This window comes from Primulina eburnea, chromosome 1 (genome assembly GCF_022965805.1).
Source record: "Primulina eburnea isolate SZY01 chromosome 1, ASM2296580v1, whole genome shotgun sequence".
NCBI lineage: Eukaryota > Viridiplantae > Streptophyta > Magnoliopsida > Lamiales > Gesneriaceae > Primulina > Primulina eburnea.
The window spans coordinates 311,287-425,197 of NC_133101.1; the positions used below are offsets into that span (position 1 = coordinate 311,287).

The following is a 113,911-nucleotide window of genomic DNA, read 5'->3' on the forward strand; positions in this document are numbered from 1 at the left end:
ACTTATTGAATATGTAAATCATCAGTAGGTGATAATTTTTTTCATATTAGATATGTATGTCATATTTTAAATTTGTATGTTCAAAATAGACTAAGAAATTTAACATCACATAGTCAACCAATTAGGAACGTAATTTATTATCTATACACACATCCGTAAGTTATTGAACAATGAGTCAATTTTGCAAAATAAATGTATGATATCTAAACGGGTTGCACGAGACGATCCAATTCGTTGAATTCAACATATAAATTGTTATTATCGTCTTTTGAATATAAATATTTATTATGTATATTTTTCATCAACATGTTCAAGCTCATGATATTTTTGTTTTCGAATCAATGGAACATATGAAATAATATTTGTCAAATTTTATAAGTTTTTAATGACTCCAGCGCTCTATTATCTGGTGCTTATTATCCTAATTCTAATTTAGTTTTAACATATTGTTGCAAAATTATATGTATTTTAGTGAATATATTAAATCCAGTGATGATGTTATAGTTCAATATATTTATGTAATTAAATCAAAATGAGAAAAATATTTTTTAGAAGCTCCAGAAATATTTTTATGTGCTTTTTTTAGACCTTTTCTAAACTTAAATTATGGTTTACAAGAAATATTAACATTATATTATGATTATTCAGACCATAATATGGAAACGGTTCCTAACATCTCATTGATTGTGTATATTATTAAAACTCATTTATAATGAATATAATATCAAATACGGTGGGAAAATGGTTTCAATTGAATCAAAATTCATTGTCACTAGTAACGTAATTATTTCGAAACTTACTAAAACACAACCTTTACTAAGGGGACGAACGAAATGTCTACGAGGATTCTCAAGTTACGGTCAAGAACTTGAGAATTATCTTACTACTACTTTTGATTTCAGTTATGCAGATGAAGAAACGTTCAACATATTGCGATGATGGTCGCAAAAAACACAAATATATCCAATTTTGTCTATAACGACAAAATAAATTATTGTTTGCCCCGTTTCAACGGTTACAATAGAGTAAGCTTTTAGTATCGGAGAAAATATATTGGACAAGAGACGTTTTACATTAAGATAGAAAAATTTGGAAGTCCAATGTTAGCTCAATGATTGGTCAAAAACCGTTAGCCGAATACAATATATTAAAAGTGATGAAGAAGATCAAGATAAAATTGAGGGAACATCCAGAAAAACGACATAAGAAAATACAAGTGAATGTGATTGAACATAATGAAATGTAGTAGAATTTGATGTCAAAAGTTGAAATGCAATAGATTTTTCATTAAAAAAATGTAATATATATTGTTATTGAGTTAATGAAATATTTTATAGATAAGAGCAATTGATAAGTGTCGTTTTTACATGCTTTGATTGTGTTATTTTAATATATTATTGCATGATTTTAGGGTATCGATCATTCATTTTATATTCATAATTTATGTATATTGTTCGTCTCATATGTTTCGGTTGATTTGTAGGTAGATTTGATTAAAAAAAAAATAAAGAAATCATTGGCTAAATTGCGAGAAAGTGTCTTAGGGTGGGTAATCTTGCCCGCCTCAGCGCGAAAACGAAGAAGGTTTGCATGAAGGGCGCGCTAGGACGGTATATTCTATCCGCCATTGCGCACCACTTTGAAGAAATGAACATGCAACACTGAGGAGCTTGCGTTTGGGATGTAAAATTCTACCTCCCTAGCGCGACTAGATATTTTTTTTAAAAAAAAGTAGGCCCAGACCCACACCCAGACCCAATGGTTAACCAGACCCGAACAGTTAGATTCACAACCCTGCTTGTAATCATCCCAAACGGTTACAGTAAGGGTAGGGATTTTCTCGACTCTAACCTGCCGTACCCGACCCAGACCCTGCCTTTAGTTACTCCACCAAAATTTCATCACCATTTGTTGCAAATATCTATTAGGTTTCTTTTAATAGAGTTAAAACTAAGAAGTTGTGATCTCTTAGGGTCCGTTTGGTTGAAGGATAGGATAAACTAATGATTAGTACGTAAATGATAAAGAAAATGATTGTGGTAGGATTGTAATATATGGTGTAAAATAATATTAAGTTTGGTACGATTTTTAAGTGAAGGATAATTTTGAATTTTTTGATGAAGATACGAAATTGTCCTTCCCCTTTGCCCCCGGAATATTAGCGACGGCTTCTTAAAACCCGTCGCTAATAGCGACGGTTTTTGAGAAACCGTCGCCGATCTTGTGAAACCGTCTCTAATTTGACATTTAGCGACGGTTTATTAGTGCACGAAACCGTCGCCGATCTTGAGAAACCGTCGCCGCTTAGAAACCGTCGCCGATCTTTTTTCAGAAACCGTCGCCGATCTATTTTCAGAAACCGTCGCTAATTTCAGTCCACTCGGATAAAACTAATCCAGCCTGAAAGCATGGATACATTTGCCAAGTCCAACAGTAAAAATTGTCCAACAATTAGTCAATCTCAAATTTATTAATTGGACCAAACAAAAGACTATCTAACAATCCACCCATAATCCCACCTACCAAACTGGGCCTTATAAAACTATATGTATAAAGTGTAATTCGACATCCAGCCAAAACTAAAATTAAAATATTAATGTTTTTTCGCTAAAATATGCAATAATCGTCACAAATATAAATAGTTTTTATATTTTGTTAGAATTTTTCAGGAATTCATTATCTAATATTGTAATTTAGATTCGAGTCTATAATATTATTAAATATAAAAATATTCAAGGTAATTTCTATATCACAATTTTTCTTTTCCATAATTATCTTATTATAATGATTTATATTATTTCATTTCATAAGAGTTCTTGTTAATAGTCTTAAATAGTAATAAATTTTTTATTTTCCATTTGAATATGTGATATTTTATCAACAAAAAATTTCTTAGTTTTTTTGCAATTACAATACATGTTCTTCTTTTAATATAGATATATTCAATCACATTTTTTTTATTTGGTAATAATTTCATATGATGATACCAGTAATTGAACCAATTTTTTTCCCATCAATAAATATTCGTTAACATGATGTTGTATTGTTTTTTCATTTTTTTGAACAATTAAATTTTGTATAAAATTTGTTCAAATTATATTGTTTTCGATATTGGTCATGAAAAAATGTTTCGTTTATTTTTTATGATCAATGTGTTAAGTCGATGTCATAACCCGACTATGTATAATATACACTCACCGGCGAAAAATGGTTCAAAATGTTAGGTTTATGACATGGTTGGTGAAGAAAATTTCAAACAAAACATGCAGCAAATCATTATTGACTAAACTCCCGTATTTGGTGGAAAAACTTCTATGGGTTCACACCATAGTTTGTATCTATAAATATGTAGCTTACCACTTCATTTAGTGTATCCCAAAATCAAGAGTTTTTAAAGCTTAGTATAATAGAGATATCATTTGAGCATTGAATGTTCTCTTGTGTGAGTTGGAGAAATTATTTTTCTCAGTTATACTCGGGTTGCGAGTGTGAGATATTTAGTGTATTGTTGTATATATTTGTTGTAATATTTCTCATGTTATAAACGATCAGCAGACAGCAGTAGCTCCATGGACGTAGCCTATCTTGAGTTAACCACGTAAAATCTTTGTGTTTTTGTTGATTATTTTATTCCATATTTTTGGTACTATATTATCATTGATAAGATCCGGGTAAAATGGATGAGCAGGGTCGGGTGCTCCACCAAGTCAAATCAAGAATTTATAGTGTTGTTTAGGAAAATGAGCAAGGTAGATGGCTTCGGTCGTGACCTGCAAACAATGAAAGGAACTCGTGAATGGGCGCCGGAAGGGTGTCCGGCGTGACCACTCCGATGCTTAAGTCAGCAGGTTTGTCGAGAGAGGAACTTAAAGCAATATGTATGGATGCTTGAGAGTGAAGAAATTTTCAGCCCTGTAAAATGTCAACGATACCTGCTATTTGAAGAGGAGCTAGGGTTACCTTGATGCGCGTGCTCACCTACTACTTGTACCCTCGGACGTTGACGGCCTGTCGGGTCCCTTTCTACCCGATAGCTTCGTGGGTACTCCAAGAATAAGGGACGTTGACTGCATGTCCAGTCCCTTTCTTCTCCATATTTTCGGGGATACGTTCAGGCGAAAGACGTTGACTTCCCGCCCAGTCGTTTTCTTCCCTACAATCTATAAGATCCTCTAAGTAAGTTACTCGAGTATTGAGCCCTCGGCTTTAGCATGAAAGCCCGGTCCCTTGTTGCCCGGGAGGTAAGTAAATACCCGGTCATGCATGAAGCGCCCAGTCGCGTGGGTAACAATCGCCGTCCCGTTTTCTATTTCCATGACCCGGGCCCCTATAGGGGTATCACCACCCATCCCTAAAATAGTCGGGCTAGAGTCTCACTCGCTGTCCCGATTGGTGTGAAATAATTCACGGTGTATAATAGCATCGGGGCCTTTAAACATCCCGTAGAAGAGGTGTCACGCCTGGATGATTTGTCTCCTGGACCCGAATGAATTGTTATCCAACCTCCCTGGATATTGCATTCGTTATAATGAGATGCACCCACAATTAATTCATACTAGGAAACGCTCCACATCTTGAGAGATGGATAAGTCTGACACCTCGACAGCTGTGCACGTCTTTTCACCTCCCGGCACAATTTCCAAAACTTATCTCAACCGTTCAGGCATCTTGAAGATCAACGGTCATTATTAATTTGTTCTTATTATAAATAGGGCCTTACCGATCCGCTATCATACCAGCAAAGTGTTGTTAGGAAGATACAATGGCAGGTGCTAGCAATCCCAGCGTCCCTGATCTGGCGGAAGAGTTCATGAATGCATCCTCAGAGAGGCATAAAACGGAAATAGAGGAGGAGGTCTTTCACAAAATTCTTGCCTTCTGGGAGGCACTGCAGGAGTTACAGCTTCTCTACTACTGCAGTGAGGCTAATACTCCTCGGCTTCTGGCGAAATTGGAGAAGTATCGGGAGTATCTAAATATTTCCGAGTTGGGGGATCCTTTTGAAGAGGACCGCATGCACGAACTGATGCTTCGAAAAGAGAGGAACACTCTCAACGATATCACTGACACCAAGGGCTATGAAGGAAGGGTTACACGAGAAGTGAGACGTTGGATGTTCCTGTGGAAAGCCTTCGTAGAGGAGGCATATTTCGATGTAATTCGAAGTAATTTCGTTAAATAAAATTATTATCCGAGTTTACTGTCTTTTACCATTTTATCTGATGCATATCCCACGGACTGCATAACTCGACTGACAAGATTAACTACTAATAAGTAACGAACGGAGACGTGAGGATTTCGTACTTAAAACAAAAAAGGCGCCCGAGCTCCGCATTTCTCGGGTTTACAACAATATGCCGGGACCTCGAATCTCCCGGTCTTAAGATAAAATGTCGAGGCCTTAAACCTCCCGGACTCAAGAGGAAATGCCGGGGCCTTAAACCTCCCGGACTCAATACAAATATTACCCCGCTTACCCGGATATCCCGATTGTTACGATACCAGGTGTAAGCCTTAACTCCTTCCTGGAGACGCTTCGTATTTCGGGAAAGAAATAAGTCTAACGCCTCGATAATCACGTGTGTCCTTTCCTCTTCTGCCGATTAATACTTTAGTACCTCGATATTCGTAACAGTCCCTTCGCCTACCTCGATAATAAATGCTACGTGCCTATAAATACAGGAAGGCAATGGGAGGTAAGAGATAATACCTTCGGCATGGCAAGTTCGAGCGAATCTACAGTCTGCAGTGGCATCTACGTTCCAGCGCCCAATACCCTACCTCCTCATCTGGAGGATCTGAAGAGGACCATTGAGGAGTTGGTCCTGTCGAAGGTGATGTCCACTTGGCATAAGATTCAAGATCTTAATGCCACGCTCCGAGAGGGTTTGGCCTTCACTCGGGCACAAAGAGCGGTGGCGAGGAGGTACAAACGGGAGCTCGAAGTCAACCATGTTGCCGAGCTCGCTACTGATGAAGTCCTGCTTCATGCGATGCTGCTGAAGGAAGGGCGTCAACTGGGAAATATTTCCTCCTCTGAGTCCTTTAACATCGCCCAGTCTCCTGAACTAACTCACTGGATCCATGAGTGGCAACATGTCGTAGGTGTACTAATAATTGGTGCTAGGCATGAGCGATTCCTTTATGAATAAAATCTGCTTACTTGTTTCGTTTTCTTCTTTGCACGTTAATTAATGATAAACCGGGTATAATTCGTAAATGCGCGATTGAATCACCCAGAACAAAAATCTCACCTACTTTAAACAAAGCACTAGAGCTTTGTTTGGAAGAAAATGTCGGGGCCTCGAATTTCCCGGACTGAAAATAACGTGTCGGGGTCTTAAACCTCCCGAACTTAGAATAATATGCCGGGGCCTCAAACCTCCCGGACTTAGAATGATATGCCGGGGCCTCAATCCTCCCGGACTTAGAATCATATGCCGGGGCCTCAAACCTCCCGGACTTAGAATAATATGCCGGGGCCTCAAACCTCCCGGACTATTCACGTGGTATCCGGATGATATACAACTCATCATTAAAACTCTCACCGAATGAGAACGTTCCGTATTCCCAGATGTATCAGTCGGGCGCCTTGGTAACCGTCAATGCCCCTTCACCTTCTTAGTACGATTTTCAAGGGATATCCTGACCGCCCACGTGTTTAGATTCGACGGCTTCAATCAGCTCCTGCTTTGAAACGATAAAGGAAACGCTTCGATTGGCTGGGACTCTTTGGCTTCCCTATACTGAGAGACGCTCGTCTATAAATAGAACGGTAGCAAACCACAAGGTGATCATTAATCCGGTATGTCTAGTTCAAGCGGATCTGCTGCTTGCAGCAGTACCCACGTCTTGGTGACGAATGTCATGCGTCCTCGTCTAGAGGAGTTGAAGAGAAGACTCGAACATCGCGTATGGGTGAAGGTTATGGCTGTGCGGGACAAAGTTTACGATCTGGACTTTACTTACCGTAACGGTCTCGTCCCTACTCGGGCACAAAGAGCTAGAGCGAGGACGTATGTCCGAGAGTTTGCAGTGGCCCGAGTTACAGACTTGGTCACTGATCATGCTCTGTTACATATGATGCTTCGTGAGGAATGGCATCAGCTAGAAAAAATAAGGACTTACGAGTCTTTTGTTAATCTTCGTATTCACGAGTTAACCAACTGGATAACTGAGTGGCAAGACGAAGTATCTGCAAGAATTAACATTGTAACAACTCGCTGACGTTCTATGTAGTGAATATTCTTATTGAAGTACATTGTCTTTTTACTATCTACAAACAGACTTCCTCGTCGATTCATGCGTACTAGAACAACAAGTGCACGATAATCCCTAAAAATTAGGCTCTTTATATCCGCACATAAGATCTTTAGAACATACCCTTTCAGAACATATCTCCGAGGTCCGATACCTTCAGAACTCTGATCATAAAAATGCCGGGGCCTTAAACCTCCCAGACTTAAAACAATATGCCAGGGCCTCAAACCTCCCGGGCTTAAAACAATATGCCGGGGCCTCAAACCTCCCGGGCTTAACACAATATGCCGGGGCCTCAAACCTCCCGGGCTTAAAGTGAGATAACACTTCATACCCGCAGGTGTTTGACGCAGGGTTAAAATGATATGGGCCCTACTGAACAACCGCCACAGTCGGTTCGCATTCCGAGTAGATAAGCCATCATGATGCCTCGATCTGCGTAACCGTCCCTTCATTCTGTCCACTGTGATTTCTGGGACGCATCGAGACCGCACACGTGTTTTCAGTCGACGGTCCGGATCGTCCTTCTTCCCTTATATATAGCAACCCTAGGGCTTTCCGAAAATCACTTTCAAATCACCATTCTCGGCGAAGCCCTTGCAAATTCTTTTCTCGCAGTTCCGGCATTCAAAGTTTCCTCGCTCCGACAATCTTCCACCGCATTTGTAAGTTTTTTCTTTTCCTTATGTCTAATTCTACTTCTTCTACTTCCGGGGCCAATGCTCGAGGTTCGTCAGGGTATGAATCCGCCGCCCTTCGTTCTGATTCGTCTCCTTCTCCTACTTCTCGTCGCCCTTCTACCCAAACTGTTCAAAAACCTATAATCTTAAAACCCCAATCTTCCTCGAGACCTTCAAAACCTTCTTCTTCGGGCATATCCCGGATCCCCAAAAAGGATAAGGGTAAGGGTAAAGCCCGGGCTTCCGACCACCCTTTAATCGAGGCCCCCGAGATTCCATGGTTCTCTTCTCTGAAAAGCTCCCTGCGACCCGGAGCAGAAAAAGAACTTCGAACCCTAGGGGTCATTCCCTCTTCTTATCCTATTCTTATACCCGGACCTTCCGACCGGGCGGATCAACCCCCCTCGGGTTATATTACCTTTTTTCGGGACCAACTCCGCAACGGTCTTCGATTTCCCATTGCTCCGTTCTACATCGAGGTTGCCAAATTCTTTGGTGTACCTATCAATCAATTTCATCCCAACTCTTTCCGGATCATGGCTTCGGTTTTTGTTCTCTTCCGTACGCATGATCTGGTAATAAATTCCAAAGTTCTGCATTATTTCTTTATTTGTAGATTAGGAGATAATGCCTTTTCCCTTTCTGCTCGGCTTAATGCCCGCTTTCTTGATGACATCCCTTCCTCTCAAAAGGGGTGGAAAGGAAGATATTTTTTCATTCGTCTCCCGGGTCCTCTTGATTGTTCAACCGAGTTCCTCCCTTCTCTTCCTCAGCAGCCAGAACTTCCTCGGGCGTACAAATCCGAAGAATTTTACATCCGAAGCCTCGCCCTGGTAGAGGGTAAAAAGTTTTCTTCCTCCGTCCTTATTGCCCAAGAACAACTGCTTGCTTATCATTTAAGTGCCCGGGTTGAGGACCCGATTGACCAAGTGATTGATGAAGTTGCTGGCTCGGGCCATCAACCCGGTAACTTCCCTTTACATGTTGTGCGATTGCTCCCTGGCTTTGTATTTGCATTTGGATTTTACCCTTTCCTGCTCTTTATGCAGATTTAATGGAAGAGGCTTTTGCCAAAAGATGGGCAGCCGAGAAGGCGGCCAAGGAGAAGAAAAGGGCAGCCCGAAAGGCTGCTGCTGAAAAGAGCGCGGAGGATGTGGCTGCCCGGGCGAAGGAGACGGCCCGGGTGCAATTTGAACTTAAGAGAGCGGCGCCTGAATCCAGGGAAGATGATGAGGACCTCCTCCCCCTTAGCCAAAGGCCAAGAAGAGTTACGACCATCCCGGTGGTGACTCTCAGCGAGGATGATCAAGCGGGAGGTCAGGCTTCTTTTCAAGCGATTCAGTCAGACACGCCTCCCCTTATGCGCGATGACCAGGCACCCCTCCAAGAACCTTCACAGGAATCTCTCCAAGGGCCTCTCCCAGAATCTTTCTAGGGGCCCTTGCCAGGGCCCCTCCTCCCTTCGCAGCCCAGCGGGTCTGTCTTCTCCACCGAGGGAGCCTCCCGGGTTGGGGCAGACTTCCTTAAGCGAATGCTCCTTCCTACTGATCAAGTCTTTCTGAAGAGCATGCCGCCAACCCCTCGATGCTTGGATGGTTTGAACAAGCTTCTGGCTGTAAGCTTCTTTCTTTCCCTCTCTTCTCTCTCTCTTTCTTTTTTTTTTCTTTTTTTTTTTTTTTTACCTTGCCAACCCTGCCTTCTCTTTGAAAAATAGGGTGCACATATGTTAATGTCAGCCTATGAAGAGGTGTCCTCCTTAGCTAACCACCAGGCTCCCCAGCTCCGGGTCTTCCAAGAGACGCACGAGCTTATTCAAGCGGAGCTTGCTCAATTGAAGGGATTCCATTCAGAGACAGTGGCGACCCTTCAAGGCTCTGTCGAGTCTGCTCAGGCGGAGCTGGCCAAAGCTCGGGAGGAATTAAATGAAAGTCATATCAGGGAGGAAACTCTTCAAAGGCATCAATTGATTCTTGATCGCAAGAACGCCTCCCTGATAGATGCCATAGAAGAACAAATGTCCCGGGCTGAAAGAGCCGAGAAGGCTCTAGCCGAGTCTGAGCGCCAAAAAGAGCAACTGCGGACTTCCTTCCTGGAATCCTCAGAATTCAAGGCGGCCGTTGAGGATCGAGCTTATCCTTTCTTTAAGACTGGCTTCAAAAGATGCCTTCAACAATTCCAGGAAGCCGAGCTTATCCCCAAGGATAGAGCCAACTTTCCAGACTTCGGGCTAGCCATTGCATCTCTTGTAGGAGCCGGGGTGGGAGGCAACGAGGGTACATCCGAAGAGGAGGACGGAGAGGAAACTGTAGAGGAGGAGAAACAGGAGAAGTCCGTAGAGGGGGAGGAAGAAGAAAAACCTGGAGAGGGAGAAGCAGAGCAAATAGAGAAGCCGACAGAGGAGGCGAAAGAGCCAGAAAACAGCCCTGCTGATATAGAATAGGCTTGTCATCTTTTCATTTCTAAGTCCACTCCCTGCCTTCGGGCTCTGTAGTAATGCAATATTTTCTTTCCTTTTATCCTTCTTCGCAATATTTACAAAAATTCATTACTCGTTCCTTACATGATCAGGATATTCTCGTTCTAACAAATCTAACAATTTTCCAAGTGTTGAGAACTAACTAAGATACCAAATCATGTGAACGTGTAGTGACCTGTTCCAGAATCACCTACTAAACAAGAACTAAGCATGCGATTAACTTAATTAAAAACAATCAGAAATAAAGGCGGAAAACTGTCACCAAAAGATAGTTATACAACCCAATCGAAAATCCAGGACAACTCAACTAAAATGAAATATACGGTACAACCATATCGAATCAAAAAGATACCGAAGAACTAAACCAACTAGCTACTCAACGTCCTCCTCCTCCTCCTCCTGAGCTGTCCAACCTGAGGCCTGCCCCGTGGAAATGGGGTGTCCAAGATAAACAAAACCGAGGACGTGAGCGATAAGAACGCCCAGTACAAAAGTATGAGTATACAAGCCTATATGAAATGCACATGCTATGATATGATACCAGGGTAGTCAAGAAACAGGAGTAACAAAGGATCTCAAAATGCTCAGTCTAGAGGCGCCAAGTGGATAGTGCCGCGCGGTACTCCTCTGGGTCACTGCATCCACTACAAGAACAGACGTGGACCTAAAATGTCCCGGATCACCGAAGCCCTCCGGACCCGTCGGCCACTGTGTACTCTCGGTGTCCATGCGTCCACAAGACAAGACAGGGCTGAGCGGCCCCACAAGATATAGCTTATCTCGAAAGAGATACAGCTCAACAGTAAAGGCTATCTCGAAGGAGATACGGCTCAACATGAAATGCAACATGCATCATAAAACATGACATAATAGCATACATCATATGACATATAACAATGCACCACATAATCATGCAACACATATAAGGATGTATACTCGACCAGGATATCTCGGATAGTACTTTCGTACCTCAAACCAGCAGATCCTAACAATCAGTCCTAGACTCACGCCTGCGTCCGCAGTCAGCCCACTGGTGCCGCTAGCTCCAAACTAGAGCACAGCTCCGCTACAACACTAGTAGCTCCCCGCTAGTGTCCGAACCTCGGAAAAAGACTAGAAACCTGTCAGAAACGACTGAAATGCTCTGGAACACTCTGAAATGGCGAGTAAGAAATGAAGCCTCGCGCCTCTATTTATAGCCAATGTTCGGACGATCCGATCCACTTCGGACGCTCCGATCCGGCACACTTCGGACGGTCCGAACCCTGATCGGACGATCCGAATCTTGCATGTCTTCCACGAGTACAGCCACCTGTCTCGGACGATCCGAACCCTGATCGGACGATCCGAACTCTTCCACGTGTCCAGAACCCTTCCACGTGTCCAGCCACCTGTCTCGGACGGTCCGAACCCACTTCGGATGATCCGAACCTTCTTCGGACGATCCGAACCTGGTTCGGTCCTTCCGATCCCACCGAAAAATATAATTAATCCAATAATTAACTCAAATTAGGTATCGGGATACTACATTCTCCCCCCCTTAAAAAGATTTCGTCCTCGAAATCAGGTTTATAGGATGAACAAAACGGAATAACAACATTGTTATTACATCTCAATGGTTGTTGAATACAACTGATATTTCGATTACAACTGAAAACACAAACATATACAAAGCATAACTCATAAGAGCTCTGGATGCTCCGAACGCATACGACTCTCTAGCTCCCAAGTGGCTTCTTCAGTGCCTCTGCGCTGCCACTGAACTAAGACAAGATGAATGATCTTATTCCGCAATACCTTGTCTTTGCGATCGAGAATCCGCACTGGTCGTTCCACGTAAGTCAAATCCGAATTTAGTTGAACTTCAGAGGGATGCAAGATGTGAGACTCATCTGCTACATATCGTCTTAACAAAGATACGTGGAACACATCATGAATACTTGATAGGTACGGCGGCAACGCAAGTCTGTAAGCCAAATCTCCCACGCTTTCCAATATTTCAAATGGACCAATAAATCTCGGAGACAGCTTACCTTTGAGACCAAATCTCAAAATCCTGCGAAAAGGCGAAACTCGGAGAAACACTTTCTCACCTGGCTGAAAATAAAGAGGTCGCCGCTTGGTGTTCGCATAACTAGCCTGTCGATCCTGAGCGATCTTAATCCGTTTCTTGATTATTGCAACTTTATCAATAGCCTGCTGGACTAACTCCGGTCCCTCAACATGTCGTTCCCCAACTTCGTCCCAGAATAATGGAGTACGACAACGTCGCCCATACAACGCCTCAAATGGTGCCATACCAATACTACGATGATAGCTGTTGTTGTACGCGAACTCAATCAAAGGCAAATGATCCTGCCAAGCGGGTCCGAAATCCATAACACAAGCTCGCATCATATCCTCAAGTGTACGGATAGTCCTCTCTGTCTGACCGTCGGTCTCTGGATGATAAGCCGTACTCAAACTTAGTGAAGTACCCAATGCCGACTGGAAACTACCCCAAAATCGTGAGGTAAAACGAGGATCTCTGTCACTAACAATACTGACTGGCACCCCATGCAAACGTACAATCTCTTGAATGTACAATCGAGCCATACGATCGAAAGTGAAATCACGGTTATAAGGCAGAAAATGAGCAGATTTGGTGAGTCGATCCACCACTACCCAAATAGCATCACTATTCCTCGAAGACAATGGTAAGTGAGTAATGAAGTCCATCGCGATATGCTCCCACTTCCATTCGGGAATAGGTAAGTTCAGCAATAATCCTCCCGGTCGACGGTGCTCTGCTTTAACCTGCTGACAAACAAGACACTTGGAAACAAACTGATAAACGCTGCGCTTCATCCCTTTCCACCAAAATCGTGTCCTCAAATCTTTATACATCTTGTTGCTTCCTGGATGGACACTCAACTTGCTTCGATGAGCCTGAGCCAAGATCTCTTCCCTCAAAGTATCATCCTCTGGTACCACAACCCGATTAGACAAACACAGAAGACCATTAGACTGATAATGGAAATTGCTATCTCCACCAACCAACCGAGCTAATCTCTGAGTCTTGAGATCAGACATCTGAGCATCTCTAATCCGAGCGAACAAAGCTGGCTCAGATAAAATGGTAGCAACACGAATGCTCTCCATACCTTTCCGATGTTTGAAATTAAATCCCAATGAACAACAATCCTGGATAGTACTAATCATAGCACTGGTCTGAAATGCAGAGATTCTCACCTTGCGACTAAGAGCATCGGCTGTGAGATTCGCAGAACCTGGATGGTATTTGATCTCGCAGTCATAATCTTTAAGTAGATCCATCCAACGACGTTGTCTCATGTTCAACTCAGCCTGAGTGAACAGATACTTCAGACTCTTATGATCAGTAAAAATTTCAAACTTAACCCCGTACAAATAATGACGCCAGATTTTTAGCGCAAATACAATAGCAGCTAATTCTAGATCATGAATAGGATACTTTTCCTCGTGAGGTTTCAACTGTCTGGAAGCATAAGCGATCACATGACCATTCTGCGTCAACACACACCCTAAGCCTTGAAAAGAGGCATCGGTGTAAACACTGAAACCATCAGATCCTGACGGTAACGCCAAAACAGGTGCAGAAGTCAGAAGTCGACGAAGCTCTCTGAAACTATCTTCGCACTCAGATGACCACTCAAATGGGACATCCTTCCGAGTAAGTTGCGTCAATGGTCTAGCTACCTGGGAGAAATTCACGATGAAGCGACGATAATACCCTGCCAAACCTAGAAAACTACGGATCTCAGCCACCGTCGTAGGACGTGACCAATTCAGCACTGCCTCAATCTTGCTAGGATCCACAGAAATTCCTTCCTTGGAAATCACATGACCAAGGAATACTACACGATCAATCCAGAACTCGCACTTACTCAGCTTAGCATACAATTGCTTCTCGCGAAGAATCTGCAACACAATCCTCAAGTGCTGGATATGCTCTTCCACACTGTGAGAATAAATCAAGATATCGTCGATGAAAACCACAACAAACTGATCTAGAAAATCCCGAAAGACTCGGTTCATCAGATCCATGAACACCGCTGGCGCATTCGTCAATCCGAATGGCATAACTAGAAACTCGTAATGCCCATATCGAGTACGAAATGCAGTCTTGGAAATATCATCATCTCTAACTCTCATCTGATGATAACCCGATCGCAAGTCAATCTTGGAGTAAACAGAGGTACCCTGAAGCTGATCGAACAAGTCATCAATACGAGGTAATGGATACTTGTTTTTGATCGTCACACGATTCAGCTGGCGATAATCAATGCACAATCGCATAGATCCATCTTTCTTCTTGACAAACAAGACTGGAGCTCCCCAAGGTGAAACACTCGGGCGAATATAATCTTTATCAAGAAGATCCTGCAATTGCTGCTTCAATTCTCTCATCTCTGACAGAGCAAGACGATAGGGGGCACGAGAAATCGGTGCAGTCCCTGGCATTAACTCAATGCCAAATTCCACCTCTCTAACCGGAGGAAAACCAGGAATCTCATCTGGAAAAACATCAGGAAATTCACAAACCACTGGAATATCATCTATACCAACACTACCTGTGGATGAATCAATCGCATAGATGAGGTAGCCTTCCCCGCCCGCCTCTAAAGCACGACAGGCTTTCAGAGCAGATACCACCGGCATCGGAGGTCGCGCTCCCTCACCATAGAAAAACCAACTAGAGCTCTCAGTCGTACGAAACTGAACAAGCTTCTGGTAACAATCCACGGTAGCTCGGTAGGTAGTCAATAGGTCTATACCTAGAATACAATCAAAATCTTCCATCTCCAAGATCATAAGATTCGCAATCAATTCGTTACCCTCAAAATCTAAGGGACAACCCATCACTATACGCTTAGCTAACACCGAATGACCCATCGGGGTAGAAACGGAAAGAATGACGTCTAGAGAAACATACGGTAACTTATGACGCTTAACAAATCGTGCAGAAATGAATGAATGTGATGCTCCGGTATCAATAAGAACAAAAGCAGGAATACCGCATAAATGAAAAGTACCTGCTATGACTCTCTCTGTCTCATCTGCAGCCTGATCCTGGTTCAGCGCAAAAACCTGACCTTGGGTACGAGGTCGAAGATTTGAACTACCCACTGCCTGACCCTGCCTCCTCTGCTGAACAGTCGTCTGAGATCCGGAACCAGATCCTGCTCCACCTCGCAACTGAGGGCAATTCTTCTTGAGATGACCCATCTCTCCACACTGAAAACAAGCTCCCGCGGCTGATCGGCATTGCTCCGATGGATGGTTCTTCCCACAATGCACACAAGAAACCTTCTTCTTACCAAAGCGGAAAACACCGCTAGACCGTGATCCAGATCCAGAAGAAGAAGAACCAGATTTCTTGAAAGACTGAGATCGAGGGCTCAAAGTACTCGGAGGTCTAGAAGAAAGAATAGCCCTACCACGCTGGAGACTGATCTCTGCCTGGCGACACCGGTTCACTAACCCATCATAAGAAGTAGGATTATCACAGACAGTGACTCGATCAAAAATCTCCTGGTTAAGACCCTGGAGGAAATGGTCATACTTGGCCTCAGAACTGCCACTGATATGAGGGGCAAAGGGTAACAACTCGAAGAACTTCTGCTGATATTCATCAACAGACATACTCCCCTGCTTAAGATTCAGGAGCTCAATCGTCTTTGCCTGGCGAAGGGCTGGAGGAAAATACAGCTGCATGAAAGCTGCACGGAAATCGGCCCAGGTCACCCTACCCTGAGACTGGACTATCGGCGCAGAAGTCGATCGCCACCACTTGCGCGCACGGCCCTCGAGAAGAAAACTAAGGGTCTCCATCCTCTGCTCCTCGGTGCACTGGAATGCACGGAAACAACTCTCCATGCGCTCTAACCAATCCTCAGCATCATCGGGAGTCTCACCGCCGACTAAAGGCTTAGGCCCCATCTGAATGAAACGGTGCAAATCAAAACGCCTAGGACCATCCCGACGATGACGATGTTCACGATGACGCCTACGATCGTCCTGGTCACCCCAACGACCTACACTTCCCTGACTACTCTCATCACCAAAGTGGTCAGTCATCGCTACAAGATAGAATGGGGAAAATGGTAAAATGGTCAACGAAAATCCCAAAACAGAATCTATATCCCAAAATCGTAAGCATGCTCTGATACCATAAATGTAGTGACCTGTTCCAGAATCACCTACTAAACAAGAACTAAGCATGCGATTAACTTAATTAAAAACAATCAGAAATAAAGGCGGAAAACTGTCACCAAAAGATAGTTATACAACCCAATCGAAAATCCAGGACAACTCAACTAAAATGAAATATACGGTACAACCATATCGAATCAAAAAGATACCGAAGAACTAAACCAACCAGCTACTCAACGTCCTCCTCCTCCTCCTCCTGAGCTGTCCAACCTGAGGCCTGCCCCGTGGAAATGGGGTGTCCAAGATAAACAAAACCGAGGACGTGAGCGATAAGAACGCCCAGTACAAAAGCATGAGTATACAAGCCTATATGAAATGCACATGCTATGATATGATACCAGGGTAGTCAAGAAACAGGAGTAACAAAGGATCTCAAAATGCTCAGTCTAGAGGCGCCAAGTGGATAGTGCCGCGCGGTACTCCTCTGGGTCACTGCATCCACTACAAGAACAGACGTGGACCTAAAATGTCCCGGATCACCGAAGCCCTCCGGACCCGTCGGCCACTGTGTACTCTCGGTGTCCATGCGTCCACAAGACAAGACAGGGCTGAGCGGCCCCACAAGATATAGCTTATCTCGAAAGAGATACAGCTCAACAGTAAAGGCTATCTCGAAGGAGATACGGCTCAACATGAAATGCAACATGCATCATAAAACATGACATAATAGCATGCATCATATGACATATAACAATGCACCACATAATCATGCAACACATATAAGGATGTATACTCGACCAGGATATCTCGGATAGTACTTTCGTACCTCAAACCAGCAGATCCTAACAATCAGTCCTAGACTCACGCCTGCGTCCGCAGTCAGCCCACTGGTGCCGCTAGCTCCAAACTAGAGCACAGCTCCGCTACAACACTAGTAGCTCCCCGCTAGTGCCCGAACCTCGGAAAAAGACTAGAAACCTGTCAGAAACGACTGAAATGCTTTGGAACACTCTGAAATGGCGAGTAAGAAATGAAGCCTCGCGCCTCTATTTATAGCCAATGTTCGGACGATCCGATCCACTTCGGACGCTCCGATCCGGCACACTTCGGACGGTCCGAACCCTGATCGGACGATCCGAATCTTGCATGTCTTCCACGAGTACAGCCACCTGTCTCGGACGATCCGAACCCTGATCGGACGATCCGAACTCTTCCACGTGTCCAGAACCCTTCCACGTGTCCAGCCACCTGTCTCGGACGGTCCGAACCCACTTCGGATGATCCGAACCTTCTTCGGACGATCCGAACCTGGTTCGGTCCTTCCGATCCCACCGAAAAATATAATTAATCCAATAATTAACTCAAATTAGGTATCGGGATACTACAGAACGGGTATTAGCCTTCCGCACTTTAAATGGATATCTGTGATGTGAATGCCTGGAACGAACGGACACTTAACAGGATGTAGTGCTCTGGGTTTATGAGGAGCTAAGGTGCGGAACCTTAGGCCGGGGAACAGGTCCCGGGGCTTTGGAATGGTCGAGGTACGGTGCCCCGAGCCAGGGAGTAGAACCCTGGGCTTATGTAGAACTAAGGTACGGAACCTTAGGCCGGGGAACAGGTCCCGGGACTTTGGAATGGTCGAGGTACGGAACCCCGAGCCAGGGAGTAGAACCCTGGGCTTATGTAGAACTAAGGTACGGAACCTTAGGCCGGGGAACAGGTCCCGGGACTTTGGAATGGTCGAAGTACGGAGCCCCGAGCCAGGGAGTAGAACCCTGGGCTTATGTAGAACTAAGGTACGGAACCTTAGGCCGGGGAACAGGTCCCGGGACTTTGGAATGGTCGAGGTACGGAGCCCCGAGCCAGGGAGTAGAACCCTGGGCTTATGTAGAACTAAGGTACGGAACCTTAGGCCGGGGAACAGGTCCCGGGACTTTGGAATGGTCGAGGTACGGAGCCCCGAGCCAGGGAGTAGAACCCTGGGCTTATGTAGAACTAAGGTACGGAACCTTAGGCCGGGGAACAGGTCCCGGGACTTTGGAATGGTCGAGGTACGGAGCCCCGAGCCAGGGAGTAGAACCCTGGGCTTATGTCTCCTCAGTTTTACACAATATCACTTATAGTAGGCAAAACAATGAGGAAAACGATCCTTTATTATTTCTTCAAAGTGAAAATTACAGCTGTACATTGGCTAAGCGTAATATTTCTTCAAATGAAGTACATTCCAAGGTCTCTTAAGAAGTTTACCCTGAGCATCTTCTAGGTAAAAGGATCCTGAACTGACTCTCTTAATGATTTTGTAAGGCCCCTCCCATCGAGCTTCGAGCTTGCCCACGTCCCCAGCTGGATTAACCTTCTTCATCACCAAGTCCCCTATCTGCAAGTCCCGAACTCGGACCTTTTTGTTGTAGGATTTCATGACCCGGTTTCGATATGCCTGCATCCGGATCATGGCTTGGTCCCTCTTTTCTTCTAATAGATCCAGTTCCAATGCACGGCTACCCTCGTTGTTGTTCGGGTAAGATTCTACCCGGGCAGATGTTTGACCGATCTCAACAGGAAGGATGGCCTCAGATCCATACACCAAGCTGAATGGAGTTTCTTGGGTAGGTGCCCGAGGAGTAGTCCTGTATGCCCATAGTACACTGGGTAATTCTTCTACCCAGTCCTTCCCTTTGCCTTGCAGTCTGGTCTTTAAAGCCTGCACAATGATTCTGTTTACAACTTCTATCTGCCCATTAGCCTGAGGGTACGCAACAAAAGTGAAGGACTGGGTGATCTTCATTTCCTGGCACCAAGACGTTATTTCTTTTCCTTGAAACTGTCTCCCATTATCCGAGATCAATCGCCGGGGTATGCCGAAGCGACATACTATATTCTTCCATAAGAATTTCAAAACCTCTTGCTCGGTGATTTTAGCCAAGGGCTCGGCTTCCACCCATTTGGAGAAGTAATCCACAGCCACCAACAGGAATTTTTTCTAGGCCCGAGCAACTGGCAATGGGCCGACTATATCCATACCCCACTGATCAAAAGGACAAGATGCCCAAATAGGTTCATAGGAGTGGCTGGGCTGTGCTGAAAGTTGGAATGATGTTGACAGCTTTCACAAGTCCGGACCACTCGAGCTGAATCATGGTGAAGAGTCGGCCACCAGAACCCGGCTAGCATCGCTTTCCGAGCTAAAGATGTTCCCCCCAAATGCTCACCACAGCATCCTTCATGAATCTCTTGAAGAACATAAATCTCTTCCTTCCCGCTCAAACACTTCAACAATGGTCCCTGGAATGATCTCCTGTATAAGATATTATTTAAGAGAACAAACCTGGGGGCTTGTCTTTTTATTTTCTGTGCTCGAGCTCTCTCCTCGGGCAATTCATTGTCCCGAATGAATTTGATAAAAGGGGTCATCCAAGAATCCTCGGGTATTGTCAACATTTCTTCTTCTTCAATAGTTAAAACTGCTCGGGAAACAAATAAAACCTCCCGGGTGCTGGCTTCCGACAAAGAAGCAGCCATTTTTGCTAGGGCATCAGCCTCTCCATTTTCTTCTCGGGGTATCTGTTCGATGCTCCAATCCACAAACACGACTGCCTGGGCTTTGATGAGATGCAAATATTTGAGCATTTTGTCGTCCTTGACCTCATACGCGCCCTTGATCTGCTGAGTAATCAACTGTGAATCGGAATACAATATAATCCTAGCCGCTCCAATTTCTCGGGCAGCCCGGATGCCGGCTAGAACAGCCTCATATTCTGCTTCATTATTTGTTACCCTGGAACCAATTTTGACTGCCAATTTAATCTTCTCTCCCGATGGGGAGATTATCACGACTCCTACCCCACATCCAACCAGGCAAGAAGCCCCATCTACAAACACCCTCCATCTCTCTTCCTCAGCAGGTTGAATCATCTCAGATAGGAAATCGGATAAAGCCTGCGCTTTTATGGCCAACCGGGGCTTATACTCAATATCGTATTCCCCCAATTCCACATTCCATTTGATCATCCGCCCGGATACTGCAGAATGGGTCATAATTCTTCCAAGCGGGCTGTTAGTAAGAACGATAATAGGATGCGATAGAAAATAAGGCCGCAATTTCCGGGCAGTCACAACTAAAGCCAAGGCCATCTTCTCCACTTCACTATACCGCAGCTCGGGACCTCTTAGGGCGTGACTGACATAATAGACAGGCTTTTGATCCGAGCCTTCTTCCTTTATTAGGACAGAGCTGACAGCATATTCAGTAGTGGATAAATAGACAAACAATTTATCCCGGGGCTCAGGCTTTACCAGAACTGGAAGCTCGGCTAGATGCTTTTTAAGATCTTGGAAAGCCTGCTCGCACTTGTAATCCCATCCGAACCTTTGGGCTTTTCTGAGAACCTGAAAGAAAGGATAACTTCTGTGGGCTGACCGAGATATAAACCGAGATAGGGAGGCAATCCTCCCGGTCAGCTTCTGCACTTCTTTGACAGATCGGGGAGAAGGCATACATAAGACGGACTTCACTTTTTCTTGGTTGACCTCGATCCCTCGCTCTGTCACTATAAAGCCCAAGAACTTACCACTCTTGACTCCAAAAATACATTTAGCAGGATTGAGCTTGATTCCATAAGATGTCAGAGTGGTAAAAGTTTCTTCCAAATCAGCAATAAAATCCATCACCTCTTTTGACTTTCCCAGAATATCATCCACATAAACCTCCAGATTCCTTCCCAGCTGCTTCTCAAAGACTTTATCCATTAAACGCTGATATGTGGCCCCTGCATTTTTCAACCCGAAAGGCATCACAACATAACAAAATGTACCTCCCGAGGTGATGAAACTGGCCTTGTCTTGATCATTTTTTGCTAAGGGAATTTGATGATATCCCTGATAGGCGTCCATGAAACTGAGCAGCTCGAAGCCTGAGGTGGAATCCACCAACTGGTCAATCCGGGGCAATGGGTAATGATCCTTGGGACAAGCCTTATTGAGGTCCCGAAAATCAACACACATCCTCCATTTCCCGGCAGCTTTGGGTACCAGCACCACATTTGAGAGCCATGTAGGAAATTGTACCTCCCGGATGTGGCCGGCTTGCAGCAACTCTTTCACCTGTTCATCAATAACTTTGTCTTTCTCGGGACCAAAGTGTCTCTTCTTCTGTTTGATCAGGTGAGCTCCCGGGAGAATGTTTAATTGATGCTCAGATATCAGGGGTGAAATCCCTGTTAGTTCCTGCTGGGACCAGGCAAACACATGAATATTAGTCTTTAAACAGTTAAGTAAACTGACCCGGGTGGATATATCGAGGTCTCGGGCCACCCGGATCTGTCGGCCTGGTCCTATCTCCACAGCTTCCTGCTCTTCCTCTGCCACCAAGTGGACTTCTCCTTTCTCCACTCCACCCTTCCAAACTTCCTCCACCCTGGGTTTCTTCCCCTCCTTTTTCGATTTGCCCTGATCTGCCCGGATACCTTCCACATAACATTTTCGGGAAGAGGGTTGATCCCCACGAACTTCTCCCACCTGGCTTCCCACTGGAAATTTGATCTTTTGATGATAAGTAGATGCTACTGCCCTCAACTCATTCATGGCCGGCCTCCCCAGAATGATATTGTAAGATGATGGGGAGTCCACCACTGTGAAGGTGGTCATAACCGTTTTCTTGATGTCCCGGGAGCCTAGAGTGAGTGGCAGAACAATTTCTCCCTCCGGATAGACTGCCTGTCCCGCAAAACCAAAAAGGGCAGTCTCCACAGCTTCCAACTTAAACCCTTGCAAATCCATCTGCACTAAGGCATCTTTGAAAATCACATTGACTGAACTGCCGGAATCCACGAAGACTTTCAGGATGTCGTAATTGGCCACCCGGGCTTGGATAACCAAAGCGTCATTGTGGGGCATGTTTATTCCCTTCAGGTCCTCCGGGCCAAAGCTGATCACGGCCTCGTTCCTCCTAGATCCCTCCACCTCCAGACACTCCCGCCTACTTCTTGATTTCCTGGCCCGATTTGAATCTCCATCGGTGGATCCTCCCGATATCATCTTAATCACTCCGGCAACAGGGGACGAAGGGCTCCTCTTCTCAGGTTCCGGCTCCCTCCTCCTACCCATATGGTTTCCCGGGTTGTTTCTTGAGTCTACTCGAGCATGAGATACTGGCGGCCGGGGGGTCCAAGGTGGACCTCTCGACCTTTTGATGTACTGGTCATGCCCCTGATTGGTGGGTGGGACATAACTTCTTTTCAAAGCCTTAAAATTCTCGGTGCTATGCTGGCACACACCATGCCTGGTGCAAAATCCACTTTTCCCGGGTTGGGACAGCTGATGACTGGGAACCGGATCCCTACTGCATTCCTGCACTTCTCTTTCACGGATAATTTTCAAAGGCACATGCGGGGAAAAGTGCCCTGGATTACCCCGCCGTGGTCCCCTCTCCTCGGGCTTAGGTGCCCGGTCCCCTCTTTCCTTCCTGATGGCTTCCCTCTTTTGTTTCTGGGCTTCTTCCATATTGATATACTTCTCTGCCCGAGACAGCAAATCCTCAAAATCTTCAGGCACTTTTTTCGTTAATGACTTGAAGAACTCACTCTCTTTTAGGCCTTGAGTGAAGGCAGTAGTTTTTGTCTCTGCAGCACAAGTTGGCACATCCAAGGCCACTTTGTTAAACCTCTTGATATACATCCTCAAACTTTCCTCCGGTCCTTGTCTCACTTCGAACAAACTGAAAGCAGTTTTCTTATACTTCTTACTGCTGCTGAAATGGTGTAAGAAGGCTTTCCGAAAATCCTCAAATGATTTGATACTCAATGGAGCCAATCCATCAAACCATCTCTGAGCTGAGTCCACCAGCGTGGTTAAAAACACTTTACACTTGATTCTATCAGTGTAACAGTGCAGCATAGTCATATTCTCGAACCTGGCCAGGTGTTCTTCCGGGTCCTCGTTTCCATCATACGCCCTTACTTTAGCAGATTTAAAGTTTCCAGGAAGAGGTTCCCGGATGATAGCCTCAGCAAACGGGCGTCCTTTGACAGACGCTCGAGAAGTTCCACGATTCTCCAACTGTCCTTCCAAGACTTTCATTTTCTGTTTTAACTCCAGCATCTCCTCGGCTATCGTTGGTGACTTAGAACCAGCAGAGGATTCCTCCACTTCTCCCCTCTTCTCCTCCTCCCTCAATTCCTGTTGCTGCTCCTGCTCTTTTTCTGGTTCCTTCTCGAGTGGTATATCATGGTGGGAAGCTTCCCGCCTGGCCATAGCTCTTTCTACGGCTTCATTAATGCGTTTATCAAACTCCGCTGGAGTCATAGTGATAAGATCGGGAGGAGCGTCCTCTTGTCTTGAATGATTCGCGTCAACTCCCTGGACCCGGGAAGTGTTCTGGTTAGTTTTCCTCGTGTGAGCCATATCAACGCCTTAGTCTCAAGTTTCCCACAGACGGCGCCAATGATAAGATCCGGGTAAAATGGATGAGCAGGGTCGGGTGCTCCACCGGGTCAAATCAAGAATTTATAGTGTTGTTTAGGAAAATGAGCAAGGTAGATGGCTTCGGTCGTGACCTGCAAACAATGAAAGGAACTCGTGAATGGGCGCCGGAAGGGTGTCCGGCGTGACCACTCCGATGCTTAAGTCAGCAGGTTTGTCGAGAGAGGAACTTAAAGCAATATGTATGGATGCTTGAGAGTGAAGAAATTTACAGCCCTGTAAAATGTCAACGATACCTGCTATTTGAAGAGGAGCTAGGGTTACCTTGATGCGCGTGCTCACCTACTACTTGTACCCTCGGATGTTGACGGCCTGTCGGGTCCCTTTCTACCCGATAGCTTCGTGGGTACTCCAAGAATAAGGGACGTTGACTGCATGTCCAGTCCCTTTCTTCTCCATATTTTCGGGGATACGTTCAGGCGAAAGACGTTGACTTCCCGCCCAGTCGTTTTCTTCTCTACAATCTATAAGATCCTCTAAGTAAGTTACTCGAGTATTGAGCCCTCGGCTTTAGCATGAAAGCCCGGTCCCTTGTTGCCCGGGAGGTAAGTAAATACCCGGTCATGCATGAAGCGTCCAGTCGCGTGGGTAACAATCGCCCTCCCGTTTTCTATTTCCATGACCCGGGCCCCTATAGGGGTATCACCAATCATCATGATCTCCTTCATTTTGGTGTAATTATCCAACACAAAACGCCTCCCATTGAAAGGAATTAGCTAAAAAATATTAGTGATCAGCAATTTTACCAAACAAAATAGTTAATATGGTAATAACTAACACGCAAAGGAGTGGTGAACAATGTAAACATGCCTGATGGACTAGGCAAACACGTAAGATGGGGATGTCACTGCATTCAAGCAGGAGCCTCAGGCATATCCCTGAAATATTACGATAGCATGACCCAATTGAATAACAAACAAACTGTGGTTTCTGTCTTGGTAATCTTCAGAAAATATGGAAGGAAATCGACAGAAAATTTCTCCTTCTATGTCGAGCTCGAGCGGGTGAAAATTTTATAGCCCAGTGCGAGTCTCACACAGAAAATGCGGAATCTTTTGTCTCTAGTGCGCTTGGTACACATTTTGTTTTATCCGGACATGCTAGGACGAGAGTATATAGTCTAATAAGTTACTTAAACACAACAAAAAATATACTAAAATTATGGGAAAAAATAGAATATTTTGATTTCCTTGTTTGGATGTATAATGCGAATTGGAATTATCCACAGGATGCAATTTTCGAAAGTTGTTTGTTAGAACTTAGAACATGTTTTATGTTCACATTTTTTCTTATCTTTAAGTCCAGACAAAAACTTATGTGAGATGGTCACATGAGTCGTATTTTGTAAGACATCCATGAAAAAATATTACTTTTTATCCTAGTAGTATTACTTTTTATTGTGAATATCGGTAGAGTTGACCCGTCTCACAGAAAGATTCGTGAGACCGTCTCACAAAAAACCTACTCTTAAACCCAAGTTTGAATATTCCTTTCATCACCAGGTTTGAAAACAAGAAAAAATCTGAAATCAGGTTAATCAATATTACAATATATCTCTGAGTAGGTCTCTTGTGAGACGATCATAAATCTTTATCTGTGAGATGTGTCAACCCTATCGATATTCACAATAAAAAATAATACTTTTAGCATAAAAAAGTAATACTTTTTCATGGATGACCTAATAAGAGACCCGTCTCACAAAATACAACCCGTGAGACCGTCTCACACAAGTCTTTGCTTATATCTTTCATATATGGTTCTTTATTTTATTTTTCAATATGAAATATTTCCTACCATATTTTGTTCTAATTCTAAATTAATAATAGTTTTTGTCATTTGGGTATGGTATTAGCTTATCAAATGCTCGTTAATAATGGAATTTTGAGCATGATTTTTAGTCCTTGATTTTAACCATAATAAATAATCTATAATATTTATAAATTGAATGAAAATGAAAAAAAATGTATCATTTCTTCTCTTTATTTATATTAATCATTTTATGATTTTTTTTATTAATCGCAATCTTAATCAATTGAAATAAACATATTATTATTTATGAATAATCACTCTATATTTTATCCGATTTTCTGAATAATCACTCTATAAATGATTTATACATAATCTATCCCGAAAGTACAACAAAAAAGGATATATGATTATAGAAGAACATAAAAAGAATGGGAGATTTAACTTATGGAAGCCCATTGATATATAAGCTACCATGCAAAGCCCAGCCCGTTCCAACGTTAAAATAGAACAGTTTTTTTCTCTCTTTCTTTATTTTGTTCCTTTTTTCCCTAAACGCAGAAAATATTTACCATTGACAAATCGGTTGTGAATCTCTGTGGACTGCTCCCATTTATTCATCGGATCTCCCTAATCTCGCCGGCTCGCTACCGCCGCTGCCAATTGGTTTTTCCATTATTTACTGGTGAATTTTCTTGTGTCCTACTCCTTTCGATCTGTGTGAGTTTGTGCAAGCTTAATCGTCTTTGATTTTATTTTTGGTGAGTGTCGTTCTTGTTGGAAATTGTGGGTTTTTTTTCTTCAGTTCATTGGAATTTATGGCCACGTTTTTCTGACCCGTGAAAAATCTTGAGCTGGATTTGTGTTTTTAACAAGTCCAATTTGAGCTGAATAACGAAGACTCGTGTTTCTGCGTAAACGAAATGCTGCGTCTTGAATTAATTATTAACCGACTTCGTTTGTGTGATGTTATGGTATTTGTTATTGTACAATTTACATGATGTCAGATGACTCCTTTTGTTTTCACTGTTTGTGGCGTCGATGGGACTAATTTTTGCTTTGACATATGACTGCTGCAAATAAGTTGCTGTCCCCTTTGTTAACTTTCTTTGTCAATGGCTTTTGCACGGGTCTCCACTCTCCAGTAGGTAGGGAACCAGATGGTTCCTCTTTCTGTTTAACCTGAAGTCGATCTACAATGAATATGAGGTCAGGCAGTGCCTTAGCTGCTAGCAACAGAGAAGCAGAACTTAAGAGTGTCAATTCATTGTAATTTTCAGAAAATTTATTTCTAGTTCTGCGTTTGAAAGGAGGAAAGGACACTGAATAAGATTGCAAGGGTTTCCGAATAAGAACAGTAGAAACTAAGGCTAGTTCCGTCAACCAATGATTAGAGTGGGCAATCTTTCCATATTTTGCTCAAATAACTGTTTTACTAAAATAATTGCATGATGGGACTCAAAACTTATTGAATTCACAAGAAGCAGTATCTAGATAGTACATGTCCTGCAACCAATGATTAAGTTGCTATAATTTGTAATTTTTCATCTAATTTTTTCAAAAATATTTTACATTGCTTTCAGTACGCTTACTTTTCAACATAGAGAAGAACAGGTAATTAGAAAGCACCTGTTGTAGTACATATTCTGTGTCAGGCTTCAGCTAAGTGAATAAAAAAAGGTGAAGACTTGAAATTTTTTAATAGTAGTGATGGGCTGCAATTTGAAAATTGATCTGCATTATATGTAAAGGCAGTGAATTTTCATCCTGTACTTAGGTAGGATACTTATTACTTGTAGTTGACAAGCAGTATCTCTTTCAACTTTTGGTCTCAACTGAGAACTTGTGGAATACTTGAGGGTGCTCTCCCAAAACATATATTTCTGTTTTTTTTAAAAAGTTTGATATTCCATCTGAAACAATTAAATGTTTCGATTTATTCTTTATTTTATAAACACGGGTTATGGATTTTGGTTGATGACTGCTCACTGCTTGTATCTGCTCTCCAAGTTTGATATGGGCCAAGATGCTGCTCAGTTTCTGTGATATGTAATTGCAAATGGGTTTTGTTCATCTTGTATTCTTGTATTTGATTTTTTACCCTTATTGGTTTTTTCTCTATAAACAGCGTGCTGATTTAAGATGTTTGGAGGTAGAGCGATCTATCTGTTGCTGAGTGAGAGACTTCAGTCACAGGCTACTTTAAAGGTTCTATTCTTTTAGATCCTTTCCTTGTAGTTCTTTTTGAGCTTCCATGTGATTAACAATGCTTAAATTTATGGTTTGTAGACTTTGTGTGCCTAGAGAAAACAAATGTGGAATGGGAGTATATTAGAAGTTTTTTTTTTGTAATTGTAATCCCCAATAAAGAGTAGGGCACTAGTCTTGTGACTGTTAATCAGCAGAACATAATTTTACTATTTTTCCGATTGAGTAAATGAGTTAGGTCAGTCACGAGTTTCTGCTTTTTAATGAGTAAATGAGGAAACACCAGATGTTTGGTTATTGACCAAAGCTTGAAGCATAAAATTCGCTTGCCAGAAAATTTTGTTTTGAGGAGGAAAAAAATTGATGTACAACTAATTTAATTGTTTCCTCTTTCAGGCATCTCCTGTTTTATCATCTTTTATTTCCAAGAAAATGCATGAAGAAATTGGATCCGCTACCTCAAAGTACTTGAGAGCTCTAGCCCTCTTTGGAGCAGGTGTATCAGGGCTGCTGAGTTTTGCAACAATGTCCGCTTGTGACGAGGCCGAGCACGGTTTGGAACCCCCTAGCTACCCCTGGCCCCACAAGGGCATCCTGAGTTCATATGACCATGCCTCGTGAGTTCTTCATTAGCTCATCAATATCTTCTAAATGAGTTTTTTAAATGGCCATACTTCATCAGCTCCTGTCAATCTTCAGAGACATATTAAGCTTTGTCATAAGATTCCTCTCAATTACAGCTTTGTCGGGAGTAATTGTCATGGATTTACTTCTATTTACTTATCAAACATGTTTCATGTGGTATTTATCTTAGACCGCTCTTCGTGGACTACTAGGTGTGAAATATTTTTAGAATCATAAATCACAATGTTGTAAATGGCGGGAGGCGGTGGCGGGGAGGTCAGTGACCGCCTACCGCCTCAGCCGCCTAGGCGGTTGAATTTTGTCCTCATCGGACATGCTTAAACTTGTTCTACAATACCCACAATATAATGTTTTATCCTATACTATAAGCCTCTTACACAACTTACATATGATCCAATCCATTTTCTCTTTATTATACAACATCCCATATTCCCGAACAATATCATCAGACTTTGGTTTAAATTCCAACTCCGGTTGTTTATCCTTTTCCGTCATTAATCTTCAACAATAAATCAATAATATTAGGAAAAAACAAATATGATTTTTGAAATCACAAAATTTGAAATATTACAAAAAAGTATGATAAATAATAACTATTCAATGCCTAACCTAAAGATTCTTGCTGCTGGTGATGGTGGGCAGCAAGCGATAGACAATTTGTGTTGTGAGCTTAGTGGTTGACAGTGAGAAAGAGTGAGAATCAAGAGTAAAAAAGAAAAAAAAAAGGGGGTGTGATTTAAATATATAGGGTTTTGAGTTTTAAAATTAGTTGACTTTGAATAGGTTTTTAAAATTTGTTGACTACAACTTAAAAATATTGACTTCCTCACTTGGTCCGCCTGCTCGCCGCCTCCACCCGTCTCGACCACCTGCCCATCGTCATATAGCTTGGGCCACCTAAAACAGCCGCCTCAACCGTCATTAGATCACTGATAAATTATGAAAATATTTTCATCAGCTGTATTGTCCATTTTTCTGTAGTTTTCCATGTATAAGTCTAGTTTGTCTTGGCATTGGGAATTGTGCATCAATATTTTCATTATCACCTTACAGTCATTTTCTTTATTTCTCGTACATTTCAAAACCCTTTTGTTTGGTTGTTACATCTCAATACCATGGATATATGATTATCAATGTTATGAATTCCTTATTACAAGTTTCTGAAATCATTTTGAGATAGCTCTCTAGGAAATATGGATTCTTCTTTGGTGATTCAATGCCCAGATTTTCCCTTTCTGAGTACATTAAGTACAGGTTTTCAGGTTATAGTGAAGTAATGCTTGAATTATTTATCTGGAATGAATGGGCTCCCTGACATCTTGTTCTCAAATGTTATCAATTTTAAACAGGATTCGTCGTGGTCACCAGGTTTATCAACAAGTCTGTGCTTCCTGCCATTCCATGTCATTAATATCATATCGTGACTTGGTCGGTGTGGCTTACACAGAGGAGGAAACTAAGGCCATGGCAGCTGAAATTGAGGTTGTGGATGGGCCTAATGATGAGGGAGAGATGTTTACTCGTCCTGGGAAACTCAGCGATCGTTTTCCTCAGCCGTATGCAAATGAACAAGCAGCTAGGTTTGCTAATGGAGGGGCCTATCCTCCAGATTTAAGTCTCATTACCAAAGTATTTCCTCCCTCTGACATCCAATATTTTACTCAACATTCATTTCTACCATCTCTCTCACCTAACTTGCAACTTTTGAATTGTTAGGCTCGCCACGATGGTCAAAATTATGCCTTTGCACTTCTTACAGGATATCGTGATCCTCCTGCTGGTGTTTCAGTAAGTCCCATTTTTTTTTCTCTTTTGCTATGCATCAATATTGCATATTGGCCATATTTTCTGAAGTACTGATGCTTGAGTGAGCCACAACCTAGACTTGACCAGCAGATGTAAGGCCTTAATCTGGATGTGGTTATGGGTTGCGGTCAAGTGGGTGGCATGTGTTATTGTATTTATGAGAAAGTTTTGAAGTTGAGATATTCATTAAAGTTTGGGCCGTATTTGTTTTTCTTTTTTTTTTACCTTCCCAAAATTTGACTAATTTTTTTTTTGATATTCTGTTCTGGGATTTGGATTTGTATTTTCTTTTATCTTTGAGCTGACTGCATATTTATTCACAAAACTTGTTCATAATTTCCATTGAATCTTGTTGCATTTCTTCTGCATTGTTCCTTTTTAGTTTTAGCTTGCATCTTTATTTTTTGATCTTCTAAGTAGATGCTATATTGTCCTCTTTTAGATTCGTGAAGGACTGCATTATAACCCTTACTTCCCTGGGGGAGCTATTGCTATGCCTAAAATGCTTAATGATGGTGCGGTGGAGTATGAAGATGGTACCCCTGCAACAGAAGCTCAGGTTGGTTCACTTGCTGATTCTTCATTTTTGACTTTGTACACACACATTTCAATTTTTAGGACCCATTGCCTTTAATTATGATCTGAGTTATCTTCTGCCTGTCTTTGTAGATGGGAAAAGATGTTGTGACATTTTTGTCCTGGGCTGCGGAGCCTGAAATGGAAGAGAGAAAACTGGTTAGTGATCACTCATATATTTTATGTAATTTAAAATCAATCGCATTCATTAAAATAAAAGAAGAAATTTCAAATTCATTGAATTCAAAAGTTCTCTATATAAGATGGAAATCATGAATTTGAAAAATCGGAACATAGCATTAAGGTATTTTGTTACTTGTTTTCATTTTGCGCGCCGACATCGCTATAATACAATCGCAGATGGGATTCAAATGGATATTTGTTCTATCGCTTGCACTTCTTCAAGCTGGTTACTACAGGCGGTTGAAGTGGTCCGTTCTCAAATCTCGAAAGCTGGTTCTTGATGTTGTCAATTAGATTCCTAGGACTTTTTCCTAATCCATTGTGTCTTGAGAATCTGAAATCGGCAAATAATAATGCTTTGTCATGCGCTACTTCTATCTTTCTGTGGTAAACCAGATTGCATAGTTTTCAATGGTGCCCGAGAATTATTTTCCAATAAGACTATCATTATTGAACGATGACTTGTATAATGCACAAGCATATGTTTATTCTTGTGGTGTTGAATTGGACGATGAATGATTTTTTTTGGTGACTCTCTTGTTTATTGTCATGATAAGAATGGTGTCATGCCATGATAAGAAATCCACAGTAGAAAGTATTTTAACTCTTACCATTTACTGCCTCATAAAATGGTTATTAAAGTATATCGGACATGTTCTGAGCAAATTAACTAAAAAAATCACAAAAACTCGTATGAAATGATCTTGTCATTCAATTTTATGAGATAAATATTTAATTTAACATGATCAATGAAAACATATTATTTTAATGTTGATATTTTTTTTCAAAGAGAGATGTCATTTTATTCATTATATATTATTTTCATGTTGAATATTTTTCGAGATGCATAATGTACAATTTTTTTTTATAATTTATTATAATATAATAGATATGAATTTATTTTCAAAAATTTAATCGATACATTATTTATTTCCATCATAATTCAAGTAAAAGTTTCATAATAAAAGTGAAATTAAGCTACTAAACCTTCAGTTTTATTAATTTAAATCTTTAATCAGAAGTCATCAGTGACATGGAATAGAATATTAATTAAGTTTGTATAATTATTATTGAACATTTTGTCCTTCTCATCGATACAAAAGTATCGGAAGATTTTAATTTGCCAGCTTACATTAGCTTCCAAATAATGAATAAAACAACACATTGCTTAGCTCGGCTAAAAAGTAAACATTTTTCTGAGTCGATGAACAATGGGGCATGCAATTTTCCAACCAAAAGCAACATGATAGGAATTTTCTCCATGCACACACTTTCTAAAATTGCCATCCTTTATACATGTTATTAGATTTCATTTTAATTACTAACACTAAATATAATTACTTTATACATGTTATTAGATTTCATTTTAATTACTAACACTAAATATAATTACTTACTCTATATTTTTCAAAATTTTAAATATATATCTCTTTTTTCATCATCAAACTGTTAACTGCATGTTATTTATTTTTCTTAGATGAGTGAAATGAATTAAAAAAAAAAAAATCTCATGAGTGCATGAATCGACCAATATATTCATGTCGTCGTTTGAGTTGCTTGTATTTAATTAATGCTGTTAATTACTTCAATTTAAGGGACTAACACTATTTCATCTGCGGATTCTCGTTCGATGCATTTCGATCTTCTAACCAATTCTTGGTTTTCTCTGACTTAAACAAAATCGTATGGATCAAAAAATATCGAAACGCTCGGTATATCGAATTTACTGAAATTCAATTCTCCGTTGCTAAGTTATCCGGCAAAAGAAGATTTTCTTATGCTGGTAAAGTCAACTTTTTTTAAAATCTTGGTAAATGCATGTTATATTTATTTGAGTCCGCTAGCTGCGACCTGGACGCGTTGAGTGGGGAAAAAATAATAATAATAATACATTGAGCTATCTGATGATAAATTCAGTGGCAACTTGTGAAGTTATTAACTGTTCAATCATTTGTTTGTTAGGAACTAGTCAACCCCTTCATTTCAACATGAGTATTTGCTTCCATCTCAACTTTTTATCATTGATTCCTTAATTTGCAGAGAGAGTTTTCTGAGTTCATTGAACTCCTCAGTTCAGTTTCTCTTTCTACTTCAAGCTTCATTGCAGAAGCCAAAAGTCTAATGGATTCCACAGTTCCTGCTCCTATTATGAAGATGTGAGTCTCTTTTGTTTGTCTCTACATGTTTGTTCGAGTGTGCTGCATGTAGAATTAAAATATTTTCTTTTTACCTATTTTTTTCCCCTTCTCCTTGAAGAATTCACCTTTGGCAAATTTGATTTCTTACAAACATATTGTGTAATTTAGGCGAATGATCGAGATGCAAAGCAGAAGGCAATCGATTATTGGCTTCCTATCCCTTCTGCAAGAACTGCAAAATGGTGGTACTCAGCTTTCCACAATGTCACAGCTATAGTTGGAGCTGGAGTTCTTGGCCTCCCTTACGCCATGTCCGAACTAGGATGGTAAGTAAGAATACATTATTCCCTTCAAAATACCACGGGGAACTTATGAATCTTTTAATCCAATCCGTAAGTGTACCGTGTACCGAGAACAAGAAAGCATTTCCTCATGTACCTTTATTGTGCTGCCGTTTTTTCAGGGGTCCTGGAATAACTGTTCTGGTTTTATCTTGGATTGTCACTCTGTACTCTTTATGGCAAATGGTTGAAATGCATGAAACGGATAGCGGGGAACGTTTAGACAGGCATCATGAGCTTGGACAGCATGCTTTCGGTGAAAAACTTGGACTTTGGATCGTTGTTCCCATGCAGTTAGTTGTCCAAGTTGGAGTAGATATAGTATATATGGTTACAGGAGGTCAATCCCTCAAGAAATTCCATGAGTTACTCTGCCACAAACCTTGCAAGGATATCAAGCTTTCCTATTTTATCATGATCTTCGCCTCTGCTCACTTCGCACTCTCCCCACTCCCCAGTTTCAACTCAATCTCTGGCATATCTCTGGCAGCAGCTGTCATGTCCATTAGGTACGTTCTTATTTCTTGCTTAGTAATTTGATGAAATTTCACTACAATTCTAGAATCCAATGTTAAATTTTCAGGAATCAACTCGATCCATTTTTGCATTTAACTTGAAAGTTTTTTAAATACTTTGTTAACGAATGTCTTACCTTGTGAAGTTATTCTACAATAGCTTGGGGAGCCTCGGTCCAAAAGGGCGTTCAACCTGATGTGCAATATGGATACAGATCTCATACAACCGTTGGTAGAGTTTTTAACTTTTTTAGTTCTTTAGGAACCGTGGCTTTTGCATATAGCGGTCACAATGTAGTGATGGAGATTCAAGCTTCTATGCCTTCTACCCGAGATACACCTTCGAAGGTACCTATGTTGAGGGGTGTAATCGTTGCTTATATAGTGGTTGCCTTTTGCTACATCCCAGCAGGAATGATTGGATACTGGGTATTTGGCAATAGCATGGATGAAAATATTCTCATTACACTACAGAAACCTAAATGGCTTATTGCCATGGCTAACATGTTTGTTGTAGTTCATCTTATCAGGTCATATCAGGTGATCATTGCAAATTTGGTCAGATCTTATTCACGTCTATACTCAATTTCTTGACCACCCCTTCCAAGAGTATCATAAGTACATTATTTATCTTCAGGTCTATGCTCTTCCGGTATATGACTTTATTGAGACAGGACTGGTAAAGAAACTGAGGTTCAGGCAAAGTTGGTATCTACGTTTTGTTTCAAGAAATATTTATGTGGGTAAGTAACTATGTCTTCTAGTTACTTCAGTTGTGAGTACTTGTATCAGGTTTAATTCGTATTCATTAAATATATGGCACTGTTTTCCAGCTTTTACTACGTTTATGGCGATAACCTTCCCTTTCTTTAATGGCCTTCTTGGATTTTTGGAGGATTTGCTCTCGCGCCAACTACGTACTATGTAAGCAATTATTACCGAGTTTCTTGCATTTGTATTCATTTGGCAGCGCTTAAAAATACTTGCATAATATAAAATTGGTGAACTCTGCAGCTTCCCTGCATCATATGGCTTGTAGTAAAAAAACCGAGGAGATTTTGCCTTTCTTGGTTTGCTAATTGGGTACGTGCAGTTTCAAGAATCTTGATTTTTGTCCTTGCTCGGAAGCATAAACGCTAATTCCTCTTTGGCTTTGGTGGTCGTTGAAATCTCAGTTTTGCATAATTTTTGGAGTTATTTTGACCGTTGTGGCACCCGTGGGAGGCCTCAGGCAAATCATAATAAAGGCCAAAACTTACAAGTTCTACCAGTAAGCATGAAATTGAAGAAGGTGAAAGTAAACTTACTATTGTGTCTATGATTATCTTTTTAACTCTAATTTTTGTTTCAAATGTATTTTTTTTTTTATCGGTGCTTATTTCACAGGAAAAGTTTTAGTGAGTGATGTATTAATTGTTATTTTTGTTATAAGTTGAAAGTGGGTGTTACCAATATAATTGGCTGTTTGTTTAGCTATAAATTGTTTAGCAATTTAATAATGATCTATATCAGTGTTTGTAAAACATTCTTTAGAAAGGTCAACAGCATCGATTCTTCATCTATCTATCATACAATATTGAAGTGTTTTTGTGATACCCGTGATCAAATTTTCGATCTGACAATTATTTATTCTATCAGAGACATGTCATCTAGATGTCGAATTACACCTTGGGACACACACGTTCCTGCATTGCAAGAAGTCCTTGAGGTGTCTGGGGACAGAAATGGGAAGCAAGGAAGCTCCGCTGCCCAAAGCTGAGCATAAATCTACCAAATATTGCAGGGTGAAGTTTTTGTCCTTCAAAACCCTTGAGAAAAGATGTCGTGGCCGCCGTGTTTGGGTGTGAGATCAGATGTAATGGTGCTTAAGTTATGCCTAAGTTGCCAGACGCCAGGTCTTCTCGAGTACGCATGGATGAAAAAATAAACATGACTAGAAGATTGAAGAAGCTGGTTCACCACCACCAATCAGTAGTACATTCAAGAATCAACAAGTGTGCCAGAGGACTCAAGCTAACCGCAATAACTGAACCACCCCTCAATGCTGGTTTACATAAAAAATAGATAGATGAAACAAAATTCATTCTTTTGTATTGTGTGAAAGCTAACTAAATTAAAGGCTTGAATGTTCCTGCATGTTTCTGGTTGAATGGACATTTCTCTTGCTTGTCTCTGTTAAAAAAAAAAAAGGTCTGTCTGCTATTCAAACTTGAATTTCAAGTAAAATTGAAAGAACTTGAAACGAATAAGTTCTTTTCAAATGGAGATCGAATTCGATTAGACATGGAGATACGATGGTTTAACTTGTGCAATGAACATTTGTTGTATATATGTTAGCAGCTAGCTGAACGGGAATAAATTAAACTTATTTGATAAATAGTTTATCTAAAAAGTTGACGTTTGAATTTTTTTTCGTTTAAAGATAATATATTGTATTATGGGGGAAAAAGTGACGACGCCATTATTATATTTAAAAAAATATTTTAAATCGATAGAGCTTATCATGTTCAATTGTTAACTAAAAGAAATCAATAAAAAATTTAAGATTTCGTTAAATATTAAAATTTATTCGAGTCTACGACCTTGACCCATGCAAGCAAGACTAAGTGATTATTAAAAGAGAAGTTCATCAGCAATTGCTTTTAAAATAATGTCCTCCCAGGAATTTTCTTGGAAAAACACATGGAGCCAGCTAGCTGTTAAGACTCTGTAGCAACTTGTGAAGTTACCTACTCCTCAATCCATTTGTGTATTAGGAAAGTCAACCCCTTCATTTGATAATTAGCATTTTTGAGTTCAAGTATTTTGATTCCAACTGAACTTTTCACAACCCTTCACTTTTTTTTTATTATTATTATTATTTCTTTTCGCTTTATTTGGAATTTTCTCCACTACCTATATTGTGGTGAAATTTTAATCATAAACACGCGATGATCAATTTCCATTGAAATATGAAGAACTCATGTATCCCATTATTTTCCAAGCTTAAGTCGTCTTGATTCTTTTGGTAGAGAGAGTAATTCCTGAGTTATTACATTTAACTCCTGAGTCCAGTTTTTTTCCCTCCTCCATTCTGCAGGCTGAAGTTAATTGCAGAAGCTAAAAATCAAATGGATTCCATAGTTCCCGTTAATGATGATGACTCCTATTTTAAAGATGTGTGTCTCTTTTTTTGTCTATATACGTTTGGAGACATGAAACTTGTTTCACCAAATTAACAATTTCTCGCCATCTTTATTGATTTCTTGAAGACCCTGTAAAGTTTCTTTGTGCCAAATATCAAGTCTCTTCATTTTGAAACACTTCTGCATTTGCTCATTTGTTGGAGTGTGCTGCATGATGAATTAATCCTTTTTCATTTTACTTAGTATTTTTCCATCTCTACTTGATGAATTCACCTTTGGTAAATTTGAGGTCTTACACTTATATTATGTAACGTAGGAGAATGATCGAGATGCAGAACAGAAGGCTATCGACGATTGGCTTCCAATCCCTTCTGCAAGAACTGCAAAATGGTGGTACTCAGCTTTCCACAATATCACAGCTATAATTGGAGCTGGAGTTCTTGGCCTCCCTTACGCCATGTCCGAACTAGGATGGTATGTGAACATTCTGTATTCCCTTAAATTTACATCTGTAAACTACTGAATCTTCTAGTCCAATCCTTCCTTACTGGAAAAGAGAACATTTCTTTATATCCTTGTATTGTGTCACCAATTTTTTCCAGGGGTCCTGGAATAACGGTACTGGTCTTGTCTTGGATTGTCACACTGTACTCTTTATGGCAAATGGTTGAAATGCATGAAACGGATAGCGGGAAACGATTCGACAGGTATCATGAGCTTGGACAGCACGCTTTTGGTGAAAAGCTCGGCCTTTGGATCGTCATTCCCATGCAGTTAGTTGTCCAAGTTGCAGTAGACATAGTATATATGGTTACAGGAGGTCAATCCCTCAGGAAAGTCCATGAGTTACTCTGCCACGAATCTTGCAAGAATATCAAGCTTTCCTATTTTATCATGATCTTCGCCTCTGCTCACTTTGCACTCTCCCAACTCCCCAGTTTCAACTCAATCTCTGGTGTGTCTTTGGCAGCAGCTGTCATGTCAGTTAGGTATGCATCGTGTTTCTTGCTTATTAATTTGAAGATATTTCACAACTCTAGAAACCGATGTTGAATTTTCAGGAATTGTAACTTATTTAATTAAGAATTTCACTCACTTTTTGCAGTTGGCTTAAAAGTAATATCTTGTTAACGAATGTGTTACCTTGTGAAGTTATTCTACAATAGCTTGGGGAGCCTCGATCCACAAGGGCGTGCAACACGATGTTCAATATGGCTACAGATCTAATACAACCGTGGGTACAGTTTTCGACTTCTTTAGTTCTTTAGGAACCGTGGCTTTTGCATTTAGTGGTCACAATGTAGTGATGGAGATTCAATCTTCTATGCCTTCTATGAAAGATAAACCTTCTAAGGTACCTATGATGAGGGGCGTAATCGTTACTTATATAGCCGTTGCCATGTGCTACATCCCGGTCGGGATCATTGGATACTGGATATTCGGCAATACCATGGGTGAAAATATTCTGATTACGCTGCAGAGACCTAAATGGCTTATTGCCATGGCTAACATGTTTGTTGTAATTCATCTTATAGGGTCATATCAGGTGATAATAGCAAATCTAGTGAGATACTTTTAAAGTCTGTACTCAATTTCTTCACTGTATAGATGGATATCATACTCAAGTATTTATATGCAGGTGTATGCTATGCCAGTATATGACTTTATTGAAACTGGACTAGTAAGGAAACTGAGTTTCAAGAGAAGTTGGTATCTACGTTTTGTTTCAAGGAATACTTACGTGGGTACGTAGCTATGTTTTCTAGTTACTTCTGGTGTGAGCACATGTGTTTCAGGTTTAATTGGTAGTCACTAAATATAAGCTGTTGTTTTCCAGCTTTTACAATGTTTATGGCGATAACCTTCCCTTTCTTTAACGGCCTTCTTGGATTTTTTGGAGGATTTGTTCTCGCGCCAACTACGTACTATGTAAGCAATTATGACTGAGTTTCTTCCATCTGTATTCATTATGCAGCACTTAAAAATACTTACATCATATAAAATTGGTGAACTCGGCAGCTCCCCTGCATCATATGGCTTGTAGTGAAAAAACCGAGGAAATTCAGCTTTTCTTGGTTTGCAAATTGGGTATGTGCAGTTTCAAGAATCTCGATATTTTTCCTTCCTCAGAAGCATAAATTCTAATTCCTCTTTGGTTTTGTTGGTGTTGAAATCTCAGTTTTGCATAACTTTTGGAGTTATTTTGACCGTTGTGGCACCCGTGGGAGGGCTCAGGCAAATCATAATAAAGGCCAAAACTTACAAGTTCTATCAGTAAGCATGAAATTGAAGAAGGCATATATGTTACTTCGGAACCTTTTTATTCCTCATTAGGAAGTCCACGTGTTTCTTAGTTTAGAGTTTTACTTTATGTGAAAGTAAACATAATTCAGTGGAGGTAATTTATGATATGTGGTTACCTTTTTAACTCTTAACTTTTGTTTCAAATGTTTCATTTTTTTTTTATCGGTTCTTATTTCCAGTAAAAGTTTTAGGGTGTGGTTAAGCACATTTGATGTATTTTTTTGTTATTGTTACTAGTAAAATAAAGCACTTCGTTTGCAAATTTGATAGCTCTTTATTAGATAACACTTGCAAAGATAAACCACATGACTTCGTTTTCTTTTATTATAATACTCCTCACTTTTATCTTCTGTTTCCGCTAATTTTGGGATCATGTAGTTCATAGGCTTCATTATATATCAATTATAATGATCAAATCATGCTAACTAATTTGTAGAAAAAAAAAATTTAACCTTGTCAAATGCATTTTTGTCGTTCACAAATATTGATCTTGATAAAAAAATATTGATATTAAATTTGGATAAATGTTATTATAAAATAATAAAGTACACATTAAACAAACACACACTCCTCACAAAATATGCTACTCAAAACAGAACAACACTCTACCGGATAAGGAGATGTCTGCCACCATTTTTCTCACCTGCTCTCCTCCTATTTCTCTTAAAAATAAGAAGAACCAAATGTTCATGACAAATCTCAAGTGTCGCTTCGACAGGATAGGGGCTATAGATACAGTCCATATCTTTCCACGACTCATCACAAGAAAAGCGAGAGTTAAAGTATTGACTAGCTATGGCGGTTCCGAGAAAAATCCTTATGAAGATGAGAGTGAAAGTATTGACTCATTTAAATCTCGCCAAAAACCTCGATATTCCGGCAGAGTACAATGAAGCCAAAAAGAAGTGCAGCGAAGCATTTCATGCAATGGTGGAGAAGAAATTTGAAGCTGAAAAACACTTTGAATGGTTGAAATTTCTTTTCCAGATTTATATCGATGGAGTCATGCCTTCGTTTTCTGGAAAGACGCGGATATTCGATGAAGTTGTATCCCAAGACAAGATTATCATCCTGGTAATGGACGCCCACAACAAATTCAAAGAAGCCGAAGATGCACATGTGAAGGTCGGAAAGAATTACACAGAGGCACTTAAAACTTGTTATTCTCTATATGAGAAATATAACAAAGAACTAGCAGAAACTTTCCTCTACAAGACGAATACAAAATATTATTTGATCGAGTGGATGATGAAACCAAATTCTGATGATGAGGAAAACCATCTATTGATGGATTGGTAATGTGGCAGAGTACTGGATGATGACACCAGCTTTCCTCTACAAGACTAATACAAAATATTATTTGATCAAATTTTGATGATGAAGAAAACCATCTATTGACGGACTGATAATGTGACAGAGTACTGGATGATGACACCGCCTGATGATGAAGAAAACAGTCATCAAGATGGGAGTTGTCTAGGGCTATAAACGAATCGAATCGAATTTTAAGAAATTTTCAATATTCGAGCTCGAGCTCGAATAAACATATTCGAAACTCGAATTTTTATTATTTTCGATTCGAACTCGATTCGAACTGAGGTTCGAGTTCGAATTCGATTCGAACTTTTCAAATACTAAATCAAATAATTCGAATCACTACTAGAAATGGTGGTTTGTTTCATTGCTCAATTGTTAATCAAAAATATTAATACATGAATATATATATATATATATATATTCGTTTACACCCCTAGAGTTGTCCCCGCGGGCGCGGACTTGAGGCGGATCTTCACTAGAAAATTAAGTGTTTTCATGAGTTTACTCCACCAGCCATTGTCCGAGAAACTAATTTCATACTAATAGATCAATTACATGCAATTACTCAACTTGGGAACACAAATGAAGCATAATTTTTTGACACAACCTCTACTGAATATTATTAAATATTTTGAAAAATAAAAATAAAAAATTTAATCATGTAAGCAACTGATAACATCGCACAGCGCACATTTACGCTACATCCTCCATTCTAGATACCTCCAATTCCGACACCACCTTCTCCACAATCGCCTTCAAGGCAGGAAAAAGGGAACCCCCATATCTCGACACATCTCTGCGCCACCACCAGCACTGCTGTCGAAACTTCACTCAGTGCAAACAAATTCAGCATTTCTGGTGCCTTCTCCTTCAACTGTACATAATAGCCCACTCAGGCATGTCTTGTTGCTCTCCAGCATTGTCAACTCACGAATCTGAAATCCAACGATGGTTGACACAAACAACTCATTCTCCACGACTCCAAGAATTGGTAACTCTGACTTTTCTGCAGAAGCTGACTTCTTTCCTCAACTCCATAAGAGATACCTGTTGTGGAGTGGTCACTATAATAGCACCATCTATTCCAGTTGCCTCGAGGAACTGGACAACGAAATTATATGCTCATCTGAGGTCCCAGGTGGCGCATCGACTACAAGAAAATTAAGCTCACCCCAGTACAGATCCTTCAGGAATTGCTTTATGAGTCCATTCTTTCGCGGCCTTCTCCATATGACAGCCTCATCAGACTCGGGGAGCATGAAACCGACAGGCATGACCCCAAGGTTAGACTCAACATAAACAGGAGACCAACCAAGGTTACTCTGATGAATCTGTTACCCTTCAAGACCGAGCATCTTCGGGGTGCTTGGACCACAAATATCAATATCAAGAAGACCTACCTGATAATCCCTAGCTGCTAAGGCGACCAAGTCTGCAGATACAATGTCAAGAGTAAATCAAAAGCACAGATTCGATAACTCCAGGCATGTGTAACTAACCAGTAAGAACACAATACAAAAGGCATTGGCTTTTTCATATTTTAGCATTGGTATGAATGTATGATTACGGGAAAAATCAGGCATTGATTTTAATGACACCAGTATTAAAAAAAAATATTACCAACAATCCGATAGAAGAAATTAAACATTACAAATTACACAAAAAAAGGCAGAAACTCGAGCTATTATTTAGAATCCATTGAAAAAAGACCTAGGTCGGGTCCTTTCGGAGAAGTAGTGCAAGCCTCCTGGTTAGGGCATCCTTCACAAGAATCAGATTTTCCAGCTGATTCAGATTCTGGCCTGGGGCAATCTGAAATTTTAACCAGAAAATTATTTTTAATAATCAATTTAAAAAAACAATAAATAAACAGCTAAAATATCAAATTAAACTCAAAACAATTAGGGAAAAGACGAAAATTTTTATGCATAAATCCAGTTACGCATTTAATAAAACTTCATGAACCTAATTTTTTTATTCAAAATCAATTTAATAAAATTGCCTCAATGCTAGAATTTCACAAGAGAAAAATCTTTACCACGGAAAACAAAACTTGAAATACAAATTTAAAGTTGATGACCCTCCCCAGCTAAAAAATATAATAATATATAAAAGATACAAATTTAAACCTTCGTCATACACAAGAAAATCAAGTAAGGAGGTTGTAATTAGAACAAATAAAACAATTAAATTCATTTCAAATCATCAAATACCATGAAATAAAAAACCAAAATTATGCACAAAACTAACCTTAATTACAATAATATAAAAGTTGTTATAGCCAACATATAGAATAACATTGGCCATTCCAGGACCAAGAAAGCTTGCAATTCATCCCCAACAAATGCAGAAACCCAATCATTTGCTTCCATGGCAGAAGGATTACCGGGTTAAAAATTCTGAACAAATAAGATGCACTTTCAGAACCATAGACACAGAAATTTATTCCGAGTGGTAGCCAACACGTATCGATTTGCTGTCTGATCACCTCGACGACGACAAGACTCGTTGTCATCCTGAGTCGTTTTATCACAAAGTAGTTGAGAGCGACAACCACATGACAAGATTGTATTTACTGAGTCAAATACACGACATAAAAAGGGTGGTACACTTCCAGTACCAGTAACTTTTTTGCAGCATGAGCTCAAGCCCAAACACCTTCAAACAAACATTCACACATCGTCACAACAATGACCATTCAATTTCCTCCATACTTGGCCGCTCACTTTCCAGTTTAAGCGACTCAATGTAACCATACACAAGCATGTGCTTAAGCGGAAGTTCGCCAAATACCCAATCCAACACCACCATAATTTGCATGTAAGCCATCCTATCTCAACAAACCTACGCTTTCCAATTTGATGTGAAAACTTTCATGCAAAGTGTTGGAACAAATGGTTACACGAAGTTGTACTGATTCATTGAGTGCTATATCATTGGGTACAAAGCCTAGGCTGAATTAGAATTCAACCACCTGTGAGGATAACCCCGAGAGAGTTTATTCAGCCACAGAAGACAATATGGTAACCTGTCTTACGATCGAAGTAAGTGTGTGTTGGCAATAACCTCATTCTACCCTGGCAATCTAAAAGTTGGGTCAAACAGTCCAAACAAATTAAATCCAGGTAAAATGTCTCTTCATAATCTGTATTATCCAAGCAGCATCCACATTTAATACAACGATCAACACATGCTATGCAAGCTTTGCAAGCTTGCGTGGAGTCGAGCTTAGCTTGGCAACTCTTTAACGGGCAATCATAGACCTGTCTCACTTGATGGCATCTTGGGCACAGTTCTATGTCAATTGCACGTTCATCATCTAATGAGAGATATCTCTCTCCTTCACGGAATAATCTTGGTTTATAGCTTCCGGCCATTTTTTCATTTTCCACCCCTAACAAAAGCTTGAATTCTTTTAAGTGATGATTCATTATACCAGAATGATCACTGATTCTGAGATGCTTAATACCTGGCATGCCAAGAGAATTGAAGATCCTTAAATCTTCCAACATTAAGTCAACATTGAGATTGGTGCAACCACGCACACTTAACTGTAGAAGCAACGTGAAAAGATACATGTCAGGTGACATTTACTGGCAATAAAACATGGATGATAAAATGAAACGAGACGTCAGAGAAAACTCCAAATGGATACTCTCAGATCAGAAATTTGATTAGTGGCAATAACATATTGTACAATCTCCCAGAGATGCAGAATAGTTTGGGAAGAAAACTATAATAAATTCAAGTCACTATGAGTATCAACACTGCCACTTCTTAGCCATCAGTATACATGTGCCATCAATCATCATGATGTTAAATAAAAATAGTTTTGTTAAATGAGATGATGAAACTTATGTGATCCCCGATAATAGTTTGACAGAAAATGGTCCAAATAATCAATATAAATAGCCAACTCACTGTCTTCTAAACAATACGTCACATGGTTGGTAACAAAAGAAAATACATATAAATGAGCGGGAATACATATCCCAGGTGCAATAAACTGACCTTTGTCAATCTCAAATTGCTTTCAAGTATATGCTTAAGACCAATATTTGTTATCTCTCTGCAATTGATAAGGCTCAAGCTGTGAAGAGAACCTTGTGCTCTATTTGTTAATCGAAGAAGAACATCGTCGAAGATCTTAAAACTCAATGGATAATCTATTTGAATTTTCCTCCAAAGAAGAGGGTCATCCTGGACTGCGTCACGCAAAGATTTGCAAACCCTTTCAACAGAGAGAAGGTCCCAAACACCAAGATAACCAAGGGCGAAGAACAAAGCATCTGGTGGAGCACCTGCCTCAGCTTCACTACAAGAAATTTTCACATGCTCTTTCTGATACTTTTCAAAACCAAAACACATCAATTCCTTTGCATTGCCAACCATCAGATGGCATTTATCAAATGTTGACTCATCCATGGAGTGGATCCCCAAATCAGTTTCATTCCCATCAACATTCTCGTTCTCTCCTTCCTCTAGTTCAAATTGCATAGAGCTTGCCCACACTAAATTAAGCTCCCCGATTTTTTCATCATCATCCTCATTACCCTCTTCATTGATATCAAGGGCACGAGTTTTTAAGCCAAAATCCTCTATCCAATCATTAAAAGTGGAAACTGTGGTCTCTATACCAAAATTCATACCAAAGGGATCCTTAGGCAAACTAAAATTAAAGTCCATGACGTTGGCATCGTCGGTTAAGCCCTTGCTAAATTCCATACCAAAGGGATCATTAGGCAACACATGAACAATATCTTCATGACCTTTCTCAGATTTATAAATTTTTCCCACCACATCTGAACATTCCTCCTTGGAACAGCCACTATCAAACTTCACGCCAAGAACTGTATTGTTTTCTTGATTCAACACCATTGCTGCTTCAACAATTAACTACAAACAAAATATCCAAAAGAAACACAAGATCCTCGCAAACAAAAAAAACACCAAGATCCCCAAAGGCAAAATATCCAAAAGAAACACAAGATCCTCACAAACAAAAAAAAACACCAAGATCCCCAAAGGCAAAAGGGCTACAGTTTTCCTCCAAACCAAAAATTCAACCACCTGCAGAAAAATCAAAACTTTCCATAACCCAGCTTCCCTGTGCTAACAATAGAAACATACACGTGCAAGGATTGAAAATATCGAGAAAATAAAACAAGGGTTCAATGAATAACAAATTTGTGCCCCGAGCAGAGCTTATTCGGATAGAAAACACAGCTCACGTATAAAAGAACAGCACCGGATTATTATAAAGAAAAGATTTAAAAAGGAAATCTGAATCGGATAGAGATGCGGAGACAATGATTGGAACCTGAGCCTGTTCCCTACAATAACAGCAAACAAATGGCTCCTCCAGATCACGCAAAAATGCAGTTTTTGGGAAATAGTTTGAAGAATTATTGTTCATAAACGTGTGTGTAAGCATTAAGTGTCCTGTATAAATCGGGATTGTAACAGAGAGACCAAACCAAAAATGGGAAGGGAACAGCCGAACAGGATCAAGTAAAACTAGAAGATTGCGAGAGAGAGACGCGTGGTGGGAGAAATCAGAGGGGATTTTTTGTGTTGTGAAATATGTTTTCACTCCTAATAAACTACGACCTCATCAATATCCTAAATCTTCGAGCTCTAATATTTTATTTTCTATTAAAAAAATATTACTCTTTGCTAATTTGAAAGTTAATAATCAGATCATCATCATCATCTTATAAAGATCTATTAATTATTAAATTTTAAGTGTTTAGAAACTTAGAGTGATTACATTATTATACTAATCACCAATAAATAGTCAACATTGGATTTTTAAAATCAAAATTTTCCTATAATTTTGAAATTTCACGTGCAAATTTATAATTTAACAATAATTATCACCACCGCGTTTTTCAAATTTTAAAAATTCATATATTATATCTACAAACTATAAAAATATCTAATATAATTATATCATTATTTTTTTAAAAAAAAACACACACACACATACCATCTAAAAAATAATTACAAAGTATAAAAAAAATAATCATGAATATCATCAATATAATTATTTATAATTTTATATAAAATTTACTAAAGATATTTATTTATGTAATATAAATTTGGGTTTTGAATCATATAATTATTTAAAATAATACTGAATCCAAGGGTGGAGTCCAGCCCATTTAGTTCACCTGCTTGTAGGTTTTGTATCCCAACGACCCGTAGCTCAGCCTTCTTGCCGCCGGGGTCCTCTGCATCGTCGAACACCGCTCTCACGTCATTTCTGTAGTAATCTCCTCGTCGGTATTTGATCTTACAGTATTTTTTTTAGTTTGAAATTGAAAGTTCTAGTGTGAAATATGCTCCTATTGTGTGATCGAAGTCTAAGTGTCTGTCCTCATGGTATCGATCTCGCCCTTTTTACTTTTGTAGCAGAGGCATTGTGTACTGGCAATGGCGGCTATTCAGTTTCTGTTGTGCTATAAACCTCATCTCCTGCATTCGCCAAAAGTTGGAACCTTTACTGTCAGTTGCCACTCCGTTAATTTGTCTAACCCCAGAATTTCACCTACTGGTATGTATGAATTTTATATGCTGTCTGTGTTTCCGGGCGAAATTCATGTAGTAATCGTTGAAAATATCCGAGTGGTGAAATTATCTTCTTTATTACTATAGATGCCTGTAAATATTATGTATATCTACTAAGCGAGTATGATTTGTTATTGAATTGCATTTAGGATCTGGGGAGAGGCCGTGGAAGGTGGCAGATGCAAGGCTGGTGCTGGAGGATGGTTCGATATGGCCGGCGAAGTCGTTCGGTGCTTCTGGAACCCAAGTTGGTGAAGTCGTCTTTAATACATCATTAACAGGGTAAATATATCAGCGCTTTAAGTGTTGTTGCTGCTGTTTCTATTCATGGTTATCTGAGTTTTTATTTACCATGAAGAGGGTCAATGACAGGCCTCAGGCGATTATCATTTCTTGATTAGTTTTATACTAATATTTGTCTATATTATTGGTTATAATATTTGGTAATTAAAATCTTATCTGGTATGTGCCGATGTTTAAACATCTTCTATTTTTTTTGTAATTGTAGGATCTCAGTAATTTCAGTTGTTTGTTACTCTTATTCGTTGCCCATTATCTTGTAAAGTTGACTTAATCTGCGTGTCTTGGAGAGTTGTTTTTCCCTGCTGTTTATATGCCTCGTTTTTCTTGCTATGGGAATTTGTCAGTTCTGGCCCTTTCTCGTCCTTTTAACATTTGTGAACTGACATGAGATTTTGTTTGAACGGATTAATAATTATCATCTGTTATGTATTTTTGCAGCAATATAACGTTTTTCACACATTGCAGGTATCAAGAAATCCTTACAGATCCCAGTTATGCTGGTCAGTTTGTTCTGATGACTAATCCACATATTGGCAACACTGGTGTCAATTTTGGTCAGTGGATATCTTGTTTTAAAACTTGTCAAAACTATGCTTTGAAATCGTTTGTTCTGAATAATTGGGACTTTATTGACAGAGGATGAAGAATCAAGAAAATGCTTTCTAGGAGGACTGATTATCAGAAGTTTGAGTATCAGGTTGCCCCTTATACTTATTTTGATTAATCATGAATTTTTTTTATACTAAGCTTTGATCTTAAATGCGCATTTATCCTTTTTGGGTCTTTTGCTCATTGCTTTTTTTATCCTCTAACCTTGCATGTTTCGTTCTTTTGTATTTGATGTACAACAAACTTCAGCACCTCAAACTGGAGATGCACTGAGGCACTCGGAGATTATTTTGCATCCAGGAACATTATGGGAATATGTTAGTTAATATTTTCACAAGGTTGAGTTGCTGGTGATAGGCCTTGTATGGCATCATTCTTTTTTACGATTTTCTTGTGTTGTACTACAGATGATGTTGACACTCGTGCAATTACCCGTAGATTGAGGCAAGATGGCAGCCTTATTGGTGTTTTGAGTACAGAAAAATCTTATACTGATGAAGAACTCCTGGAAATGTCTCGAACGTGGGATATAGTTGGTAATTTAGTTGACTTGCGAATTATTGGATGATTTCAGATAATTATGGTATGATTTAATATGCTGAGGCTTATGATACAATTATACAGGCGTGGATTTGATTAGTGGTGTCTCCTGTAAGGAGCCTTATGAATGGGTTGATAAAACAGATCTAGAGTGGGATTTCAACCAAAGGGATCAAGAAACTTTTCGAGTTAGTCTCCTGTGTTGACTGCGTATTTATTTCAAAGAAAATGTATTCTAATGACATAGTCACCGATGATCATGTTCATTTTTAATGAAGGTTGTTGCATATGATTTTGGCATCAAGCATAATATACTTAGGCGCCTAGCGTCCTATGGTTGTCAAATCACAGTGGTTCCTTCAGCATGGCCTGCATCTGAAACCCTGAAGATGAAACCAGATGGTGTCCTTTTTAGTAACGGTCCAGGAGACCCATCTGCTGTTCCTTATGCTGTTGAAACCGTCAAGGAAATAATTGGAAAAGTTCCTGTTTTTGGCATTTGCATGGGTCACCAGTTGCTTGGTCAAGCATTGGGGGGTAAAACCTTCAAGATGAAGTTTGGTCACCATGGAGGAAATCATCCTGTCCGGAATCTTCGAAATGGCCGTGTTGAGATTAGTGCCCAGGTTAGTTCACTTACGAGATGTTTTCCAGAATCTATGTAGTGATATTGGACCTTGAACTCACTCTTTTTCGCATTCTCTCTCTTTCCTTTTGGGGGACTAGAACACATCCATGACCAATTTATGCTTCATCATATCTTCTAATGTATTTGTGTTCTGTAGAATCACAACTATGCCGTGGACCCTGAGTCACTTCCTGAGGGCGTGGAGGTAACTCATGTCAATCTCAATGATGGAAGCTGTGCTGGGCTCGCATTTTCTCAGCAAAAGCTTATGTCGCTTCAATACCACCCTGAAGCTTCTCCTGGGCCCCATGATTCAGATCTTGGTATATCTTTATTTCTTTTAAACTAATTTTAAATTATGCATGCTTGCATTGATGGTTGTGTAAATTCTAAAAGCAATCATTTGTTAATCATTTTGTAACGGATATGCCATGCTGATATATGCCATCCCACACCTGACTGCAGATTTTACATCCTTTATAAGTTTTACAAAAACCATTTGTTACATTTTCCATGATGTTATACATGACCACTTTAAGTGCATTTAGCTCTGTCGTCACCCCTGCCCCTTTTCTGGGGCCGGGATGCTTGAATGACTTAAAAAAGATCAATCAATGGCAATGTCTTGTTTGAGTCTGATCTTTTTGACTTTGCCAGGTTATCGTTTGTTGATGGACATATATATTCTGCCGTAGTAATGCTTTTCCTTGAAAAAAATTTTCTTTCCAATTTTGCATGTATCTTGTGCTAATTAACTTATTCTTGCTCAGTATTTGGTGAATTCATACATCTTATGAAGCAAGAAAAGCCAAGTGTATAATAAAGTCGGACGCAATTTTGAAACTGTTGCCAATGGAGATATGTTAAACGGTTGCCCTGATTGGCTGTTGGTTGGTTTGATGGTGAAGAAAGATGATAGATGACATCTGTGCCTGAAGTTGCTGCTTCAGATATCTTGGACACGGAAACGAGAAATAACAATTAAATGCAAAAATTAGTGTCTTTCGTTAATCTTTAAATGAGTGAGATGCTCATTCAGACACGAGTTTTCAAACCGTGTCTTACGTGGAACTTACGCACTGCTTTGTGATTCAATTTGTTGGTGATGGAATGTGATTGTAATGAGCCATGTTTGTTGCTTGGTTAGAACCCAAGCTCTGGTACATGTTTAGAAGTAATGGATTACCATACTTCAATCAGCTCCATTTTACCGATCGATATCGAGAGAAGCTCCATGTTGGAACTTTGACTGGAACAAGATATGCTCCATTCTAAAGAAAATAAACTATCTGGCATTAGAAAGTGGAACATGCGGTGTTGTTGTGCATAGGACAGTTCGCGTAAATTGAGAGGTCTTTGAACTTTGATGAAAGATATCTACAGAGAAAATGGAATCGAACTTACTTCAAAGCATATATGGGTAAGACATCGACGATTCATTAAATTCATGGGATATTCCATCAAATTTAGATGGTACTGTTGAATGAAAATTTTGAATTGCTTTTTACTAGCTTTCTTAAGCGAAAGCTTTTTCCTTGGTTTTTCGAATGAAATGCGTATTAAAATAAATATAAAGTTTTACTAGTGACAAACGATGCAATGATTATAAACTCACATTGGCATATCCATTAATTGACGCGAAAACGATGTTACATAGGAGGGATTTTCTCCAACGGACGGTCTTGACTCATCAAGGTATATTTGCTTGGCATTGCTCCACGGATGAGAGTTGCCGGGCACGATTATTCCGAATATATTAACAATCTTGAATGGTGGAACAACCAGCCTAGCTTTGCCAGTTTCCAATCGTTTACCGCATAAGCGTGTATATAGATCATCTTCAAAAATGGTTTAAAACATGCCGACGAAAGATGAAAGATATTTGCAGATACTACGTGAGGTCCTGCAACTTAAAAGTTAATAAACCTGACGGTTGGAGCTTCGAGGTGACAAAACTCGTGCTCTTGATTTGAATGAATGTGACACTCTATGCTAATGCAAACTTAGCATACATAACAATGCGTCCATCAAGCTTCCCATTATATTGCATTAACCTTTATTACATTTGAGTACAGATACGCCGAGCTTTGTATATTACTCAATTCAACAAGTAAAAAGCGCCAAAACACACATAATAACACATTGCAGATACATTCCACAGTGAACCGACAGGGACCCCAAAATCTGATGCTCACCGGCTGTGCTTGGAAACTTGGTTACAAGGTTGGGGGAATCCATATATAACCATGTGTTTGCACGTAGCCTGCCTTTTCTAGCAGCTCGTCTGCTTCTGCGGGGCCTCTGCTTCCGGGCTTGTACGGAAGGGACTTGATCTTTCCATCATCTACTCGATGCAGAAGGGGCGTAAAAATCTCCCAAGCCGCCTGAAGACGGACAAGAGTTCTCAATATGGTGGTGCCAAAAAGTTAGGAGAACTAGTTTATTGTTACCTTCAGCTCGTCTCTGCGGACAAAATGCTGTTGATCACCTTTGATTCTGTAAAACATAAACATGTGCCTGGTTATCAATTAATCGAATTAAAAAAAAACAAGAAGTTCAATTTCTCTCAGAATTTTCATAGCGTTCATCTTATTTAACCATACGTGTCAAGTATCAGACGTTCATAAGCCTCGGGAATGACAACCCCTTGGTACCGCTGGTTATAGGACAAGTCTAATTCGCTCTGAGCAGTAGACATTTCCAACCCAGGCTGCTTCACCTAGACAAGAAAAAACAAAAGGCATGATTCAGCGAGGGTTCCATGAAACTCAATATCAAGTTACACTTACTGTTAGTTTCATGTATATGGCCTCAGAAGGTTGTAGGCGAATTACAAATTCATTCCTTCCTTGCTTTTGACCTATAACAATTAAAGTTTTCCATCAGGCTTATGCGAGCAAAAGATGGTGTTCGGTTGGGAGTATGAGTTCAAGTACTTGCACTTAAATATGTCCCCTGGAACGTCCTTGAATTGAACCCGTATCTCCGCTTTTCTTGAATTTAAAGCTTTCCCAGCCTTTAGTATAAAGGGAACGCCTACAGTGAGTCATTGTACAAGAGATCCAAATTCATGTTGTGACTTTCTAATCATACAAAAGAAGTGAAAGATGTCAAACAATAACTCTCCGCCGCACCTTCCCATCTTTCATTGTGAATATGTAGAATGACTGTAGCAAAAGTAGGAGTATTTGAGTTGTCTGGAACTGTTCGATCATCCTTGTAGCCTTCATATTGTCCAAGCACCACCTCTTCATCTTTGATCGGAACAACAGATTGAAGAACCTAAGTTCCAGACAAGTGTCTCGATGATTCTTCTTTGTGTAGAAAGCTTAAGGGAGTCGAGCAAAATAATGGAAGAATACAAGGCATCTTGCATGAGCAAACAATAACCGCTACATACCTTCACTTTCTCATCTCGTATATGCTCAGGCTTCATGGAAATAGGTTTCTCCATAGCAACAAGGCAAAGAACCTTAAAAATAATTAAAAAATCAGCCACGCCAGTAAAATTTTCCTATCTTATCAATGCAAATGCAATATCAAGTGAGATTTCATAAAATGGCAGACGTTATTACATGAGAAAAACACAATGGCACATTTGAGATCAACAATTTAGAAAAGAAAATTGGAATTTTACAAAGAATTAGCACTCAAGAAGGATTCGAACTGTATCGACAAGACTCACCTGCAATAGGTGGTTCTGAATAATGTCACGGATAATGCTGCCAAGTTCAAATGAGCAAAAGAAGAAACAAACACAAGTTACTCGTTTTTTGGATGCGGGTACAAACTGAAAGAATAATGCAAAAAATATACAACCATATTGCAACTAATAACAAAAGACACATTTATCGAGACCTAATTTCATGATTAAAGCACTCAGAATCGCAAAGCATACCCATACTGATCAAAATATCCACCACGACCCTCAGTTCCAAAATCTTCTCTAAACACTATCTGCAGCAACAAAAGTGAAATTTAATCTACGTAAATAAGGAATGATTGCAAAAAATTCCAAACATCTTGTCTAAAACACTGACCTGAACATTAGCTATGTTGTCACGATTCCAAAGAGGTAAAAATAAACGATTTGCAAAACGAAGCACCAGCTGCAAAGATTTAGAAGACAAGTGGAAGTAAATGATTCCCTTTTGGTAATACAGTATATGTGCACTGAGTAACTGGGTGATAATAACATCAGATACTTTAAGTAATAAATTACCAAATTTTGCACCAGTTCTTTTCCCAAATAATGATCAATACGATAAATTTGTGGTTCCTCAAATAATTCTCCAATCTGGGAGCTCAGTTCCTCGGCTGATGCCAAATCCTTTCCAAATGGCTTCTCAACAACTATGCGAGTCCATCCGCCAAGATCAGCTGAAAATAAATATATATCGAGGAATCACATGAATTTGTACTTAATATTGTACATGAATCAAAATATTAAGACGTCGCCTAAACTTGTAATGACGTTAGCACAAATCACAGAGGTAGCCCACGTCTTCATAGTAACACTCTAAATCAAACTACTTTACGCTAAAATATGCTTACACTTATTCATGGCATAGTTCTTGATCATTTTACAGACTGGTGGATATACAGATGGAGGAAGTGCAAAATAGAAAAGCCTCCTAGATGATCCATCCGTACTGTTTTTTGATATTTCGTGCTCGGATATAGCTTTATCTAATGCTTGAAAGCCTTCTGGAGCATCATAAGAGCCACTCACGTATTTAATCTACAATGTCAAACAAAGATTCGCATGTGATAAGAATACATACTTCAAGGATATAAATATAAATATGTGGTAACCAGCAGCCACTTACCAACTGCAGAAAGTTTGAAACGTCTTCTGTCCTTTCTTTTCCTCTAGGAAGATATCTATAGAAAAAGGTATGTTTATCCGAAGCAGAATAATTTACAAACAGGAACAAGACAAATAAGTGTTTATAGTAGAATTATCAATAACTTCAATCAGGCGAAAAAGTGCATGATTTTCAGTCTTCAGCTTCAGACTTGCCAAGTATACATCCCAACAAACCAGAAAGTATCTCCTTCAGTAATTAATACAGACATCGTTCATTCATACCCTTGAATTCGATCTCTTAATTCACCATCAGAGATCATGGTCCTTGCATAGCCAAAAATGTGAACTTCATTCGATTGCAAAAATCCCTGAATATTTCAGTTAAGTACAAAATCACCTTGAGTGGGAAAAAAATTTAACCAAACACCAGCGTATTTTTATTACACTATGTGAGGTGAAGATAAAAGGAATATATCTCTCACTAATTTAAGGCATATTTCGTTCAAAAAAGAAAATACCAAACCATGCAAGGAGTAAATATATTTATGGAATAAGCATAACCAACAGTTACCTGCCGGTAAAGATTAAAGAGTGCAGGAAATGTCTTCTTTTTAGCAAGATCACCAGAGGCACCCAGAACAATGATTGAAAGACACCCAGTCTCAGACACATTCTCGTTCTCTCTCGGAAAAGATTCATACTTAGAAAGAGTTCTTTTTTCACAGTGCCACTCACCAGCCATTTTCCCAATTCACAGGAGCTAAAAATAATGCTGAATTAGAGCTTTTAACCTGCACCAGCACATTTAGAAAGTTGAACATTCAATTGATCAAAATAACAATTCACTGCCCTAGAAGAGAATAAAGATAGCAAGCTTTGGAAACTGATAACTGTTCAGATCACTATCCTCAAAAAAACATTAAAGAAAATTAAAAATAAATAAAATTTCACTATCACACCATCTTGATGGATGTCCATAATTTAAAGAAAAAACCAACCAAAAACAATGGTATACTCAAGCAATTATATGCCTCAAATCCATTAACAAAGGAAGTTCAGATCATGATCACAAGTAGTCAAATTTAAAAATTCGACCATTATTTGCATCCAATAAGAACAACAGATCGAACCAAAAATTACAGAAAGAAAACGGAAAAGGAAAGAAAAAGATGATCATTGAAATCGAGAAAAACAAAATCAACAGCAATTAGGATAGCTTTTTCTTTTCACAACAAATAATTAGGTGACAGAAAATGAAACAAGCAAGTGTAAACTAAAAGCACTTGGGGAAACAAATTGACAACAATTTGAATCTATGAGGATGGCCATACTGAGAAGTAAAGGAGACAGCAACAAGCACCTTTCTTGATACGATCTTTGGCAGAAATGAGGAGATCGAATGTGGGTAGGTGACTAAATTTGTAGATATTATGTGTGAGGAATTCTCAGTATGAACCGAACTGTACCACGTTCTTTGGTGCTACCAAAATTTGACTCAACAACGGGTGTTGTGTATTAATAACTTCCACAGTCTGTCAACGTGACTTTTTCTTCTTTTAAACACAATTTTATTTATTAAAGAGAGAAATATTATCAGACTCGACATGGATTTTATGGGCTACCCAATGCTTAGCAAAGACAAGAATATAATTTAATAAATCGGATTTTTCGATAATTTTTTAGCTGAGTCGTTACAAAAAAAAAAAATATATTGCTTGCACGAGGGATAAAATGTATCAAGTGGGCCAAATCTGGATTAGGCTGGTTAATCATTCTTTAATCACACATGTTATTACCCATTGTTAATTTATTAAATAAAAAGCAAACTATTAGACCCATTCTTTTCCCCAAATTGTTGCTCTCCTCTCCTTAATAAAATATATATTTTTTTTTACTTTGTATTATTTAATAACTTCTACATTCACTTGCTATACTTTAAACATCGTGAAGTTTACGGGTGATAACAGCATTATCATTAAACTTTTCATAATTTATATATATGAAAAAGATTGCAGCAGTAATTTGCAAGTATAAGGTATATTACAATAAATTTATCCACGGACAGCACATAGCAAAGGATATTAATTTATATATATGAAAAAGATTGCAGCAATAATTTGCAAGTATAAGGTACATTACAATAAATTTATCCACGGACAGCACATAGCAAAGGATATTATCAACCATATCTGCACTGATCGTCCATGTAAAACAAGAAATAACAGATTTCACATTTTCAACCACTTTGGCTTGATCTTCTTTTTGTCGACCGGTTTTGGTTCTGAATCAACTGATAGGCTCGTGGAGACAAGTTTAGGTGTAGGCTGGGTAGATTCTGCTTGCTCTGATATCGATTCCAAACCTAGCAGGGACATGATGTCCTCTAGCAGGAAGGGTCCGGGCGCTGAAATATCATCACCACCTGCGAGAATATAAAAATGAAAACGAAGTCCTGGTGCGTGGTTAAAGGAAGACATTGCTAGGGAAAGATATAGAGCTCAAGCGCGATACAATTATGTAAGTCATTTTTTCACAAAACTAAAGATTAAACACCAAAAGTCTGGTTAACCCGGGTGCCGGGTCTTTACCAGCAAACCGTTTTAGTATTTGGCAAAGAGACATTGGGTTTTCTTTTACCATATCGTCATTGAATTACGTGTGTTCCATGTTGGCCAAATATATGCTCCCATGGTGTTAATTAATTTAATCATTGTTGTCACTGTATTATCGAAAGATACTATCTTGGATTGTGGCAGTGACAAAGGTACACTAAACAGAAAACACACCTTTTAATGCATCACACGCAAAATACACAATTGCACCAGGTACAAAACCAGCAGAATAAAAATCCTGGGACATGTCTGTTATTTGCTTTTTTGGAGGTGTCGTATCTGCAGATAAAACCACATCTTAAAATTAGTCTCTTCAGATTATCAGGTGTGTATGCTTCTCCATAAAATGAGGAGATAAACCAAATGGATATAATATATGAAGTAATTTATTCATACATAGATAAAATGGTAATTGGGGATCCACGAGGACTTTTCTAAGAAGATCAATTAAGCTTTGTATGATCTCAGATGGATGAAATGTGACCTCCAACGTATGATTATCAGGAAACCGTATCCTAATTACCGCCTGCAGAAAATAAACAAATAGTTGGACAGCAGACAATAACTTATGTATCAAAAAGATAAAAGTAAAATGTAAATGATCTTAAATCCAAAAGATCGGCATTGCTATAAAAGAAATGACTCCACACCTTCGTTATCCTTGACTTACGAGAAGCCTCTTCTGCATCCCGTAACTTTTTTGTCTTCAAATATTTATCTGCACCAGATTCAAGTTTCAACAACAAAAATAACTAGAATGTTAAACACGCTATTCAGAAAATATGTTAATTTAGGGATTTATCATGCACGTAATAGATGATTATCTTGCATATCACCTTCTTTCTTTGTTGCCAAAATCCGGTAGTAGTCCTCTGGTGTAAACTCATAAAAGTCCTCTGGCTCTTCTGAAAGAAAGTAACAAACCATCAAATAGCCACCGAACTCAAAATTATGCGAATGCGTTGATATGGGCCATACCAATGTTGGAAGCATTTGCAGGGATCGCAGAAGCTGTTGATGTTTCAAACACACGGATGTCTCGTCCATATTTTTCTTTTGCAAGTGCAAGCCTAGCCTTTGTGAACGAAATATGAACAACTTAACACTAGAAGATCACATCGAATAGCTAAATGACATGAAGCTTCACAACAATGTCTAGAAAACAGCAGTCAAATGATGAAATAAGTAACTCACACGTTCTCACATCCAGCTCATGCCATAATGTAAAAAAAAAAAAAGTTATTCGAGTTTCTAACATCTGAAAGGGACTTCATCACAGATTCTAAACCTTAAGTATTGATATTTTATGGACCAAGATAGGTCCAGCAACCCAATCAATCGGACAAAAATACTTCAAAATCCACGAAATCACAGTCATGGTATTCTGAAAAGGTATTTACAGCCATAAATTTCCACTCAGAATCAAGCGTTTCACGTGTCAAACGATAAAAGGAAGTTTCTTGTACCGTCTTTGCAATCAATGCACACAGGATCATTCAGCAACACACAAACATGAAGAAAGAAACAATAAATCCAGTATCATTCATTCAAATTTCCCAAATAAACCTCGAAAAAATCAGAAACACTGACTAAAAACCAAAAAATTCAAGATCCCAAATCAGAGGATAAATATCTAAGAATAAAATTAATCCACCTTAGCTGATTCAGATTCCATTGATGGAAAAATTAAAAATCTTCTGCGTTTTGAAACCGGTGAGGAATCCACTGTCATCACCACATACGAAACTCCAAAGGGTTTGCGTGATGCAGATGTACAGGGACAAACTCGATCTCGGCAGTGCGTACTTATTGAATGAACCCAATAACGATTTGGTCTGGGCCTTCTATTGAGCTTTCCCCTGCTTTAAGTTTCCTCAGGCCCTATTATTATATTTTGGAGTAAAAAATCCAAGTACACCATAAATAAACCAAAAATAAATTAATTGTGTTGTTATTATTGAAAATAAATGATTTGAATATTGAAAAGTAATAGTTGAATATTTGAATGTTGAAAATAAGAGTTGTAAAATTAGAAATTTGTGTGTGATGATGTAGGTATTGATGTATTTTATTTTTTGAAGCAAAAATTAATATTTTAGATATTAAAAATAATATTTTTTCATAAGTTGAATCAGATCATATCGGATATAAGATTCGTCTCATAAAATTTAACTGTGATATGCTATTATACATTTTTTATTTTAGTTTCATTAGTGATGACAGTATTAATTAATAGTCAAATCGCCTCTCTATGTGTGCATTTTTTAATAACTAGTTCGACGGTCAGTTAGAATAAATAATTCCCCGATTTAGAAAATAAATATATATAAAAAATTATTGGCCCGAATAATAATTAAATTTAAGACCCTGTAATAAAGTAAAAGGAAAGCAAAATGGCCGCATGTGGCCGGCATATGAAAGGAGAAGACTAAGAAGAGTGCCCTGGCGCACGTTAGATTCAATCAACCCACATTTTCAAAATTCTCAGAAACGTGACCCCACACTCACTCAACAGCAAGAAAATATGGCAAAAGCAACCCTCGAATTTCAAAACCAACCATAAGTCAGAAGATATATTCTCAAACCGAACCCAAAATAAATTTGTTCTTCAATAAATAAATCAAATACCACAAAAGCAATACCAAATTTTAATTAACATGCTAATAATTTTTTTGAAACACAATAACAAAAAATTTTTTTTTTGTTTGATTTCGAACCTAAATTATATGATATTTAAATTGTGTGTTGAATCGAATTGAAATAAATATCACATTGCTAACATGTTTTTTTAATATCTCCGACTCGTCTCAAATATAAAATGATTTGCATGTATTGGAGCTTTAATTTGGTCAGCATACAACAAGTCACAACGATTCTATGATACTGTGCGATACTATTCTACGATGACATTGATCTTAAATTAGTGGACAAATATTTGTATATATTGAGTTGCAATATAAGATGTCATAGATCCAATTAAGAGAGAACATTATCCTCAAAGTAGTCATGATGTTACATAATTGTATTAATTACAGTAGAAACAATACCTCAATATATATTTTGAATATTTATTATATAATGTAAATCAAGAATTGTATAGTCAAATAAAATACATCTTGTTATCGTTAACACATTATTTATCATCAATACTTATATATTATTATATTTGAATAATTTTTTAAATTAACATAAATAATTTTGTCATCCGAAAAATTATTTGAATGGTTGGAAATATAAAATGAACATGCCACTAAACCAATTGGAGTTTCTTTTTTTTTTTTTTGGAGAAATTAATTAATTAAAAAGATACTAGAAACTAGGGTGTCAACCTAGGCTATAATGTATTTTCCAAAGTTAAAAGGCCGGTTTTATAATTTAGAATAATTCGAAGGGGTTTCTTGTCAAATTCGAAACTTGGAAAAAGATATGAAGTAAAAGCGGAAACGAAATCTAATCGGAGAACCAAAGTTACCCGATTTGACGGCGAGTGAGAGTGCATGTAGGATGACGATGGACAGAGAGAAGGAGCGAGAGATAGAACTGGAGAGTGCAATGTACACGAATTGCTTGCTGCTCGGCCTGGATCCGAACGTTATCGGGGTCGGCTCCAACAGCGGCACGCCTCGGATCGGCCTCTTCCGCCATTCGAATCCGAAATTGGGCGAACAACTTCTGTACTTCATATTGTCCTCCCTCCGTGGTCCAATTCAATCCGCCAAGGCAATTTTTTTGTACCATTCTGTTTTTTTTTTAAAAAAAATTGTGTATGATTGATTGAGATGTGTTGAAGTGTGGATCTTATTGCAGGATTTTGACAAGGTGTGGCCAATTTTTGATTCCGCTCAGTCCAGAGATTTTCGGAAGGTGAATTTTATTTCAGTGCTTTGATCATATATGTTTTATATGGGTAATTTTTTCTTTATGGACTGAGTTGTTACTGTTGTTTCTTTATGTGTGTGGTGTTGGGGAACATTTAGGTCGTGCAAGGTATTATAAGTGAGCTGGAATCACAAGGAGCATTGCCCAGGAGCAATTCGAGGGTTTCATCGCTCGCAACTTGCTGTGGGCCGAGGTTAGTTTACGTGAACGATTAAGGGATGGAATTAGTTGTCTTTCTGACGTTATGATGCTGATACTTAAGAAATGTGGTAGCAACGAAACACTATAACTGGACTACGGTAGTGTGACTACTGACCAAATCATGGTAATGCAAAATTCGAAAAAAGCTATTAGAAGCTAATTGAAAATATTTATGGTTTGGACTTTGGACAGCGCTGTTAATTTATCAACTTACTGTGTAAGATCTTGATCTTAATGCATATGTGTCACGACTGATGATGTCTCTCTACAGCAGCATAAGTAGGAATTAATGCAACTTTTTCCTGGCATAAATTGTGGTAGATTTAGTTATTCAAGAGATTGAAAGAGTCTATCCCGGTTTCAAATATTAAAAATATGGTACAATCAGTTTACTTAGAACAACTTCTGATTCTACATGGTAACAACTTTGGGAAAGCACCTTTAATGCTATTCTTGTCTGGAGGGAGCTTCTATTTTTTTCCCTTGCAATTCTGATGCTCCATTTCAGTTGGTAGATACTGAGATCTTGTCAGCAAATTGTTTTCATCAGAATCCTCTTATGCCAAATCCTGGATTATAGTCTTGCCGTATTTGCATCTAATAGCTTCTCAGAGGCATTTATGAACTGGTGACTACTTGATGCCATTGTCAGTGGGAATTTACATATGCTAATTGCAGGTTCGTCGAACTTTTATGGCAACTCTCCCTGCATGCTTTGAGGGAAGTTCATAGGCGGACATTCGCACCTGATGTAGCATCAAATCCACTTCCAGCTCCCCTGACTGATGTAGCTTTCTCTCACGCAGCTACACTACTTCCTGTAACCAAGGTATTCATTTGATGTTTTCTACCTATAAACAATGAGATGACGGGATTCTCTTATCATCTGATGATACAGCCCACAACTTCCCTCTCACTCTTCGTCCTTAGACCCCACTCCTGCCACCTGCCTATTGGTGCATTGAGTTCATTTTATGAAAGCTATGTTACCCGTTTAATTATTTGCATACTCTGGGACGTTGCTTTTAAAAATCAGTATCTTGAAAGTTAGCTTTAACCGGGTATTATTACTTTGAGATGCATTGACTACGTATATAATTGCGTTGATTTACTGCTGAAAGACCGATCTATATCTTTCATAGCTTTCTCTATTTGTCCACAGTATGTTCTTGCCATGTGAATTTTCTCCTCTCTGAAAATAGTTAGTTTTCATATGAGACATGAACAAAGATAGGAAGAAGCTAATAAGTTACTTGTCATTTGATATTTTTACCTCTTTCTTAGCCATCTGGTACTAGTTACTAATGTAATGATATTTACTTGTAGTTTAGACAAAATTGTTACTAAACAATCTGCCAAAGCTTTTTTAAAATTAGGAAGTAAGAGGATCTAGAGATTTATTTTAACTTATGGAGGCCCGTCAGATTTTTTTTAACTGTAATGAATCAGCCCGGAAGTTTAATCGTTCCTACACGTCTAAGCATTATAATATTTTAATGTATTTACAAACAGGCTAGAATAGCTCTTGAAAGAAGAAGATTTCTGAAAAATGCAGAAACAGCAGTCCAAAGGCAGGCCATGTGGTCCAGTTTGGCACATGAAATGACAGCAGAGTTTCGTGGTCTCTGTGCTGAAGAGGTAAAAATATCATGTGAGGATATACTGTGTATTATATCAGATCGTGTATCAAGGATGGACACGTGCTTACATATTTTCTGGGTTCACAGGCGTATCTGCAGCAAGAGCTTGAAAAACTGCATGAGTTAAGAAATAAAGTTAAATTGGATGGTGAACTCTGGGATGAGCTTGTATCCAGCTCTAGTCAGAATTCTCACATGGTTCAAAGAGCTACTCGTTTGTGGGACTCACTGCTATCTCGCAAGAGTAAGTTAAATATTTTTTTGGTTTTCTTAAATTTCTAACATTTCACGTCCCTCAGTTTTATGTATTGAATCCTACAATAAAGTCCAACTCAGTTCAAGTTTTGGGCAAAAATCTTATTTCTACAGTATTATTTAGTTTGTGAAGAATATTATATTCTCTTACTTTTCCTGCTTTACTTTTAATTTATATGAGACAGGATGAGACGTTTGCTATTTAATTTTGATATCCGTGTTCAAAATCTGTATTTTCTGTTGAAGATTCAAGCCATGTGATTTGAGATGTGATATTTCAATGGATATCAGCCAGCTAAAAGTTTAGTTTGATTGGAAAATGAGTAATCAGCAGCACCTATTAGTTTTTATCTCATTGAATACTGAGTACAGTTTTTTGTGTTTAATCTTGTTAGGTCAACATGAGGTTCTTGCTTCAGGCCCAATTGAGGATCTTATAGCCCATCGTGAGCATAGGTGATATCAGTAACTTCATCGTTTTCTTTAGCTCCCCTTAAATTTATGCCTTGCAATCATTTCAGGTATCGCATATCCGGTTCATCTCTGCTAGCAGCGATGGATCAAAGTTCGCTAATTCCATCTGCTAATTTAACTCCTGAACGGTCAGACACCGAGAAAACGGAGGGTTTACATGAAGGTCTAAACAATGAGAGAAAAAGCAACTCTGATTCTTCACTCTCTCGCGGAAATGAAGAAAACTTTCCTCGGATAGATGAAAGAAACATGAGAGGGCAGCCTACTGTTGACATAGCAGAAGTCTTGCGACGTTGGACCCATGCTTTGCAGCGCATTCACAAGCAATCACTCCAATTGGTATGCTACTTTATGCAGAACCAGTTATTTCCTTGCTTGCAAATAATTTCTTCAGTCAGTGTATCAGTTGCTTTATTGTTTATTTGGATTGTGAGTAGTTCTAGACGTGATTACATTCCTGATCGAACCAGTCCTAAATTTCCTTTTATCAAATGTATTTTGTGTCCTTGGTATTATGATTCCATCTTCTCGTTGTTCATTAAAATTGTACAGTGTTGTAGACAGATGTATGAAATGAGTGACTTGGATAAGATTTTATTGGAGAGATTGGTGAATTGATAATAGGTTATGCATAGGAGATTTCTGTTTCTCCATGTAAGTTGAAGTATAAAACATGTGCACGCATATCTTTGTTGTATCAAATTGAGTTCTTGTTTTATTCTTGACCTAATAGGTCCACTTAATTTCTTTTGTATCGGAATACCAGTGTATGGAGCTGCTACATCATTGGTTTTTGGGAATTGGGAGTGGCAGCTTCTTTTGCATGGATTTTTCATTTGCTAATTGGCTTGCACATTATCTTAAAATACTTCTTTACAGTTAAAGAATTTTCAAAGTGTGTACTTGAAGAAACTATTCTATTTATAAAGTCATTGGATAATTAACGAGTTGCAAGTTGTTTTTGTTTTTTTCAAGTTTTTACCATACCGACGGTTTATGCTTGTCATTTGGAAGACATTTGTACTCTAATTTTGAGACAGGCCAAAGCAAATGATGGTGAGGGTCCAGCGCTCCTACAGAGGGTGGATGATAGTGGTGCCAGCAGTCATGCTGAATCTTTGGCTGCAACCCTTGCTGAACATAGGCAGCATCTGGATAGCATACAGGTGGGCAATGGTTTAACTGACGTGCTTTATGTGTTTGCTGTGATGCAGAGTTTACGAGTTTGTTCAGACTGTTGATGGTTGTTCCATTAAGCTTGCACCTTATGCTAAATGGTCCTTTGAGACTTACACCACATGCAGTTGGGCTTGTTTTCTCTTTTAATGTGTTGTGAAGTGGTTAAGTCATTTGTTGATTTCGTAGATTGTGAACACGTACAGGTGCTTATCAATCAACTAAAAGATGTTGCTCCGGCTATACAAGACTCGATCATGGAGCTTACAGAAGAAGTTAATGGTATGTCTTCCAATATTCCTCCTCTTATGAAGCTTAGATCTACCTCGCCTGTCCAGGCACAGAACAGTGGAAGGGCATTGGTAAGCTTATTTTTCCTTGTACATAGTCTTCTAAAGTTCACGAGATCTTGAGTTGACCTTCCGTTAAATCTGCTCCTTATAAGTTGATGTGATGACCAGGAAAATGATTCTGATGAGGTTGCTGAAATAACCTCTAGACTTTCATCTGTTCAACTGGAAAGCGTATCAGCTAGTCCCCCTACTTTAAAACTTCCACAGCTATTTAGTTTGACTCCAAATTCTTCTGGGAAAGGTGGAAACACACAAAAGCGAACTGCAACTCAAATCAACCCGACAGAAACCATGACAGATAAAAAGCCCCTGGAGCAGCCTCCTTCAATCAGTCATGTGGATAATCCACCACATGGTTTGTGATTTGTTATTCTCCTTCTTGGCTCATGTATGATAGAAGGCATTCTTACTTTTTCTGTTTTCAATTATTTTTGCAGATGAAGATATTGTTTACTTGCAAAACTTAAAGAGATCTGTCAGAGAAGCTGCCCTTTTATCTCAATCATGGAACTTGGAATCGTCCCAAGACAGTCGTTCTGATGATAGCTCCGAGCACTTCTTTGTTCCAATTTCTGGGTCTGGATTCTCCCGTCCTGGGCAAGATAAGAAGCCTGACTCACTAAAGGGTAGACAGTCATTCAAATCTCAAGCAAATTCTTCCATGATTCAAACACACCCAAACGACATTCATCTCGGAAGGAAGTATAGTGGAGTGGCAGATATGTTAAATGATTTGGATTCACTTGATGAATTTGATGGGGTGAACTGTTTTCTTTCTACGGTTGGTTCAAATTCATCAGTTTCTGATGCACATAGGTCCTTCTATGATATGGATGAGGTTCAGGATCAAGTTTTCTCTCCTCCTTTGCTAATGGATGTAGCACTTATGGCTGATTCTTATGAAGATTTACTTGGTATGTTGATTCGCGACATTACATTCTTAATGTTAGCTTTATTTTTTTCTTTGTACCAAAGTTTTTTTTTGAATTTTTCCAGTTTTCAATGAAAGTTGGTCAGTTCCCAGTTAAATAGGTTTATACTTTATAATAATTCATTTCTTGTTTTCATTAAATATTTTCCCTATAGGTGAATATTTCTCCGATACTGTAATTGTTTAATCTAAATATCTTGTTGGTGCAGCACCCTTCTCAGAGACTGAAACAGCTTTGATGGAACATTGAAAATAAAAGAGCGAGAAGATTTTGTCTTCAAGAGATAATTTCTTTAGTGGAATTCCGAATTCCTTCCCTCCGTTGTTCAACTAAAAATACTTCCCTGATGTTTTGCTTCCCCGGTTCTCTCTACTCCTGCTACTGTTGCATGCTTGTGGATAGCTGATCTGGTTATTTACTGCAGCAGTAAACTGGGCTTGCAGATTTACATTATGTTTTTCTTGTTCAGCATAGATTTGATTTAGTGGATAATTTACATTACCCCATGATTTCTATAAATATTGTAATTTTGAATATTTGGGCGGTGATAACCAGAGGATAATGTTTTTTAGTAGATATATGAATTCAAAGGATTGACATGCTTAAAAAAATTCGACGGGCTGCGTATTTTAAGATTATAAACTTTGTATTTTTAGCAGTATTTTAACATTTTGAATTGAAATTTGGTGATGGTACTCGTTCTTTGAAGGTTCTACACGTACGCAATATTTTATACCAAGTTCTACTTTCTTCGATTATTTTGTGTTGGTTCTGCCACTAAAAAAATGGTGGTTTTAGGAGAAGGTTGTTCTTCATAGCATGCTAGCGTGTAATAAGCAAGGTCCTAAATACGTGAAGCGTCTTGAAGCTTGGATTCAAATCAATAATTAGATAAAATAATACATAAATATGATAAATTTAAGTTTGATACATTAATTTTCATATTTATAAAAACATAAAAATCTCAAAATTACAACTTTTATTTGTTTTTGTAACTAGACTACATTAAAAATTGCTAAATATTTGTCAATCATTGTGTTTAATAATAATTAAAGTTAAAAAATAATCATCTAAATTATAAACATAATTTATTATTTAAAATAAAAAGACATACCTTCAAAATTAAAAATAAATAGATGCGATTAATTGTTTTTAAGCACGCTTAATTAAACGTCTTAATTACACTTACAATTTGACCGCTTTTTTCCGCTTTTCTCGAAGCAGAATGTTTTTGTCGAGCTTCAAGCTTAAACACGTTTTTTAGAACACATAAGTAATTTGGCAGTAAAAAATGGTTTTACAGACATGGATGTCTACTAGAGCACACCGTGTCCTTTTCGTTTGTTCAAAATGCCACTTCTTAACTATAGTTGAAAGGCTTATCAACATTATTATGAGTGAAATAAATAAGTTGATCACTAACAATCGACTATCTTGGTTTTTATAAACCTCATTATTTATCACCAAAATAAGTTGAAAACTAACAATCCACTAACTTTGGTTGTTTACATAGTTGGGAACGTCTGCGTGCAGCAGGTGATTGGACAATAGTTCTTTGAGTGGGAGTTAGAAGTATCCCAAATATGAAAGGTTTTAAAGCTAAAGTAAGAGTAGCAGTTGTGGCTATCTTAGCTGTATCGACAGGCCTTACTGCTCTTTATGGCTTATTGAAACCAATGTCAAATTAATGGTTGTGTAATGACATACATGTATCCTACATACATTCCCATATCAACGCCAGAAAACATGTCTTCCACAAAGTACGGTCTGTATCTGTACCACGAAGGATGGAAAAAGATTGGATTTTGACGAGCATCTTAAAAATCTTAATGGCATTCCAGTTCTTTTCATCCCTGGGAACGGCGGAAGCTACAAACAGGCAAGTCTCTCTCTCTCTCTCTATGTGGAGTTTTGAAGCTATCGGATGTCTCCCATTAGTATTTCCTTTTTATCTGGTGGAAATTTGGACAATGTAATGATTTTGATTCAGTTGTTGCATTTATTGATGGGCTTATATCAGTTAGCTTTTGGTCCAAAAATTGTAGAACAAATCTCAAAGTGTGATGAATTTTGAAATATTGATCAAATGTTGACATGCAGCCGTATGTAGTAAAGGAAATTTTTTTGCCATGTCCTCACTCTTTTGATGTTGTCATTGAGTCCGGAATGTTAGACTTTCACATTCACTGTTGGATACACTTGCTTATATGTTACCTGCATTGATGCAGGTCAGATCCCTGGGTACCGAATCTGACAGAGCTTATCAAAGTGGTTCACTTGAACGGCATTTTTATCAAGCTTTCCCATATTTGGAAGAGTAGATACCGATTATATTCGACTGGAAATATGCTACCAAATCAATACACTTCTATGCTTGATTGGTTTGCAGTTGATCTTGAAGGTGAACATTCTGCTATGGATGGTCAGATACTTCAAGAGTATTCAGAATATGTCGTATATGCCATTCACAGGCTATCTTTTTGTAACTTTTGCATAAAATTCATTAAGGTTGTGTTGTGAATGGCGAATTCAAAATACCTGGCATTTATTACGCTGAAGAACCTTACAGTAGAAGAAAAGAAGTCTAGGAAAGCTGAAGTAATGATCATTCATCATATTTGGAAAAGGTTGAGATTTTCAGTGTACAGCTTACTCCAAAACTAAACGCTCTTTGTCACTATTTCTTGATTGTTTGCAGGAAGTAACATTGAAAGAGGATCATTCTCTTGCATTTAATCTAACATTTTCTGCTAGCTTAGCTCTTCTTCCTATTCCATTCTCTCTCAAAACAACGGGCTGTGGAATTAGGAAGTCAGAATTTCCTAACGTAGAGCCCGGAGATATGGAAATTGGCAGTAAGTGTTTTCCCGTTATTCTCTTTACGTTGGCAGAAAGGGTTCTCTTGTGGGCTGTGTGTGGATGCATGGAATTTTTCATAGTTATGATTTTATTATTGTAATTGTTATTATTTTTATTGGTGAAAAGCTGTCACGAACCCTTTCTTGAGCATATCTAAAGATGTTTTCTGACCTCTGGATCAAGCTGCTTTTTCATTCCATTTTCTGATTTCGGGGATGTTGGATTTTGTCGACTTCACTGTTTTCCACCAGTGGCACTTGCTTGGGATGCTACATCTGGTCTCCATGTTTTTCCAAATTTGTATTCTGAAATAGTTATTGTAGATTCCTCTCCAGCGCTCTGGACTCCTTGCGCTTCTAACTATTGTTATTCTCATTTTTTTTGTTTCACCTGCTTTCTCCTTGCGCTTCTAACTATTGTTATTCTCCATGAATCTGCCAGGTAGACACACACTGTTCATATAAAGTTGCTATTGATGTTTCTGTTACAGCCGCTGCTGGTTGATTTTTGCTTTTTGTATTTCTCTCAGGTAGATTCTCAAACCACCCTTCTCAGCTTATAGCATTATCAGATGAAATCCGCCTGTTTATAAACTGTATTTACTATATTTGTCCATTCTTTGTTCGTAAGCATTTTTATCTCCCATTAGTCTAATATATATTCCCCATGGGCCATAGTTGTCAAATCTCTGTTTCATATGCATGTTTCTCTCTCCTCCATTAGTTCCTGTATTAAACAGTACAATTTTGTATGCAAGTTGATTTTGAGTGTTACGAACACATATCAATACGCTTACAGCTTAGTAAATGCAATATTTTTTTCACTTGCTCTCTCGATATAAGGTAACATTAACTTTAACAAAACCGTTGAAGAATAATTGCTTAAAATTACCCATCCCGCTATTTTTTCATGCTTCAATACCTGAATGATAGCTCGATCATATTTCTCAATTTATTTCATGAGTTCTCACAAGTTTAGGTTTGAATGGAATTTGTTCCACGCAGATCAGCAGTCTTCGCATTGCTGTTATATTTTTTGCTCTGATGAGGCAAGCACATGCGTGGGAATTTGATCAACCAATACCTTCACTGCTATCAGCTGTTGAATCAAATTTGAGATTACCAAGGCCATTTTTCTTCCTTGCCTCAATGCCTCTTTTATTGGCTAAGCTCTCAATCGCTCCCTCCAGTTATAAACTGCATTATTGTATCAATGTTTTGCTATATTTTCGCAAACGGAGTCGTAATCTCGCTGATATCACTTTCTCAATTACTTTTCGATGTTGCTGGCACAGTCCATGTAATCACAAAGAGACGGTTAGAAGCTTTTCTCCCTTTGCATGTTTCTGTTTTTCTGTGTGTATACATGTGTGTGAAAAATCGTGTGTGCCAACTACATAATAGTTAGAGCGGTCTTTTTCCTTCATGATGTCTGAGCTATGTAAGCTTCATCAATTGATTCCTATCGTTAGAACATTCCTGTAAAAGAAACATTCTCTAGTTTGGGATTCTTTGTATTTTCTAACATGCTAAAACAAGAACATTTTTTTTAGGTGTGAAGCATGGGAAGGAAACTTCTGTTTTCAATTTCTCCAATGGTTTACTAACATATCATCCTGCTTCGCATCTGCTAAGGTGATCTTTTCGCTTGTTACCTTTCTATATTTTATTTAAATTTAATATGAAGTAAATAACGAATCTTCCAAGATTATGAGGGTGAATTCACTACTTACGACATTTGTTGCTGTTGTGCTGGTTTGTTTTGTCCATCCTGCCCTGGCGCTTTCTGTATTGTTCTTATCTCATATTCTGTGCTGCCACAGTGCCCTCTCGAGGTACCAATAAATTGTGTTGTCACTCGTTAACTTTTTTTAAAATCAAATACTTGAGAACTCTCGAGGCTTGAACTGAGAAAAATCATGCATAAAGGGTTTTCATACAACCAGGCTTTGGTTATTCTAATGTGAGTCGATTGCCCTCAAGTTTTATTCTTTTGCTCACGTTTATTCTCATTAGCTCTCTTTTCTCGAGATTTTGGTGTTTACCTTTAGATTACCTACCGGCATGTGTTAGATTTGTTTGGTGCTTCAAGGTATCTCCATGTTTGAAGTGACCCTAATGTCAATTTTGTTGTCTATGTGAACAGGTTTTTGATGGCTTCATTGCGCAACCATATTCAGAATGACGAGTTATATGAATCTGGAAATGAGGGTAAAAGTGGCTCAATGCAATGTGACTCCACGTATGAAGTTGACTTAAGCAAGCTATTCCCTTGTACTGTAAACTGCTCTAGTAGCCCAGAATCTACAAGAAGCTATAGTGACAGACGATTAGAAATCTTCAACCACCGCCATGGCTTGCTTATTTTACATTTGCTTGCAGCACTGATGTTTGTTCCTTCTCTTGTAGCTTGGCTCCAGGTATGTTTGGTTTATTACAATCTTTCCATTCGAGTTTTGAAGCACTTGAATTTCTAGTTTTAACTAAAGAATATGAAAATAGCTCATAAGCAACTCATTGCTAACAAAGCTCGTTATCTTAAAGCCAAGTTATTGTAGTGATCGTACTTAACTTACGCTGGTGAAGTTTGGAGTTATGACACCTAGAAAAATTTTAGGCAGGCTGCTTTCATGTCATGATATTATTTTTCCCGGTCTTGCTCAATCCATCTTATTTGATAGCAATAAATCAGTGATAGTCCTGAGTGTGAATGTGCAAAGGTTAATCTTGAGCCAGAATATGCTCAAATGATGGTCTTATTTTAATGGAAAATTATGCTAAATATGACAGCATTCAGAATGATTTATATAGTTCCTGCGAGCTTTTGATGTAATTTTATATCCTTGTATAACGTATTGCAGCGGATTGGTATATGTCAAAACTTTCCACTTTTTTGGGATTCTTTACTTAGCACTGGCGTCATCTTGTATGGTATAAGTGATTCAAAGCCCGAATTAAACTTCTTTTGGTTTCCCATTCCGGGCTTCCCTTTGTGGGAAATCAGGTTAAGCTTTGGCTGTCTCCTTGCTGGCTACTTTTCCTTTATTTCTGCATTGGCATTGTTCCCGTATATGGTGTTTTATCCTATGGCTGCAATTGGAGTTGTTTCGTTCGCTTTTAGAGTCATGCAAAGAAGGAACATAAAAAATGGTTAGACTTACCATGGCAGCAGAAAGCATTCCCATAGACATTAGTATTGCTCTGGCATGGATTAATATTTTTGTATCGGTCCTCTTCGGCTGACTCGAGATCATGTGTACTGTTTGACACGATATAATGAGATGAATATAGCTTTGTGCCATGCCTTCAGCACGAATTTTTGGAACACATATTTCGATTACTGATTAATGTTTGAAATTCATTGCCCTTTAATCCAAACTGTCGAGGATGGTTTAGGTTCGGGTTACAAACAGCCAACGGAAAGGGTGTTGACTCAATTTGAGGAGCCATATAGTTGCACACCACCTACTTAGTACTCTTGGGGCTTCTCGGTGTTTCTTACACATTTTTCAGCTTGCATTATTAATCAGTATAGATATAGATTAAATATTTTTTGTAGAGGTTCCTCATTATACTATTACTAGGTTTCTCCAAATTTCTTGAATCTTTGGCTCAAAATTTTGGAGCCAAAATCCATGAACAACAATATCGAATGTGATTAACTAATGGTAACTTTTTGATTCAAATCAACACACAAATAGATCGTGTATATCACAGTAAAAGACAATTTTGAAAAATCACAACGGTAAACACAAATGGCACAAAAGAACAACCCCAAACATAAACCAAAAATTAAAATGCACACTTAAAGATTTAATAGGATAAAGAAAGGCAGTAAGACATGAAAGCTGCAACTAGAATCTGACACAAAGAAAATTTGTGAAAATTCAGCAGCTGGAGAGGGAGGAGGGGGCTCCATGTCCAGCATGAGAAGGTGCAGACTTGGGTGCCTGAATTGCAGTCTCCGATACAGATATAAATGCCGCCATTGAGAGGATAATGCACAGACAAGTATATGGAGACAAAGATCTTGCCGCCGCCATTTTTACTCTCTAATGCTTTGGCTAGGTCGATACCAGGGACATTGTATACTGACCATTTTACATAGGTGACAACTGGTCTTGATTATATCTGCTTCTATTTCTGGTCATCATGCATCGCATTTCTGAGAAAAAAACTGAGTCAATGTTCACGCAGTGCTAGGTTGAGTCAAATTTCTAGTTTTTCACAATATGGTTAAATATTTGGAGTCTAAAAAGGACTGCTTAAAAATGTTTTCCAAGAAACCCCTATTTTATTTGTCATCATTCTTTAAAATAAATCGGTTTTGGTTCTGGAACTAGAACATATGATTATTGAGATTGTACTTGCAAGAGGTTTGCCAATATTTATTCTGTCTTGTCTAGAGTTGTATAGTCGTGGAGTTGTCATCATCATGGATCATTAACAATATGCTATTCATCAAAGAAGTCTTGAATCCCTTCAAAGCATCCTTGACATCTTTGCATGTTTTGCCTTTCCTTGATTCTAATACATGCCACGGTGCATCATCATAAGCAACATGCCAGCCAGTCTGTTCTTATTTTTTTGTCTTTTTACAAAAAAAACATGCTAGTCTGTTGTTCTTTCTTAATTTTGACAGCTAATAGAATCATCGACTTTGTGAGACATAAGTTTTTCTACAAGCAAAAATATTTTGCGGGGATCATGAGTGAAAACTAGAGTTGAAATGGATTTTAAAATATATAATAAACACCATAATGAAATGAGAAGAAAAGTATATTGGATAATATTTATTATTAAAGATTGAAGAGGACAATTTTTTTTAAAAAAATTAACATAGTCACTCTGATTGGTTCGAGCAACTGTAGAGTGAAAGAAAACGTGTCTGATTATAACACCATGGCTAGATCTATTCTAAAAAACATCTTCTTCTTTCACAGTAAGTTTTACAGGGAAGATACAACAATGTAACAACTAAAGCCAAGTCATTCAATTAACCACCCCCCCCCCCCCCCCCCCCCCCCTCCACCAAAAAACAAAACAACAAAAATTAAGAATGTCACATATGTCTGCCCCTTGATGCCAAAGCTCTCAAATTTGCTCTAGCAGGTACCACCCTAAACGCCTCCATAAATTCTTCCCTCTGCAATCTGAAAGCCAATGCGGCATCTCCATCCTGACTTGGCAAATCTCTCCTTAAACTAGCTTCTCCTCTGTCTGAAGTCCCAGAAATTCTTGAACTTCGGCTTCTGAGTCGACGACTTCTTCTATCTAATTCTGTGCCATCTGTTTCTGGATTGTTTAAAGCTTGAATAGATCTGTTTCTCATGCTAGGATTTCTTGTTATGGCTGGACTACTTTCCTCTCGAATCGATTCAGTAGTAGTATCTGAGGTAGTCACTGCTTTTCTTGCTTCAACTTCTTTTGGAAATAGGAGCTGAATTGTATTCCAGAGAACTGTGTTCACGGTGCAGAACCTCCGATTGCTGCCACATTTAAGACACATTAATAAATTAAATCAATCGGTCTTGTATTTTATCACTTTGATACGCTAAAGAACAGCTACTACTACTGCCTTGTGTACCTGATATGTTGCCTGCACTTTGGGCACCGCTTCCCACATTTGTCAGCTGCAGAACACAAACATTGTTTGCAAAAACTGCCATATACAAAAAGTAAATAATTTCGTCTCTATTCGAATCACGTGTTTTAGATAAATGATGAGAAAGATGTCTTAATAGTCGAGCTACCTTGTTTTCTTACCTGTGTCCACAAGGTGTGGTACTCGGTTCATAACATATCTCCAGACAGATCTGCCCATATGACACCACATTCTCATTTCAGAAGCTCAAGATTGTGACAAAAAATATCACCATAAATGCGAAGGAAGCAAATCTAGATTCTCTTACCGCACATGAAAGTTCTTCACGAAGCTGATCAAGGCAAGGGATCACAGGGCTTGAGTTAGAAACTCCTGAGTCCTTAGCATCCTCTTTAATCGATTCTCCTCCCTTCTTCTCTACTTTTGCTATAATATTCACCTCTATATTCTTTCTCTCACATCCTAAAATAGTCAAAGCCAAAAAATTAATGCAACTCCCAAAACCCTTCAGTATTTGTACAAAGAGAGAGCCAAAATCATTGGAATTAATTAGAACCTTGTTGATTTGATGTTGAATCATCATCTTCTTCAAGATGAAGAACGGTCACAGGTAAGGAAACTGGAGTATTCCTATGAGCCCTACGTTTTCTGTAAAGACCACCACGCACTTTGGCATTTCAACAAATTTATTGAAGAAAAATCGAAATGATTGTACTTGATAGTGAGGCAACATTCATGGCAAGAAGAAAGTAAAATCCCCACACTACGAAAACAGAACTTGGGCACATGAATAAGAGAGGAGAACTCATAAGAAATAATCCAGAAAAAAGCAGATAATTACAAATCACAGTGTGCATTTTACCTTCTTGAATATGTTGGTGGGGTCTTGAAATCCGATATTCTCCGCTGCTTGCACAATCTGTCCGGTGTATCTTCAACAATATGAGTGGCAATCAGAAGTGCTTCTTCATCCCATCCGGCCATGGCGACGACAGATCGAAACCTTGGACTGAACAAATTTTGATTTCTCGGGCCATCTTCAGAAAGAAGTTGATTATCAATTTCTGGGTTATCGGGACTCTCATTCGGAACCTCCGTATCGGACATTTTCTTGTAACCTTTTTCTCCCACAGGATTCGCAATATTTAAAAGGAAGAAAAATAGCTTTAACGGTCATATATCTTGTTTGGTGTGATGAGGTAAATGGGCTTGTCCACTAAAAATTACTTTTCCGATGGATATGTCAATGGTTTGCGACTTTTTTTACTTGATATCGGGATGTAAACGAACAAAATTATTTGTGAGTTATTCGAAACTCGATTCGGTAAAAATTCGTTTGACTTTGTTTAATGAGGCTCGTTAAGATAAACAAACCAAACTCAAGTTTTACAGTATTTGGCTCGTTAGCTCGTGAACATGTTCGTTGGTAAGTTCACAAGTAATTTTTTAGATGAAAAAATAATAGTTTTGATATTTGATATATTGATTTTGTATATTATTTATAAAATATATAAAAAATTATATTAAATTAATTTATTATAATAAATTTACAAATTTTAATAAGAATAATATATTTTTCTTTAAATATATAATTTACTTTTTAATTAATTTAATGAAAATTTAAATGTATAATTTATATTTATTAAGCTTGTTTAGGCTCGATAAAAGATTGAATAAGCTCGTGAGCCATGTATATATTCGTTAAATAAAGCTCGAGCTCGAGCTTTATTATAATTAAATCAAACTCAAACATTCAAGAGTTCGGTTCGACTCGACACGATTACATCCCTAATCATATTCATTGTCTTGGTTAGAGAATGAAGCTAGCAGCAGCAGCACCTATACAAGACAACGTAGGCCATAAGCCATCTATTCCATTGACTCAATTCTTCGAAAGTTTTCATTTTTTATACATGAATAAATTGACAATTTTGCCAGTAGAAATTGAAGTGTCAGCATATGTGATTTTGTTGATATCATGAAAACTTGAACTATTTCTTATAATAATATACAAATATAAATTTTAATATTTTTTTTCTTGACTTTGAACCAGAAATCTATCGTGTCCTCGAGTCAATGATAAGGCGGGATATATTGCGTAGTTGGGAGCATGTAGTTTTAAGTGCATGAACGTAACCCATTATTTTACTTAGTTATATTCCACGTTTCATTATTTCTTAAAAGTCTTTACAATCAAGATTAACCAAAATAACATTGTAGTCCTTTGTACAATTACACAGTACTGCTGCGTTAGCAGCTCCGGGTTTACTTGATGTTCATGGAAGAGTAACGTGATCTAATCCATCAAACTATATTTTGTTCAAAAAAAGATAGATTTAAGCAAATGATAAGATATGGAAATAATGATTTATCAGATATTAAGTACTAAATTCTGTTAATAGAACAATACAAATACAATGATATAAATGTATTGAAATTATTTAAGCAATATAAGAGTGTAAATAGAATTATGTGAATGGATATTAATTAATTAAGCAATATAAGAGTGTAAGAAAACATTTTGGTATATGATGTTGATGTTTTTTGCTCTTTACATCAATTAATTGATAAATAGGCTCTTGAAATTAAAAACATTACATCTTGAAGATCGAAAATAGTACTTAATTATAATTATTAGAATAACCAAGAATACGTGACAACAATTGTTCATGATATATTATATTCCAAACTATAACCACATGAATATCATAAATTCGAAGTCTTTCAAAAACCTGCATTTTGTTAGTCAATAAATAAATTATAAAACATTATATTAGTTAAAGAAAGTCTATGAACATATGTTATTCTTTGAACTCGAAAGTATCCGGAACTAATATTCTACGTACTCGAAGATTTTGGAAGTAATTATGAGAAAAGATGTCATTAACGACACAACTTGCCAGCTTTGATGGCACCAAAGGGGATTCCCATCATTAATTGTCATTAGTCTTTTTCCTCTTCCAAACAAAAAATTTGCATGCTTCGTTGGCTTATTTTGGTGTCATCTTGTTAGAGTTATAATACTTAATTGGTTCCTTAATTAAATGGTTAAATAGATTTTACCCAACTAATTGTGGTTTTATATTTTCAATACACATTCGAGCAAATATAAATTAAGAAGACTCAATAAGTTCGATCGGTATTTCAACCTCCACATTTGAAATCTATATGTAATAACTACTAATATTAGTAGTTACATTATTATCATCAACAACAACAATATTGTATAAAACGATAAAGGCTCGATCTTGCTGATCTAATTTCGTTCCAAACATGATTAAATTTTATTCCATGCATGCATAGCCTCAAACAAAATAATCATGGCGACAAATGTATAATAATTCTTGCCGTCCCTCTCCTTTATAGGTCTTAGCCATGCCTAATTAGCATTCATTAATCTCTCGTTTCCCACCTTAAGCAACACATTTTCAATATTTAAGTGACTAAATGATCTGTGAGAATCTTCTTTCCAATATAAATTCCTTCATTCCGTCCATAACTTTGAAATCAACCCTTGTTAATTAATTTAGAGTACCAGATGGCTTGGAATAGTATTTCTGGACAAGAAATGGGAAGGCAACCTTGTTGCGACAAAAGGGGTCTGAAGAGAGGTCCGTGGACCGTAGAAGAAGATCACAAACTTATGAGTTTTATCATGAATAATGGCATTCAATGCTGGAGAATGATACCCAAGCTTGCAGGTAAAAACATTTGATAGTTCTATTTCTGATTTAATTTAGTTGCTGCACGAACAAATTATTGGGTCTGTTGTGAGATTAACGTCGGTGCAAATTAAATAATGGATCCATATTTCTTGAAACATTGTTATAAATGTGTAGGGTTGTTGAGGTGTGGAAAAAGCTGCAGATTGAGATGGATTAATTATCTACGGCCTGACCTTAAACGAGGAGTTCTATCAGAAATGGAGGAGAATCAAATTATTGATCTTCATGCTCGCCTTGGAAACAGGTCTGCTTTTAACTTTCTTTAACTTTGACATTTTTACAGCAGAAAATGTAAGATTTTTATTCAGCTCAAACATTGCCAACATGTTGCAGGTGGTCTAAAATTGCATCACATTTTCCAGGGAGAACGGATAACGAAATCAAGAATCACTGGAACACCAGGATCAAGAAACGGTTAAAGCTCCTCGGACTAGACCCCACCACACACCAGCCCATCCAGCAAAAGACACAACAAAGTCGTGAAGAGAAGAACAAAACAGACATCGACTCAAATTCGCGTGATGAAAACAAACAATTAGAGGAGATCAAATTCTCTCATGTACTGAAAGCTCCATCAGCAACACAAGTCCAAACAAGCTGCTGCAATGAGGCCAATGTCAGCACCAGTATGGAAAGCGAAATGATGACACGTCTCATCAACAACTATGAGATGCTGATGCTCACGAGTAACCTGGACATGGATTTATGGATGAAAAATCAAGAAATGCACAGCATCTCGACCAGTTACTGCCCCTCGTTTTCTTTAGAAGATTCAGTGAACTGCTACCCCAATTCAGCTGGTGAATCCGCCAGTTCAGTTCAAGGAAATAGTTGTCTATTTCAGTGTGTTGAGACTGCAGATTCAATGGTTTCTTGGGATTTTGGATTCGATCAACAATTTCTGTTTCCTGAAACAATAGGGGATTGAGACATCTTCCCAGAATTCTTGATTTAGTTAAAGTCCACCATTGTAATTATTTAATGATCAGTCATTTAATGTTTTATAATTAAAAAAATAAATATCTGCCTGATCAATTAACTTTTGTTCGATAAGATCATGTACTCAACTTTTTGAGTAAATGATCAATTATTTTGTGGTATTATTATATATCAGTCCATCTATTTTATATACTACAATATTCCATATGCTTAATCATTTTGTTTAGGACTGTGTGTTCTCTTTTCACTAACAAAAGATAAAATTTGAATACATATATTCTTTGAAAGTCATGATTATAACATACCCTAACTTATTTGATATTAAGATTATGATTATGATGTTGGAATAATCATGATGTGTAGAAGACGAGTTTACTAACAGAATCTCATACAAAAATCAGGTTTTTCTTTATCAAAAATATTGATGTCGAAAAGAGAAAAAAAAATTAAGTTGAATTTTGATAATACAAAAAGATCAAAATTATACAATTTTTTCAAGATTAAATGAGGTTTATGCGTAATCGAAAGAGTTTTAAAATTGGACATCAACATCGAGTTGGTGGAAAGAAATATAATTGAGGGCGTTTCCAAGGTACCTTGTGTTGGCGTCATTTCTCAAATCCAGTACAGATGATTCAATAAATAATTATACTGACAAATGTAATGAGGAGTTAGTAGTAGTATACAAATAATTCTTTTTTGACAAGATAAATTAAAAAATCAGTTCCATTATTTGAACTTGATAACTCCAAATTTTAAAAGTAAAAACAAAAGGGTTTATTAAAGTTGTTGAAATTTTTATATAAAATTAATGATCTATATATAAAAATCTCTTGCAACTTTTTCAATTAATATTGTGTAAGATCCATACAAAAATTAGTGACATAATATAAAGTCCACCATCCTTTTAAAAAAAAAAAAAAGAAATAATGATACTGTCCGATGAAAAAATATTTTATTCTCATTAACACACTAATATTCGAGTTGTTATTAAATAGTGACATGACGTGACTAAAAAGGAAAGGATGGCACTATTTCTCAACCTAGAATGTATAAGTTCTCTCAATCAAGGTCTATTGTTGCAATGTTTGTATGGACTCAAAAAGCCATCAAACCTGCATGGAAATTGCTGTACATAAGCAAGATGCATATGAACCAGGAAAGCCATATCCAAAAATCCATACTATTTTTTTTTTTGACAGAATGCTCTCCTTACTTCGATTGGCAGACTGTTGGGCTTGTTCACAGTTTCCACCAGAGTGACCAGCCTGGAAACATCACAAGGCTTCTAAGTTGCATGTGCGGAAGAGGACTTGAGGCAGTATAAAGGGCACAATTTAGCTCTCACTCATCATGTTCCATCTATGAGTCCGCATCCATTAACTGGAGATTGGTAATCAAAATTTCCATGCACTTAGACTCAAAATTATCATACCAAGAAAATAATTCTTAAATAATTGAAAATTTATAAAACTACTGTTACACGACCACGTATAAACTCGAGCTAAGTGGCATTCCTTGATCTTCACTTGAGATTATTATAAATGTCTTAATATCATCTTCAAACTGGTCTATTTTTATGTTGACCTTCGATTATATTTTAGAAAGGTCCTGACCACCTTGGCACCTTGTTTTTATACGCTACCATTGCATTCCTTTCTTGGAAAATTATTATATTGGTATCTTCAATTATCCAGTCGACTTGATGCGTGCAAGTTATACTGCATTGGAAACTATAACACCTGATTTTTTCTTGTACCATGCCAGGTATCCAGCCATCAATAAACCACGTGCAGTTGTGCATTGGCTGAACCAAGTAAAGGTTGATGCAGAATACATATTAATCCTGGACGCTGATATGATTATAATTTATGAGAGGACCAATTACACCATTGGAGTTCAACGCAGCTAGGTGCCGTCCTGTCTCCACTCCCTATGAGTAAGAATGAATTTTTCTTTTATATTTTTTTCTCCTGAACGTGGTTTTCTATCTAGCTGATCTTCAACAAAAATAGTCACGAGTTGGTATCTTGATTTTCTAATATGCTATGTCATTGCCAGCTACTTGATTGGCTGTGACAATGAGCTTGCAAAGATCCATACTAGCCACCCTATTTCTTGTGACAAGGTCAGAGGCGTGGTCATATCTAATGCATATAAATAACCTCAGAACATTTGCTTTGCTTTGCTTTGCTTTGGCTGCATAAAACTGAGGAAGTCTGAGCTGATGTGGGTCATTGGTCCAGAAACATAACCGGAGATATTTATGAAGCTGGTTGGATAAGCGAGATGTATGGTTATGCCTTCGGTGTTGCAGAGGTATTTCAAAATTTCACAGGTTATCGAAACATGGCCATTTTTTCCACATCAGTGGACAAAAATGCTGTGTATAATATGCACTTTAGCTGCTCATTCTCATTGGTGCACGGTGTTCAATATTTTGAGCCATGTAGTTTTGCTACTCATTTGATATTCCTCCATGCAGTTCAATTTGCGGCATGTTATAAGTAACAAGATTTTGATATATCCTGGATATGTTCTCGAACCCTGTGTCAACTATAGAGTTTTTCACTATGCCTTGGATTTTCGCTGTGTAACTGGAGCTTTGATAAAGCCAAAATGGAGACATGCCAATGTAGTTGAAAAATGTTGGTCTAAGTTTCCCGATCCAACAAAACTTGATCGGGCAAAAGAGGATGCATTTCAAAGTTACTTGCTTAGCATTGAACGTGTAACGAGGCTCTACGTGTTCACCATGAGAGAAATTTTTTTCCTGATCCCAAGTTTCTGTCCACTCCAACTACCCCTGACCGCCCTTCCTTGCATGCCCTTGCCAAATCACGAGACCTCTGGTGAAATCATAACCACAAGGAAAATTGACAAAAAAGATGAGCTTGATGCCTCCGGAGACAATTCAGAGCTGATTGAGGAATCATGGAGACATTAGATTTAGCACACGTCGTCATCTATATTCGACAGTTAAAGAAATGTCTTGTTAAGTATAATTTAAAACATACATGCATGTAATATATTTGATAACTTGGTTCAAGACTAACTATTAATTAGTTGACATTTCTTGAAAGAGAACTTCTAAATCATTCAAAAATTGCTGCAAAAATGTGTTGATGACCATATTATATTAAGTAATTGAAAACCCAAAAAAATAAAATTCACAATTAAGATGTTTGCATGTGTACACACGTATATCTAGTTTGTGTGTAATATAGAAGAACACCATACTTGGATGGAGTAGTTCACCCCATCACCATCCTAAACCCCTTCTATCTCACCAAATTAGTCATTATGTTAAATAATGAAATATTTACTCTTTTTCAAATTTTAAAATAACTCAAATATTTTTTGATAAAAAAATGTTATAATTTTAGAACTCTGATTTTTAGTTTCTGTTCATCTTCGAAATAGTGGGTCCCGCCCCCAATCACATATCTATTATATTACTATTATTATTATTAAACTGCTTCTACGTGTGTGTGCGATCTACTTTATTTCTATTAATTTAACGTTCGCCTTTTCCCTTTGAATTTCAAATTTAAGTCCCTGAACACAGATTTATGCCTTAAGTAATACGATAAAGATTAGATTTTGTTTTCCTGGGATATATTTTTTTCATTACATTCTTCTTACCGTTGGCGAGGTTGTCTCTTCTCGTTCTGCAATACCTCAGAATGGGAGATTCAGCTTGTCTCATGCATGGCTTCTCTTATGCCTCTGCCGTACCCAACGAATCCAAGCAGGTAACGGGAAGAAACTAAACTTGCTTTCTTTTTCAAACTTTATGTAAGAGTTGAAGCACCAAAAGGCGATTACTGAGATTTATCCACCAAAAGCATGGAATGGCTTTGACGGGTTTTTGGCAAATGAAACTTGCATCAAAGATTTTCCATTAAGTTTTTTGTATTATTCAAGATTTATTGTACTTTTATGGTTTTTTTTGGTGGTGTTGGAGCTAATGAATGATGCTTTACTGATTGTTATTTGAACTGCTACCTGATTCTTGGAATTCAACTCGAAAAATGATCTGTATTTCCTTTTTTTATTGTTGCTAATGTGTTCTTGCATAATTTTTAACTGACCCTTTTCCCAGGAAAAAAGGAATCCGGGAAAAGATGGGGGGCGATTTTAATAGTGAAAGGGTTTGATTTTGCAGGGGAACCCCGTACATGCTTTGGGGGAATCAGTATCGTTTGGAAGATTTATGACCGAGTCCTTATCTTGGGAGAGATGGTCAACCTTTTCACAAAAGAAATACGTGGAGGAGGCAGAGAGATACGCGCAGCCGGGATCTGTGGCTCAGAAGAAAGCTTTCTTTGAGGCTCATTACAAGAGAATTGCTTCCCAAAAGGCTGCAGCTTTGCTCGAGCAAGAAAATGCTGCAAAAAATGCCACTGTTGCAGAAGAATCTGAAGTTGGATACATGGATGATAATGATGACGATAAGACAAGATTGGTCTCGAATTCTAATTTCGAGGTCGAGGATAAATCGGTGGAGGCCAAGATTCAGAATTCTAACAAAGATGATGAGGTGAACTGTAATGGGCAGAGTGTAGTTGTGGAAGGCAGGGTTTTTGCAACGGTGGAGAATGAGGCCAAATGGGACTGCCCCATGAGAAGAAATTCAAGTAACAAATTTGATAATTTTGAAAATCATGATAATAATTCTGCGTCGGACGGTAGTGGAACTTCAGAGATGGAGAGACTTCTACTAAATCGTGGAAATTCTGTTCAAGTAGAAAATGAGTCCCCTGTGCAGAGAAATTCAAGTCAAACTAATCTTGGAAGTCAAGACACCATTTCTGGGTCAGAGAGTGGTGGGACTCCACAGGTGGAGAGACCATTACTAAAGGTGAAAATTGTGTACTCCATATTTCCTTTTCCTCTATTGCCCATTGTTTAAAATTTGTTTTTCGAATTTGAGTGTCTTGTGTAAATGCAGCAAAATTCTGTTGCTAGTGAGGATAACCCATCGGTGACTAGCAAGAAAAGTTCGGGTCCTTCTTTGTTAAAGTCATCCATTCAGCGTAAGACGTGGACGGCTCCGTCCACGCCAGCTAAACCGGTCACTCCTCATCTCAAGAAAGAAAATAGCAGCGTCATTCGAAGCACAAGGAAGTCCAACTTGGATACAATCGACAGAAGGAGAGCTTCCCCGAAGTCTCTACGTTCGATTATCAACTTACTGCCTACTAAAGAGCCTGATAAAGAGCCAAGTTCTGCCTCCAAGAAGGCTGAGAGTTCAAGGATTGGTCTCAGTTCATTGCGAGTGCCTAAAGATTGCGCTACTCCTTTAAGGACTCCACTTGTGGTGATTCTATGTTTCCTGTGGCTTTGAGCCCAAGATTTCGTGTGTGAAATGGTGTTAGTGTGGACTAAGGTTAATTCAGTTCTTGATTTGCAGGGAGCGACAAAGGGAGTGTCCAAGTATCCTAAAGCAACGCCTCGTTTGGAGAGCAGAAGGTTCCTACTTTAAACTTTTTCTTGACCAATTTGGATGCATCGTAAATAACGAAAAATGTATAACCATTGATCGATAATGGCCATCGCAATATGATATATGTGTTGAAGCATGATGTGATAGGCCTGTTTGTGCATATTTCCACTGCTTTAGAATGCTTGGATTTGGATTTTCTCACAAGTGCGTGCTTATGTATCAGTTTTACGAAGTCATTGACTGCATGCCGAAACAAATTACAGTCTCCCACTATAACCACCCCTTTTGTTCTGAGAACAGAAGAAAGAGCTGCAAAAAGAAAACAGGTCATACACTCTATGCCCAATTCCAATTTAAATGTGTTTGAATTTAGTGCGTTGATCCGTGCCTCGTGTCTTTTCTCAACAATTTCAGAAACTCGAGGAAACATTTAACGCAAACAAGGATGTACACAAGGTGCTGGTGCAGAAGACATTGAGGGTTATGCATTGATTCAGAACTCTCTTTTCTTCTCTCTCAAACTTGGTTTGTATTTTTCAACATGCACACTTTGAAGGAAAAAATAAAAAGAACATCTCTCGTTTTGCAGGAGAAGGCGGAGAACGAATTCAGAAAATTTAGTCGTAGCTTCTGTTTCAAAGCTCGGCCCTTGCCTGACTTCTACAATGAACGTGAAACCCCGAAAAATCAAATGAAAATAGTATATGCTTTCATCCCTCTCCTACTTATATATTCTGCAAAGTAATCCATCATTTCTTGCATGTAATACGGAGACAGCCATCCATTTATTCCCCAAAAGTGCAATCTTATGTTCCTCATTCACCAAGAATAAATCCAAGAAACAGCGGTCTCCTCCTAATCTTACACATTTTTTTGAAATCCCCCACTCAAAAAGATTCTGTGTTCTTATGCAGACTCCAGCAGCTGCACAACCTCAGACATCATCACTGCTAGGAAAAAGCATCGCGAGTAAGAAACATGGCAACATCTCAATGCCAACTCCGGCTCCAACATCTTTGTCCATGAAAGCTCCAAAAATAAGATGAATTCTTTCTAATAATTCATCACCTGAAAGGATGAGCCATGAGAACAAGTCCCCTAACATCCAGCTATTATTATAAGAGCATATAGTTGTGTAATATTTTAAATTGCATTCTGGTTGTGATGATTGAGCGTTTTTGTTTATTTCATCGGCCATCATCGGTGTTGGGTGTAGATTCATTCAGGTAACCAATCTGCTGGAAATTATTTAATTTCCTTTCTTTTTTTTTTCTTTTTTTCCTTTTTATGTCAAAATTTGTGATATAATGAAAATAATAATATTGTTTGATCATATTTTTTACATCCAACTTACTCCTAGAGATTTTGTGAAAACGAGCAATCAAAATTATATATGCTTTCGGTGGGTTAGTCTTTTTATTCAGATAAATTTTATTACTTGATTTGACAATCGAGTTAAATTATTAATAATCAATCAACATACAGTTAAAAATGAAAAATCAAATACAAAAACGATCAAATATCGTCGATCAAACGAAACCCACCTCGCAGAAGCCCATTCCATCATCAACCTCAAGAAGTAGAGTAGAGGGACAAGATGTTCTTGTAGTTCCACCTTTATCTAATCATCATCTGACACAAATTCATCGTGCTTCCAATGCTAAACTTGATTGTGCTTTTGCGTTACTACACCATCTTTCTTCCAATTTTCAAGGTAAATATCACTTTTGCTAACTTTTAATATACTGTGGATTTTATTTAATTTTTATGTTTTTTTAATATATATTATAGATAATTAAGTTTATATCAGAATCAATCATTTATGAATTAATATTAATGATTAATAATTTAAGAGAAATAAAATTTTAACATAGTACAACTCAAATAAATATATATAGTAAAAAAACATATATAAATAAAATAATATGTAATATTCAGTTAAAAAATTTTATATATAAAATTGTAAAATATAACAAATGATAATAAACTATCAATATAATTCATATTTATTATAAGGATTATATTGATTAAATTTTTTTTAAAGATTATATCATAAATTTAGAGGAAAAAAAAAGAATGTGTATTAATGTCCAAATATATTTAAGATGGACAATGAATCACAAAAATTGACTAAGAAATGTAAATAAATATTTTTTTTACATAAAATTTAGAAAATAAAGAAGAATGTGAATTAATGTCCAAATCTATCTAAGATGGACAATGAATCACAAAAAAATCCTTAAAAAGACATATTAGTTTAATTTGCTAACTTAAATGAACAAGAAAAAGTAAATAAATAAATTTTTTACATTAAATTTAGAAAATAAAGAAGAATGTGAATTAATGTCCAAATCTATCTAAGATGGATAATGAATAAAAAAAAAAAACCCCCTTAAAAAGACATATTAGTTTAATTTGCTAGCTTAAATGAACAAGGAGATGTAAAAAAATAATTTTTATGGCAACAAATTTAAGAAATAAAGAGGAATGCGTATTAATGTTCAAATTCATTTAAGATGGATAATTAATTACAAAAAAAACCTTAAGATAACCTAATAATTTAATTGGCCAACTTAAATTAACAAGGACATATAAAGAGAAAACAAAGAAGAATGTGAATTAATGTTCAAATATATCTAAGATGGATAATGAATCACAAAAAAAAAATCCTTAAAAAGACATATTAGTTTAATTTGCTAACTTAAATGAACAAGTTGATGTAAAAAAATAATTTTTTTGGCAAAAAATTTAAGAAATAAAGAGGAATGTGTATTAATGTTCAAATTTATTTAAGATGGACAATTAATTACAAAAAAAACCTTTAAAATAGCCTAATAATTTAATTGGTCAACTTAAATTAACTAACAAGGACATATAAGGAAATTCATGATGTGATATATTTATTTGTACGTTAGATTAGTTAAATAAATAAAAAATTTTCTAATTTCAATAGTACCATCCGTAAAACTCCCTCCATAAGCAAAGCTCTTCATCGGCAACTCCATTGTGGAAAACTCCCTTCTGCAACTTCATTTTTTGGCCAAGAAAATTAAAGATATGGCTGAGAGATGGTGAAGAAAGATTTCTAATTTCAAAAGTACCTACACCGTGGGAAAAACTTCCTCCACCGGCAATACTCCCTTCATCGGGAACTCCATCCCTTCACGCCAAAACTTCATTTTTTGATCAAGAATATTAAAGATATGGCTGCTGAGATATTAACGGGTTTCAGAAGTGGGTTTGGGTCGTCTCCATTTCCGTTCGCATTGGAGAGGTTGGCTTCATTCGGGTCGTATGCTTGGAATGAAATAAAACTGATACTGGGTGTTGAGGATGAGCTCCGAAAGTTACAGAGAACGATGTTGATGGTTCAAGATTTGATGGATAGTGTGGAGTGTAGTCCGTTGAGGTCTACGAGAGGAAGCATAGCTTGGAGAGCATGGTTTGAAGATATCAAGAAACTTTCTTACGATGCCGATGCTCTTCTCGATGACATCTCGTTGCATCTCTCCACCATCGGCTCTGTGGGAACTGCTAATAGAGATGAGGTTCGCAAAATTGTTCTTTCATCTCATAATTTGACACTAGCTCATGACATAAATATATTGCAAAACAAGTTGGAACTTCTTGCTAAAGAAATGGAGAGACTACTGATGATTGAAAGCATGAAAAATAGTTTCAGCATTGTGTCACCTATTCATAACTATATATACACTAGTTCACTGATAGATGAAAAAAATGTTTTTGGGAGGGACACTGAAAAACTAGATTGTGTTATGAATTTGCTCAAAAATGAACCAGAAATGGGTAACTTTTCGGTAATGTCGTTAAAGGGGATGGCTGGAATCGGTAAGACAACCCTTGCGAGGTTGGTTTACCATGATGATTTGGTAAACTCGAGTTTTGAGAAGAAGATGTGGGTAACTGTTTCGATGAACTTTGATTTGATCAAGATCACAAAATATACGATAGAAGCTTTGACTGGGAATAGTTGCAGTTTATCCGACTTGAATTCGGTTCAGGTCCTCCTTCAAGAGTCAATTAGGGGGTTCAAATTTTTGCTGGTGTTAGACGATTGTTGGAGTGAAAATAATGATGATTGGGAAGAATTTTTCCTTCCTTTAAGATATGGTGATGAAGGAAGTAAAATAATTGTGACGACAAGAAGTGCCAGAGTTTCGTTAGTTGTTAGATCCTATGAAACATATTGTCTCAAACATTTATCTGATGATGACTGTTGGGGTTTGATGAAACAGAGAATGTTCTTCCCTGTGGAGGAAGAAGAGAACTTGAGATCTCTTGGCAAAGAGATTGCGAAAAAATGCAAAGGTTTACCTTTGGCAGCCAAGACATTGGGAAGTTTGTTGTCAAATTCAGGATATAGAGAAGACGAGTGGCTTTATATATTGAACAGTAAGCTGTGGAACTTGTCAAAAGATAAAGATAACCTATTCCCTGCTTTGATGCTTAGTTTTCTCCATCTTCCGCCGGGCGCTGCAGAAATGTTTTGCATATTGTTCTCTTTTCCCCAAAAATCACGAGTTTGAAGTTGAGGAACTCGTTCTTTTGTGGATGGCAGAGGGGTTCATCCGACCCATAGAAGGAAGGAGACTGGAAGACATAGGAAGCAAGTATTTCGATGACCTTTATTTGAGGTCGTTTTTCGAACAAGCTACAAATTCAAGGAATGAGATTATATACAAAATGCATGATCTCATCCATGACATGTCACAAATGGTTTCTAGTGATATATGCTTCCAGGTCAATGACATGTGGGATGAATACCCTTTATTTGGAAATACTTGTCACTTATCGATGTTTCGAGATAGTGTGCATCCGATACATCTGAAGGCCTCGGAGAAAAATGAAAGGTTGAGGACATTTTTGATGATTAATAAGAATGATGCTGATGGGGGACAGCTGGATAATTATTTTTTCTCACATTTGCGATCTTTGCGGGTGTTGGATCTGACTCGAATTGGCCTTAGTGAACTCAAAATTTGTTTCAAGCCCTTGAAATTTCTTCGTTATCTCAATCTCTCAGGAAACAAGATTTCAAAACTACCAGACTCCACATGTGGTCTTCTGGCTTTACAAACACTGAAACTTAAAAATTGCACTCGAATTAAAGCATTGCCAACAAACACAGAAAATCTCTCCAAATTACGACATCTGGATTTGGATATAAAAGAACAATTTGCCCACATGCCACCAAATTTTGGAAGGTTAACTGAACTTCAAGCTCTTTCTGCATTCATCGTCGGGGGCAAAAAAGAAAATGGTATCGCACAAATAAGTAATATGAATTCGCTGAGGGGATCACTCTGCATTAAAAACATCGATCGTGTCACAGATGTTGCAGAGGCAGTTGTGGCCAATCTACACGAGAAGCTGTTCTTGGACAATCTTGAGCCACAATGGGAGAATTTGATAGATGTTTCTCAGGGTTCTCTACGACAGGCACAAAATCTACAGGGTTCGGTTCTTGCAAATCTCCAGCCTCATCAAAATTTGAAAGAATTGGTCATTAAGAAGTACTGTGGAAGATTCTATCCACCTTGGCTCTGTGAACCAAGTCGCAAAATTACGCGCATTAACTTGGAAGGGCTCAAGTATTGTGATAGTCTTCCACCTCTTGGACAGCTTCCTTCCCTAAAGTTTTTTCATATATCGGGTCTGCCTGTTTTGGAGTTGATTGATGAGAACTTTTATGGTGCGAGCAATACTGCGAAGTTCCCATCATTGGAATCTTTCGAAATAGAAAACATGGATAAATTGATCAACTGGGAATTCACAAATACAGTTGATGTCATGCCTTGCCTTCAAACTTTCAGAATTCATCGTTGCCCAAGTTTAACAAGTGTGCCAATAAACTTGAGATCCCATCCGAATTCGAATATCAGCGAGTGCCCAAACCTAGTGACGGTGCTTCCATAAAGAGTAGTGAATTCTTGGTTCATCACATTCAGTTTTATGTTCAGGTACAACATGTTTAATTCAAGTGGCATGCCTATTAAAACAAAATTGAAGTTGGCTAACCAGTAACGTAACCATGGTGTTGGTTTTGTCAATTGTACAGGGGAGATTACAGATTATTGAAGCAGCTTGAAAGTAGACGCAGTGGTAAAACGCTTCAACTAAAATCTCTCATTCCATTTATTGTTGTCTATGTTGGTCCAGATAGCAGGTCAATGGAGTGTAAGATTTCGGGGAATGATTTTAAGTTTGAATTGTGAAACATAAGGATGTCTTAGTCACGAACAAATCTTTAAAATGAAAATACATTTCTCATAGATTTGCTGACATGTGACTATATTTTTCTTATCTGTACTTCCCCCACCCAAAAGACTTGACTTTGACTTAGCGATGGAACTATATATTTAATTAAATACTTACATATTTATATGTTTTTTGACTTTGGCTTAGCGGTGAAACTATATATATTTAATTAATACTTAACCATTGATCGATAAGGGCCATCGCAATACACAGGACAATATCATCTGTTATCACTCTGCCTCTAGATGCAAAACAAGCGGCCCAAAATGTCTTCAGTGTAAGTTTAAAAAACTGGTGTATATGATATATGTGTTGAAGCATGATGATAGGCGGCCTGTTTGTGCATATTTCCACTGCTTTAGGATGCTTGGATTTGGATTTTCTAACAAGTGCGTGCTGCTTTTGTATCAGTTGTACGAAGTCATTGACTGCATGCCGAAACAAATTACAGTCTCCGACTATAACCACCCCTTTTGTCCTGAGAACAGAAGAAAGAGCTGCAAAAAGAAAACAGGCCAGTCATAATACACTCTATCTCCAATTCCAATTTATGAGCATAGGCAATTCCAAAAAGAAAACACCAGTGTGGAGAAAGGAAAAAGTCTTGCAGAATCAGAGGGGTTGTTTTTCATGGAAACATAGGCATTGAACTCCATTAAGCTTTTGAGATTGTTGTTCATGAGATTTATGATAACGTCTGCGGTAAAGATGTCACCATTCTAAAACTATGTCATACATCTATTGTCTTTTGGTTGATTTTTATTTACAAAATGTCAATTTTTATTTATTTAACGCTTTTTTTTCATTTTACCATTTAATTTTTTCTTTCTTTTTTGTTTTGTTTTTAGTTACAAATACGCTATGTTTAATCTCATATACAGTAAACTGAAATACTCTGCTATATTGGAAAAAGTCATCATAGAGTTGATAATATAATGTCATGACAAGACAATAAGGTAGTTCTTATAAAAGTCCACCTTTAAGTAGGGGGGTTATTAATATTTTTGTACAACGAAAATTCGACAAATTTAAAATCCAAGAATTTTGAGGAGAAGTGAAATAGATTTTTGTATGAATTTTAATGATCATAAAATTGTGTCAAAATTCCAAGATGTGATTTGGTTCTAATTCAAACTTTTTAACATGCGAGAAATTATCAAGAGTTTTTATTTATTGGAAGTTGATCCAAGTAAGGGTAATGAATTCTTTGTTAAAAAGAATAAGCAGAAAATTTCATCTTATAGCTGATGTGAGAAGAAAAACCTTCAATATGAAGAGTCCAAGGATGTTTGTTCTTGTGAGCGATAGAAATAAAAACTCCGTTTTTAAAGTAGCATCCATATCATGTACGGATAGTTGATATTTTAAATAAAACATGGATATGATAAATGTTATAATATTGACCGTAAAATAGTTTAATGTAAACATCGAAACAATGTAGCAGGAGTGAGTCTCATGTAAGACCGTCTCATGGATCTTAATCTGTGAGACGGGTCAACCCTACCCATATTCACAATAAAAAGTAATACTCTTAGCATAAAAAGTAATACTTTTTCATGGATAATCCAAATAAGAGATCCGTCTCACAAATACGACCCGTGAGACCGTCTCACATAAGTTTTGTCATGTAGCAGCCCCTCTTAAATCAATAAAATGAAACCAGGATTTTAGCATTTAATGTTTTGTTTTAGAGCATCGATTATATTCTAATCTAACTATTGAAATATCGAAAATAATCCTTTACCAATTTTCATTTCGCACGTGTTTTTTAAACTAAAAAAAAAGAATCATTTACTTTCCCTGCAAAAAATGCAATGCGAGCCTTAAATTCGCAAGAAAGTATTAATAGGAAATCAAGAAATGGAATGAATCCCAGGTCAAACTTGGGTCCAGACATGGTATTTCCCATACAATGTTATGTCTGATAATAAATTCGGAGAACACAGTGGAACAGCTGATTACTACAAGCAAAATTGCAAATAAGTTGGAATCAATTGCTTCCAAATATGGCTTGAGACCCATCTCTTTCTCCTTTTTGCATTTCGTTTCATGAACCTGGCACATAACCATACAACTTTAGATAGACTACAAGTACATCAATGACCTACTATAAAAACCAGCCACCAGACGAGGGACAGAATATTAAATAAAACAAAACATACAAACCAGGGGAAGAAGAAGAAAAAGAAGAAGAAGAAGAAGAAGACAACCGTTATTAAAAAAGTAGCATCATATAACTAATCGTAAAAATATTATTTTAGATGAGAAAAAAGCAAAGCAGAACAAGAGGACATAAAGAAGCAAACTGATGAAACACAAAAACCCACAAACATTAGTGAAGGCACATAACCATAAAGCTTTAGATAGACTACTGGTAAACCAGCCATCAGACCAATAATTACAATACCCAGGGACATATACAAACCAAAAAAATAATAGGAAATCTGTTATTAAAAAAGTAGCAACGTATAACTTATCACAAGAATGTTATCTTACACAAGAAAAAGCAAAGCAGAACAAACTCCACAAACAGAGGAAATGAAGAAGCAAACAAACAAAGAAATAAAGAGGGAATCAAAGAGGAGGAGACTAATGCAATCAAGAATAAATGCAACGAACACAAAACCATAAAGTAATACCATTAATGAAGGCACATAGCCATAAAACTTTAGATAGATATAGATTATTGTAATGTCCCAAAATTTCTATAAGCAGATTTCTTTGGTTTAAGTATTAAGAAATCATACAGACTTTAACCAAAAATCGAGAAAGTCATTCGAGATTATTCGAGAGACGGTTTTTGGGAAAAGAAATGTTAACTTTCAGTTAAAGGACATTTTATTTTATAACCTAAATTAAGGGTTAAAATATTTAGTAGTGAAATTTTAGCTTGGGAATTCATATCTATACTAATAATAAAACAAGAGGCCCTAATATAACTAACTTTTGGTGAAGTCTTTTCCTAATCTCAGAATCGCCCTTCGCACATTTTCACTTTAATACTTACAATTTGTTCTTAAATTTGACATTAAAAAAAGGAAAAAAAAAATCATTATCAAAATTTTTAAGAACAAATTATGCACAATACATGATATTCATATGATTATGTTACACACACAAAGTGTGTGCATAGTGGCTAGCATAAATTTGTTAAGTTACTCTATAAAATGAAATAACTCGGTTATAATAATTACATTTAACGATCAGACTAACTTTTTGCGCGTAATAGTCTGACATTCAAATAGTGCTATTTAATCGCCTAACCAAAAAATGGCTTAAATTTATATAATTAGGAAATTAGTATAGTGAATTATAAGAAAATGATTTCATAATTCTTAATTAATCGTAGTCAATTACTGCGATTAAAATAAGAGGCGAGAGGACTAATGAACTTCTCTTCAGCTTTCCAGTGAGCTTGAGCTGCTATTATGAATTCTGGGAAAGAAATTGATGCCCAAAGTTCTAATTTCTCAGCCCAAAATAAGAATTAGATTCGCCCATGGGATTTGTTAAAACGGAATTGCTACAGCCTATGCCGAGCTATCTTCCAAGTTCCAACGATCAGTGATTATATTGATTATTCTTATAAAATTAAATATTCTTTAAGTTTATTTTAAGTAGATAATTTAACATTATTAAAAGAATTTTAAAATATATCAACTAAATTGTTTGCTTCAAATCTGAGATGGGGAGAACATATTCCAATGATAAGCACAATTCCACATCTCAAATAATTTTTTCTCCAAAACATACAATGAAATATTGAGAAAATTCGTACAATAGAAATTCAATGCTGGAAATAAGACATGTCACTCGACTAATTTAAGTCCAACTGAAACTACAAAAGCTATGACAATGAAGTTCAAATGGTTCTGCGTCTTTTTCAAGAATCCCAACAATCTGTACGATTCACAAAACCAAACACCACTGTTAATCAAACTAAAGTATTCTAAGATTTCTCTTAACCAGACGTCCAGACCACGAGGCAGGCAATACAGAATCAGGCACACAATTTATTCTGTTGACTACTTTCTAAACTGCAAGTAATGATTCCCTAATTGGTGAGTGACATCAAGATTTAGTGCGAATGGTTCACGTCGAGTCTATCACTTCACTCTAGCCATTTCTAGATTTGATGCATCTCTTAACCACCATCTTTGATACTTACTTCAGCTAAATGAAAGCACATTACTGAGAATCATTAAAAAAAGCCAACATAATTTGAGAGACTCAGAAAGTAAAGGTATGGTGAAATATAAAATTACCTTTGACCACGGAAAAGACCTGAGAGAGATCTGTTCAAAATGCAATCTCAGCTATTTCGTATGGATCTTCACGCCATCGAGATAAACAGCAGGCACATGAGCAATCTTGCACCAATCTTCACCTTCATCTTTGCTGCATCGTCCTTCTAATTTGGGACAATCTTCGATCATTAATGTTTCAAGGGTGGATGGAAATCCACCATCAGGCAAACATGAGAGTTCAGGACAATTGCATAATTGCATACAATTAAGAGAGTTCAAATGTGACAGAAAAGGAAGGCACTTGAATTTCTGACACGATTCGATACTGAGATCCAAGAGACGGGGAAAATCGCCGATTCTTATTTCTGTCCATTTTTCCAATTTCGGCATTCCATAAAATGACAGTTTCTCGAGCATAGGAAATGAGGGTTGATTCTTATCAATTTGTTCCCCACAAAAGAGGTTGTTGATTTCTAGCACCTCATTCATTCCAACAACACTGAGAAACTTTAGAGATGGCAATTGTCCAAGAGATGGAAGGTTGTCACAATATATACACATATAGAGGGTTATACTAACCAATTCATCATAAGACGGCTTGCTTACCCAACTCGGGAATTTTCCACCGCTGTAATAGCATACTTCTATCTCTTGGATGCCCAAAGTTGGTTCAAGGCATGCTAGTATTTCCTCTTCAATTGGATTCTTCTCATATTGAAGATCCACCCACCAAAATTCTATTTTTCTGAGGTCATGTTTGCAGCAAAGAGAAGCATCTGCAGCCTTAGCAGGAGATTTAACATTTTCAAGATTCGAAATTCGAAGTGATCCGCTCAATTTGTTCATGTGTTTCAACTCATTTATGTTATGGCCATCGTCTTGGCCAACCAAAAATGTCCTTAAAGTGCGTAACTCTGACAGATTTCCCATACCTTCTGGCATTGAGTCCAACTGGCCAGCAACATCAAGAATCAAATGGCGCAGGTTAATCAACTCTTTCGTACGATTAGGCAGTCGAGATAGGGACTTACATTTGTCAAGTTTTAAAGTTTGCAGATTGGTCAGATTGCACATTTTCTCAGGCAACGATATAATTGATGTCTCAGACATATCAAGAAATCGCAACGCCTTTGAATTTTCAATAGAACATGGCAAGTGCGACACATCAGTACGACTTATATTTAACATCCTTAATGCCTTAAGCTCCAGAAACAAATCAGAAGGTAAGAAGAATTTAACAATAGAACTGCGGCAACCATGGATTATGAGAGTATGAAGATGGCTCAACTTTTTTATGATCCCAAAATTGATTTGGTCAATAAACTTGAAGGACAAGGACAAATGTTCGAGTTCAGACACATCGACATGGCTACTATCCAATTCTTTCGTAACCCGAGATCCTACGGGATGATTTTGAAGGAATTCATTCATCTCATCACCAACTTTGTATTTGTTTTTATAAAGTCCATCATATTCATACCCAATGCGAGCAACGTATTTAAGCTTCAACAATATATCAAAGCACTGAATGCATGCTTCCTCGACGAATACACTGTTTCCTGCTATCGTTCCCCCTTGAGCAATCCATTGCCAAACTAGAATGTCCTTGGTGAATTCATACGCTGATGGAAATAACGAACAATATCTAATGCAGTCTTTCGTGTATCTGTTGTTAAACAATATGTCCATTGATATTCCTAGATTTTCCTTGCAGTTAATTTCACCTTTTTGACCTTCCAGAACTATCATGGAAACGCCTTCACTATAGCCTCTTGGAAGATCTTCAATACCCCGTTCCGGTGTGGTGCTTCGATTCGAAGTTGAGAGCAAAATCTGTCTCAAAATATTGGGAAAAAAATTGAAACTGAAATCTGTCAGTGTATAAATAAAAATAAAAAATAAAAATTAATAGAATGTAATTTACCACATGATCTTTTGATTAAAAACAATAATGTCCAAACTTTATTCGACAACTCTGCTATAGTCAATGAATACGAGAAAGTCATATTCAAATTGAGAAAGGGAAATATACATAAATAGTGCCTGTTATAGATGCGATCATGTTAAGTAAGTACTGCAATTTTAAAATATCATTATGCATTGATATTTTCTTTATACTTTTGACATATATATCATTATGCATTGATATTTTTCTTTTATACTTTTTGACATATATAGTTGATAGAACAATTTCATCTAACCCCTATAGATCAATGGTTATGCTACTAAAAAAATATTTGATCTCAAAATGATCGAATCAATACTACTGCAATATCATATTACCTGAAGAATATCTGGATTCTTAGCCATGAATAAGTCCTTCAAGATGCTACAAACGCTACACAAGTCAACATCACCCTTTTTATTTGGCTTGCAAATCACCATGAGACTTCTATCAATTAGATCTTTCAGAAACTCCTCAGCCACTTCTTCAGGACTTTTAGAACCAAGTTGATTTACCAGTCCCTCATCAATCCAAAGCGTGATGATTCGGGGGACTGAGAGTTCATAATCTTCTGCCAAGATTATCATGGAACGGATGCATGCTCTCAGATGATCTGGCAAGTACATGTAGATCAAGGAGAAAATCCCCTTCAACTGTTCCTCAGAAGTTGTGGATGACTTCATAGTCCTCGCAATAAGCTGCCAGTCATCTTTAGTCCTGCGAACTTTGGAGAGAAGGCCACCAATCACAAGAATTGCAAGGGGAATTCCTCCACAATTCCCTAACATAATTTCTGCAGCATACTCAAGCTCATGAGGGCAATCTTCGTCCCCAAAAACTTTGATACAAAACAGAGTCCAGCTCATTTTGGGTGTAAGAAGACTCATGTTGTGAATCTTGGAAAACCGGTCTTTAAGATCCATCTCCAACAGCCTAGTCGTTAAAATGATCCGGCTCTTTATATTATCATTAGGAAATGATCTTTTGATGTCATCCCAGACCTGGATATCCCACACATCATCCAATACAATGAAGTACCTCTTACCCTTTAAACTTCTGTAAAGAATATCTGTTAATTGTTCAATGCTCTTGTCATCCAGTTCATCTTCGATAGGTCTCAACGAATCCAGAATACCCTTCATCATTTTGTGCGCATTATTTGTTCGAGAAAATGATACCCAAGCATGAATTTTGAAACTATGATGAATGGCCGGGTTCTCAAACAAATTTCTTGCGAGAGTAGTCTTACCAGTTCCAGTCATCCCAACAATCGTCATGACTTCGAGATGATATGGTGATCCAAGTAGCCAATCTTTAATTTGTAAAAAGTCTTCATGGAATCCAACCATAGAGCTTTCGTGATTCCAATCAAATCCCAGAGAGTCCTCAATAGAATCCAACATTTCCTGTTGCTCCAATTGATCCATAAGTTCAGAGTTCCTATCCAAATCCTCAGTTGTGGAGTTGGGTAACGACATTGGACAAAAATAGTTTATATCCAGCAATTCCATGGTGGATTTCAAAATCGAATCGAATTCTTCCACTATCCCCTGCAACTGCTGTTCAAATTCCACCCCCAGATGATCACGAGATTCCTTTGACAGGTGAACAGAAATAATATCTTCTGCTTGATGGGCCGCCCCGATGATTCGCCGTTTCAATTTCCAGCCGTCTAAGGTTCGTACGAGGCAAGAATCTACCGCAACTTCCATCAAGAAACGAACCTTTTCCTGGAGACAGCAAATTTGTTTCCCAAGACGCTGAATCCTCTTCAATGATGAGACGAGAGAAGCTAGGGCAGCGGAAGCCATCTGTAGTTTTCTCAAACAAAATATGAGAGAGCTTTGTACCTTTAGCCTGAATCCAACAAAAGAAATCAAATAAAATAATAAATAATTTGAACATTTTATCTTCGGAGGAGTATTTAGTAATTTAGTGTTTTTAGTTACCATTAAACAATAAGTATTTTTTATTTTATTCAAACGTGTTTGAACATAAAAATATTTTTGTAAATACCTTGTATCGTATTATCATAAATCATATTTTTATTCTCGATCATTTATGAAATTGTCATATTATAAGTGTGTAAAGTATATAATTGAATGAAAATGAGAAAATATGTTGTGATAATAAAATATTATATTAGTAATTGATTTGTGTTTGAATTTTGAAAGGTGTGATGAACCGCAATAGAGAAATGATACATGTTACGATTTCTAACATAATTATCTGAGTATTATTTCAAATGAAATGAAACCAATTTCATTAAAAACCAATCTCGCGGAAAGAAAAAAGAGAACAAAACTTCCTCTCAAAACTTCCGGTGGAAAGAAATATTATTGCGGGAAAAAATTGAATCGAATTCAAAGTGTACAATTATTTATACTAAACAAAAGAAGATAAAGCGCATTTCAACAAAAACGTGTTTACTAATTTCTTTAACTATCAACACTCCCCTTCAAGATTGGTGTAGGTTGGTGACACCAATCTTGGACAGTAGATAAGAATGTTGCTCACGACTTAAGCCCTTAGTGAAAATATCGGCGAGTTGTTCGGTAGTGGGAATGTATTCTGTCTTGATCACACCGTTCTTGATCTTTTCCCTAATCAAGTGGCAATCAATCTCTATATGTTTGGTACGTTCATGGTATAATGGATTAGCCGCAATGTGTATAGCCGCTTGATTATCACAATACAAGGTTGGCGTCGTGCTCAATGTTATCCCCATATCTGTTAGTAATCCAAGTATACAAGTCAGCTCACAAGTTGTGCTTGCCATTGCTCAATACTCCGCTTCAGCAGACGAACGCGACATCGTACTCTGTTTCTTAGATTTCCAGGAGATCAGAGAGCTTCCCAACTTGACACAATAACCTGTAACCGAGCGACGTGTCATTGGACATGCTGCCCAATCAGAATCACAATAAGCAAGCAATGAGAAAGTGTTATTGGCTGACAGCATAATTCCCAGACTAGGCGCAGACTTTAGATAGCGTAGCATACGTAGAGCTGCATCCATGTGTGATTTCTTTGGCGCATGCATAAATTGACTAAGAACTTGTACAACATAACAAATGTCTGGTCTGGTAATAGTAAAATAAATGAGCCTCCCAACCAATCTTTTATAAACACCAGAGTCAGCTAGTAAGTTATCATCAAGCTCACTGACAGAATCTTGTCGATTGAACTCATCCAGTGCATGACTTGTGAGTTTCTGATGCTGCACAACAGGAGTGTCACAAGTTCTAGCACCTGTAAAACCAGAATCAGCTAATAATTCTAACACATATTTGCGTTGATTTAGGTAAATCCCCTCCTTGGACCGAGCCACTTCAATGCCAAGGAAATAACGCAAGTATCCAAGATCTTTAATATGAATGTGAGAATGTAAAAACTTTTTGAGATCCGAAATGGCTTGTTCATCAGTTCCAGTAACTACAATGTCATCGACATAGACCAGCAATAATGTAATATACAAAGAGTCACGCTTGGTGATAAGGGAATGATCATGAGGCGACTGGACAAAACCTTCCAGGTGCATAACACTAGCAAACTTAGTGTTCCATTGGCGTGAGGCCTGTTTGAGGCCATAAAGGGACTTGAAAAGTCGACAAACACGTTGCTCCCCTTGTGTAGAAAGACCAGGTGGGACCTGCATATACACTTCTTCATCCAAATCTCCTTGGAGAAAGGCATTAGTCACATCCATTTGATAGAGAGGCCAATTCTTTTCTGCCGCAATACTTATCAGACATCTTATAGTGACAATCTTGGCGGTAGGAGAAAAGGTATCATGATAATCGATCCCCTCTTGTTGTGTGTAGCCCTTGGCGACAAGACGTGCTTTAAAGCGATCAACTGTGCCATCAGGTTGTCGTTTAATCTTATAAACCCATCGACAACCAATAGCTCTTTTGCCAATTGGCAATGGCATTAAATCCCAAGTGTGATTTAATTTCAATGCTGCTAGTTCTAAATCCATAGCTGCCTTCCACCTAGGGTCCAAGACAGCCTCATGGTAAGAGTTAGGTTCTCTGTCAGCATAAATGGAAGCCAAGAAAGATTGATAAGGTTTAGAAAATTTAGTATAGGTGAGATATTGAGTGAGGGGATATTTGGAAGTGGCCAGATTACTGTGAGATAATGTAGGACATGAGTAGTCTTTTGTCCAAACAGGAGGCTTAGATACTCGCAAGGATCGTTTCTGAGGCTGAGAATTTGTGGGAATCGCAAGAGGATCAGGAGGTTGAGTTGAAGGATCAACAAAATTAAAAGGCGCAGGAGGTATATCTTCAACGCATTCTGACTGAAGTGAGGCATTATGTGGAGGAAAGATAGGCAAAGATGGATTAGGATTTAGGAGTGGCGAAGGGAAAGATATTTTCATGGAATATTACATCTCTTGACACAAAAAACTTCTTAGCACTGAGACTCATAACTCTATAGCCCTTTTGAGTGTTCGAATAACCCAAGAACACACAAGGATTTGCTCGAGCAGAGAATTTGTCCTTGATAGTCAGTGAAGTTGCATAGCACAAGCACCCAAAGACACGAAGATGATCAAAGGAAGGAGGTTTATGAAACAACATTTCATATGGTGTCTTGGATTTTATCAGCGGACTAGGAGTACGATTAACAAGATAGCAAGAAGTTAAAACACAATATCCCAAAAATTTTAATGGTAATGAGGACTGAAAATGAAGATCTCGAGCTATATCTAATATGTGTCTATGTTTGTGTTCAACCACTCCAGTTTTGTTGTGGGGTGTAAGGGCAAGAACTTTGATGTAGTATGCCTAAGGAGTTGAACAACAAAGTGCAGGCATTTTTGAAGAAGTCACTCGCATTATCAGTTCGAATGATCTTCACACGGGCAGAGAATTGGGTATGGACCATTTGGAAAAAATCTTGTAAAAGCAGCACAACCTCAACCTTAAAATGCATAAGATAAACCCATGTTGCTCTGGAAAAATCATCCACTATTGTGAGGAAATATCGATCCCCATTATGTGTGGGGGTATGAAAGGGGCCCCAAATGTCAACATGTATCAAATCAAAGCAACAAGATGAGTGAGATGAACTCTTGGGAGGAAACTTAATTCTGGTTTGCTTAGACATTGGACAAACGGAACAATGAGGGAGACTTACAGACTTTGGCATAAAGGGTAACATTTGCATTCTGAGTATAGACATATGTCTCCCAAACGTTTGTGCTAAACAAAATGATCATTAGACACAGTGTTATTACAAACAGAATTAGAAAATGGAACAGAATGTACTAGGCTGGTGCTAGAGCTTGAAAAAGATCTTGTGTCAAGATGGTAAAGTCCTATTGAATTCTTTACCAATCCCCATTAATCTCCCAGTCCTGAGGTCCTGAAATAGGCAAAAATGAGGGTAAAGTGTAACAAAACAATTGTGATCTTTGGTGAATTTGCATATGGAAAGTAGGTTGAAATTAAAATCTGGCATGTGTAAAACGTGGTTAAGGGTGATGCTATCACTGAATAAAACAGAACCTATCCTATTAACACGAGCCTTGGAACCATTTGGTAGTCTCACAGACCTAGGGGAAGTTGCTACAGATTTATAGCTCAGCAACATATCCGAATTTCCAATCATATGCTCATTGGCACCACTGTCAATTATCCAATGCAATGAAAGAGTTGTGTTAGGAGGTGTACCTGCCATATTCACAACTGGTTCGACAGTAGAAGGAGACGTGTGAGTCCCTAGCATCTTTAAGATCTCTGCATACTGAGCAAGGGTGAAAATTGAAGTAGTCGCTGCCTTGAACTCTTCTGGGCTAGGCTGAGTGACAGTGTAGGTTTGTGCCATATCAGTCAAGTTAGCATATGGTTTCTGAGTTCTAGAGGGATCCTTATATGCTCTGCCCATTTGTCCTCATTTTCTGTTGTTATTGGCTTTGTGCAATCTATTATGAGAACCGAAATCTTTTAATAATATATTGAAATAGTTGTAAGGGAAATTTTTGAGATTTTATTACTATATTTTTGGGTACACATATTTTGAGGAGATATATTGGAATGCATTGGAGATTCAATACTAAGTCAAACATACCATGCAATTTAGAAGCAAATCTCCTCACCTAATCCCCATATTTTCGAAATATTGAGGGGCAAGTGATTAAGGAAGGGATCCCACGAAATTGGAAGAAAAATCAGCATCAATGGCAAGGAGATTATGGTCAAATATTGTGAGATTTATGTCAATCTTGAGCATGATTTTTGTGCCTTAATTAACCCCCTCTCCCTCACCTATAAATACCACACTATACCTAGCCATACCTCACACTTAAATTTCGAAAATTCCCCTTGCTGAAATCTCGAAAATTTCAGCACCTTGTCCTAGCCGAAACTCTGCCGAAAATATTCCAAGAAAAATCGAGCCGTAGGGCCGTCGAGTGAAGAACAAGGAGCGATCCATCCCGAAGCCAAGAATCTTCGTTTTTCCAGCATTCAAACACTGTAAGTGGGCTGTTTTAAAAATTATAATTTCGGTTTATGCATATGTGAAAATTTTCGGTTTTGTTGTTTTAAAAATACGGTCGAGCACCGTCGTTTTGTCTATACGTTTTTACGAAATTTGATATGTGTATGTGTTGACACTGTGAGGATTCCCTGAAAATGGGTGGAATTCCAACAATGGCCTTAACAGTGGGATAAAACTGTTTTATGGCCTCGCCCCCTTAGAGGATTAAAACTTAGGGACTGACGTCAGTAAACCATGAAGGGTGAAAAATCGCAGTGTTATTATGTTACGGATATGATGTTATGTTATGAAAAGTATGTTGTACATTTATGATATGTTTCGAAAATGTTATTAAATTGGTTATGTTGTGTTCAAAATCTCCCATTTACTGAGTATTCCCAAAATACTCACTCCCTTACAACCCTTCCCAGATAAGTCCGAAGAGCAGATTGAGGAAGAAGAGTCGGAACAATTTTGGGGTTGGTGATCTGCCGGATTAGTAATAGGTTTATTTCGAATTTTCTGATTTAAAGAATTGTAAGACGCTTCCGCATTATTTACTATTTAGTTGGATTTCGTTATTGTAAAGACAATTGTTATTTCATTGAGATTATGATATATAAACTGGTTTCGATTTATACTGTGGTACGAAAGGCTTGTTGTTTTCAATTGTGTGATTGTTAAACGACGTCGGTGTCAATATCGAGTTTTGGGGCGTAACATCTACGACCAGGAGGATACCCCACAAGCTTATAACAAAAGTCCTTGGTATGACCATTCCAGTGACAATAATCGCAAGTTAAGATATCCTTTTTTTGATTACCAATCTTGCCTTGTGCAGAGAAGAATGATGTTGATGGTTCCTCCACAACTGAAAGTGATCTATGTGACTCCTCTTGAGATATGATAGAAAATGCTTGACCAACTGAGGGCAGAGGACTCATCATCAATATTTGGCTTCGAATTTGTGCATAGCTGTCATTGAGTCCCATCAAGAATTGCAGAAGCTTCTGCTGCTGATCGTGTGCAATATATTGCCTGGCCGTATCACATTCACATGAAGGCAGTACAACCAATGACGAATACTCATCCCATAGTTGTTTCATCTTACAATAGTAACCCGACACAGTGTTGTTAGCTTGTGTGAATCTCCCAATTTCTCGGTGGAGAGCAAAAATCCTTGAACCATCGACTTTATCATATTGAACTTTGAGATCGGACCAAACAGCAGACGCATCCATTGCATAAACAATTCCCCCAAAAATTTCCTTCGAAACCGAATTCATTATCCACGACAATACCAAATCATTGCATCTCTCCCATTGATGAAGATTTGGCTGATCAAGGGGAGCACTGGCGGAGCCAGCTCAGGCCCAGTGTGGGCTTGTGCCTACACTGGGCCAAATTTTTTTTTTTATATGTTTATGTATATATATATATATATATATATATATATATATATATATATATATTTATTTATGTCTAAATTTTTAATTTGTGTAAGTTATTATTATATGTTTAGCTGTCTATACTGATCCAATTTTTTTTTTAATATTTTGTAAACCCAAATTTTAGACTCCATTTTTTACATGTTATTAGTATCCAAGTATATACTCTATAGCCTCCTTAATGTGTTTTCTCTTCTCGAGACATGAACGTCATATACTTTGATTAACAATCATTCAAATTCATTTTAATTATTGCTTTCATCTTTCATAATCTCTAAAAAATCCAAAATGTTACCAAATTTTAGGTTCGTTTTTTCGTTCAATGTTTGTCGATCATTCAATTGTTTTCAATGCTACTAGCTGTGCGTAATTTGTGTTCAAACTTTATGACACATTATTTTTAGATATCGATTAATCATTGTTTTTTTTTTTTATTAATTATAATATATTGTTGCCTATACTGAACCAAGATCCTGGCTCCGCCCCTGAAGGGGAGGCCTCTTACAGGGTCCATCAATAAATCCAGTCTTATTTTTCGCACGTAATGCAATGAGCATAGCTCGACTCCATACTCCGTAATTATCAATTCCAGACAAGTGATCAGTAACGAGACACATATCAGGAGTATCCGACGGATGGATGTAAAGCGGATCATTGAATCCAATATTAGCTGCCATTCGAAAAAAACGATCGAAGTCTTCAACAAAACAAATCGAGCTGCTCGCGTACAGATCCTAACCCCTGCACTGCTGCGAAACAACAATTTCAAATTTGGAGAAGGATCGCTTGCTCTGATACCATGTTAAAGATTATTGCGATCTCGCGGAAAGAAAAAAGAGAACAAAACTTCCTCTCAGAACTTCCGGTGGAAAGAAATATTATTGCGGGAAAAAATTGAATCGAATTCAAAGTGTACAATTATTTATACTAAACAAAAGAAGATAAAGCGCATTTCAACAAAAACATGTTTACGTAACAAAAGAAGATAAAGCGCATTTCAACAAAAACATGTTTACTTATTTCTTTTAACTATCAACAGTATGCGATGCATGTGCAATATAATAAATAAAAATTGACTCCTTTAATTTTTAAGTTGGATTCTATCATATGGTATTGAGTGTGTAATTTTGATTTCGACATCTTTACTCTTTCTCGAAAAAAATGAATGAGTATTTTTATAGGATAGATATGTAATTAATTTGATGTTGGTGTCACCTTGACGGACCAAATCGATAAGTATATATAGGTACTTCAAGCTAATTTACATATAGTATAGTATAGTATAGTATAGTATAGAGTATGCAATTCATATTATTTATTTAATATATATTTGTCCTTTTCAGAGCTATTATATCCAATTATATAGCATAAAAAAATCCTGAATTCATATATTTACTATATTATAATTATAATATAATGTGTAAACCCTTTAGAATAACAATATTTGGTAATGTTAATGGACGTCTAAATTTGCTCTTATCATTCTTTTTAGATATTCAATAATTAAGATAAGATAAGAATCAAATTAAAATGTAAATGTTCATTCAAAAACCTCCCACGTTTTCTCTCATTGTCTCATTATTTAACCATCTCATTATCCTAACATAGAATCAAATATTATAAATAAATTACAATTTTTAAAAATAAATTTTAACTACAAAAAATATTTATATTTTATGAACATAGATTGCATGTGCTCGGTGCACTGGCAGTACTGACTAAAATTTTATAATAAACAATCATCTCACATGTCAATTGTTTGAGACGGGTATATATATATATATATATATATAACTAACTCAAACGTATGATCATTGATCGAGTAGCGGTTATTATATTTATGTACATATATATTTGCATTTGAAGAAAGAAAACTACTCATTCTTTGTTGACTCTTCAACTTCTCAAAATTCTATTTATAGCATCATATTTTTCAAATCACATCATCATCATCATCATCATCATCATCATCTATCAATTCTGGTGTGGCTCTTCATCTCCTTCCTAAAGAATCGTTCTGAATTCTCATTTATTCCAAATCTAAGTTGTTTCTAGCTTCCGCTCCGATCGACGGCCTAATTTGCATAATTAATTGAATGACGTCTGTAAGTTGCGTTTTCATGCATGCATTAAGATATTTATTGCACAAAATATGTTATTTGATTATTATGATGTTATCTGTGTCGATGTTTAAATTCTGATGATTAAACGATACAGGGATTATTGGGTTTGATTTCGTGATGAGTGTATACTAATGTATATACATATTCTCCAAATCTTTTATTATGTGATTTAATTAATTATATATCAAGAGGATTCATTACAAACCGAGAACAAATTATTTAAGGTGGTAGAAGTTTATGCAAAACGTCAACAAGAGTAGTCTGCATTTTGTATGTATATTTCTAAAATTATTATAATCACAATCTGAACTTTTGATATTTATTATTATTACGCAGCACGACAAAGGTCGGCCTTTGCCGAAATTCGGGGAGTGGGACGTGAACAATCCGGCATCGGCTGATGGATTCACAGTCATATTTTCCAAGGCTAGGGACGAAAAGAAAGCAACCGGTACAGCCACTGGCACGGCAGCACCCTCGCCGCCGCCACCTTCCATGTCTCAGCCACATGACCAATCATACAATGACCCCCGCAAGGTTTTTCTATTTCCACCCCACAGCTTATAGTGCACATTGTACATAATTTGATCAGACTTATCGATCGTATAGTAGCAAATTGTATCTAAGCTGGCAACAAATTATAAAGTTGAAATCTTTCGTGTATCTTGAACATTTTCGTTGAAATCTTTAGAAAGTTGTCTTATTTTTTTTTCCCGCAGAAAAACTGGCTGTGTTGCTTTTGAAAAGTTGGAAGAATTTGTGAAAGATGTCATCGGATGACTTAATATAACATTCGAAACGGACTGTGATCATACTGTAATTAATCTATGCTTTTATTCGAATATGATCTTCTTTGTTCTTCCTCAATATATATTGAGGACATTTGTAAAGTGAGTTTTTTAAATTGCCCGACCATTTATTATTCATGTTTGTTGTTTTTCTATTCGGATTCACTGTAAATTAGTTTAGGAAAGATTTAAGTAGCTGGCTTTAGTTTTTACGCACTCTCATGTAAAAAAATTTATGCAGTTTTTTAGATTACAAATTCCGATTGATCCATTTTCATGCAAATTCAAAATAAACATTACAATATTTGATCAAAACTCAGATGCAAAATAAAACATATATATATAACAGTTGATCCCCAACAAACTGATCAGAAATCATGAAACGTACGCTGAAATTAACTATAAAATACCAAAACTAATTAAACAACAATCCTAGGAACAGAAACATCATGCGAGAAAATGAAAAGCAGACACGATCAAGAACAGGGCATAAGAGAAAAGGGCATTGTTCTTGTAAGCATGAGACTTAGCAGTGGAATCCTCGTCCTGCCCGATAACCCAAACGATCATTCTCTGTCCCCTCTCGCAGTGACCGGTCGCCCCGCTTATGAAGTAGAAAAAGCCCGACCGGTCCAGCGTGTAGATGGTGTCCCCCTTGTTGGAGAAGAAATTGGGGCGACTGGAATTACATTCGTTGTACTCGGTCTTGTTCACTTCCATGACAGAATCTTTCTTGTATTTGAAACCTAAACACGTACACGAATGATCAATATGCATGTTAGTATCAGTAATCTTGAGCCAAAAGCTAGCACGTACTTTATTTGATTTGTAATACTTACGAACGGTGTCTCCAACCTTGAACCTCTCCCGAGAGGCCCATTCGTTGTAGAGATCGGTCTGATTCGCTGGCGGCACGGCCCAACCAGCCCTGTTGGCCGCTTGAAACTGGAAGCAACTCCCCATCTGCAACGACAGTTCTAAGACACAAACAAATGTCATGAAAACGAAGGGTTTCATGATGAACTCCATTACAAGAAAACTATATATAATATATATATATATATATATATATATATATATATATATCTTATCTTACGCTAAAAACTATTCAAGAAAACTAGGAAGAATCAGCTAGAGAGTACTGTGGATGGCTAGCTGTTGTTCTATGTATGTATATTTATATATATAGATATAGAATTAAGAAGATGAAGATAAATGCTATTATTAATTTAACGTGAAGGTGGTAATGGGTGAGTGGGGTGTAACGGTTGAGCGTTTTGGTTTACTGGGTCAAAGGACTTTGATTTTAACTTGTATAATTGTATTTTTATAATATGTAGTGCTGCGCTCTCTCATTTTTGCCTGATAGTTTTTAATTAATATTACCGAATTAATGTTGTTTATAAACTTTTTCTACTTTATTTTTATAAGTTTTGTGAACAATTCCCTATTATTTTATTCATTTGGGGTGATGGAGCAATTATTCAAGTAAGATACTTTTTGTTCTTTTAAGAAATGTATGGTATTTTTCTAATAATTCCATTTGTTAATCATATATTATGTAAAATGTTAGAATAAGTGTTAATTTATGAGATTGTGAATTTTCATTTGAGAGCTGAAAGCATAAAATAATCTCTTCATAAAACCATTCCGTAGCCATATCAGGTCATCTACTCTAAATTAATATACATAAAACCAAAACCAGAATTTTTCTGCCTACAGATATATATGGTGGCAACCATCAGAAAAATCCAGAGTCAGAGCACGAAAATCGAGTTAAGGATTGAATTATGTTAGGCCACATAATCTGATACAGGAATTTTTCTCAGCCATTCAAATGCTATGAAGTTGGAAAATTGTTTCTGCAAAATTTTCTGTCTTGACTGATAATCTTGTAATTAATGATTTGATTATATATCAATAAAGTTACAAGTTTTTTCGTAAAAAGACGATCCTTTTAAACAATTAAAAAAAGCATATATCTTAGTGGCAAACAGAATAAAGCAATCGGACGCTGAATGTACGTACTTGGTAAATCTAACATCAATAAAATATTAGCTTTGCTAAGGAAAAAAGAGACACTTGTGGTATGAAATAAATAAAGACAGAATGAATCTTTTATTATTTACACGGACAGTTAAATGCCTAGGGGAAACAACAAAAATATGTGTATATACAAAAGAGACAGAATTGAAAAACAGAAGAGTTGAAAATCTTACGTTATATGATGACGACTCTTGCAAGAGAAAACCATCGGACATGTCGGGGACGATCTGCGAATTCTCTGCATCCACATAAAGCGGGCCTTTGTTGGACCATACCTTCAAGATTTTTTGATAATCCAGCTTCGACGCAAGCCCTTGGATCGTCGCTCAGCCTCGGATCCACGGCGGAGCTTGTGACCTCCTCCTCCTTTATCTTCTTCCTCTCCACAACCTCCGAGTAGCACACCCACTTCTCCTCGCTGGAGTCCCGCTCCCTGTTCTTCATCGCGTTGCGTACAAGAGCCGAACCGTCTCCGATATCGTGACCGCCGTAGGTGTATGTCAGCGAGGCCGATGAAGGGGACGGATCATCTCGCCTGAAACCAAAAATCAAGAAACCTGAAACTTTATCCGTACGTACTTTTGAGTTTTGAGGATTCCATCAGGCCAGCCATTACCTGGTACTGTTGTTGTTTGTGGCGAAGGATGAGATGCAGGGGGTATTGGCGGAATCGTCATCGAGAATGCCAGTGAGGGTGGCGGAGAAGAAGTAGGCGACGTATTCTTGATCTTGGGTACTGATCTCTCTGTCTTGAAGTATTTGACTTTCCGGGTGCAGCGGGAATAAGTTGAGCCCGTGGGATTTACTATCAGCAACGGGGGAGGCCAGTGGTGACGACTTCCACCGATGCAGCGGCGGAGGCACGCGTTTGACCGATCCGTCTGGCTTTAACAGCTTCTTCGGCCAACACTGTAGGCAGAGGCCGAGGAATTTGGGTTTCTTCGCCTTGGCTCTGGACTTTCTAGCTTTGGGGCGTCGTTTCTTGTTCATGGAGGGAGACGGAGTGGAAGTGCTGCTGCACATACTATTATTATTATAGGCTGAGAAGCAAGTAGAAGTATCTAATGGAAAAAGGGTTTGGAGCTTTGTCGGCCCACTCAATCAGATGACGAGCCTTTCTTTCGACACGTGGAATTTTCTGATTGGGTTAGGATTTGTAGAAAGTGCGGTATCTGGATTTCCTGTTAGGGGATAGATTGGATCAAGAAGAAACTCATTTGAGGGTGTTTTAATATTTTGAAAATTCCCTTCTTTTTTTTTCCCCATTTTGGTTATATGTGGTTAAAATTGTCGAAACTATAAGATAATAAGACGGAAATTTTATAAGATAGACAACCACATCGTGCCAAAAAAAACATACAGAATTAAAATTGTAATTTTTCCTAGCTAGTAAATTAAGTTCACAGTAGTTAGTTACATACAATAACTAAAATTAGGTAAATTTAAGACTGAATTTGATTGTTATTTTATTTTATTTTACAAAGAATGATCATGGTGTCAATAAAGTGAAATATTTATTTAATCGACTATTTTATTTTTTTTTGGATTTTTTTTTTTAATTTCTGGTTTCTATCTTCAAAGCCCATTTTGAGCAAGTGTAGTGCAATAACAATTCTTTTCCATGATCCATAACCAGTCTAATCTAAAGCACTTGGTTTGCTCCCTTAATTATCGGAGTTTAGTTTCAACGGCCCCATTAGAAATGTACTGGGGCTCTTCACTGGACCACCGACCTGCTGGATTCTCTTGTGATGAATTATTCTCCTTTCAAATTCAGCCCTAATGACTAATTAAGGGTGAGCCCGCCGTCATTATTATGGAGTCTCGCTCGCATCACATCTATTACTTCTATTACTATTAACTAGTATTTAACCCGTGCGATGCACGGGCTGATATTTTTAAAAATCAGTGAAAAATGATTAGATATTTAAATTGAAAAAAATAATATAATTATAAAAAATAGAAATAAAACTATTTTTTCGCTAATTTTAAAAAACTTTCTTAAATACAACGCATATCGATTAATTTTTTTTGCCTAATAATCAGTATCATATATCAAAATTTTAGATTGTGTTAGCCTAAGGCAATGACATGATGGTTATTATGTTTAATATATTGATGTCGGCCACCAACCTTAATACATATTTAATTCTTTAATTTTCGAGAATCTACATATTATTATTGTTTAACATGTGACAAAAAAATATTTTTAAATCATAATAATTAAAATGAATGAAAAATATTTTTTTAAAAATTCAGTAATTTCGTCTAAATCCACATTCACCAACAATTTTGTGACATGACACGTGTTTGACACATTTGAATGATAACAATAATTATTTCATCAATATCTTTATCCAAATGGGTTGTGATTTTATTTACCAAATCTCTTCATAATAAACACAACAGCCTATTATTTCGAAAGAAAAATAAAAAAAATGTGATCATAAGAAAATTATGTATAAATCAGAAAAGTTATTTTAGTAACATTTATTATGTGTATTCCAAAACAATGTCAATACATTTTATGAGGTATCTTCTAATAAGATGTTCACATTCTTTAGAATTGGTTTAATAATTTCCATTACGGGAATTTTATATTATCATGTATCCGTGAACTTTGTAACATAGAAGAATATCACATTAGTAATACGTAATAATCAAAATTTTATACAAATAGATGAATAATATTTTTTACTTCTCGATCATGAAAGGTATATTTCAAACTTAATGTCTCGTTGTTCTCGTTGTTTTCATATGCAGGTAGTTCATAACAACGAACAAATTTAAATTTAAATGAACATTACATCTTGGAAAGATTCAACTCAATTTTGGATTAGATAAATTTAGTAAGATAAATAGAATAAAAATGGTTTCTAATACAATATACAATATTGCATTATTTATAATTTAAAATTCAAATAAGACATCCCAAGAGACAAAAACTATACATTGGATGCTCTTGACAGAATTATACCATACATTAACTCTTTTAAATTATTAAAATCTCGAATTGCATGCATTCGGTGTCAAACATTTCTTATTGAGGGTAATTATACATGTTTATTGAGAGTAATTTAATGTCAATTTGAAGCTAGCTATTTTGAATCTATCTCTTTTAGTTTTTTTGTGTTATCTTATTTGAATTTTTAAGAAGAGAATTTAAATTATACAATATACATATGGTTTTGGAAGAAAACTACAACACATTAATTCTTTCAAATTAAGATAATTTTGAAATAATATGTTTTTGGGATTAAAAAAATTATGATTACTAAATGGTAAATTAATGTTAATTGAAAAACCTTGTTGTAGTGATAACTTTTAACACTCAAACAATTTTATTTTAGAAAAATTAAATAAACTAATTAGATATTGTATTTCTTTTTCAATAAGTAACTTGGGCAGAAAATTACTTAAAATCGAAAAAATTATTTTTGAATGATTTACCTCATGAGTGATACTGAACATTGCAACCATATGTATTTTAAATTTATTTATGCAGTTTTTAATTAAACTGATTGATATAATCAATACAAAATTTTTAATATAGTTTATATTTTCAATAAAGTTTAGTTTTAATTTGAGTAAAAAAATAAAAAAACATATCATACATAAATTCATTTGAAGTAATATAAAAAGTATTTAAATTTAAAAATGAATTAAATGAAGTGATATAATCAATGCAATCAATAATTGGAGTGATCATTTATTGCAGTACACATATGTCAATATTCATGATAAATCTTTCCTTTTTAAAAAATGATATATTTGCGAGAAATTACTATTTTTGTCAAAAACTCTATTTATATATATATATATATATATTTGAGTAAAAAAAATAAAAAAACATATAAGACATAAATTAAATTTGAATTAATATAAAATTAATTAAATTAAAATTGAATTAAGTGAATTGATACAATCAATGCAAACAATAATTAAAGTGATAATTTATTACAGTACACATATATCAATATTTTCCTTTTTTAGAAATGACATTTTGGCGGAA

General features: G+C 37.4%; 15 protein-coding genes and 3 pseudogenes across 28 annotated transcripts; 11 read left to right on the forward strand and 7 right to left on the reverse strand.

The window, feature by feature from the left end:
* The first annotated feature begins 26,332 nt into the window (after nt 1–26,332).
* On the forward strand, nt 26,333–31,765 carry LOC140826800 (cytochrome c1-2, heme protein, mitochondrial). 2 transcript variants are annotated; one of them, XM_073189334.1, is made up of 8 exons: nt 26,333–26,500; nt 27,944–28,023; nt 28,420–28,640; nt 30,018–30,297; nt 30,385–30,456; nt 30,917–31,033; nt 31,144–31,209; nt 31,411–31,765. In XM_073189334.1, the coding sequence occupies exons 2-8, from the start codon at nt 27,958–27,960 to the stop codon at nt 31,525–31,527; spliced, it is 939 nt and encodes a 312-aa protein (XP_073045435.1). In that variant the 5' UTR covers nt 26,333–26,500; nt 27,944–27,957; the 3' UTR covers nt 31,528–31,765. The 2 variants fall into 2 exon arrangements, with proteins under 2 accessions (XP_073045435.1, XP_073045495.1); XM_073189394.1 differs by having other exon boundaries at nt 26,364–26,535.
* Nucleotides 31,766–33,198: 1,433 nt separating this feature from the next.
* LOC140826911 (lysine histidine transporter 2-like) lies at nt 33,199–36,522 on the forward strand (annotated as a pseudogene).
* Nucleotides 36,523–36,892: 370 nt separating this feature from the next.
* On the forward strand, nt 36,893–39,902 carry LOC140826983 (lysine histidine transporter 1-like). 2 transcript variants are annotated; one of them, XM_073189640.1, is made up of 8 exons: nt 36,893–37,275; nt 37,669–37,826; nt 37,955–38,341; nt 38,505–38,898; nt 38,992–39,097; nt 39,190–39,281; nt 39,372–39,440; nt 39,532–39,902. In XM_073189640.1, the coding sequence occupies exons 2-8, from the start codon at nt 37,810–37,812 to the stop codon at nt 39,628–39,630; spliced, it is 1,164 nt and encodes a 387-aa protein (XP_073045741.1). In that variant the 5' UTR covers nt 36,893–37,275; nt 37,669–37,809; the 3' UTR covers nt 39,631–39,902. The 2 variants fall into 2 exon arrangements, with proteins under 2 accessions (XP_073045741.1, XP_073045676.1); XM_073189575.1 differs by having other exon boundaries at nt 36,893–37,385; nt 39,532–39,901.
* A 2,107-nt stretch (nt 39,903–42,009) lies between these two features.
* LOC140827096 (F-box protein SKIP14-like) lies at nt 42,010–46,560 on the reverse strand. 2 transcript variants are annotated; one of them, XM_073189782.1, is made up of 4 exons: nt 44,985–46,560; nt 43,224–44,524; nt 42,684–42,785; nt 42,010–42,405 (listed from the first exon to the last, which is right to left on the reverse strand). In XM_073189782.1, exons 1-2 carry the CDS (start codon nt 45,849–45,851, stop codon nt 43,976–43,978), a joined length of 1,416 nt encoding a protein of 471 aa, XP_073045883.1. In that variant the 5' UTR covers nt 45,852–46,560; the 3' UTR covers nt 42,010–42,405; nt 42,684–42,785; nt 43,224–43,975. The 2 variants fall into 2 exon arrangements, with proteins under 2 accessions (XP_073045883.1, XP_073045830.1); XM_073189729.1 differs by having other exon boundaries at nt 42,632–42,785.
* A 543-nt stretch (nt 46,561–47,103) lies between these two features.
* Nucleotides 47,104–50,822, forward strand: LOC140827201 (carbamoyl phosphate synthase small chain, chloroplastic). 7 transcript variants are annotated; one of them, XM_073189853.1, is made up of 11 exons: nt 47,104–47,258; nt 47,388–47,529; nt 47,693–47,825; nt 48,312–48,400; nt 48,483–48,543; nt 48,705–48,772; nt 48,863–48,991; nt 49,080–49,183; nt 49,274–49,621; nt 49,781–49,946; nt 50,394–50,822. In XM_073189853.1, the coding sequence occupies exons 2-11, from the start codon at nt 47,409–47,411 to the stop codon at nt 50,441–50,443; spliced, it is 1,269 nt and encodes a 422-aa protein (XP_073045954.1). In that variant the 5' UTR covers nt 47,104–47,258; nt 47,388–47,408; the 3' UTR covers nt 50,444–50,822. The 7 variants fall into 7 exon arrangements, with proteins under 7 accessions (XP_073045954.1, XP_073046008.1, XP_073046059.1 ...); XM_073189907.1 differs by having other exon boundaries at nt 47,105–47,258; nt 47,391–47,529; XM_073189958.1 differs by having other exon boundaries at nt 47,105–47,254.
* Nucleotides 50,823–51,646: 824 nt separating this feature from the next.
* LOC140827507 (glucose-6-phosphate 1-dehydrogenase, cytoplasmic isoform) lies at nt 51,647–55,937 on the reverse strand. Of its 2 annotated transcripts, none has more exons than XM_073190220.1 (16): nt 55,794–55,937; nt 55,005–55,224; nt 54,716–54,801; nt 54,453–54,507; nt 54,178–54,364; nt 53,846–54,003; nt 53,664–53,732; nt 53,522–53,580; nt 53,309–53,345; nt 53,024–53,095; nt 52,758–52,905; nt 52,564–52,659; nt 52,413–52,483; nt 52,227–52,342; nt 52,074–52,119; nt 51,647–52,007 (listed from the first exon to the last, which is right to left on the reverse strand). In XM_073190220.1, exons 2-16 carry the CDS (start codon nt 55,173–55,175, stop codon nt 51,840–51,842), a joined length of 1,539 nt encoding a protein of 512 aa, XP_073046321.1. In that variant the 5' UTR covers nt 55,176–55,224; nt 55,794–55,937; the 3' UTR covers nt 51,647–51,839. The 2 variants fall into 2 exon arrangements, with proteins under 2 accessions (XP_073046321.1, XP_073046404.1); XM_073190303.1 differs by having other exon boundaries at nt 55,765–55,910.
* Nucleotides 55,938–56,502: 565 nt separating this feature from the next.
* On the reverse strand, nt 56,503–58,910 carry LOC140827629 (plant UBX domain-containing protein 1). The gene is made up of 7 exons (XM_073190418.1): nt 58,700–58,910; nt 58,024–58,120; nt 57,882–57,950; nt 57,696–57,763; nt 57,442–57,571; nt 57,220–57,324; nt 56,503–56,855 (listed from the first exon to the last, which is right to left on the reverse strand). Exons 1-7 carry the CDS (start codon nt 58,775–58,777, stop codon nt 56,662–56,664), a joined length of 741 nt encoding a protein of 246 aa, XP_073046519.1. The 5' UTR covers nt 58,778–58,910; the 3' UTR covers nt 56,503–56,661.
* Nucleotides 58,911–60,459: 1,549 nt separating this feature from the next.
* On the forward strand, nt 60,460–66,570 carry LOC140827703 (AUGMIN subunit 6). Its single transcript, XM_073190523.1, has 13 exons — nt 60,460–60,765; nt 60,853–60,909; nt 61,023–61,117; nt 61,804–61,954; nt 62,638–62,763; nt 62,853–63,009; nt 63,416–63,476; nt 63,542–63,833; nt 64,535–64,660; nt 64,877–65,032; nt 65,132–65,378; nt 65,461–65,937; nt 66,164–66,570. Exons 1-13 carry the CDS (start codon nt 60,550–60,552, stop codon nt 66,202–66,204), a joined length of 2,202 nt encoding a protein of 733 aa, XP_073046624.1. The 5' UTR covers nt 60,460–60,549; the 3' UTR covers nt 66,205–66,570.
* Nucleotides 66,571–67,457: 887 nt separating this feature from the next.
* LOC140814476 (uncharacterized) lies at nt 67,458–72,219 on the forward strand (annotated as a pseudogene).
* Nucleotides 72,220–73,875: 1,656 nt separating this feature from the next.
* On the reverse strand, nt 73,876–75,628 carry LOC140814484 (uncharacterized). The gene is made up of 6 exons (XM_073173494.1): nt 75,281–75,628; nt 74,975–75,066; nt 74,726–74,880; nt 74,580–74,629; nt 74,401–74,475; nt 73,876–74,302 (listed from the first exon to the last, which is right to left on the reverse strand). Exons 1-6 carry the CDS (start codon nt 75,523–75,525, stop codon nt 73,876–73,878), a joined length of 1,044 nt encoding a protein of 347 aa, XP_073029595.1. The 5' UTR covers nt 75,526–75,628.
* Nucleotides 75,629–77,981: 2,353 nt separating this feature from the next.
* Nucleotides 77,982–79,071, forward strand: LOC140814490 (myb-related protein 315-like). The gene is made up of 3 exons (XM_073173503.1): nt 77,982–78,119; nt 78,258–78,387; nt 78,477–79,071. The coding sequence occupies exons 1-3, from the start codon at nt 77,987–77,989 to the stop codon at nt 79,069–79,071; spliced, it is 858 nt and encodes a 285-aa protein (XP_073029604.1). The 5' UTR covers nt 77,982–77,986.
* Nucleotides 79,072–79,586: 515 nt separating this feature from the next.
* Nucleotides 79,587–81,938, forward strand: LOC140814497 (peptidyl serine alpha-galactosyltransferase-like; annotated as a pseudogene).
* Nucleotides 81,939–82,608: 670 nt separating this feature from the next.
* LOC140827858 (uncharacterized) lies at nt 82,609–85,799 on the forward strand. Of its 2 annotated transcripts, none has more exons than XM_073190818.1 (8): nt 82,609–82,837; nt 83,251–83,946; nt 84,037–84,405; nt 84,499–84,557; nt 84,755–84,857; nt 84,946–84,987; nt 85,121–85,231; nt 85,446–85,799. In XM_073190818.1, exons 1-8 carry the CDS (start codon nt 82,769–82,771, stop codon nt 85,575–85,577), a joined length of 1,581 nt encoding a protein of 526 aa, XP_073046919.1. In that variant the 5' UTR covers nt 82,609–82,768; the 3' UTR covers nt 85,578–85,799. The 2 variants fall into 2 exon arrangements, with proteins under 2 accessions (XP_073046919.1, XP_073046866.1); XM_073190765.1 differs by having other exon boundaries at nt 82,610–82,837; nt 84,946–85,011.
* A 1,711-nt stretch (nt 85,800–87,510) lies between these two features.
* On the forward strand, nt 87,511–90,961 carry LOC140827778 (putative disease resistance RPP13-like protein 1). The gene is given in 3 exon segments (XM_073190649.1): nt 87,511–89,021; nt 89,023–90,512; nt 90,611–90,961. Coding segments are annotated over 2 exon segments (2,733 nt in total). The 5' UTR covers nt 87,511–87,734; the 3' UTR covers nt 90,469–90,512; nt 90,611–90,961.
* A 1,690-nt stretch (nt 90,962–92,651) lies between these two features.
* Nucleotides 92,652–98,851, reverse strand: LOC140827932 (putative disease resistance protein At3g14460). The gene is made up of 3 exons (XM_073190925.1): nt 97,341–98,851; nt 95,076–96,890; nt 92,652–92,865 (listed from the first exon to the last, which is right to left on the reverse strand). The coding sequence occupies exons 1-2, from the start codon at nt 98,811–98,813 to the stop codon at nt 95,127–95,129; spliced, it is 3,237 nt and encodes a 1,078-aa protein (XP_073047026.1). The 5' UTR covers nt 98,814–98,851; the 3' UTR covers nt 92,652–92,865; nt 95,076–95,126.
* Nucleotides 98,852–104,174: 5,323 nt separating this feature from the next.
* Nucleotides 104,175–104,780, reverse strand: LOC140814514 (uncharacterized). Its single transcript, XM_073173533.1, has one exon. The coding sequence runs from the start codon at nt 104,778–104,780 to the stop codon at nt 104,175–104,177; it is 606 nt and encodes a 201-aa protein (XP_073029634.1).
* A 2,060-nt stretch (nt 104,781–106,840) lies between these two features.
* LOC140828340 (protein NOI4-like) lies at nt 106,841–108,077 on the forward strand. Its single transcript, XM_073191355.1, has 3 exons — nt 106,841–107,047; nt 107,402–107,602; nt 107,785–108,077. Exons 1-3 carry the CDS (start codon nt 107,039–107,041, stop codon nt 107,806–107,808), a joined length of 234 nt encoding a protein of 77 aa, XP_073047456.1. The 5' UTR covers nt 106,841–107,038; the 3' UTR covers nt 107,809–108,077.
* Nucleotides 108,078–108,139: 62 nt separating this feature from the next.
* On the reverse strand, nt 108,140–110,950 carry LOC140828110 (early nodulin-like protein 6). Of its 3 annotated transcripts, none has more exons than XM_073191192.1 (4): nt 110,516–110,950; nt 110,073–110,434; nt 108,693–108,816; nt 108,140–108,599 (listed from the first exon to the last, which is right to left on the reverse strand). In XM_073191192.1, exons 2-4 carry the CDS (start codon nt 110,112–110,114, stop codon nt 108,301–108,303), a joined length of 465 nt encoding a protein of 154 aa, XP_073047293.1. In that variant the 5' UTR covers nt 110,115–110,434; nt 110,516–110,950; the 3' UTR covers nt 108,140–108,300. The 3 variants fall into 3 exon arrangements, with proteins under 3 accessions (XP_073047293.1, XP_073047228.1, XP_073047366.1); XM_073191265.1 differs by having other exon boundaries at nt 108,142–108,599; nt 108,693–108,830; nt 110,516–110,948; XM_073191127.1 differs by lacking the exons at nt 110,073–110,434; nt 110,516–110,950 and having other exon boundaries at nt 108,141–108,599; nt 108,693–109,999.
* Between the last annotated feature and the right edge of the window lie 2,961 nt (nt 110,951–113,911).

Bases quoted from the DNA above. Each gene is read 5' to 3' on its own strand.
- LOC140826800 (XM_073189334.1), top strand. From the start codon at position 27,958: ATGTTTGGAGGTAGAGCGATCTATCTGTTGCTGAGTGAGAGACTTCAG. The intron at 30,457-30,916 runs GTAAGTCCCATT...GTCCTCTTTTAG, and splicing joins ATCCTCCTGCTGGTGTTTCA to ATTCGTGAAGGACTGCATTA. The intron at 31,034-31,143 runs GTTGGTTCACTT...CTGTCTTTGTAG, and splicing joins CCCCTGCAACAGAAGCTCAG to ATGGGAAAAGATGTTGTGAC.
- LOC140826983 (XM_073189575.1), top strand. From the start codon at position 37,338: ATGGATTCCATAGTTCCCGTTAATGATGATGACTCCTATTTTAAAGAT. The intron at 38,342-38,504 runs GTATGCATCGTG...TACCTTGTGAAG, and splicing joins GCAGCTGTCATGTCAGTTAG to TTATTCTACAATAGCTTGGG. The intron at 39,282-39,371 runs GTAAGCAATTAT...TGAACTCGGCAG, and splicing joins TCGCGCCAACTACGTACTAT to CTCCCCTGCATCATATGGCT.
- LOC140827096 (XM_073189782.1), bottom strand. From the start codon at position 45,851: ATGGTGTTGAATCAAGAAAACAATACAGTTCTTGGCGTGAAGTTTGAT. The intron at 44,525-44,984 runs GTCAGTTTATTG...TTGCTTCTACAG, and splicing joins GCAATTTGAGATTGACAAAG to TTAAGTGTGCGTGGTTGCAC.
- LOC140827201 (XM_073189853.1), top strand. From the start codon at position 47,409: ATGGCGGCTATTCAGTTTCTGTTGTGCTATAAACCTCATCTCCTGCAT. The intron at 49,184-49,273 runs GTTAGTCTCCTG...TTTTTAATGAAG, and splicing joins GGGATCAAGAAACTTTTCGA to GTTGTTGCATATGATTTTGG. The intron at 49,622-49,780 runs GTTAGTTCACTT...TGTGTTCTGTAG, and splicing joins GTGTTGAGATTAGTGCCCAG to AATCACAACTATGCCGTGGA.
- LOC140827507 (XM_073190220.1), bottom strand. From the start codon at position 55,175: ATGGCTGGTGAGTGGCACTGTGAAAAAAGAACTCTTTCTAAGTATGAA. The intron at 52,660-52,757 runs GTGCGGCGGAGA...GACTCACTGTAG, and splicing joins TCACAATGAAAGATGGGAAG to GCGTTCCCTTTATACTAAAG. The intron at 52,120-52,226 runs GTATGGTTAAAT...TATGTTTTACAG, and splicing joins GAACGTCTGATACTTGACAC to AATCAAAGGTGATCAACAGC.
- LOC140827629 (XM_073190418.1), bottom strand. From the start codon at position 58,777: ATGACAGTGGATTCCTCACCGGTTTCAAAACGCAGAAGATTTTTAATT. The intron at 57,572-57,695 runs GTGTGGAGTCAT...TATTTTCTGCAG, and splicing joins GTAAGTCAAGGATAACGAAG to GCGGTAATTAGGATACGGTT. The intron at 56,856-57,219 runs GTGTGTTTTCTG...ATATTCTCGCAG, and splicing joins TGCGTGTGATGCATTAAAAG to GTGGTGATGATATTTCAGCG.
- LOC140827703 (XM_073190523.1), top strand. From the start codon at position 60,550: ATGACGATGGACAGAGAGAAGGAGCGAGAGATAGAACTGGAGAGTGCA. The intron at 62,764-62,852 runs GTAAAAATATCA...CTGGGTTCACAG, and splicing joins GTGGTCTCTGTGCTGAAGAG to GCGTATCTGCAGCAAGAGCT. The intron at 65,379-65,460 runs GTTTGTGATTTG...TTATTTTTGCAG, and splicing joins TGTGGATAATCCACCACATG to ATGAAGATATTGTTTACTTG.
- LOC140814484 (XM_073173494.1), bottom strand. From the start codon at position 75,525: ATGTCCGATACGGAGGTTCCGAATGAGAGTCCCGATAACCCAGAAATT. The intron at 74,881-74,974 runs GTTCTAATTAAT...TGACTATTTTAG, and splicing joins TTCAACATCAAATCAACAAG to GATGTGAGAGAAAGAATATA. The intron at 74,476-74,579 runs GTAAGAAAACAA...TGTATATGGCAG, and splicing joins ACCACACCTTGTGGACACAG to TTTTTGCAAACAATGTTTGT.
- LOC140814490 (XM_073173503.1), top strand. From the start codon at position 77,987: ATGGGAAGGCAACCTTGTTGCGACAAAAGGGGTCTGAAGAGAGGTCCG. The intron at 78,120-78,257 runs GTAAAAACATTT...ATAAATGTGTAG, and splicing joins AATGATACCCAAGCTTGCAG to GGTTGTTGAGGTGTGGAAAA. The intron at 78,388-78,476 runs GTCTGCTTTTAA...AACATGTTGCAG, and splicing joins CATGCTCGCCTTGGAAACAG to GTGGTCTAAAATTGCATCAC.
- LOC140827858 (XM_073190765.1), top strand. From the start codon at position 82,769: ATGGGAGATTCAGCTTGTCTCATGCATGGCTTCTCTTATGCCTCTGCC. The intron at 82,838-83,250 runs GTAACGGGAAGA...TTGATTTTGCAG, and splicing joins TACCCAACGAATCCAAGCAG to GGGAACCCCGTACATGCTTT. The intron at 83,947-84,036 runs GTGAAAATTGTG...GTGTAAATGCAG, and splicing joins TGGAGAGACCATTACTAAAG to CAAAATTCTGTTGCTAGTGA.
- LOC140827932 (XM_073190925.1), bottom strand. From the start codon at position 98,813: ATGGCTTCCGCTGCCCTAGCTTCTCTCGTCTCATCATTGAAGAGGATT. The intron at 96,891-97,340 runs GTAATATGATAT...ATTTTGAGACAG, and splicing joins AGAATCCAGATATTCTTCAG to ATTTTGCTCTCAACTTCGAA.
- LOC140814514 (XM_073173533.1), bottom strand. From the start codon at position 104,780: ATGAATTCGGTTTCGAAGGAAATTTTTGGGGGAATTGTTTATGCAATG.
- LOC140828340 (XM_073191355.1), top strand. The intron at 107,603-107,784 runs GTTTTTCTATTT...TTTTTCCCGCAG, and splicing joins CATACAATGACCCCCGCAAG to AAAAACTGGCTGTGTTGCTT.
- LOC140828110 (XM_073191127.1), bottom strand. From the start codon at position 108,882: ATGGAGTTCATCATGAAACCCTTCGTTTTCATGACATTTGTTTGTGTC. The intron at 108,600-108,692 runs GTAAGTATTACA...GTACGTGTTTAG, and splicing joins CAAGGTTGGAGACACCGTTC to GTTTCAAATACAAGAAAGAT.